Raw genomic sequence first — 126,953 nt, forward strand, 5'->3', positions numbered from 1 at the left:
CACAAATGGTAAGATGCAAGTGTAAGGAATGTTGCAGCAGGAGGTCAATACTGCTGAGGGATTTAGGGAATGTGTCCTTCAGACATGATTTGCATGAGAATACAAAGGTGTGTATACGCAATGCCTTGTAAAAAAAGCCTGATGGGAGCAGGTGAAACAATGAACTTTTGTCTATTGTACGATGTCTATTGTAAGGATCATGTTGTTGTAAAGTCACAATAGTCTCACCAATGCTTGAAGTTGTTGTGGGAGATACAGGGCAGTCATCACCGCTCTGTAAGAAATGGATAGCAGAGAGCTCCCTGCATCTAAGCATTGTGAGGTGAAAGAAAGGGGAGGATAGTGGTTGAACACCTTTTGGCTACACAGCTGTAAGACTAGTCCCACCCCTTACCCCGTTCAAAGTTAGACCCAAAGATAGGTCTATAATTATTCTGTGAGAATCCACCTTGGTAGCTACTGAGATGCTGTGATGGGGTGACATCCTGGGGAACTGACCTGGGGAAGTTCGGGGCCCTCCCTGCGTGACAGGGCATCGGCTATGGTGTTGTTGTTCCCCTTCACATGGACCACCTCCATGTCGTAGTCCTGCAGGAGCAGACTCCACCGCAGGAGCTTGGCATTGGCCCCTTTCATGTGACGCAGCCAGGTCAGGGGTGAGTGATCGGTGTACACGGTGAAATGCTGTCCAAACAGGTACGGCTGCAGCTTCCCCAGCGCCCACACAATGGCCAGACATTCCTTCTCTATGGCTGCGTAGTTCTGCTCCCGGGGCAGCAGCTTCTTACTCAGGTACACGATGGGCTGTTTCTCCCCTTTGTCATTCACCTGCATTAGCACCGCCCCCAGCCCCACATCTGAGGCATCGGTGAACACCAGGAAGGGTTTGTTGAAGTCTGGATTTGCCAGCACTGGGGCCCTGACCAGAGCCTCCTTCAGCACGCAGAGGGCCTCTTGGCACTGTTCGGTCCAGACCACCTTGTCAGGCTTTCCCGTTTTACACATCTCCGTGAGGGGGGCTGCGATGGAGCTAAAGTGGGGCACAAACCTCCGGTAGTAACCCGCCATCCCAATGAAGGCCTGGACCTGTTTCTTAGTCTGGGGTGTGGGCCAATCTCTGACAGCCTCCACTTTAGCTGGCTCTGGCTTTAAGCAGCCACTGCCCACCTTGTGGCCCAGGTAGGTCACCTCAGCCATTCCCACCTTGCACTTCCCTGCCTTGATAGTCAGACCAGCCTTCTGGAGTCGGTCCAGCACCTGCTTGACCTGGGACACATGGTCCTCCCACGTCTGGCTGAAGATGCAAATGTCGTCCATGTAAGCCAGGGCAAAGCTCTACATCCCTTTCAGAAGCTGGTCCACCAGACGCTGGAAGGTAGCGGGTGCCCCCTTGAGGCCAAAGGGCAGGACCAGGAACTCGTAGAGCCCCACAGGGGTGATGAAAGCCGACTTCAGCAGGGCATCTTGGTCTAATGGCACTTGACAGTACCCCTTGGTGAGGTCTATGGTGGTGAGGTAACAGGCTCCCCCCAGCTTGTCTAAAAGGTCATCAGGCCTGGGCATGGGGGAGGCATCCGATACAGTGATGGCGTTAAGCTTGCGATAGTCCACACAAAACCGAACAGACCCATCTTTTTTAGGGACTAACAGCACGGGAGAGGCCCAGGGGCTGGACGAGGGTTGGATCACCCCCAGAGCCAGCATGTCTTCAACCTCCTGCTCTATGTCCTGACTCGTCCTCCCTGTGGCTCTGAACGGCACACACTTGATAGGGGCATGGGTGCCTGTCTCTATTCAGTGGACAGCTATGTCATTGCGTCTGGGTCTGTCAGTGAACAGCTGTTGATGCGAATACAGCACCTCCTTGATCTCCGTCTGCTGGGCAGGGGTCAGCTGGTCTCAGAGGGGAATAGACTCCAGCAAGGAGCTGGCTCCAGTCCTTGTGAGTAAATCCACCAAGGGATCATCCCCCTGCCCCTCCCAGTGTCTGCACACGGCCAGCACCAAGTTCTGTCTGTCCCAGTAAGGTTTCATCATGTTCACATGATAGACCCGGTGGCTGTGGGCCCGGTTCGACAGTTCCACCACATAATTCACGTCATTTAGCTGTTTGATGACCTTGAAGGGCCCATCCCAGGCCGCTTGCAGCTTGTTCCTCCGCACAGGTACAAGGACCATCACTTGATCCCCGGTGGCATAGGCTCGGGCCCTGGCGTTACGGTCATACCAGACCTTTTGCTTCCTTTGGGCCATGGAGAGGTTCTCCCTGGCCAGGCCCATGAGCTCGGTGAGTTTTTCCCGGAAGGTCAGTACATACTGTACCACTGACTCCCCTTCAGGAGAGGCCGTCCCCTCCCACTCTTCTCTGAGCAAGTCCAAGGGTCCCCGTACCCTCCTTCCGTACAGCAGCTCAAACGGGGAGAACCCCGTGGATTCCTGGGACACCTCCCTGTATGCAAACAGCAGGTGGGGTAAGTACTTGTCCCAGTCATGGGGGTATTGATTCATGAAGGTTCTCAGCATCTGCTTCAGAGTCCCATTGAACCTCTCCACCAGCCCATTCGTTTGTGGGTGGTAGGCTGTGGCCCAGGTGTGCCGGACCCCACACTTGTCCCACAAGCTTTGCAGTAGGGCCGACATGAAGTTGGACCCCTGATCTGTGAGGACCTCCTTGGGGAACCCCACTCTGCTGAAAATGGACAGCAGTGCATCCGCCACGGTGTCAGCGTCGATAGAGGTCAAGGCCACAGCTTCTGTGTATCGCGTGGCAAAATCTACCACTACCAAAATATATTTCTTCCCCGAACGCGTTGCCTTGCTGAAAGGGCCCACTACGTCTATAGCCACTTTCTGGAAAGGCTCCTCTATGATGGGCAGTGGCCTCAGGGCAGCTTTCCCCTTGTCCCGGCTCTTCCCCACCCTCTGGCAGGGATCGCAGGACAGGAAATACAGATGCACAGCTGCAAAGATCCCAGGCCAAAAAAAGTTCTGTAACAACCTTCTCCTGGTGCAGTGGGTCCCCTGGTGTCCTGCAAGCGGGACATCATGGGCTAGGTACAGCAACCTGCGCCGGTACTTTTGGGGAGCCACCAGTTGACTCTGGACCTTCCATGGCTCCGCTTTGCATCTGGGAGCCCACTCCCAGTACAGGAATCCCTTTTCCCACAGGAATCTCTCCCTGCAGCCCTCCCCCAGCTGTGGAGCTGGGCTGAGACTGGCCAGTTCCCTCAGCTTCTGCAAGGAGGGGTCTCTCTGCTGCTCTGCCTGGAATTCTTCCGCTGGGGCAGGGGCGGATGCTACTTCCCCATCCCTGCCTGGCTCCAGCACCCCTGGCCTGTGAGAACTGGTTTTTGGGGGCCCCCTTTCTCTCAGGGTTGGCCCCTGTGACTCCTGTGACTTTGGCTGGGCCTGTACCCCTGAATCTGGGGAACGCACCCCTTGTTTTCTTTGGCTACGGGTCAGGACCAGGGCACGAGGGCATTCACCTGGCCAGTTCTCCAGGTCAGCCCCCATCAGTACATCCGCCGGCAAATGGCTGTGCACGCCCACTTTCTTGGGGCCTTCCTTCTTCCCCCATTTCAGGTGCACCCTCGCCATGGGCACCTTGAAAGGGGTCTCATCAATTCCTGTTATCGTCAGGTGGGAATCGGGTATCATGCAACCCGGTGCCACCACCCTGGGTCGGGCCAGCGTCACGTCAGCGCCTGTGTCCCAGAACCCCGTGACCTTTTTCCCGTCTACCTCGAGGTGTTTGAGACACTTTCTCCACAGAGGTAGTGCCGCCCCCACTCTGTAAACTGACCTCTGAGCATTTGGTCCCCCTGAGGAGCTGGTCTGTGGGGCGGACTCGGCCCAATCCGAGTGCCCATTGTCAGCACCACCCGCCTTGGCTGCCCGCCCCTCTGGCTTCTGGGACCCCACCCAGTTGACTCCATGACCCCCCGGCCTGCTCAACCTGTCTGGGAGCCTGGGGCACTGGGATGCTCTATGCCCCTTTTGCCCACAGCGATAACAGCCTGGGTCTTGTTGTGTCCCTCGGGCCGGCTGCTCTGTCCGGGTTCTGTTTGGCTCTCTGGGGGGTGGGTGGCCGGCCCCTCTTTCCTGGGCTCGCCCAAGAGGTGGTCCCCTCTGTCGTACAGTTAGGGACCGGTCTCTCTGAGATTCTCGGTTTCCCGTGGACTCCCTCTCCCTCCGGGACTCCCTCTCTCTCCGGGACTCCCTGTCTTTGTGGGGCTCACTTTCAAACCTGGCCCCGCTGTTCGTGAAGTCATCTGCCACTTTCCCTGCATCATGTGAGTCCCCTGGCTTCCGGTCCACGAGCCACACCCTCAGGTCAGCTGAGCACATCTCGTATAATCGCTCCACGACCCCCAGCTCGATCAGGTCCTCGATGGACTGGACTCCCATTCCGAACTCCCACTTCTGGTAGTATTGCTTCAGGCGGGCGGTTGTATCTACATGGGTTTCCTCTGGCCTCTTCTGCGCCTCCTGGAACTTCTTCTTGTACATCTCCGGAGTCAGCCCGAACTCTTGCAGCAGGGCCTGTTTGAACCGTTCATAGTCCCCAGGCTGCAGCCCCTCCAGCTGGCTGAGCACCGCTGCGGCTTTGTGGCCCAGCAAGGGGGTGAGGTGCCGGAGCCACTCATCTGGGGGAACCTCATGCAACTCACAGGCTCGCTCAAAGGCGGTAAGGAACTCGTCCATGTCCCCTGGGTCCTGACACTGGGCCAGCACACGCGTCTCCAAGTGACTGGCCACCCCGATCCGTCTGGCCCTCTCCCCGCTTACCGCAGCTGGGGCCTCTTGGCGTCTCGCCTCTGCCATGGCTCGCTCGTGCTCCCGCTCTCGCTCTCTCTCCTCCCGCTGTCTCTCTTGTAGCTGATGGTCATGCTCACGCTCTCTTTCCCGTTCCTGGCGCTCATGTTCCCTCTGCCGTTCCTGGGCTTCCAGTTCCTTTAATTTCACCTCGAGTTCCAGCCGTCGCAGCTCTGCGGCGGGGGATTTTGCCCGCGATGGACCATCGCTAGCTGAGCGCGACCTGGCGGGCACCGCGTCTGTCTGACGTCGTCGAGCCCCTGCTTCTGTTGGAGAATCCGAAACGCTTCCCGAGGCTGACCAGCCACTTTCTGCCGGGACAGGCTCTGCCCCCCCAGATCGGTCATTCTCTTCCAGCTGGGCAATCAGCTGAGCCTTGGTTGCCTTCCCCACGGTCAGGCCCCTCTCTCTGCACAGCCCCGCTAGCTCTGCCTTCAGGAGTCGGGTATAATCCATCTCCCCGCTATCTCGCGGGGTATCCACTCACCAGCAGCAGCTGCAGGAATGGCTCTGTTCCCCCTCTGGCTCTTGTGAGACTCCTTCCTTCTTTTGCGCTCAGTCAGCCACTGCTGGGAGATCATCCGTGGGTGCAGTGCATCCCACTCCTGACACCAGTGTGATGGGGTTCAGGGGTCCCCCTGCACTGCACCCCATCCGCTGGCAGGAGTGACACTCACTCAGCAGGTACAACAGGAGTTTTATTCAGGAACAGAAGCCCAGTTTCTCACAGAAGCAACAGTACAGCAGCCAGAGACAGTCCTTCCAACCTGTCCTGGGGGGAAGACCCTGAGGGGTGCCCCTCTGGGGTGTAGCTTCCCCCCTCCTCAGGCTGGCTGCCTTCCAGCTCTCCCTTTTCCTAGCCTCTAACTGCCGCCCCCGATTCAAAACCCAGCTCAGCTCCTCCCTCCTGTTTGTTCAGGGAAGAGGTGTTACCTGCCAGTTGTAGCCCCAGGGTCATCCTTAGCCACTGGGAGCTGCTCTGCTTGTCTCTCACATCCAGCCTGACTCAAACACGCACTCCCCCCACTCCATCACAGATGCTGTGGCTGGGCCCAGGTCTGAATGCCATTATGAGCTGAAATCACAGGTATCTGAAGCTATGGGCTACGTCTACACGTGAAGCCTACATCGAAGTAGCCTATTTCGATGTGGCGACATCGAAATAGGCTATTTCGATGAATAACGTCTACACGTCCTCCAGGGCTGGCAACGTCGATGTTCAACATCGACGTTGCGCAGCACCACATCGAAATAGGCGCAGCGAGGGAACCTCTACACGCCACAGTAGCACACATCGAAATAAGGGTGCCAGGAACAGCTGCAGACAGGGTCACAGGGCAGACTCAACAGCCAGCTGCTCCCTTAAAGGGCCCCTCCCAGACACACTTGCACTAAACACCACAAGATCCACAGAGCCGACAACGAGTTGCAGACCCTGTGCCTGCAGCATGAATCCCCCGCTGCAGCAGCAGCAGCCAGAAGCCCTGGGCTAAGGGCTGCTGCACACAGTGACCATAGAGCCCCGCAGGGGCTGGAGAGACAGCGTCTCTCAACCCCCCAGCTGATGGCTGCCATGGAGGACCCCACAATTTCGAGGTTGCGGGACGCGGATTGTCTACACGGTCCCTACTTCGACGTTGAACGTCGAAGTAGGGCGCTATTCCGATCCCCTCATGAGGTTAGCGACTTCGACGTCTCGCCGCCTAACGTCGAAGTTAACTTTGAAATAGCGCCCGACGCGTGTAGCCACGACGGGCGCTATTTCGAAGTTAGTGCCGCTACTTCGAAGTAGCGTGCACGTGTAGACACAGCTATGGAGAGCTGGAATCACAGGGTTTTGCCTACAGCAAAACCCACAACACAGCACTGGGAGGCTGGCCAGTAGGTGTGAGTGGTGAATGGTCAGTAAGAGGAGCAGTGGGTGGCTGGCAGGAGTGGCTGGTGGGACAGCTGGCAGAGAGGAAGCAGAACATCAGACCCAGTGCAAAGGTGGCAATTCCTCAGGTTCAATGAGGGAATGCACCAGGGTGATGCGTCAGGGCCACAGTTGGACAGAGTTGTAAGTGGGGCATTTGAAGGGGACACGGAAGAAGTGTGGGAGTGTGGATTGGCTGGTTACAGTATTGCACTGGTGAGCCTGGGAGGCAAAGGACACTGCTCCATCCATTTGAGCTGGGACAGTTACCTTAGGGTTGGTTCTGAACTCTGGCTGTGGTATTTTCCCAAGCTTCTGCCATGTGACTTTTCTGCCTCTTTCATTAAAAGTTCCTTTTCTCCACTCAGATTCTGATTGCGAGTGGGGAAGCATTGCCTCTCTGTGGCGCCCGGGGTGTGTGAAATTCCCAGGCTACTGGGTGGGGGCTCGAGCTGGTTCTATGTGAGATAGATGAAACGGGACCCCTAGATATTGAACCCGGCCCTGGCTGCTGATGACTCCTTCTGGCAGAAGGGTTACACAAGTATATACTGACCAGCTGTGATGGGGTTCAGGGGTCTCCAAGCTCTGCACCCCGTCTGCAGGCAGGAGTGACTCAGTCAGCAGGAGAACAGCGGGTTTCTTAGCTGACAGCACACAGCGTCGTACAGAGGAGTCAGTGCAGCCGGCAGACACAGCCAGTCCAACCCATGCTGGGGAGAGGAGGCCCTGAGGGGCCCCCAGAGCCAGGGCCTCGCCCCCTCCTTTGTCTCTCTCTCTCTCTCTCTCCCCCAGCCCAGACTAACTGCTTCCCAACTCCCAGTTCCCAGTCAAACTCCTCAGGCTCCACTTCCTCCTTCGTCTGCAGTCCAGAGGTGTCACCTGGTCACCTTGGTTACCCTCATCAGGAACTCCACACTCTCTGTGAGCCACACACACACACACACACACACACACATATATCTCCCACTACATCACATCTCTCCCCACTTCCTGACCGAACTGAGTGGGGTCACTCTGCCAGTGACCTGGGGAAATTCGGGGCCCTCCCTGTGTGATAGGGTATTGGCCGTACCGTCAGTGCTCCCCTTGACGTGTACCACCTCCGTGTCACAATTCTGCCAGGGGAGGCTCCACGTCAGGAGCTTGGTACTGGCCCCTTTCATGTCATGCAGCCGGGCAAGTCCCTTTGGTTCCCTCGGGTTGGTTGGTCTCCCTGCTTCGGTCTCCGGTCCATCAGCCACATTCTCAAGTTGGGCAGGCAGAGCCCATACAGCTGTTCCCACACCAGCAGATCAAACAGTTCTTCTCTGGTCTGGGCCCCTTCCCTGTCTGCCCACCAGTCCATACAGCTGCTCCAGCAAATGTCTGGAATTCAGATACAGTCCAGTAAAGGAAGGTACAGATGCTTTCCACCCTGGGCATTTAGCCATACCACTAACATGGTCGTGTGCCTCAGTTTCCCTTTCCATATCACACAATAGGGCTACGTCTACACGTGCACCCAACTTCGAAATAGCTTATTTCGATGTTGCGACATCGAAATAGGCTATTTCGATGAATAACGTCTACACGTCCTCCAGGGCTGGCAACGTCGATGTTCAACTTCGACGTTGCTCAGCCCAACATCGAAATAGGCACAGCGAGGGAACGTCTACACGCCAAAGTAGCACACATCGAAATAAGGGAGCCAGGCACAGCTGCAGACAGGGTCACGGGGCGGACTCAACAGTAAGTCGCTCCCTTAAAGGGCCCCTCCCAGACACACTTTCATTAAACAGTGCAAGATACACAGAGCCAACAACTAGTTGCAGACCCTGTATATGCAGCACGGACCCCCAGCTGCAGCAGCAGCAGCCAGAAGCCCTGGGCTAAGGGCTGCTGCCCACGGTGACCACAGAGCCCCGCAAGGGCTGGAGAGAGAGTATCTCTCAACCCCCCAGCTGATGGCCGCCATGGAGGACCCCGCTATTTCGATGTTGCGGGACGCGGATCGTCTACACGTCCCTACTTCGATGTTGAACGTCGAAGTAGGGCGCTATTCCCATCCGCTCATGGGGTTAGCGACTTCGACGTCTCGCCGCCTAACGTCGATTTCAACTTCGAAATAGCGCCCAACATGTGTAGACGTGACGGGCACTATTTCGAAGTTACTGCCGCTACTTCGAAGTAGCGTGCACGTGTAGACGCAGCCTAGGTTTGGAATGTTCCTCCTCAGGTGAGAGGTTGCAAGATTAGTTTCAGAGAGCGGTGACATTTCAGAATTACAAACTCTGGCAACATACAGTTCATGCTTTCTACATCCATGTCAACACATTACATGGTTCCTTCCAAACATTCAGTACATGGTACAATTCTACAGCTTTTGGTAGCAGCATCCATTGGTTATAGCAGTCAGTGTGAGTAACACGAACAAACCCATTGCAATTACACATTTACATTACTGTTAGGTTGACCACAACCTTTGTGTAACATTCTTGAAAATCTGGTATTTTGGGTCTAAATGGCTGAGGACTGTCTTTGCAACAAGTTGTAATCTTCTCTCTTGCCCCCTGGGGTGGAAATCTGATCTCTCTGGGTGTGACCTCCCTTCTAGCAAGAGCTGGACCATTGTTGATCCTCAGATGACTTCCCCTGCCCAGCCAGTCTGGAAATTTGCATTCCAAACCGCTTTCTGAAAGTTGTTTTGTGAGCCCCAAACACAGACTCCACATGGAGGAATCCCTGTTTATCCCTTACTGGCCCACCAGGCCCAAAGCTCCTTTGTCCTTCCACCTCCAACTTCTGCCTCCCCATGGAATCTGAAGTGGAGTTCATTATGAGAATATGAGTTTCAAGCATCTGGAGATGGGGGATTGCTGGTCCTCTCCTGCATCCTACAGAGACTGACTGTGTAGCTGAGGTACCGGCTCTGTGAGCCCAGCCATTGTGGCACTGGGAGAACCCAGGAACGCAGCTTAATGTCCATCAGCCTCAGGCAGAACACCCCATTGAGGGCACCTGCCAACAACGAGGGGTGACCTACTTCATCCACAGTCTCCCATGAAGCCTATGGAAGAGCTGGGACAAGGATACAGGCCCTAAACATCCCCAGGGCCGGCTGGGGAGTTTTCGTGACTCCAGCTCCCGCTGTCTGTCACTCTGGGTACAGTGATTTTTGCTGGACTGTTCAGCCCCAGGGGAGGACTGAGCTCATGACCCATCACAGGGCTGCTCTGGTATCGCCCCCTGCACCGGAGTGAGGTAGAGTGACTAGAACAGCTTGCAGCATTCACAATGTGGGGGAACCCAGAATGTGCAGTGGGACGATCATCTTCTGGTCATCTTATCTATCCATTTGCTCCTGGGTCCTCACGTTCTCTTTGCCTTTCGCCTGCCGCTGCACACGGACTCTCGTTCTTTCTCTCAGGAAATGGTCAAAGTGCTACGACACAGGACGTGAGCCACATGCAGTCCGTGTGGGGGGGTTACACAGGCTGCCCCCTTCTAGACCAATACACCAGTGGTGTCTATTATTATCCCACCAATTTCTGTGAGACCAACAATGTCAGAGGGCTTAGGCACTTCAGCCTCCCGGGAGGCTCCTGCCAAGGCAAGGGGCCCTCACCGAGGACGAGTCACTGCCAGGCACTATTTCTGTGAGATGGGGATGGGCACGTGCCACAGAATGGAAATTCTGTCACCTTGTGATTCACAAGTATCCGACCGTCTCACCAGACATTGTCATGGGCAAAGGATGGGACACAGGGGTACAATGTGGGAGTCCAAAGGAAATGACGTACGTCGAGAAGAAAAGATTTTTACTGTATTTAACTGAACAAGGTTGGCCTGAAAAGAAATGAGGAGCTGCAAAGATTGGCTTGGCAATGACTTTGCTGGCAATCTCCTCAGAACGGCCCCTCCAGGGAGAACTGCGCTGGGTGGGGCAATGGCATTTTCAGAGAGGGAACCGTTCATGAGAAGTGTCTCACCACCCACATGAACAGCCTATCCAATGCCAGGTGACTACACCACTTCCTGGCTTCCCCTGCTCCTGACAGGCTCTCTGTCCAAGCAAGAGCCTAGTGCAATTTGTGGCACAGACGTTTGTTTGCAAAGCCTTTCTCTCCGTCATCTTACTCTGCAAAGCTGCTTCTGTCAGGTGAGGTAGAGTTAGCCCCTGCAAAGCACAGTCAAGCACGCGACTCAGTGGCCTGTCTCTGTTTGTAATGTGAAGCCTGTTGAGTACTGCATCTAATCAATCCCAAATTCTCAGGGAATGTTCTGGCTTCCCTGGACTTAGGCTGTGGGATTTGGTGGCCACCAGAAAAAGGGAGAAGGGCAACTCCAGGAGGATCCCTGGGTCTGCGATGAGTAACTCTGGCAGCTTCACCCACCTGTGGAATTCGCGCTGGAACTAAGCCCTCCCGGGATAACAACTGCCTCACCTCAGCTCAGGCTGTCCACAGAAGTGTGTGGTCACCCTTCTGGATTACTTCTCTGGTGGGGTGAAGAGGACATGGCCTGAATTCCCCAGAGCGGGTGACACACAACGAGTTTCTGGGATGGGGAGGGAGGATGCCTAAAGCTCCTGGGGTGAGCAAGTGTGTGTGTGACCCCCCACCCACCATCCCACCTTCTCCTCACCATAACCCTTGGAAATCTCTGGCTACTGAGACAGGGCTGTCCTCCCCTCATGCTATGCAGTGAGCACACAGGACAGGCAAAGGGTCCCAGCTGCAGAGCTTGGAGCAGCCGAGATCAGCATGTTCTCTGTTTTACAGGTGTGATCCCTTCTTTCTCTTTCTCTTTTCTACTCCACTCGCAGCAATGAAGTGTCAGGTGCTGCTCCCAGCCACACGAATCACAGGCCCTGGCCCACAAGAGTGGCTGACCTTGATTTCCTCTGACATCTGAGACAAGATTCAACCTATAAAAGGAGAAACAGACTCTATTGCAGGAAACTGGCCATATACAGGTTGCATTGTTATTCCATATTTATTTGAATATTTGATTCCATCAACCAAGGATTAAACAGAGACTGGGAGTGGCTTGCCCCTTACAAAAGCAGCTTCTCAGCACTGGGTGTTAATATCTCCCCATTAGACTCTGACAATGGACCTGCCTGATCTGACTTGTTTTTTCCTCTTTTGATACATACCACTGATAATGCGCCATTTCCACCTTGCTGAATAGACCTTGTCAGCTCTGGCCGTCCCTTTTACTGGGATCCCGCTCTTTAAATAAACATCTGGAACAGCCCCCGCCCCCCCACGCATCTGATGAAGTGGGTCTTTGCCCACGAAAGCTTATGCTCCAAAATGTTAGTCTATAAGGTGATACAGGACTTCTTGTTGTTCTCAAAGATACAGACTAACACGGCTACCTCTCTGATAATTGTTATGCTATGTCACTGGGGGAAAGTTATCAAAGTCTTCTGGGAAAGCTTTGTTATTCTTCTAGCAAACTACTGAATGCTTATCCAGAAACACACGTTCCATACAACTCCCAATTTAAATTAAATCTCTGGACAATACTCGTAAGATTGCCTTGCGAATCTCTTTGGTTTTCACACTGTAAATGACTGGGTTTAACACTGGGGTGACAAAGAGATAGATATAGGAGGCAAGGATTTGCACCAAGTGAGGGAAATGTTTCCCAAACCTGTGCATAACAGCGACAGCAATTATTGGGACATAGAAGAGTAAGACGGCGCAGATGTGGGAGGCACAAGTGTTCAGGGCTGTGAGGCGCTGCTCACGGGATGCAATATTTAAAACAGTCATCAAAATCATGATGTAAGAGAGAATGATGAAGAGTGAGTCTAAGCCATAAGTGAAGAGAGTAGAAAATAACCCGTAAACATTATTGATGGTGGTGTCTGCACACGCCAGCCTCATCATGTCTGAGTGCAAGCAGTAGGCATGGGACAGGGCATTGCTTTTGCAGATTGGCAGCCGTTTAATGAGAAAGGGAAAAGGGAAGATCATGCTGCTACTTTTGAAGACAATGGACAGCCCAATTCCCACGATCCTGGGAGTGGTCAAGATGGCTGCATAGCGCAGAGGGTTACAGATGGCAACAAAGCGGTCGAATGACATGGCCACTAAAATCCCCGACTCCATAAAAGAGAAGGTGTGAATGAAAAACATCTGGGCCAAGCAGGCATCAAAATTGACAGATGTGAAATGGAAGCAGAAGGTGCCCAGCAATGTGGGCAGGGTTGACAGAGACATCCCGAGGTCGTTGACTGACAACATGCAAAGGAACCAATACATGGGCCGATGGAGGTGTCGGTCTGTCCGGACAATGCAGAGAACAAGGCAGTTCCCGACAATGGCAGTGATGTATAACACCACGAATGGGACAGCGATCCAGTGGTAAACAGCTTCCTGCCCTGGGAACCCCATCAGCTGGAATGTTCCTGGCTGGAAGCTGCTGCTATTGAAATCTGTCATGATGAGCAGTCGCTGTCCCGGGCAGCACCGAACACCCTGGGCAAATGCAAAATGAACCTGTGAGTTCCCCTGAGAACGGGTGTCAGGGACGAGACCTGCAGTGCTACAGTGACTTGCACAACCACAGTTCACACCAGCCCTCTCTTGGAGCCTGGGGCTGCTCTCCCCAGGGAAATCCAAGAGACGTTCACAACCTAGCCTGAAGAGCCGAGTTCTTAGAATGAATTTTGTTAGTTCATTGACAAGACGGCAAGAGGTTCTGCTCCCAGGAGCTCTGCTGGCCACAGCTCAGGAATTTTCTGCAGGAGGAAGGATGCCAAACTCCCCTCAAGCTAGTCGCATTCATACCAGGGGGGAAATTGCACCTGGTTACCAGCAATGAAATTTAACCCTTGGCACAACCTGCTCGGAGCAGCTGTGAGTTCCCCATCCCTGGCAAGTGAGATGCTGTGCCAGAGATCAGCTCCAGCAGGACCAGTGATTAATGTAGGGCGGGTCTCTGGCTGGTTTCACTCAGGAGCTCAGAGCAGCTGATCGGAGGGGTCCCTGACGGCTGAAATCTGCGTCTCTGGCAGCCGGGGAAGGATGCACGTATCTCGCCTCAATCACCTGGCATTGGCACTCACTGCTGCCTCTTTCCCCCTTCTACACCCCAGAGCAGCGTGATACCTGCAGTCAGGCCTGACAATGTCCCATGGTGAAGCCTGAAACCTTCTGACCTCTCCGTGCTTCTGAGCTTGCCACCCGGCTCTGCAGGGGCGGGAAAGTGCAGGGCAGGGATGCAGCCGACAGTTCCACAGGGCCCTGCATGTGACTGAGCTCTGTCCTGCTCCGTGTAATCTCCAGCCCTCGCACGCCAATGTGAGCACTCAGCCGCCAGTGTCCCATCAGCCCTGCACGAAGGGTGAAGGCACCAGGCCGAGCCGGGAGAACTCACAGGGTACAGGTGAGCAGCGTGGGGAGGTCACTGGCTGCCTTGTGGGTCAGGCTGAGCAGGGTTTGTCCTTATGGCTGCATCTGCACTAAAGCTCGGGGTGATTCCCTGCCACTGGCTGCACAGACTTGGAAGCTCCTGTCCCACCGCAGAGTGGGGCGCTGGGGTAGGGCCGGGCCGGGCTGGGCTGTGCCAAGTACAAACCCCTGTGACTGGTGGCCATGTACTGGGCTGCCTCTGCTCCCAGGCCAGAGCCAGCCCAGTGGCACTGCCAATGACACTCGCCCCGGCTTGGAGATGTGAGTCTGAGTGTGTGTGTGTTTGTTATTGTCTGTGCGAGTGTTTGTGTCACTGCATGTGACAATGAGCTTGTGTCTTTGTGTGTGTGTGGGGGGGTGGCACACACTGAAATGTGCTCAGTCTGGAAGGGGGCAGCGGTGCAGCCGGGGTCAGCCGGGTCAGCAGGCAGAGGTACTGGGCTGGGGGTCAGCAGGGACGAGCCGCGAGAACGATTAACGAGCAGCTCTGTAGCAACTGAAACACTCACAAAATTCTGAGCTTTCACGGGTAAGACCCACTTCCCAAGAGCTCTATAGGATCTGCCATCCCTGCCAGGGCCCAGGGCCCCAGAACCACCCTCCTGTGCACCGGCCGTCCCGCCAGTGCAGAGAAACACTGGCCAGTGGCAATGGGAGAAATCCCTCCTCCTACGGCAGAGCCGTGGGGCTGTCAACTCTCATGCACAGTGCAGGAGATCTGGGTCTTGAAAGAGTCACGTAAAAAAATCCACACCTGCCCCTTGCTCAGATGGCTGGTTTCTGTCCAGGAGTGGTGAGGACTTTGCTGAGCACGCAGGGCCCTGAGCTGCTCTGTCCAGAGGAGACTTGCCTGGAACCAGCTAACCAGCCGGGGCAGAATTTCAGCAGCGCAGCTGAGAGAATAGAACCGCGTTCGGCTTTTCTGGCCTCGTATCTCCCCTTGAAATGCAGCACACAGGGGGTCAGAACCCCGCACCTGCACCCCCTGGCATTGCCCTGGACTCACCGGAGAAGATGTGACAATGATCTTCACCATGGAAGGAAAGAACCTCCGGGCCCAGCCTACCTGGAGCGTGCGCTGCAGACTGCCTGGCTGGGGGCGTATTTATACGCTCTCCCTGCAGCAGCTCCTGGGAGGTCACACAGCCCCTGGGGACACACACTGAGGCTGAGGTGTGAACAGGGACTAATCAGGCAAAGAAGCCACCTAGAGCAGCAGGAGCTAATTGTCCCTGGCTTGTGCTGCTTCCAGCCATTATCCTGCATAGGGACATAACAGCAGCCCGACTGAGTGTCTTATTGGAGGTTCTTCCAGGCACAGCTGGGAGGGCCAAACCGGAGCAAACTGCTTAAATGGCGACTTACACCCAAAGCCTGGGGGTCCTCCACTACAAGGCACCAAACCTTCACACAGAGCACTGCTGTTGCCACACTGGATAGCAAGATGTCACACAAGCAATTCCCTCAGACACTCCACTCCAGCTTGCTCTGTGCCTCAGCCAGAGCCCTTCTTATGCACACCAGAAGTTATGGAAGCCACTCGCACCAAATCCGCCCAGGTTCTTCCAGTGCCAAAGGACCAGCCACATTCCCAGGTCAACGTACCCCTCAGCTCTTTCCCAAACGAACATGCTGGGCCAATCCTTTAGAATCTAAAATCTAAGTTTACTAATTTAAAAAAAAATAGGTTGAGAATACAATTGTTAAAGCAATCAGATTACATACACCGACCACAAGGTCCTTGGTGCAGGCTTGCAGCAGAGGTGACCTAGGCAGCTGTCGTAAAAGCCTGTGGGACATGTTCGGCTGGTGTAACCAGCCGTCTTTACTGGAACAGCGCTCGGACATCCAATCCACTCGGTTGGATGTCAATCACCTTGGCCGTGTGCCTGGGCTCTCTTTGGACGGTGAGGTATGAAGGAACTGGAGCCAGGCTTATTGTCGGTAGCACATGGGCTCCAGCACCCTCATGAGTCTCCAGTATGACTCGACAGCTTACATTGGTACATGCACGGGCCACGACAACGGACGTGACTCAGTTGACGGCAAGGGGGCTCTGTCATTCCCAGGGTCACTCCCTATAGCCCGTTACACACTTTTATACACAGGTATAAACAAGTCATGTATCCAAGCACAACCCCCTCATTGTAATACATCAACGGCCCCCAAAGGAACGAGATCTACCCATTAACTTGGGGGTAGTGGCGGTGCCATCAAAAGAACACGATCCATCATGTTGTCACTCTGACCTCTTCTTGAACGAGGGTCAGAATGTGCCTGGTGCCAAGCTGTTATCTGTGGGGAGGGTCTGGGGAGTGCATGGTACCAAGCAGGATGTATTTATCCGTCTCACCGAGTGCCTGGTGCTGAGTGCTCTTAGGTGCTTTCAGGCCCTGTGATTTATCAGCCTTGTCTCTTGCTGCATTCCTGTGGGCAGAATCTACCTAGCTCACAGGTTTTGCTTTAACTCTCCCTTGCTCGGCCTTGAGGCCTTTAGCTAGGCATTGGCCATTGTTCTGGGCCTTTAACCCTACACCAAGCCTGACCGTCAGCCCCTCTCATTACTACAGATGGGCCTTAAATCCTCCCGGCCCAGTTCGTAGCAAAGGTGAAGTGATGAGATGGATTGAAGATAAAGATGAAGGAACTCTCAGGGTCCCATTTATACTCTTGCCCATGTGACGAGAGCTCCACTCTTCTCCCTAAGCTGGAGCCTATCACATGGGCAGGTCACCTGTCCATGTCCTTTCCAGGCAATCTGCCATCGCCTCTGGCTGGGTGACGTGTTCACAGACAAGCTCCACAAAGGTGGGCTGGAATCCGTCAGGCAGCGCTTCTCCTGACTCGGAACTTTTCTCAAGAGGTCGCAGCTCCCCCCCGTGAGGCTTTCCAGACCGAGAATTTCAGATATAGCACAGCACCGGTACGCACAACTCCAGGGACAGCATGACAGCAGCGTCTGGGCAATTACAGGCCATCACACTCAGCCCAAGATTTGCAGCCAATCTCAGACAGCAGCTGCAACACTGTTTTGCATTTTCACCATAAAGCCCAATAACATCACAACACCCCTTACCAAACAGTCTGGAATAACAGAGAACCCCTCAAGTCGTCTCACCCGACAGCCTCATGCTGGGCCAGCAAGGCACTGGGTGGCACTATGACAGTACAGGTGTGACCTTACCTGGCCCGGCCCCTGCCAGCCTGAACCCCTCCTGCTCTGCAGAGCCCAGCAGGAAGAGTGGGGGGCAGGGGATTTCCATCCAGCCACATGGCATGTGCATTCTTAAGCATATTTGCAGTTCCTACCTGGTCACCGTAGAGCCTCCGGCGGCCCCAGCTCTGGGTCACTGCAAGCCAAGGCCAGATTTCAGCCTGTGCTCATCCCTGCCTCACTTGGGGTTTCCTTCCTTCCTTTCGTAGGTACAGAATGAGCTAAATTTCCATGGGGCACAGGCTGCTGGCCCTGATGAGTACTTATCCTGAGCGCTCACTCAGCGCCTTTCACCAACAGATCTCAAGGGGCCCTGCTAAGAAGGTTGGGGCTGTGGTCCCATTTCATAGATGAGGAAACTGAGGCCCTGGAGTTTGCCATGACACTTCCAAGTCGCATATGAGCCCTGTGGTAGAGCTGAGCCTACTCTTGGGGTCCCCTAAAACGCATTGTCCTGTGCTGTCTCCCAGACCACCTTCTGTCTGTGGGGCAGCAGTGTGATTCAGCCACTCTACTCCCGCTCTAGTTGCACCTCGTGCCTCACCCTGCACTGCACTGGGGCAGGCTGGGGCCCTAAGGCAACGCACAGGCATCGCCGTCTGATGCCCCTGTTGGAGCTCAGGAAGGTTAAAATGTTGGGCCTGGCCAAGGCTGCTGAGCAAGGGCTGGAACCCGGGCTGGAACCCCCTCTCCAGGGACCCCTCTCCCAGTCCCTGGCCACTGACGCAGGAGCTCAGTATTAGCTCTGTCCTCCTTAGCGCCGTGAATGGCGGGGAGCAGGGAGGTGGGCGGCCAATGCCGTTGCTGCTTACAGAGACGTCACGGGTGATGTCACAGCCGGCCCAGCGGAGGGCAGTGCAGGGACTTTGCTGCAGAGGGGGAGGTGGGTGCTGGCTGGGGCCTGGATTGGGGCATTATGCAGAGCAGGGGCAGGTTAGGGCCACTCTGTGACCAGAGGAGCCTGCTGCGGAGGCGCTGAGCCCAAGGCAGTAAACCCGCCTGGAAAAGCACCCCCAGACCCCATCCCCCACTCTCCTGTGGGGTCACGCACAAGGCTCCTCCAGGGCTGCCGCAGGAGATGAGCACCTCACCCCAGGAGCTGGGCTCAGGGACTCCAGCCTCACTTCCATCGCTTGGCAGGGTGCTGAGGTCTCAGGGCTGGGGGCACCCAGGGGAGCAGACAGGGAGGGAGACCAGGGCCCCTAAAACGCACCCCGCGAGAACCTGAAACACTTCTATGCTGCAGGGGGCTGGAGAGGGCCTGGAGGGGGTGGAGACGCCCTTTCACTCCAGCCCCACATGTCCCTGGGTTGGGCTGGAGAGTTTCCCTGACTCCAGGCCCCGCTGTCAGTCACTTCGGAGCTGGTGATTTTTGATGTGTTGTTCGGCCTCAGTGGAGGACTCTGCCCATGACCCATCACATGGTTGCTCTGACCTCACCCCCTGCACTGGGAGGTGGAATCTGGGTCTCTGCCCGTGGGCAGGGGACTGTGGGCTGCAGCATCTGCTGGTGGTCCCTGGGTTTGGCTCTCTCCATCTGCCTTGCCAATGCATCATCTGGGAAGGTGTTTGGCATCTCATGGCTTCCCGAGACCCTCATGGGCCACCATTTCAAAGCATTTCTGCCTCGTCCGTTGGTGCCCTCATGTCTGGATGTGTCTGAGGGACATAGTTCACTTTCTTCCCCCCTGAAATTATTGTTCCTCATGTGCCAGTGACACAAGGAGAGATAGAGAAGAAGGCACACGAGTTCTTAACAGCTGAGCAATGCGTATCTAAAAAAACAAACAAACAACAACAACACACCAAAACATAACCAAACACTTGTGGTAACTGATGGTGAGCAAGGGCTGAACACAAGGCACAGGATAACCATGATGACCAGCTCAGTGTACGCACAGGAAAGGCACAACATGGCTCTCCATCACCAGCCCCCACAACGAAGAGTCACTACAGCCGTTCTGCCTGTGAGACGGGCAGGGCCCTTTCCACACAATGGAAATTTGTGATGCAGAATAGCTGATTGTTTCATTTCCGTAATGCGACATAATCAAAATTGCTAACTAATGTGTTGCATCTGATGAAGCGGGTCTTTGCCCACGAAAACTTATGCTCCAAAATATCTGTTAGTCTATAAGGTGCCACAAGACTTCTTGTTCTTCTCAAAGCCACGGACTAGCATGGCTCCCTCTCGGATACTAATGTGTGACATTAATGCAATGGAACAGACTGAAATCAGGAAGAAAGAGGGACGAAGGAAACGGTTTTACCTTTTAAGTTTAAAGTGTTGATGTGGAATGGAACATAAAAGAGAAGACGATTCATTTGAACACGTAAAATGTCATGGAAACTGACCCATCCCTGCAGACAGAGTTACCTGTGGCAATGAATTGCCAGACAGGACAATGTCCCTTCCCTGCATGTGAACAGCCTCTCCAGTACCATGTGCATGCACCAGGCTCCTCTTTGCAGCTCTGTCCTGTCCTAGGTCCTGCTTCTGCCAGGTCCCTGTCCAAGCAACAGTTTACAGCAACAACCCATTTTATTGCAAACCATTGGGGTCTGTCTTTCTTCTTCTTAATGTCATTTATCTCTCAGGCTACAGCCATAGCCTGGCACGGGGCTGTCGAGCACACAGCCCAGTGGCCTGTCTCTCTTTATTTGGCTGTCTCTCATGGGATGCCCTTTGAATGCAGCCAGACCAATTCCAAATGTTCAGGGAATGTTCTGCCATCCCTGGGCCCAGCCCAGTGGGGTTTGGTGGCCACCAGAGAAAGAGAAATGGAGCAAAGGGCAACAAAGGGAGAAGTCCTTGGAGTCTGGGTAGCAGCACCAGCTGCTTCAGCCACCTCTGGTCTTGGCTTCACATCAAAGCACCCCACAAGCTTGGGGGGTGGGGCAGAAGGAAGCCCAGAGCCCCAGGGTGAGCAAAGGGCACAAATTTCAGATGTGACAAAGTGTGTGGCCTCCTCAGGTACAACTGTGGGTAACCTATGACCATTACTGGTCCCCTTCACCCAGCTCAGCCCGACAGTGGTGCCATGGCCTCAGTCTTCCCAGCCGGCCAGTCTACCAGTGGGTGGGCAGCCGAAGTATGGGTGCGCCCCCTCTGTCTCCTGGTGAGGCAGTGCCTGCTCTAGGAGTCATTACCTGCGGCCTCAGGGAGTCAGATAACAGCTGTGATGTGTTGGGCACAGCACACACACACCGGGAGCCACAGTGCTTGCCACAAAAGACTGGGGAACTTTGATTTCCTTCCACATCTGAGGATGCTCTTTAAAGACGTAGAGGTACTAACAGAACAGTTTGCAGGTCACGGGTTATACACAGATTGAATTGTTCAGGTGTAATCAATGGAGAGTTTTGAACGTTCTCCGGAAAGAAGTGATGTTCCTTCAATGACCCTCACAAAACTTGGCCAGCACCAGATCCCTGTTCACATTAGCAGTCTAGAGAATATTCGGAGAATCCCCTTACGGATCTCCTTCACTTTCACACTGTACACGATGGGGTTTAACACAGGGGGGACAAAGACATAGACGTAGGACATAAGAATATGCACCAGCTGAGGGGCATTTTTCCAAAACCTGTGGATAACAGGGACACCAAGGGTTGGGACATAAAGGAGAAAGACGGCGCAGATGTGGGAGACACAGGTATTCAGAACTGTGAGGCGCTGCTCACGGGATACAATATTTAAAACAGTCATCAAAATCTTGACATAGGAAAGGATGATGAGCAGTGAGTCTAGGCCGTAAGTGATGGTGATGGCAAATAATCCGCAGATGTTATTGACAGTGGTGTCTGCACACGTCAGCCTCATCACATCCGAGTGCAAGCAGTAGGCATGGGACAGGACATTGCTTTTGCAGATGGGCAGCCGTTTAATGAGGAAGGGAAAAGGGAAGAGCATGCTGGTGCTTTTAATGACGACAGCCAGCCCAATTCTCAGGATCCTGGGATTACTCAAGATGGCTGCATAGCGCAGCGGGTTACAGATGGCAACAAAGCGGTCGAACGACATGGCCACTAAAATCCCCGACTCCATGAAGGAGAAGAAATGAATGAAAAACATCTGGGCCAGGCAGGCGTCAAATACGATGGCCGTGAAATGGAAGCAGAAGATGCCAAGAACCGTGGGCAGGGTTGACAGAGACATCCCGAGGTCGTTGACTGACAACATGCAAAGGAACCAATACATGGGCTGATGGAGGCGCCGGTCTGCCCAGACGATGCAGAGAACAAGGCAGTTCCCGACAATGGCACTGACGTATAACACCAGGAATGGGACAGCAATCCAGTGGTAAACAGCTTCCTGCCCTGGGAACCCCGTCAGCTGGAGCATTGAGGGCTGGAAGCTGCTGCTGTTGAAATCTGTCATGATGAGCAGTCGCTGTCCCGGCCAGCGCCGAACACCCTGGGCAAATGCAAAATGAACCTGTGAGTCACCCAATCACATCTCTAAAAATCCTCACCCAGATATTTAGATGCTCAATCTGAGTAGTTAGCTTTAGCCTTAAAGGCTTGGCAATTTTCAGTCATGTAGCCTAAGGCTACACTATTGTTTCTATTTCCAGATACATTTGAATCCCGAAAGAGAGACTGCTTGGGCAAACGCCACTCAGGAAACAGCAGGCCTATTTCAAGCCCGGTCCTTCGTTCACGGTAACCCTCATCATACGAAGTTCAACTAGAGCACTTATTTCAAACTCTGGTGCAGTGTGAGCTGCACTGGGCTGGAACTAAAACACCTCGGAGTAAGTTATGCAATTTGTTCAACGCAACTTGTGTAACTTCTTTCGAGCTAGTGCTACAGTGTAGCCCTTGCCTTAGTGTAGCTCTGACTGACGAATTTAAAACAGTGTCTTGGTTTCAGCGAGTTTAAATAAGTAGTAATCTACTATAATAACTTTAAGGACGGCTTGAGAATATATCTAAGATATAAAATCTACTCAGAAGTACTGATGAAGAAAATGTGAAATAGAGATGGGCAGCATCATACATCCTATGCCAGCAGTCCCGAAGCACCTTAAAGGCTCACAGATTTCCTTATTAGGTAATGAGCTTTTGTGTGTGGGTCAGACCCAGCTCTTGTGATTGGGAGCAAAAATTAGAATCTAGGGTTTATATAGTGGAGCTGGGGGGAAAAAGAAGAAGGGGAAGGGGGGGTCATCTGCCATTAATAGAAGGGTGGAAGAAGTAAATTAAGTGAAATGAGATGGGGCTGTTCCGAAGAATATCAAAGGTGGGAAAATCACTCTTGTAACACACAAAATAACTGAGATCTCTGTTAAGCCCCAAGTTAAATGTGTCAAATTTGCCAATGAAGTCCAGTTCGGATGTCTCCCTCTGTCATCTGGCGGTCGTAGCCTTCTGTAACACAATGGCCACGGTAAGGTCCATTACGGAACATGCTGGGAGGCTGAAGTGTACCGCTGCAGGGGTATGTATTTTCCAATTCCTTGTGCCCGATTTATGTTAATTCGCTGACAGTCATAATGGCAGCCTGGATTTCCATATTCAATGCTTCCACAAATGTGCACAGGCTGACATCCTGCACAAACAACACCAAGTGGCACATAATCACAGCCATGCTGAAGGCGGTGCTGTCCACCACCTAAAAGTAATTCTGACATTATAACCAAAGAAACTGAGAAAGGTGTTTGCTGTAGTCATCATGAATAAGTCAGACTATGAACAGGAGGCTGCCAGGAAACTCTCCAAGACCCCGTACTACAGGGCTTTTTCCTCTGTGCCTACCGAGGAATACCAAAACAAACCACATCATCTGCTCAGAAAACTCCCTGCTTCAACTCGGGACCAACATCTTACAGAGATGCCGACAGCGCCCCAGCCAGGAATATTCTGTCTTCTATCCAAGACCATAAACCTGGAAACCCCAAACACCCTATCGTTTCAGGTATCATCACTCTTACAGCAGGATGGTCCTGCAATGCTGACTCCCTCCTCAAACTGTATGCTGCCAGCACTCCTACCTATCGCTGAGATACCACCGGCTTCCTGAGGAAACTACCGAACATCTGAAATCTTCCTGAAAATACCATCTTTGCTGCCATGGAGGTAGGAGCTCTTTACAGCAATACTCCACATGAAGATGTATTACAAGCCATCAGGAGCACCAGCCCTGATGTCATCATAGGACATCTGGGGGCTGAGCTATGCAACTTTCTCCTCACTCACAACTATTTATGGCTCCGTATCAATGGCACTGCTCTGGACACCCATGTGGCCCCACACTCTGCTAATGTAGATATGGCTGACTTGGAAGAGCATTTCCTCAGCTCCTTTCACCTATTACCCCCCTTTCCTTATGCTACCTTGGTGACGTCTTTATCATTTGAACCCCTGGTAAAGAGACCCTTCAATTCCACATGGATTTCAACGACCTGCACCCCAACACCTACCCCAGCCTTGGCCAGTCTGCACCAGACATCCACTTCCTGAACACCACAGTACACACCACCAATGGCTAACTCAACACCACTCTTTACCAGAAACCCACTGACTGTTACTCTTACCTACATGCCTCCAGCTTCCAACCAGGACACATCACACACTCCATCATTTACACCCAGAGCTTTAGCTACAACCGCATCTGCTCCAGTCACACAGACAGAGACAAAAACTGTAAGATCTTTACCAAGCATCCGTAAAACTTCACTACCCACTGGGAGAAGTAAAGAAACAGATTGACAGGGCCAGACGAACACCCGGAAGCCAGTTACTTCCAGATAGACCCTAGAAGATAAAGAACAGAACACCACTTGTCATCACCTACAGCCCCCAACTCAAACCCCTGCAGCACATCAGGGTTAAGCATGAAGGGTTAAGGCACCAGGCCCAGCCGGGAGAGCTCAGGTTACAGGTGAGCAGCGCAGGGAGGTCAGTGGCTGCACAGCTGGTCAGGCTGAGCAGGGTTTGTCCCTGTGGCTACGTCCACACTGGAAGCTGGGGAGTGTTTCCATGTACCTGGCTGCACACCTCTTGCAAGTTCCCATCTCGCCAGAGTGTGGGACATGGGGACCGGGCTGTGCCCAGTACAAACCCCTGCAACTGGTGGCCGTGTACCAGGAATGGCTCAGCCCTGCCTCTGCTCCCAGGCTGGAGCCAGCCCAGTGGCACTGCTGGTCACACTCGCCCCAGCTGGCTGGGAGCCTCTCCGCGTCCGTGTGCACTGGCAGGGGGCTGAGCTGGCTCCCAGGGTGGGCAGCTGAAGGCAGGAGGAGGAAAGCTGGGGGAGAAGCCAGGCGGGGAGTGGGGAGAAGCAGATGGTAGGGAAATGTGCTGCATCTCACTCTGCTACCACCTTGGGTTTTATTTTCCCTTAAGGCAGCTGAGAGTGTGTATCTGTGTGTGAGTGTCTGTGCTGTGTCGTTGTTTGTGTGTGTGTGAGTCCGTTTATGTGTGGGTGTGTGGCACATGCTGAGATGTGCTCAGTCAGGATGGGGAAGCAGCGCCGGATCAGCAGGTGGAGGTGCTGGGCTGGGAGTCTGCAGTGAACAGCAGGGAGAACGATTAAAAAGCAGGTCTGTTGTGCCTTTCAGGCCAACTAATTTCTGAGCTTTCGCGGGTAAGACCCACTTCCCCAGAGGTCTATGGGCTCTGCCATTCCTGTCAGGTCCCAGGGCCCCAGAACCACCCTCCTGTGCACCGGCCGTCCTGCCAGTGCAGAGAAAACACTGGCCAGTGGCAATGGGAGAAATCCCTCCTCCTACGGCAGAGCCGTGGGGCAGGGAACTCTCATGCAGAGCTGAGGATGTCTCAGTGTTAAATGGCAATGAGGAACCCTGGAACACTTGAAAGACGATTTGGGCATAAGCTGTCATGGTAAAACCCACGTTGTCAGAGGCAAACATGCTTTGGAACCATGAAAGCTTCTTTCCAAATCCACCTATTAGTTTCTAAGGTGCCACAGACCTCCAGGCTCTTTGCAGATACAGACCCACTGAGGCTTGTCAGCTTGGAAAGACTCATGTAAAAAAATCCACCCCCACTCCCTCCCCAGTGGGCTGGGTTCTGTGCAGAAGCTGTGATGCCTTTGCTGAGCAGGCTGGTGTTTGAGCTGCTCTGTCCAGAGGAGATTTGCCTGGCACCGGCTAACCAGCCAGAGGCAGAGTTTCAGTAGCACGGTTGAGAGAATAAAAACGTATTCGGTCTTGCTGGGCTCATATCTCACCTTGAAATGCAGCGCAGAAGAGTCAGAGACTCACCCACCCCCACCTCTGCTCACATTGCCCTGGACTCACCAGGATGGACATGACAATGATCTTCACCATGGAAGGAACGAGCCGCCGGGCCAGCCTGCCTGGATCGTGCGCCGCAGACTGCCCGGCTGGGGGCGTATTTATACGCTCTCCCTGCAGCAGCTCCTGCGATGTCACACAGCCCCTGGGGACACAGGTGGAGGCTGAGGTGTCAACAGGGACTAATCAGGCAAAGAACTCACATGAGGAAGTTCTACCAGCCCAAAGCGATCAGACTGGTGACGGCCCCTGCGTCCGGATTAAGGAATAGTTCAGACCTTTTCCCAAATGCACACACACTAATGCTGATTCAAAAAGAAAGCAAAACGAGCAGGCATTGGTTCGGAAGTCAGTATTGTAGCACTTATGAATCCACTTCTGGGACCTGGTTTCATAGAAGAGTTCATGAGCTCTGCAGTTGCTAATAATTCTGACAACATCCCTTGGGAGTTATCAACTCAACGTCCGATATAGGGTTGTAGGACACCCTGTGACTTCAAGCTTTCCCCGCCCAGCATCCCAGTGGGGAGGCAATCAGGGAGACTTCCCAATAGACCCCTCCACTGGGCATGTGTAATGGAGTGGGGGGAGTTCATGTGTGAGTCAGGCTGGATGTATGAGGCAAGCAGCAGCTCCCAGTGGCTAAGGATGACCCTGGGGCTACAACTGGTAGGTAACACCTCTGACTGAACAAAGAGCAGGGAGGAGCTAAGCTGGGTTTTGAATCGGGGGCGGCAGTTAGAGGCTAGGAAAAGGGAGAGCAGGAAGGCAGCCAGCCGGAGGAGGGGGAAACCTACACCCCAGAGGGGCACCCCTCGGGGTCTTCTCCCCAGGACGGGTTGGAAGGACTGTCTCTGGCTGCTGTACTGTCGCTTCTGTGAGAAACTGGGCATCTGTTGCCTAATAAACCTTCTGTTGTACCTGCTGAGTGAGAGTCACTCCTGCCAGCGGACGGGGTGCAGTGCAGGGGGACCCCTGAACCCCATCACACTGGTGTCAGAAGTGGGATGCACTGCACCCACGGATGAGCTCCCAGCAGTGGCTGACTGAGCACAAAAGAGGGAAGGAGTCTCACAAGAGCCAGAGCGGGAACAGAGCCATTCCTGCAGCTGCTGCTGGTGAGTGGATACCCCGGGAGATAGCGGGGAGATGGATTATACCCGACTCCTGAAGGCAGAGCTAGCGGGGCTGTGCAGAGAGAGGGGCCTGACCGTGGGGAAGGCGACCAAGGCCCAGCTGATTGCACAGCTGGAAGAGAATGACCGATCTGGGGGGGCAGAGCCTGTCCCGGCAGAAAGTGGCTGGTCAGCCTCGGGAAGCGTTTCGGATTCTCCGACAGGAGCAGGGGCTCGACGCCGTCAGACAGACGCGGTGCCCGCCAGGTCATGCTCAGCTAGCGGTGGTCCATCGCGGGCAGAGCCCCCCGCTGCAGAGCTGAGACGGCTGGAACTCGAGGTGAAATTAAAGGAACTGGAAGCCCAGGAATGGCAGAGGGAACACGAGCACCAGGAACGGGAAAGAGAGCGTGAGCACGAGCGCCAGCTACGAGAGAGACAGCGGGAGGAGAGAGAGCGAGAGCGGGAGCATGAGCGAGCCATGGCAGAGGCGAGACGCCAAGAGGCCCCAGCTGCGGTAAGCGGGGAGAGGGCCAGACGGATCGGGGTGGCCAGTCACTTGGAGACGCGTGTGCTGGCCCAGGGTCAGGACCCAGGGGACATGGACGAGTTCCTTACTGCCTTGGAGCGAGCCTGTGAGTTGCATGAGGTTCCCCCAGATGAGTGGCTCTGGCACCTCACCCCCTTGCTGGGCCAGAAGGCCGCAGCGGTGCTCAGCCAGCTGGAGGGGCTGCAGCCTGGGGTCTATGAACGGTTCAAACAGGCCCTGCTGCATAAGTTCGGGCTGACTCCGGAGATGTACAAGAAGAAGTTCCAGGAGGCGCAGAAGAGGCCAGAGGACACCCACGTAGATACAATCGCCCGCCTGAAGCAATACTACCAGAAGTGGGCGTTCGGAATGGGAGTCCAGTCCGTAGAGGACCTGATCGAGCTGGCGGTCGTGGAGCGATTCTACGAGATGTGCGCACCTGACCTGAGGGTGTGGCTCGTGGACCGGAAGCCAGGGGACTCACATGATGCAGGGAAACTGGCAGATGACTTCACAAACAGCTGGGCCAGGTTTGAAAGTGAGCCCCACAAAGAGAGGGAGTCCCGGAGAGAGAGGGAGACCCAGAGGGAGAGGGAGTCCCGGGGAAACCGAGAATCTCAGAGAGGCCGGTCCCTAACTGTACGACAGAGGGGATCACCTCTTCGGCGAGCACAGGAAAGAGGGGCCAGCCACCCACCCCCGAGAGAGCCAAACAGAGCCCGGACAGAGCAGCCGGCCCGAGGGACACAACAAGTCCAAGGCTGTTATCGCTGTGGGCGAAAGGGGCATAGAGCAGCCCAGTGCCCCAGGCTCCCAGACAGGTTGAGCAGGCTGGGGGGTCATGGAGTCAACTGGGTGGGGTCCCAGAAGCCAGAGGGGCTGGCGGCCAAGGCGGGTGGTGCTGACAATGGGCACTCGGATTGGGCCGAATCCGCCCCACAGACCAGCTCTTCAGGGGGACCAAATGCTCAGAGGTCAGTTTACAGACTGGGGGCGGCACTACTTCTGTGGAGCAAGTGTCTCAAACACCTCGAGGTAGACGGGAAAAAGGTCACAGGATTCCGGGACACAGGCGCTGACGTGACGCTGGCCCGACCCGGGGTGGTGGCACCGGGCTGCGTGATACCCAATTCCCACCTGATGATAACAGGAATTGATGGGACCCCTTTCAAGGTGCCCATGGGGAGGGTGCACCTGAAAAGGGGGAAGAAGGAAGGCCCCAAGGAAGTGGGCGTGCACAGCCATTTGCCGGCGGATGTACTGATGGGGGCTGACCTGGAGAACTGGCAAGGTGAACGCCCTCGTGCCCTGGTCCTGACCCGTAGCCAAAGAAAACAAGGGGTGCGCTCCCCAGATTCAGGGGTACAGGCCCAGCCAAAGCCACAGGGGCCAACCCTGAGAGAAAGGAGGCCCCCAAAAACCAGATCTCACAGGCCAGGGGTGCTGGAGCCAGGCAGAGATGGGGAAGTAGCATCCACCCCTGCCCGAGCGGAAGAATTCCAGGCAGAGCAGCAGAGAGACCCCTCCTTGCAGAAGCTGAGGGAACTGGCCAGTCTCAGCCCAGCTCCACAGCTGGGGGAGGGCTGCAGGGAGAGATTCCTGTGGGAAAAAGGATTCCTGTACCGGGAGTGGGCTCCCAGATGCAAAGCGGAGCCATGGAAGGTCCAGAGGCAACTGGTGGTCCCCCAAAAGTACCAGCGCAGGTTGCTGTACCTAGCCCATGATGTCCCGCTCGCAGGACACCAGGGGATCCACCGCACCAGGAGAAGGTTGTTACAGAACTTTTTTTGGCCAGGGATCTTTGCAGCTGTCCATCTGTATTGCCTGTCCTGCGATCCCTGCCAGAGGTTGGGGAATACCCAGGACAAGGGGAAAGCTGCCCTGAGGCCACTGCCTATCATAGAGGAGCCTTTCCAGAAAGTGGCTATGGACATAGTGGGCCCCTTCAGCAAGGCAACGCGTTCGGCGAAGAAATATATTTTGGTAGTGGTAGATTTTGCCACGCGATACCCAGAAGCTGTGGCCTTGACCTCTGTCGACGCTGACACTGTGGCAGATGCACTGCTGTCCATTTTCAGCAGAGTGGGGTTCCCCAAGGAGGTCCTCACAGATCAGGGGTCCAACTTCATGTCGGCCCTACTGCAAAGCTTGTGGGACAAGTGTGGGGTCCGGCACACCTGTGCCACAGCCTACCACCCGCAGACCAATGGGCTGGTGGAGAGGTTCAATGGGACTCTGAAGCAGATGCTGAGAACCTTCATGAATCAATACCCCCATGACTGGGACAAGTACTTACCCCACCTGCTGTTTGCATACAGGGAGGTGCCCCAGGAATCCATGGGGTTCTCCCCGTTTGAGCTGCTGTACGGAAGGAGGGTACGGGGACCCTTGGACTTGCTCAAAGAAGAGTGGGAGGGGACGGCCTCTCCTGAAGGGGAGTCAGTGGTACAGTATGTACTGACCTTCCGGGAAAAACTCACCGAGCTCATGGGCCTGGCCAGGGAGAACCTCTCCATGCCCCAAAGGAAGCAAAAGGTCTGGTATGACCGTAACACCAGGGCCCGAGCCTATGCCACTGGGGATCAAGTGATGGTCCTTGTACCTGTGCGACGGAACAAGCTGCAAGCGGCCTGGGATGGGCCCTTCAAGGTAGTCAAACAGCTAAATGACGTGAATTATGTGGTGGAACTGTCGAACCGGGCCCACAGCCGCCGGGTCTATCATGTGAACATGATGAAACCTTACTGGGACAGACAGAACTTGGTGCTGGCCGTGTGCAGACACTGGGAGGGGCAGGGGGATGATCCCTTGGTAGATTTGCTCACAAGGACTGGAGCCGGCTCCTTGCTGGAGTCTATTCCCCTCTCAGACCAGCTGACCCCTGCCCAGCAGACGGAGATCAAGGAGGTGCTGCATTCGCACCAACAGCTGTTCTCGGACAGACCCGGACGCACTGACCTGGCTGTCCACCGAATAGAGACAGGCACCCACGCCCCTACCAAGTGTGTGCCATTCAGAGCCACAGGGAGGACGGCTCAGGACATAGAGCGGGAGGTTGAAGACATGCTGGCTCTGGGGGTGATCCAACCCTCATCCAGCCCCTGGGCCTCGCCCGTGGTGTTAGTCCCTAAAAAAGATGGGTCTGTTCGGTTTTGTGTGGACTATCGCAAGCTTAACGCCATCACTGTATCGGACGCCTCCCCCATGCCCAGGCCTGATGACCTTTTAGACAAGCTGGGGGGAGCCCGTTACCTCACCATCATAGACCTCACCAAGGGGTACTGGCAAGTGCCATTAGACCAAGATGCCCGGCTGAAGTCGGCTTTCATCACTCCTGTGGGGCTCTATGAGTTCCTGGTTCTGCCCTTTGGCCTCAAGGGGGCACCCGCTACCTTCCAGCGTCTGGTGGACCAGCTTCTGAAAGGGATGTAGAGCTTTGCCCTGGCTTACATGGACGACATTTGCATCTTCAGCCAGACGTGGGAGGACCATGTGTCCCAACTCAAGCAGGTGCTGGACCGACTCCAGAAGGCCTGGCTGACTATCAGGGCAGGGAAGTGCAAGGTGGGAATGGCTGAGGTGACCTACCTGGGCCACAAGGTGGGCAGCGGCTGCTTAAAGCCAGAGCCAGCTAAAGTGAAGGCTGTCAGAGATTGGCCAACACCCCAGGCTAAGAAACAGGCCCAGGCCTTCATTGGGATGGCGGGGAACTACCGGAGGTTTGTGCCCCACTTTAGCTCCATCGCAGCCCCCCTCACGGAGCTGTGTAAAAAGGGAAAGCCTGACAAGGTGGTCTGTACCGAGCAGTGCCAAGAGGCCCTCTGCGCGCTGAAGGAGGCTCTGGTCAGGGCCCCAGTGCTGGCAAATCCAGACTTCAACAATCCCTTCCTGGTGTTCACCGATGCCTCAGACGTGGGGCTGGGGGCGTTGCTAATGCAAGTGAATGACAAAGGGGAGAAACACCCCATCGTGTACCTGAGTAAGAAACTGCTGCCCCGGGAGCAGAACTACGCAGCTATAGAGAAGGAATGTCTGGCCATGGTGTGGGCACTGGGGAAGCTGCAGCCGTACCTGTTTGGACGGCGTTTCACCGTGTACACCGATCACTCACCCCTGACCTGGCTGCATCACATGAAAGGGGCCAACGCCAAGCTCCTGTGGTGGAGTCTGCTCCTGCAGGACTATGACATGGAGGTGGTCCATGTGAAGGGGAACAACAACACCACAGCCGATGCCCTGTCACGCAGGGAGGGCCCCGAACTTCCCCAGGTCACTGGCTAAGTGACCCCGCTCAGTTCGGTTTGGAAGGGGGGAGAGATGTGATGGAGTGGGGGGAGTGCATGTGTGAGTCAGGCTGGATGTCTGAGGCAAGCAGCAGCTCCCAGTGGCTAAGGATGACCCTGGGGCTACAACTGGCAGGTAACACCTCTGCCTGAACAAAGAGCAGGGAGGAGCTGAGCTGGGTTTTGAATCGGGGGCGGCAGTTAGAGGCTAGGAAAAGGGAGAGCTGGAAGGCAGCCAGCCTGAGGAGGGGGAAAGCTACACCCCAGAGGGGCACCACTCGGGGTCTTCTCCCCAGGACGGGTTGGAAGGATTGTCTCTGGCTGTTGTACTATCGCTTCTGTGAGAAACTGGGCTTCTGTTGCCTAATGAACCTTCTGTTGTACCTGCTGAGTGAGAGTCACTCCTGCCAGCGGACGGGGTGCAGTGCAGGGGGACCCCTGAACCCCATCACAGCATGACTGTTAATTAGCCATGCAGATTAGCTGAAGAGGATGGCCTTCATTCACAGAGGATTTGCTGTACACTTCAAAGAGGGATGAATACAGTACAGTCAGGAAGTCTTTGATTACACTGTTGATCTCTAACAATATACAGGCCAACACCCAGAAACAAACATTATCTGCCAGGACGCGGCTAAGGGTTGAAACTTGGTAATTTGTCCGGAGAATGTGTAACCGTTTCTTTACCCTTTAACACCATTAATTTAGGCTTGAATAATATCAGAGAGGTAGCTCTGTTAGTCTGTATTTTCAAAAACAGCAAGAAGTCCTGTGGCACCTATAGACTAACAGATGTTTTGGAGCACAAGCTTTCGTGGGCAAAGACCTGCTTTGTCAGATGCATGATGTCAAATGTGATGGCTGTGAAACGGAAGCAGAAGGCGCCTGGCACCATGGGCAGGGCTGACAGAGACATACTGTCAAGGCTGTTCCCCACTCTGAGTGCCGAAGGTGGGGCCCACAAAAGACTGTAGAAATGCCTGGTCTCTAGCGGCTTTGGTTTCAAAGTTCCCTAAAGTCACAGGTTCCCTGCCCCTGGGACGTAGCTGCCACCAGCCAAGCAAGAAAACCCCTCTTTGGAACCCAGGAAGTTGTACTTTAGATGTGTCCCTGTGAGGTAACCCCAAGTTCCTAGTCCTATAATAATATGGTCTGGCACATTTCCAACACTCCCACAGCTTACTGAGCCCTTAGAAGACAGTGAGGGGTAAATTACAGCTAAATAGCATCACAGAGCACTGAGAACCAGGACTGGTTGCTAAAAACCAACATTATGGGACCCTGGGAGACTTGGCCTCACCCACGTCCTGCTAACTAAAACCCTCCTGGGACTGTGGATGTAGCCAGACAAGAGTGCTGGAGGGGAGAGTTTCAGCCTATCAAATACCCCTATGTACAGTAATGTACATGCAGCCCACACACGGGGTACCCCCCGACCCATGTGTGATTGCAGCTCTTCTGCTGCCTCCTGCGGTGCTGGGGATAAGGGCAGCTTTCTAGCCTGAAATCTCCTGCTCGGTGGCAGCTGTTCCTGCAAGAAGGCAGGGCTGCGTCTGCCAGTGTAACCCTCACACCTGCGGGGCGTGGGCCACGGTCCCCTGGAGTGCCACCAAGACCACTTAGATAGAGAAAACGGAGTCTCCTCCCTAGTCTTCCCTGAGTGCCGGGTGGGTTTTAGATCAAAGTGCTGAGGCTCCTGCACTAAGCTCCTGAGTTCCCAGCTTTGGGTCTGCCTGTGGGGGGTTACACCAGCAGGGTGCATTGTAGCCAGGATGATAAGGACTATAACAGCAACCGTCCTGGTATTGCTGTTTGGAGCAATGCCCCATGAGGTGCTTCCAGAGCATTGAGAGCGGTGAATGCTCCTGCTTTCTGCACCCTGGATGCCCTCTGAGCTCCGCAGTAACTAAGGTGCTTTTGCAGAGTATATAAAGCTACAACAAGGCCAGGGACATCTTGTGAGCAGAGTGGTGTCAAAAAGCTCCCCTGCTGGACAGATGTGCCTGGGACTGATGGTTTTCCTGAGCACAGCCGGCAGCCGCCCAGCCCTGTGCCTAGATCCCCTTCTCATCGGTGTAATCACCAGTGCCACATGGGCCCGTCAAAGCAGGAGGGGGGAACTCCTCTCTACCCCAGAGGCATCAGGCAGCCCTGGTCATGGTCACCTGCCCACTGGGCTTGCAGCGCAAGGTAATTGTTCCACAAGTGAAAGCCTTCTGGGGCCTTTTCCATTAGTGGGAAAGTGAGGGGGGATTTGATAGCAGCTTTCAGCTACCTGAAGGGGGATTGCAAGGAGGATGGAGAGAGACTGATTCAGTGGTGCCAGGTGGCAGAACAAGCAGTAATGGTCTCAAGTTATGGAGGGGCAGGTGTCGGTTGGATATTAGGAAACACAGATTCACCAGGCAGGTGGTGACGCACTGCAATGCGTTACCTAGAGAGGTGGTGGAATCTCCATCCCTAGAGGTTTTTAAGTCCCAGCTTGATATGGTCCTGGCTGGGATGATATAGCTGGGATTGGTCCTGCTTTGGGCAGGGGGCTGGGCTCAGTGGCCTCCTGAGGTCCCTTCCAGCCGTAGGAGTCTATGATTCTCTGACAAGAACTGAAAAGGGAATGAAGTGAAGGGGGAGCTAAAGAGGAACTGAGAAATGTGGGGAGCTTACTGGGACCAGCCTTACCCACCGTGACACCCAGGTGGGCAGCAGAGCTGCAGCTTTGGTGCCAGCACCCGGGGTGCAGGGATTTACTCAGGCCCCTGGATCTCACAGGTATTTGTGCTTCCTGTGAGAGCTGGGACTCTGTCATGAATGAGTATTAAACTAACAGGGACAGACACGCGATTGGTGTCTGCTCACCCCTCAAAGCCCACCAGGACCAGGCTCTCCGACTCCTCACACACCTGCCTCCATTGTGTGGGAGGAGAAAGCTACCTGCTGACAAGGAAGGTGATTCTGGGTGACACATTGCGGATGTCTCATGCTGCCAGTGCTAAAACATCCTGGGAATGACTAAATATGATAGACGAGAGTTCTCTAGCTCGAAAAGCATTGCATCCAACCTGGGGGAGTTCTGCACTACCGCTAATTCCACAGTCTCATGCCTGACAGGTGAGGAGAAACTGATCACAGAACTGGAAATTGCTGGTAGCTTAGGCACATGAGTACATTTATAATATGCAAACAGATAAAGGCCAGACCAGAAATAAATACTGCTGGTGCTTTAAGAGGGCCAGTTTCAAAAAGGTGGAATGAGGACAATCAAGACATGGTGGAATGAGGACAATCAGTGGGGCACTATCATACCAGGATATAAATTATATCGGAAAGCCAGAACAGGTCGTGCGGGTGGCAGAGTGGTACTGTATGTGAAGGATAATATAGAATCAAAGGAAGCAAAAATACTAAAGGAATCAAAATGTTCCATAGAATCATTATGGATAACAATTCATTCCTCTAATATGAATATGGCATTAGGAATATATTACCGACCACCTAACCAGGACAGTGATAGTGATGCTGAAATGTTAAGGGAGATTAGAGAGGCTATCAAAACAAAAAACACAGTAATAATAGGAGATTTCAATTATCCCCATATTGATTGGGTGCATGTCACCTCAGGACGGGATTCAGAGATTAAATTTCTTGATGCCTTAAATGACTGCTTCTTGGAGCAGCTAGTACAGGAACCCACAAGGGGAGAGTCAATTCTCAATCTAGTCTTGACTGGAACGCAGGATCTGGTCCAAGAGGTAACTGTTACTGGACCACTTGGAAATAGTGACCACAATATAATAACTTTTAATATTCCTGTGTTGGGAAGAACACCGCAGCGGTCAAACACTCTGGCATTTAATTTCAAAAAGGGGAATTACACTAAAATGAGGAAGCTAGTTAAACAGAAACTAACAGGTAGAGTAATTAAACTAAAATCCCTGGAAGCTGCATGGAAACTGTTTAAAGACACCATACTAGAGGCCCAACTTAAACGTATACCCCAAATAAAAAAACACAGTAAGAGACCTAACAAAGAACCACCATGGCTAAACAGCCATGTTAAAAAGGCACAGAGAGAGAAAAGGGCAGCTTTTAAAAAGTGGAAGTCAAATCCTAGTGAGGAAAATAGAAAGGAACATAAACACTCCCAAATTAAGTGTCATAATGTAGTAAGAAAAGCCAAAAAAGATTTTGAGGAACAGCTAGCCAAAAATTCAAAAAACAATAGTAAAATGTTTTTTAAATACATTAGAAGCAGGAAGCCCGCTAAAAAAGCAGTGGGGCCCTTGGACGATAAAGATATAAAAGGAGCGATCAAGGAAGACAGTGCCATTGCGGAGCGATTAAATGATTTCTTTGCTTCAGTCTTCACGGCTGAGGATGTTACAGAGGTTCCTAAATCTGAGCCAGCCTTTTTAGGTGAAAAATCTGAGGAACTCACTCAGATTGAAGTGACATTAGAGGAGGTTTTGGAGTTAATTGATAAGCTGAATAGTAACAAGTCTCCAGGACCAGACGGTATTCACCCAAGGGTTCTGAAAGAACTCCAATGTGAAATTGCGGAGTTATTAACAGTGGTTTGTAACCTATCCTTTAAATCCACTTTGGTACCAAATGACTGGAAGACGGCCAATATAACGCCAATATTTAAAAAAGGCTCTAGAGGAGACCCTGGCAATTATAGACCGATAAGTTTAACATCAGTACCAGGCAAATTAGTAGAAACACTAGTAAAGAGTAAAATTGCAAGGCACGTAGAAGAGCACAAATTGTTGGGCAAAAGTCAGCATGGTTTCTGCAGAGGGAAGTCGTGTCTAACTAATCTATTAGAATTCTTTGAAGGGGTTAATAAACATGAGGACAAGGGGCACCCAGTGGACATAATATACCTAGATTCCCAGAAAGCCTTTGACACGGTCCCACACCAAAGGCTTTTATGTAAATTAGGTGGTCATGGGATAGGAGGAAAGATCCTTTCATGGATCGGGAATTGGTTAAAAGACAGAAAACAAAGGGTTGGAATAAATGGTAAATTTTCACAATGGAGGAGGGTAACTAGTGGTGTTCCCCAGGGGTCAGTCCTGGGACCGATCCTGTTCAACTTGTTCATCAATGATCTAGAAAATGAGGTAAGCAGTGAGGTGGCAAAGTTTGCAGATGACACCAAGTTGTTCAGGACAGTCAAAACCAAAACAGATTGTGAAGAACTACAAAAAGATCTCAGCAAACTGAGTGATTGGGCAGCAAAATGGCAAATGAAATTTAATGTGGGTAAGTGTAAGGTAATGCATGTTGGAAAAAATAACCCAAATTACATGTACAACATGATGGGGTCAAATTTAGCTACGACAGATCAGGAAAGGGATCTTGGAGTTATAGTGGATAGTTCTCTGAAGACATCCATGCAGTGTGCAGCGGCAGTTAGTAAGGCAAATAGGATGTTAGGAATTATTAAAAAAGGGATCGATAATAAGACAAAAGATATCATACTTCCCCTATATAAAACTATGGTACGCCCACATGTTGAGTACTGCGTGCAGATGTGGTCTCCTCACCTCAAAAAAGATATATTGGCGTTAGAAAAGGTTCAGAAAAGGGCGACTAAGATGATTAGGGGTTTGGAAAGGGTCCCATATGGGGAGAGGCTAGAGAGACTGGGACTTTTCAGTTTGGAAAAGAGGCGATTGAGAGGCGATATGATAGAGGTATATAAAATCATGAATGGTGTGGAGAAAGTGAATATAGAAAAATGATTTACCTTTTCCCATAATAGAAGAACTAGGGGACACCAAATGAAATTGGTGGGTAGTAGGTTCAAAACTAATAAAAGGAAATTTTTCTTCACACAGCGCACAGTCAACCTGTGGAACTCCTTGCCCGAGGAGGCTGTGAAGGCCAGGACTCTATTAGGGTTTAAAAAAGAGCTGGATAAATTTTTGCAGGTTAGGTCCATAAATGGCTATTAGCCAGGGGTACAGTATGGTGCCCTAGCCTTCAGTACAAGGGCAGGAGATAGATGGCAGGAGATAAATCACTTGATCATTGTCTTCTGTTCTCCTTCTCTGGGGCACCTGGCATTGGCCACTGTTGGCAGATGGGATGCTGGGCTGTATGGACCTTTGGTCTGACCCAGTATGGCCATTCTTATGTTCTTATGTTCTTAAAAAGGTGAAAAAATTACCAGCCAAATCAGCTGGACAGAATGATTGGAATCAAAAATGTGAATGGTCATTGAGAATCACTTACAAACTTCAACCTAGTATTGAAGAAGAGGCCGTGCACATTTTAAACACGGCCAGGTTTCCAGGAGAAGTGGTGGCAATGGTAAATATATCTATATCTATATCTATATACATACCACTGGTAACACTTCTGTAAATCTCTTTCTCTCTCTCTCTCTCTCTCTCTCTCTCTCTATATATATATATATATATAAACAATTGGCCAAAAGAGGAAGTTGAGAACAATGAACATAAATCAGAAGCCTCGAACTGTGGAAAGTTGATAAAAGAAACCAAAGGACACAAGGAGAAAATGTTCAATCAATATTTTATTCATTATTTGGGAAAAATCATTTTATTCCTATTATTTGGTGATGCTAAGTCTTTCTATTCCACTAATCCCAGGAGGCTGCTGAAAGCAGCCACTAAATTTTGAAATTTTCAAAACAGCAGATCTAGATCCAAGCACATCCAAGAGTTTCAAAAGAGCTGGTGGAGGATCTCACCTGCCTAAGTTCTTTGTTCCCATACCTATCACTTAACATCTAGCCATACAAGTACACCTATTCTTCCTTTGTCCAGTTTATCAAGTGACGCAGATCTTTCTGCAGCAGTCATCTGTCCTCTTCTCTATTTATTACTCCCCCGACTTCTGTGTCAACTGCTAACTCTTTCAGTGATGACTGTTTCCTTCCTGGTCATTGATAAAAAAGTTAAATAGTATAGGGCCAAGAGCTGCTTCCTCTGGGACTCCACTAAATCCCCCACATCCCAGATGTTCCTGTTTAGAACTGCATGTTGAGACCTATAATATAGCCAGCTTTTAGTACATTTCCTGTGTGCCAAGTTTATTTAGTAGCATTCTAGTTTTTCTAATCATGTGCTTAGGTGTGTTGCTGGATTGGGTCTTAGAATTTTTAACAGCACTTATATCAAATAGATTAGTCACCTTTGATCACCATCTCAACTCACTTTTTAGGAGGGGGGTTCTGTTGACATTTATGTTTCTTGTGGCTATAGCTAGCTCAGGCTCCATGTCATTGAAACTCCTTCCCCCTGAATGCGCAGAAAAATCTTTCTGAGTTATACATTCAAATCCTCAGGTGGCAGAAAATGGCTTGTCCTGTATTATCTAACTTAGCATTAATAATAACAAAATGTGAACCATGACCAGTCTCTCCCTCCACCCAGAAGCTGCACTACATAAGGCAATGAAAATGCATAGTCCCGGTCACACTGCTGCATTGCCGTAGAGATGAGAATTGTTACACAGCCTGGAACCCTCCCATGGAATCCAGCGGTTTCCAAATGTCTCTTGGGTTACAGGCTTCTTAGGCGAGAGCACTCTGAGAAGGCTCCCAGCGATCTGTTTGCTTTCCACGTTGCAAATGATCGGGATCAACAAAGGGGGAAACGAGGAGGTAGATATCAGCCCTGAGCCTGTGAACCCGGGGAGCACGTCTGCCGAGCCTGTGCGTAGTGGACCAGCCAACCCTAACTGTGGAAAGGGGTGACAGTGAAGATGAGGGACAAAAAATCCTTCAAAGCCATGAGATGTCCTTGGGATGCAACGCTCAAGGCTGCCTTAACAATCAGAGTGTTTGAGCAGACAGCGAGCCAGGGGTCTGGCACCATCCGCATGTACAGAGCCTTGCACAATGGGCCCTGCTCTGTTGAAGCACCTGGGAGCCACCTGAACAGAACTGAGGCCGGGGCAGTAAAGCCTGTGCTGTAACTGGCTAGAGGACATAGGCCAAGCTCCTGGGGAGATCCCATGGGGCAGAACTCGCCTCAATGGAGGTGCAAGCCGCAGGCGGCCGCCGTGGGTGTGGGGGTGTTGGTAAATGGTAGGTGCAATCCCGGTGTGACACACACTCAGCCCAGGAATGAATCTGTTTCCTTGTCTCGGTTGTAGGATCCAGGCCTCAGTCACGTCCTGGCCTACTCACCTGACAAAGGTCAATAGCCATCTCCTCCTCAGAGCAGCTGCTGCAACCCCCAGCCCCCTGTCATTGCTCAGATCAGTGCTGACAGACGGTGGCAAATGGGCCAGGCAGGAATAGCAGCAGAGCTCGGCCAGGCCCCAGCAGACACACCCCAGAGGAGGGGAGATGGCCAGAACACCTGTGTTACTGCCACTGCCTTCGCCCACCCTCTTGCCTGCATTCAGCCCGTGCCCCAGCCCTCCACTGGCGCCGCATAGCTCTCCTGCCCTGGTGGACACGGTCGTGGTGCTCGTGTGGCCCTGAGTGCACAGCCTTCAAAGAGACAGGCTCCCTCGCCACCTTGAAATGGTGCCCCCAGGTCACTGCAGAGATCTGGGTGCTCCCCGGCCCTCCCAAGGTCCTGCTGAACTGCGGTGCCAGCCAGTGCCATGAGCGGGGGGCGGGATAGCTCAGTGATTTGAGCATTGGCTGCTAGAGCCAGGGCTGTGAGCTCAACCCTTGAGGGGGCCAATTAGGGATCTGAAACAAATACATTACAAACCCATCTGTCAGGGGTGGTGGTGGGTTCTGCCCCGAGTGCAGGGCACCTCTCAAGGTCCTCTCCAGCTGTGTGTGACAGGTACATCTCCAGCTGCTGGGCCCTTGTTCGCTGCACAGCAGTCAGAGTGCAGGGAACCTGCCTGCACCAACTCACCAGGTTTAGTGGCTGTGTCCCAGGACACCAGAGCTGTGGCCGGTGCCCCAGCTGGGTTCTCATGGTGATTGCAGGAGAAGACGTTGGGGGTGGGGGGCACAAACTATCTGAAGAGACATTATGCAGTTCTTATCCACTCCAAGCCATAGAGCTAAGCTCCAGCTGTACAGGAGAGGCCTGGCCTGGGTGACTGGCACACACTTATCACCCCACTGGGCCAAACCCAGCTCTCGCTGACAGTTGTGACCTAGTGCTCAGGTGTCAGGGAGGCCAGAGCAGCAGTTCTGCAGCCTGAGGTAAATGCATGAAATCTTCTGCTTTCCCTTTTGCTGGGCCAACGGATTTCCTTTGGCTCTTGTTTTGTACCCTCTTCTACAGGGAAAGGCTACTGGGGCTGGCAGGAAAGCGGTGTGCTGTTAACATTCACAGAATCATAGAACAATAGAGCTGGAAGAGACCTAAAACAGCCATCAAGTCCAGCCCCCTGCCCTAGGCAGCACCAAACCCATCAGATCAGCCCAGCCAGGGCTTTGTCAAGGCGAGACTTAAACACCTGCAGGGATGGAGACTCCACTACTTCCCTGGGTAGACCATTCCCATGCTTCACCACCCTCCTAGTGAAAAAGTTTTTCATAATGTTCAACCTGGACCTTCCCAACCTCAACTTGAGACCATTGTTCTGTGTTCTGCCATCTGTGACCACTGTGAACAGCCTCTCTCCAGCCTCTTTGCAACCTCCCTTCAGTAAGTTGAAGGCTGTTATCAAGTCCCCCCTCAGTCTTCTCTTCTGCAAACTAAACAGACCCATTTCCCTCAACCTTTCTTCAAAAGTCATATGCTCCAGCCCCCTAATTATTTTGGTCGCCCTCCGCTGGACCCTCTCCAGTGTATCCACATCTTTCCTGTAAATGGGGGCCCAGAACTGGACACAGTACTCCAGATGCCGCCTCACCAAAGCCGAATAAAAATGAATAATCATTTCTCTGGATCTACTGGCAACGCTCCTCTTGATGCAACCTAATATGTCATTAGCCTTCTTGGCTACAATAGCACACTGGTGACTCATGTCCAGCTTCTCATCCACAACCACTCCCAGATCCTTTTATGCAAAACTACTACCGAGCCAGTCGGACCCCAGCCTGTAACAATGCTTGGGATTCTTCCAGCCCAAATGCAGGACTCTGCACTTGCCCTTATTGAACCTCATCAGATTTTTTGCAGCCCAGTCTTCCAATCTGTCTAAGTCACTCTGGACCCCATCCCTACCCTCCAGTATATCTACCTCTCCCCCTAGCTTAGTGTCATCCGCAAACTTGCTGAGGGTGCAATCCAACCCCTCATCCAGGTCATTGATAAATATGTTGAACAGAACAGGACCCAGAACTGAACCTTGGGGCACTCCACTAGAAACTGACCATCATCCTGACATCAAGCCATTGATCACTACCCACTGGGACCGACCTTCTAGCCAGCTTTCTATCCATCTTACCGTCCATTTATCCAATCCACATTCCTTTAACTTGCTGACAAGAATATTGTGGGAGACCGTATCAAAAGCTTTGCTAAAGTCAAGATAAATCACATCCATTGATTTTCCCCTATTCACAGAGCCAGTTATCTCATTACTTAGCGGGAGATACACCGGCAAACATGCAGGCAGCTGACCCTTGAGTAAACTTCTGAGGAGATTGGCCAACTCTCCATCTCCCTCTGCCTACAGGTCAAGATGGGATTCCCTCTAGAGGAGCTTAGTGAAACTCAGGCTATGGGGCTTAACGCGGGGAGGGGGAAAGAGCGTGAAATGTGGGGGCCTGTGTCTACCGTTTGGTTCCACTGGTGATCCATCCAACAGTGTACAGCATGAAAAGCGAACAGCTGTGTGGGAGAATTACCAGGGTGTTCATCAAGTGAATGGTCAGTTCCAACTAGGTATCAATGCCACTAATGTGGAGAAACTAAATAAATTCTTTACATTGGTCCGGGCAGCAGAGGGTGTGAGGGAGGTTCCCACAGCAGAGCCATTCCTTTTAGGTGACAAATCTGAGGAGCTGTCCCACAGTGAAGTGTCAGTTGAGGCAGTGATACTTACTGTGCCCCATACTCATCACAGTGGCAGGATCATGAAGCCATTATGACAGAATTGTGATGGAACTAACACAAGATATGTCCTGTGAGGGAACATGAGAAAAGTTATGATTTACATAACGCTTTTTTTTCCCACATTTCTCTGCATGTGTCTTTTTAGACCGGAAGTTATGAATATTAACTGTGCATGCGTAATCTAAATGAGTTAATGTTGTGTAAAACCCTCAACTAGTAAAGAATCTAGACAGTACTGAGGCATCATCAACAAAGATGGAGGTCAGACTTAGATGTAGACCTTAGACCTAGGTAGATGCTAGAACTCTGCGTTTCTGTCTATGATACTACCAGCCCAACCCTTCCTGGCCCTCAGGCCCACTTCCCCAGGCATTAGCAGTACCGAGCCACCAGGTGATAACTGAGGGTGGGTGTTCAGGGGCCACACCTTAGAGGACTGACAATTTTCAGCACCCTGTCCCAGATGAGCTGGGTCTTCACCCCGTAAATGATGGGGTTGAGCGTGGGTGGAACCAGCACATAGACATTGGCCAGAAGGATGTGAATGTGGCGAGGGACGTTGTGCCCAAAGCAGTGGCTTACGAATGAGAAGAAGGCCGGGGTGTAGAATATGAATATGACGCAGATGTGGGAGCCACAGGTGCGCAGGGCCTTGAGCCGGGCCTTCTTGGACGGGAGCAGGAAGACAGCCCGGAGGATCAGCACATAGGACACGATGATAAACACGACATCGAAGCCGATGGCTAAGAAAGTGACGCAGATACCGTACACGATAACGCCTGTGATGTCAGCGCACGCCAGCCGGGCTATGCCCATGTGTTCGCAGTAGGTGTGGGGGAGGGCCTTGTGGCTGCAGTACGGTAACCGTTTAAGGAAAACGATAAAGGGGAAGGCCAGGCACACACTCCGGAGGACACTTGCTGCCCCTATTCGCCCCACCAGGGGCGTGGTGACCACGGCTCTGTACCTCAGCGGCTCGCAGATGGCGACGTACCGATCAAAGGCCATGGACAGCAGGATGGCCGACTCCAGCATGAACAGGGTGTGGACGAAGAACATCTGGGTGAGACAGGCAGCGAAGGAGATCTCCCCGGCCTGGAACCAGAGCAGGAGCAGCATTTTGGGCACAGTGGCAGATGTGAGGACGAGGTCGGAGACGGCCAGCGCGGAGAGGAGAAGGTACGTGGGTTGGTGCAGTCTTCGCTCCGCCGCGACGGCGGCTAGCACCAGGGTGTTCCCGAGCAGAGCCGTGACATAGACGAAGCACAAGGGGATGGAGAGCCAGCGGTGAACCGCCTCCAGGCCTGGGATGCCCAGCAGGGTGAATACGTCTGTGCTGGCCTCGGTGCTGTTGGGAGTGGGCACCACGGACATGCTCTGTCCTGTGCAGCTCCCGGGAATTCTGCTCCCTGCAAGAGCAAAATCAGCAGCACTGAGGCACTGAGCTGGTCATTAGATAATCTCATCTTCAAGGGCCCTCTCTGGCCTCCTGCTCTCTGCCCCCCACCGCTTACAGCTTTATCACTCCCTCCAGCCCCCCCAGCGCCAGGCCGTATTCCCGTCCTCACTGCTCACTTGCTCCTACCTCTCAAGAATCAGCAAGTGACATTGCTGGCCTGCACCGGACGTGATGGCTGATGCATGTAACATATTGCTTTAACATTTCTTTTCTCCAGCCCTGTTCTTTCTTTGGTATTAATAAACCCGTAGATATTAGATCTAAGGATCTGGCTTTGGCTTGGTTGTTTGGGTAAGATCCAAGTATATATTGACCAGGCTCTGGGGCTGGGCCCTTTGAAGTCTGGAAAAATCTGTGTGAGGTTGGGTGAAACAGGCTTAAGAACCTCTCACCTGAAGTTGGGGCTGTTGGTCTGGGCTGGTAGAGCAGCTGAGAAGTCTGTGGGTTTGCTTGTGTGGCTTCTGGCTGGCCAGTGGGGCTGGCAGAGGTGCTGCGGAGGCTGGATGTATTTGCCTTGGGAAGGAGGAAATCCCAGCCCAGATTTTAAGCGAAGGTGCCCTGGAGTGATTTCTCTAGCTGTGCCCAGAAACCCCAGTAGCCTCTGCCACGACACAGCCAATCGGAGCTCAAGCAAACCCTGGCCTGCTCTCTCGCTGTACTGGGGCTTTACATTTCTAGTTGGATGCAGTGGACAGGCACCGCACCGGGATCCCAAGCCCATTTTCAAACAGTAGCAAAAGGTCTAGGTAAGCGTCTGGTGAGCACCCAGCAAGCAGCCCTCCTGCTCGCAGCTAAGCAGCACTAAACACCTGCACTCACCTGCGGGTCATGAGCCGCCTGCGATTTCCTCTGACTAGGGAGACTAGCTGTGCACGGAGCCCAGGCACCATCTGGGGGCTGGAGGGCTCCGAGATTGGGGTATTTATACCTTGTCCTGCAAACCCTCTGGGCTACAGATCCTGCCAGCAGCTTTGGTCCCTGGAGTGCTGCCCGACAAGCAACTTAACCCTCTCCCTCCCAGCTCCCTCCCGCTTACCCTGCCCTCAGCATATTATTCCCCAGCATGCCAGTCCCAGCTGCGTCAGCCGCCTGGGTAATGCCAATACCGAGAGCCTGTTCCACGGAGGTGCAGCCAGGGGGCTCAGCTTGGCCCCATGCTGCGCTGAGAAGGGCAGGGTCCGGGCCCCCAAGGCAATGCAGTGGGGACAAGCCTCTTGTTTACAATTGCATCATTAAGCTCTTCAGCACACCAGTGAGTTTCCTCAAGTCCCACTGGCTTCTTCCTCCTGCAGCAGAGGCCTCGGCTACCCTGCCCAGTAATCCGATACAGCCTTCCAGTGGGAAAGAGTTAGGACTGGTTCCGGCTGCGGCAGTAACCCTTGTGCCCTGGACAGTCCCTGCTCCAGGGCTGGGATTCAGTGGCTGTCCCGGACCCCGTGAGAGCTGGGGGTTCTCCCTTGCCAGCACACTCAGTCAGGCTGCTATTGGCCTGGGGCAGGTGAGGGGGAACGGGAACACTGGCCAAAGGTTTCACTTTGGTTCTGCAATCACATCCTAGGGAGCCTGAAGGGAAGACTGAAGCCCCCAGATGAGCAACAACTCAGGCCCTGCGCAGCTGCGGGTGAGACCTGGACTCCTGCCCCCCGCAGGCTGTGGGGTTCTGCTGCTGGAACCGGGACCCCAGTTCTGGGCTTCGCTCGGTCTTTAGGCGAGGTCTGAGCCAGGGCTCCCAGGAGCTCGGGATAACGTTCCCAGGGACCTGGCTGGGCTTTGGCTCAGACCCGACACAGACCTGCAGCCACCCTGGCGGGAAGCCCTGAAGTAGAGCCCGCAGGGCAGCTTTCTCAGAGCACCTCCTGAGAGCCCATCCGCCTGCCCTCCAGACGCCCGATGCCCTCAGCGCACTCATCACACGGGCTGGACAGAGCTGCCGGAGCCACAGCCCCTTTGGGCAGCAGACAACTGAGATGCAAGGTGGTGACGGCCCATTTACATGGGGTGACCACATTGCCCTATGGCAAATACGGGACACTGGCCTGCAGGGTTGGGGGGCTGCTGGTCCGCGTCAGGGCTCCTCGGCAACGGGGGCAGCTGCCCCACAGTGAGGCACTGGGACCAGGGGCTCCACAGACTCCTGATGAGGGGACGTGGAGGACGGGGGCTCCACATCCTCTCGGCAGGGGGCACCAGGGAATGAAGAAGCCGCCCCGTGGCAGAGCTCACCGGCGGAGTGCCAGGGAATGGGGCAGCCGCCCAGTGGAGCAGCTCCCTGGCAGACACCAGGTGCCAGGGAACAGGAGCCCCACACATCGCAGGTCACTTTGCCCATTTACTTGGAAAAGGCAGGGGGCCTGTGAGACAGCTTAAATGGGGGACTGTCCCGGGAAAACCAGGGTGGACAGTTGCCCTATATTTACAAGCGTCACAAGGCTGCCTGCAGCGCGGGCGGTGGGCTGTCTGGTTATGGGACTGCCAGGCAGCCGCTGGAAAGCTGAGTTCAATGCCTAGCTCTGCACAGCCATGCTGTGTGACCGGGGGCAATTTGGTCGACCTGCTGTGCCTCAGTTTCCCCTCTGTACAATGGGGGTAATAGTCCTTCTCAGCCTTTTAGCCAGGGTCTGTCTATGCGGAGCCTACACCAGAGGGCCCTGATCTGATGTAGAGCCTGCAGGGTACTAGAATAATATTACTGCTCAGGGCCCAGTGGGAGACAGCTGCCCTGGGTGATTCACAGATGACAGACTCCGCTCACCACGAGTCCCCACTCCCTCCTCACCACGCCGATTTCTAATCTGAATCTGTCTAGCTCGTAGTTCCAGCCGCCAGGTCTCATGAGACGCCGGCTGGTCCAAGCGCTGCATGGCAGGGAGGCACAGGAAAAGTTCCCCACCCTTACAAATATTGCAGCATTTGGGAATGCACAGGGCTGTACTGAGTCCATAGCCTGGAACACCCTGCTGGAGACCTGCACCTCCTTTGCAGACCATCTTCTGAGCCCTCTCGTCTCGTTTCTTTGGACTGCCTTGTCCTTCTGTATCCGTGGGTGGTCTCTTCCCTGTGGTTAGCCTGCCAGCTTTTCAGGGTAGGGACCACCTCTATATTGTGTTCGTACGGCACCTTGCGCAGCAGGGCCTGCTCCATGACTGGGCTCTCTAGAGCTACAGAACTGAAAGAATCATGATTTGTAAACCTAGTTTAAACTTTCCCAGCAAACAAAGTAAGGGTGAAAGGCTGAGGCCCACGGTACCAAGCACAGAGCTCTGGTTGCCCCCCAGTGCCAGCTGTGAAATTCCAATGCCTTAACCAGCCCCGCTTGGCTTTAATGCAAACTGCACAGCTCAGCAGCTCCAGGGATGGATCCAGCGAAGGGCTCTGGGCTCGCCTTGCAGTGCATTCCCTGGGGCTCCTTATCTCACAGCGCAGCCAGTCAATCTCCAGGGCCGGTGCAGGGCCTCTGGCTCTGCTGCCACAAGGAGGTGTGAGCCTGGGGCAGGACGCACTCCCGAGGAGGCAGGGTGCAAAGCACCCAGCGAAGGGGACAGAACTGCCCTTCCCGTCTGCACTCACGGAGCTGCAGACTTGTGCCGGGGTTCAGCCCAGCTCTGCTTAGGGAATACAGAACACATGGAAGCCAGAGTTACACACATCCTGGTCTCTCCCACCACCACAGCTGGGTCCCCTGAAAGAGAACTCCTCCCCCACCAACACCCTGGGCCTGAAGGGGGGCTGTCACAGGGCTGGGGGGACCAGCACCTGCCCCTCAGGCACTGCTTCCCTGCACTGTGTGGTATTCATTTGCCCCAGAGGCACCAACCCCTTCCCAGCGCTAGGCACCAAGGTCCCATTTTGTGGGGCCAGCGGGAGCCCCAAAGTCCCCCCAGATTCACTCAGGTTTGCGTGAGGTTCTTTCTGCTGGGTGGATGCATGCGGCTGCCTCCCTCGGGGCACCCGGGCATGTAGATCCCAGCACACGGGGCCCCGCTGCCCCAGTCAGGAGTGTGCCCTGAGGTTGCCTCACTCGTTACAGAGCTGCCAAGGATCAGGGCAGCCTCTGTCCCTTATAACCGCTTGCACTCAGGTCACAGCACTCAGCCAGCTTGTAGGAGACTTCCCCTCCCCAGTTTAAATCCCTCCTCTTCCTGAGGGGCAGCCTGGGCACCTGGCACCTCCCCGTGCATGCTCCAAGACCTGGGCGGTTGTGTGATTCCAACTTGGTCTCTAGACCAACCACTACTCAGTCCAGGGGTCCCGCTAGTTTGCTTTTTCCATCCATGGGTGGAATAAATTTTATTGTATGCACCAAGGCCTGTGTGGCTGTGCACCCCCAATGGAAACTCATGCTACCCTGTGGCCCTTCTGCCTTCTGTCTTTCTGGGCTCCCACGGCACCAGGGCTGCTCGTTGGCACAAGAGAACACAGAGCGATGTCCACACGCCAGCTGGATGCTACCGAAAGCTGCTCCACCTCCCTGACCCCTTCCTGGGTGCACCTAGCCCCAGGCGCAAGCACTCGGCCGGCCAGGTCCCCTCTTCTTCCTGCTCCACTGCTGACGTTTTCACTAGGAGGGTGGCGAAGCACTGGAAGCGGTTCCCGAGGGTAGGGGCAGAGTCTCCTTCTCTCAGGGGTTTCAAAGGCCAGGTCGACAAAGCCCTGCCTGGGAGAGTTCAATGGTTAGCACCTTGGCCTTGTAAATACAGGGTGATGAGCCCAACCCTTGGGGGGCTTTCCAGCGTCTGGGGCTGGTGCTAGAGGATAGGGCTGCGTGAAGTCAGGCAAGGACGACAAAGGCTGCCCGTCCCAGACAGGACCTGTGGCTGTCTCCAGCAGCTAACCTGGCTAACACCGATCCCGTAGTCCTAAGGCCTGGCCTGGACCCCACAGCTAGGGGAGAGTTTGCTGAGCACCCCATGGTGTGCGCATGGCCGGTGCTGCCCCCCAGCACAGCACCCAGCCCCTCAGTTAAAAAGGTGAGGCCCATATTCCTGCTCTGAGTATTCCCCCGGAGCTGTTACCACCTTTATTCCCTCACTTCTCCGAGCACGTCAGCTGAGCACGTCCTGTCCCATCCCCTAGGGCAGATCTGGGGCCTTCCTTCAGCTGGAATGAGCAGGTCAAGAGAATTGCAGCTGCTCTCCTGACCCTGACACTGTGCACCCCTGTGCTGTTAGCCACCGATCAGGGAGTCGGCTCTGGGCCTCTATTATCAGCCACTCAGCGACAGCCAGCATTCAAATTCCTTCTGATTAAAGGCACAGACAAGGAAGGAAAGAAACAGTGGGGGCATCAGAGGGCTCAGGTTTTAAGGAAGGCTTTTATTTACTGGTGCCCCACAACCCCCGGTCACGGCCTCTTTTGCTGGGGAGAAGGTTGATAAGGAAACCCCCGTTCGCCACGCTGCTAGGGGCGTTCCAGGGCAAAGAGAAGAAGGGAACTGAGAGGGGCTGGAGCTGAGCCATTGCTGTGGCTGTTCAGGTCTGTGATCTTCCCTCCTTACAGCAAAAAAAGACACTCCCACACCCACACATGCACGCACACACCCACACGTGCACACACACCCACACTTGCGCGCACACCCACGCACACACACGTGCACACACACGTGCACGCGCGCGCGCGCACACACACAGGGGCGCAACAACGCCAGCCAAAAGAGGAAATATATCTTCTGTTCCTTGTGCTGGAGAGCCACAGGTGCAGCACATGCTCTGACCAGCCCCCCACCAAGACCTGGCCAGCTTGTACCAGCCTCAGCCTTCTGTCCTTTGAACTCCCTTTTCTTTTGGGAATTAAAGGTGCCCAAGCAGTTCCTGACACCTGGGACTGAGGCAGGTTGCTTTAACCAGCCCGTGGCCAGAAGAGACCGGGGCTGGCTGGCCTGGTTTAACCCTCAGCAGCCTGGCCCCTGAGGAAGGCTGAGTCAGGGCTGACGGGGACCAGAGGGAGCAGGTGGAAGAGGACTCCCAGCTCTGAGGCCAGGGCAATGCAAGCTCCGTGAGCTGCTGGGGCAGCTAAGCGTTCGCTGCGACTATTGCTGTGCGGTGACATGGGGAGTGCAGAACCAGCTGGGAAGCTGGACTCAGACTTAGGCATGTTTGTGTCCTGGTGCATGTGGGCTGCCAGCTCCACCTTCCTGGGGCACAGGGAATCCCGGTCATTGGTGTCCTTTACTTCCTAGAAGCCAGAGCGAACGTGGGATGTCTCCATGACGCTGCCACTGGAGGGAAATGATTCCTGCACCAGGGTCTCCCTCTCTGGGGGGCTCTGGCTTGGCTGCAGCTCACGTACTGACATGAGCTGGCTGAGATAGGTAGGGCCTGGCTCTCAGGCCCACTGTACCCCCGTGGGCACAAAAGGGGGTGAGGGAGAGGAGACTCCAGCCTGGCCAGGTCTGGAGCCTACGCAGCTGCTTGGCTGCAACACCACAATGAAGAGTCACTTTATCAACTGGTTTGAGAAAACCCTCCCCACATTCAGGGATGAAGGAAGCAACCCTCGGGGCGGGGAAGCGCCACGCTCGGGGCAGGGCGAGACCTACAGGCGAGCTGTGAGTTTTGAACACCTTAACCGTCCTGCTTTGCTTTGGGGAAGCACAACCACCACCAGGCAGACTCGAACGCTCAGTGCGGGTGTTCCTGCAGTCCGAGCCGAAGGCAGCTGCCTCTCAGCTCAGGTTCTAGGGGGATGTGTGGGTTACAAAAGCAAACCAAACAAGCCCACAGTCCCCACTCCTGGCTAAAGAGCAGGGCGGTTGGCGTGGCTCACATTTCCTTCTGCTCCTTATCTGGAGAGACAGCCCTGGCAATCTCTACAGCCCAGGCAGGCTTTCTGGGCTCTGCTATGCCTCTGTGAGCCACCACTCAGCCAGGGAGGGGGACCTTGTCTGGGCAGGCAGCGACTCCTGGGGGCATTGGAGGATAGGGTCATAATTCAAAAGGATCTGGATAAACTGGAGAAATGGGCTGAGGTAAACAGGATGAAGTTTAATAAGGACAAATGCAAAGTGCTCCACTTAGGAAGGAACAATCAGTGTCACACATACAGAATGGGAAAGGACTGCCTAGGAATGAGTACAGCAGAAAGGGATCTGGGGGTTATAGTGGACCACAAGCTAAATATGAGTCAACAGTGTGATGCTGTTGCGAAAAAGGCAAACATGATTCTAGGATGCATTAACAGGTGTGTTGTGAACAAGACACGAGAAGTCGTTCTTCCGCTCTACTCTGCGCTGGTTAGGCCTCAGCTGGAGTATTGTGTCCAGTTCTGGGCACCGCAGTTGAGGAAGGATGTGGAGAAATTGGAGAGGGTCCAGAGGAGAGCAACGAAAATGATCAAAGGTCTAGAGAACATGACCTGTGAAGAAAGGCTGAAAGAATTGGGCTTGTTTAGTTTGGAAAAGAGAAGATTGAGGGGGGACATGATAGCAGTTTTCAGGTATCTAAAAGGGTGTCATAAGGCAGAGGGAGGGAACTTGTTCTTCCTTGCCTCTGAGGATAGAACAAGAGGCAATGGACTGAAATTGCAGCAGGGGAGGTTCAGGTTGGACATTAGGAAAAAGTTCCTAACTGTCAGGGTGATCAAACACTGGAACGAATTGCCAAGAGAGGTGGTGGAATCTCCATCACTGGAGATATTTAAGAAGAGGTTAGATAGATGGCTTTCAGGGAAGGTCTAGAAAATGTTTGGTCCTGCCATGAGGGCAGGGGGCTGGACTCGATGGCCTCTCGAGGTCCCTTCCATTCCTACTCTTCTATGATTCTATGATTATGCCCGCACGAAGCAGGGGAGCATGCACAAGCCAGTGTGCAGTAACATGAACTTCACAGCTTTCCCTCATCCAAACACCCTTCCACTGCCCAGAAGCTGATGTGGGTAGCTGAGCAAAATAGCACTCAACATTTTAAGCCACAGCCCTGGGTTTTAATCAGTTACATGAAGCATAAAGGATGTGGACATCCTGTTATCCAGGGGAAGGGCTGTTAGATCGATCCGCCTACTTGTAAAGCTGACAGACTCTGCTCATAAGCAGGAGAGACTGAATCTGCAACGTTAGGGGCTAAAGCCATGTGCCTCTACAGCTTGAGGTAAAAGCCAGCTCCCTCCCACTGCAGGCTGTAGAGCTGAAATCTCCAGGCTCCCTTCTCAGTGGTCAGTGCCTGTGGGTTAATCTATCTATCTATCTATCTACATATCTATCACCCACCCGCACCATTCCATGAAGAATTAGGACACATATCACAGGATGACACCTCAGCCACTGGCCAAATCCAAGGCAAACCCTCTTTTGACACACAACCCTTTGGATGCCTTCCTGAACCTGCTTGGTTTTCATTCTGTAGATGATGGGGTTAAGCACAGGTGGGACAAAAAGGTAGATGTTGGCCATGAAAACATGAGCAATAGGGGTGGCATTTTTCCCAAACTGGTGAATGATTGACAAGCCAGCCACAGGGATGTAGAAGATCAGGACAGCGCAGATGTGGGAGACAAAGGTGTTCAGGACCTTGGAGCGTTCATCCTTGGATGTGATGCTCAAGACCATCTTAATGATCATGGTGTAAGACAGGGTGATCAGCAGAGGGACTAACACAACTACGAGAAGAACTAAGATCAGACCATAGACATTGTTGAACATGGTGTCCGAGCACGCCAGCCGCGGTATATCCTGGTGCAGGCAATAGGAATATAAGAGCACGTGGGGCCTGCAGAATTCTAGAAGGGTAAGAAAACAGACTAATGGGACCAACAACAAAGTACATCTACAGACATTGGCCAGTCCCACTTTAGCAATCCTGGGGCTGGTCAGGATGGAGGTGTATCTCAGAGGGTAGCAGATGGCCATGTAGCAATCAAAGGCCATTACCAGGAGCACCGAGGACTGCATGAAGGCAAACGAGTGGATGCAGATCATCTGGAGGAGGCAGAAGCTGAAGCTGATTTCTCGGGCGTTAAACCAAAGCACACGCAGCACCGTAGGCAGTGTGAACAGCGTCAGGCCCAGGTCCGTGGTGGCCAGCATGGAGAGGAAATAGTATACGGGCTGGTGGAGCTGTTGGTCTGCTTTGATCACAAATAGGATGATGCCATAGGTTAGTACTGGCCGCTGCTGACATGCTGTGCTATGGACCATGTTCCATTCGGGCTCCAGTCAGCTGTTCCTTAAATAATAATAGAGAAACAGGAAAGTAAAGCTCTCGTTAAATCCCACAGGGCAACATCTCATCAGCAAAACACGGCATGAAGACACAGATACTGGGTTTTTGGGTTTTTTTGGTGAGGGGAAACAGAGAGCTTGGTAATAAATACAGTGGCCTGGAACGCGAAAGATCCCGCGTCATTTGTCCTCTCCTCCACAGGTTTCCTGTAAGAACTTGAACAAGCCACTTAATTTGCCAATGCCTCAGTTTCCCACGGGGAAGCAGGGTGAATAATCCTGACATACTTCACAGAGGTGTGGAGGCAAACCTCTACTAATGGCTGGGAGATGATCTGATTCTGTGCTGATGAGACCATATAAATTCCTAGATTGTGTGATATTAAAATGTCCGGTGCAAACTTGCCCTAAACTTCTATTTCATCTATGAGCCTCTCTAGACTCCATTTCTGCAGGTAGAGAGACAGATTCCCCTGCTTTCACTGAGGCCATTTTCATCAGCACGGAGCCATAGAATCCTAAGGCTGGAAGAGACCCCAGGAGGCCATCGAGTCCAGCCCCTTCCCAAAGCAGGACCAAGCATAAGTGGGTGTGATTAAAAGGTCAGCGTTTACCAAACACTACCACAAAAGGAGTTAACTGTTGCACCCGGACTAGCACTCGGTGCTCTGGAATGCTCCAAAATGCTGTTCCAATATTTCTGGAGATCCAGAACAACCCCACTGCTGTACTTGCAGCATGTGTGTTCTGGTGCTTCTTGGGGTCCGCACGCATCCTTTGGTCTGGACGTATCAGAACGGCAAAGCAGCCTTGTTTAACGCAGGGGTACGTGACTCACGCGCGATGGAAAATGGAATGAATCAATTTAATCATCTTCATCATCAACAACGCTGGGCTCAGCACCCATTGCTGCCTGGTGCCTCTCTCACTAGCTCCGCACGAGTCTAATACAGCACCTACCCATTCCCTGTGGGGCCTGCCTCTCCTGTTCCAACCGTCCATTGTGCCACATACCAGGGGTTTGCTTTTTTGTTTGTCGTGCATTCTGCAAATATGCCCGAATAGCTGTAACTTCAGTTGCATCACCTAATTAATCCATTTAGCACTTTCTAAGAACTCAAACCCAGCCGTGCCACCACTGAACGCTCGGGTTGCTTGATTACCGGGGCACGCTGAGCAGTTTCCACTGATGTCTCAAGAGCAGCAGCCCTGACGGCTACTCATTTCATTGCCACTATATGGATTTTGGTGCCTGGCTTTCCATACACGTATTGGGAAAGCTTCCAAGAGGCTCTGCTTTCTCACCTGCCAGTACCCACGGTACCTCAAAGAGGTTATTGGTTCTGTGCTGGACGGGTATGTAGGAAATGCAGAGACAGCCTGGTTTAATTTGTAGAGGTCCACACAAACACCCAGGGATAGCGATAGATGGTGACTCTGGTTTCTACCCATGGTAGCTTTGGCAGAGGTGTGTATGTTTTGGGGGTAGCACACTGCCAGCTTTGGGGGGATGTTTTTTTGAGCATACCTCTAGACCAGTGTTTCTTAACCTGGGTGATGCCCTTTCTGGGGTGTGAGACATGTCAGACTTTTTTAGAAGGCAAATCTTCAAAAACACAAATTAATCACAGGCATGTCAGTACAGCTACTATGTTTCATGAAACCTATGTATTTATTAACATTATCCTTTTCTAATTAAATAAAACTAGTATACATATATTTAGGAAGCATTTAAAAGTGTATAGGCCTCCCCATCTCCATTTTTGATTTTTGATAAGAGGTGTGAAAACATATTTAATTTTTGTTAAGGGGTGCGAAAACATATTTTGAGAACCAAAGGGGTACCAGCTGCAGTAAAGGTTAAGAACCACTGTTCTAGACCTAATTCATATGCTAGTTACTGAATGAGTCTATTGTTGTGATTTTTACTGTTTGAACATAATTAAGTTGTTAAGAAAAACATAACTACATCATCATGAATTACACTGTATGAAACCACTGGAATCCCAGCTGCCTTCACTAATGTTCCGGTTGAAGATTGTAGAGCTCCCTGTAACTTTCTGGATGACACCATAAACAATCCTACTTATATCCAGCTCCCTGGTGTTGTGTCAATGCACATTAAGGATGGCTATGTTACTTAGCTGTGTCTGCCCTGCTGAGGTCAGGTGATCACCTTTAGTTTTCTGAAGTTGGAGAATGACTTCCAGGCAGTAGAGCTTCAGTGGAAGGTTTCTAATAAGTTTCATAGAATTATAGAACAATAGAGCTGGAAGAGACCTAAAAAAGCCATCGAGTCCAGTCCCCTGCCCTAGGCAGGACCAAACCCATTGGATCAGCCCAGCCAGGGCTTTGACGAGCTGAGACTTAAACACCTCCAGGGATGGAGACTCCACTACTTCCCTGGGTAGACCAGTCCAATGCTTCACCACCCTCCTAGTGAAAAAGTTTTTCCTAATGCTCAACCTGGACCTTCCCAACCTCAACTTGAGACCATTGTTCTGTGTTCTGCCGTCCGTGACCACTGTGAACAGCCTCTCTCCAGCCTCTTTGCAGCCTCCCTTCAGTAAGTTGAAAGCTGTTATCAAGTTCCCCCTCAGTCTTCTCTTCTTCAGACTAAACAGACCCAATTCCCTCAACCTTGCTTCATAGGTCACATGCTTCAGCCCCCTAATTATTTTGTAACAGCAACAAAGGGTCCTGTGGCACCTTATAGACTAACAGAAAAGTTTTGAGCATGAGCTTTCGTGAGCACAGACTCACTTCATCAGATGCTGGTCTTGGAAATCTGCAGGGCCAGGTATAAATAAGCCAGAGCAAGGCTGGGGATAACAAGGTTAGGTCAGTCAGGAGGGGTGAGGCTTACTACCAGCACTTGATCTGGAGGTGTGAACACCAAGGGAGGGGAAGCAGACCTTTAAGGGGCCACTGCACGCGGCGACCATCGAGCTCAGGGGCTGGAGAGAGCGTCTCTCAACCCCTCAGCTGATGGCCGCCATGGCGGACCCCACTATTTCGATGTTGTGGGACGCGCAACGGCTACACGTTCCCTACTTCAACGTTGAAGTAGGGCACTATTCCCATCTCCTGACGGGGATAGCTACTTCGACGTCTCACCACCTAACGTGTAGCCGTGGCGGGCGCTATTTCGAAGTTGGCGCGGCTACTTCGAAGTAGCCGGCACATGTTGATGTTGCTTCTGAGTGTTATAGATGGGGAAACTGAGGCATAGCATGGCAGAGCTATTTGCCTGCCGTCACTTCAGTGTCCTACAGAGCTGCAGGACTAGAACCCAGGAATCCTGACTCAGACCCACACAAGGATCTGTGCTCCCCAGGGGAAAGTCCTTCACAGCTCCCTGCTGCTAAAAGCTCCCGTGTGCCAGGCTAGACCTCCATACACCCCCTTCTTTGTCTCTGCTACTTACACACCTCACCCCTTGTCCCAGTCATTTGCCAGGTGCTTTGCCTTCTGAGCCCCGGCTGGGTCCCCGTTGTGCTGCTTCTGGGAAACAGGGCTCCCCATCCCCTGGGCTCCCCCCAGTTCAGAGCACAAGGGAGCTTGGCAGGGTTATGGTCAAGCAATGCAGAAGTCTCTGCAACGGCGCTCGAAAGACTGATTCACATAAGATCAACTCAAGGGGTTGGAAACATGAGAAAATGCACCACAAAATCCCTGGTTGCCCTGTGGCTTATGAACAAGTGACTCTCCTACCTCCTCAGGCATTTCCCACCCTCCTTGTGGTGCTTGTCCAATTCAGACCTGGGCTCCACTTTTCTGCATCCCCTCTCTGTAACAGAGCCCACCTCGTGCCCACCTAGCGTCTGCACCGCAGAGCGACGGCTCTTCCGAGAGCTCTCCTGGGTCTCCTTTGCTCGGCCTGGCCCCGAGAGCAAGCAGAATGCTGGCTACAGGGCTGCCCGTTGTCCCCCATGTGGACTCAGTCAGCCTGGGGCTCCCTCGCCCTGGTGATAAGTCTGCCGCAGATCCCTCATTGCACAGCACTAGGCTTGTTTCACACACAATGTCTCGCAGGAAGCCTGGAGCTCAGCTACTCCTTAGTGATCAGCAAGACCACCACTAACCCCCGGGTGTAATAACGAGAAGAGGGTCAGCCACTACTGCCAGGGCATGCTTGGCTATGTCTGAGCTTGTCTGGTTCATGCTCATCAGCCGTGGAACAGGGCTACTCTTAGAACCAGGGATCCCTGGAAGCTGAGCACTTGGGTGGCACCCAGGAGATTTTCAGGTGCTGCCCAGCTGATTGGCAGAACACCCAGAGCTTGCAGAGTGTGTTTCCATTGGAGGTGCACTTGCGCACATGCCTTGGGGCACAGAATAAAATTTATTCCACACATGGATGGAGAAAATTAGAGGGCACCTGCTCACAACCCCACCTCTACCTGAGCCACTGGCTAATTGAGACAAAGCTGTATGTCTCTAGGCAAGGGAAATGCCTGGGTTCTAATCCCCCTGGAAGCCAGCAAGGATGGAGCACTATGAGGTGGTTAAGGGAAGGTTTTTTCCCCATGCACTCCTGCTGTATGTTTAGTCTCTGAACCCGTACAGGCAGTGGTGTCTCAGCCCGCTCAGGCAGACTGGGTCGGCCAGGAGTCTGCCAGATGCGCCCCCTCTCGTGGGCTGCTGCTGTTTGCAGGCTGGCTCTGAAACGATGGGAGAACTGCTTACAAATCACGAGCTGCACTGGGTCAAGCTCCAGTCCCCCGTTAGCAGTGCCCCGCGCGTCAACCGTTCCCCCAGGGCTTGGGATCTGCCAGGCGGCCGGGCTCTAATCCGTTCACCAAGCGCCAGGCTGCTTTCGTCCGACGCCGCACTGGGCTCGGCTGGGGAATGTGGACCGGGGCTCCGAGGTCACAGCGCGCCCGTCCGCGGACTCTGCGATGACGAGGCAGAGGGTGATCTGCGACGGTTGCTGCTGCACTACAGCCGCTAGCCCCCCTCCCTGCCTCCCTCCCAGCGCTGTCTGAACAGCCACACTGCCAGCCCCCAAAACCTCCACACTCCGCCAGCCGCCCGTCAGCTAGGCCCCAGTTTGCCCTCTCACCCTTCTCTGAAGTCTTGCCTCAGTGTACAGCAGTAAACGCTCTGCCTGAGGGTGTCTGTGGTGCCCTCTCTGTACAGCCCCTGGCGCGATGGGCCCTGTCCGACAGCCCCTGGGCTATGGGACTGGACGCGATAGGGAGATTATCTTGCACGAGGACTGACGGGACCATTACCCACCTCTAGCTCTTTGTGGCCAGTGCCTCCGCCTGAGGCGCAGACCAGCGAGGGGCTCAGGGTAGGGCCTTTCAGTGGCACTCCTTCTCTCCGGCCAGCGCCGCACCCATCCAGACATGGCACACTGGACAGAGACGTCCCCGGAGATCCGCGAAGGACAAGCCAGGCCCCTCCAGCTTTGATCCCTCCATAGCCCCATTCAGCCGCCCCAGGGCTGGCCTGAGCGCAGGAGCTGGCCTCGCCCAGAGACAGGCACCAAAGGGGGCACAGGGCTGGGGGAGCAACGGGCCAGCGTCGGGGAGCCCAGCGGGTGATGCTGTTTATAGCAATGGCCGCTTGGCTCTGCTCCCTGCACAGCACTGCTGACTCCTCCGGGTTTCCCGCTGGCAGCTGATCACTGGCCTCCCTTCCTGGCGGGTGCCACGTCCGCCCCAGCTGTGCGCTCGGACAATCTGCCCCCCCGAGGAGCTGGCCCCACCTGCCCAGATGTGCAGCAGGAGCCCCGCGGGAGGCAGAGGGCCCAACTAGCGCTCGCGGGGCTCTCGGTGGAGCCACCTGGCGGCAGCGACTCTGGGGCTGGTCCCCGGCTCTCTCAGGCCAGGACTGACTGCAAGAGCCCAGGAGCTTGTGGGTCCTTGTCACCAAGCAACCCGCCTCGCCTAAGCCGGCTCACAGGGCAGCGGGCCCAGCCCTGCTCCTACCCTCCATCCTGCTGGGACCTGCTGAACAGGTGTGGCTGGGGCAGAAGCTGCCAGGAGGGAACGCAGCAGGGGAGGTGGCCAAGGACAGACATGGGCTGGGGGCCTCCCTCAGGTCGGTGTCCTGGCCTGCCCAGCAATGCCCAGGCTGCTGTGCCTACCCCCACTCAGGCAGCTTCCCCTACCCTGTTTCCACTCCGGGTGCAAAGGGAAACCTGCCACCCCAGGCTGTTAGAAGTCTCTGCAGGGCTGACAGGCCTATGGACAAGGGGGAGCCGGGGGTCCGGTGTACCCAGATTCCCACACAGCCTTAGACCAGGTCCCTCAGCAGAGGCTCTCCCCAGCTGGCAGCTGTGCAATGCTCGAGCGCAATAGTCATGGGGGAGTTCAGCTTCCCCGCTGGCCGGGTCCCTGGCTCTGCAGCCCGGCGGCAGAGACAAGGCCATTTCTAGGCACCGGTAACTGCTGCTTCTTGGCGCTCGGCCAGCGTTGGAGGGACACATTCCTGGAGGTCCCATCCCATCACGATCGCTAAGTAAAGATGCAACGACACTGAGTGGGGACTGGCCCGGGGGAGACCTGGGTTAGGAGGGGCTGCAGGTGCCCAGCTGGCCAGGGCGGGTGGAGGACCAGCGGGCAGAGACAAGCCACATGGGAGCTCATTTGCCAGCAGAGCTCTGAGGCTTCGTAACTCACTCCTGCAGCCAAGCCTGTCGCACAGCAGTGCCAGCACACCCAAGCGTCAAACACACCATGCGCCAGGCCCGCCGATGGCAGGGGGCGCAAGGGAGCGGGTGCCTGGGCTCCCAGCTGCCCCTCCCAGCAGCAGCATGGGTGGCCTCTGGAGCACTGTGCTGCACGCTGCACGGAGCTCAGGGGCGGGGAGGGTTGGTTTCCTGTAGCTGGGAGGGAGGGCTGCCCTAGCCCCGCCACTTCTGCCCAAGACTCCGCCCCTTCCCATACTGCAGGGCCGGCCTCCCTGCACCTCGCCCTGGGGCTGGCAAGGCTGTTGGGCCTGCTGCCTTGTGCAAAGCCCAGAAATGGAAGGGTGTGACTCCACAGCTGCCTGGGGGGAATTCCTGGCCCTGCCACAGATTTTCTGGATGACCCAGGTCAAGTCACTTAGGCATGGCCACAGCTGGCTTAGGTCAGCTGATTCAGGCTTGTTGAGCTGGGGCTGCTGGGCTAAAATCTGCTCTATAGACATTTGGGCTGGGGCTTGAGCCTCCTCTCAGTTTCCCTCTGTAATATATCAATACAACAATTTCCTCTCTCCCGCCTTGGGCCCTGTCTAGTTAGACTGAAAGTTCTTTGGGGCAGAGACTGATTCCGAAGAGGTTGTGTGCTCTGCCTGGCCCGCGGTGAACCTGTCACAGGTGTAAAGGAGATCCATTGCAGATGCTACGGCATGAAACACTTGCAGTAATGACGCACTGCAGAAGCAAGCTGCCGCATGCCCCTGTAATATGCACCAAGCTGTTCTTAGTATGTAACAAGACAGAATTACAACTGTTACGATCTCTTGCTTGATGGCTGGGACCTTGTTAGCATCTCGACAGCTGCCTCGATTTCTCCCTCCGCGTCAATCAGCGCCCGTAAGTTTGCTTCCCCGTCCTGGAAGCCCATGATTCTGAGTTGCTCCATTTGTCGCTCAAATCTGACTTCTGGTGCCCACTGCTCCATGCCCCCTTGGCCTTCCGGTTCATCCTTTTCTGACTCCAGGCTGACCTCCTCCTCGGACTCGCTGCTGGGAAGAGACCCTTCCATGCTTTCCAGCTCCAGTTCCACATCCCGGTCCCCCAGGCCTAGGACAAGATCCGGGACCTCGGCTGAGAGCGTCTGCAAGCCCAGCTGGATCTGTAACAAAGCCTGCGTGGCTCGGGGTCTGGTCAGCAAGGAGGAAATGTCAGCGTCCTCCAGCGCCGGGGGGAGCTGCTGCTGCGTCCTTTCATCCGGAGGCCGAGAACCCCCATCGCTGGAGACGGGGGTATTATTCAGCAGCATGTGCTGGGGTCCCCCAGGGCTGCACAAAACGCTCTCCATGTGCCGCGCGAACGCTGGGTTTCCTGTTAGGTGTTGAACCAGGCTCTGAATCCCGCCCGGGGTGGCGAGCCCAGGGCCTGCTCGGGGCCCCAAACTGAGGGTGAAAAGGTCCTGCCACGCGCTGTTGCTGGCGGGATCCCTACCATAGCTGGCCCCCCTATCATTAGCCCCATTTGTCTGAGTGGCCCAAGGGTTTGGCAAAGGGTCTCTGTTCTCCATCCGGGCGGGTGGACTGGCCCCACTCAAGGGAGAGTGGTTCTCCATGGGAGCAAAGGGGTTGGTCCCAAACTGGGCTTGCACCGCATCCATCATCGGCTCCTCGATTTCACTGTACAGCTGCTGCAGGGCACTGTAGCCTCCGGGGATGCTCTCCAGGTTGCTCACGGCTCGGTCGTGGTTCCGGATGACCTCTTGCAGCGTGGCCGGGCTGCGGGTCACCTCGATGATTTCCCGGATGAAATCGGGGTTGTGGAGGATGTGACTGATCTCAGGGTTTTGCTCGGCCAGCTGCTGCATCTGCGGGTTGGAGAGAACGAGCTGCTGGACCAGGTCCGTGTGGGAGAGGAGGTTCTGCACCACGGGATTCTGCATCACCTCACCCGTTAAGTCCTCCGAGGCCTCGCCTGTGAAATCTGACCCATTGGCAGGGTCCAGGCCCAGCACACTCATGCCGGTCACACCGGTGAGAAAGCCCAGGAGGAACGGGTTGTTGTTGATGGTGTTCAGATCCAGGCCTGAACTGATGATCTCAAACAAAATGTTCTCCATGACCTGGGCCACTAGCTCCTGGCTGGAGACCACCAGCTCCTCTAGCTGTCCCTGCAGCTCTGACGCATTGGTGTAGCTGTGGCCCAGGTGTGGCAGAGCCTGGCCCCACCCAGAGGCCGGCAGGTTAGAGGCACTGCAGTTGGAGGACAGTGTCGGTGTGGTGGCCGCGTTCCTCATCTCAGCTGTGTGCTCCTGGGGCCTCTTTTGGGAGCGGATGACAAGGTGGATGCTGACTCCACTGCGGACCCCTTGCTGGCGGAGCGTCTCCGGGTCCTTTAAGATCTTCCCGGCAAATATTAGCACCAGCAGCTCAGGAGGAGCCTGGAAGCGCTTGGCAACGTCTTCCTTAAACGCGCTAATGGTACTGTTCTCTGCTACCTCAAACTGCTCCTTCTGCTTGAGGGTCTTCACAGTCACCTTTAGGAGGCTGCCGGAGGCTATGGTGACCACCTCGTGTTTCACCTTGGGGGCCTGTTGCCTTTGGGACATGGTGACCGGGGTTTCAGGAGCTCCACAATGGTTCTCCTTCAGGGAGCCGAGAGGCCAGGGAAAGGAGCTGGGGTGTGACAGAGGACAGTTCCTTTCAGTGGCCGGCCACACAGCGCCGGTCGGTTTTGCTGCTGCTGTTGTGGGCTTCTGGGGGGAAGCGACGGGCAGAAGCAACTGGCCTCCTGTCCCGGTGGCACTACCTGAAGCCGAACACAGAGCGTGCATGCCAGCCAGAGTTTGGTCTGCTCCTCTGCTCTCTGACTCACCATCCGGCAGCTCCTCTCATGGTCCCTTTCCTGCTGGTACTGCCCGCCCACACAGAATGTCCTCCCTGCCTGCCCCAGGGGACTGTGACCTTGCTGATGACATCACAGAAAGCAGGCGGCAAGCACCTGCCTTGAAAATATGCCCAGGACCGGCCTATCCTGGTTCATCCTGCACAACATCAGCCTGTGCAGCAGCGTGACATCCAGCCACCCCTGCGCCCACAGCATCTGGGGCTACCATGCAGCCTGACCTGGGTGACGGGCCCGGCCATGCTTGCCTCCCCCGGTTATCCTGCTCCTTGGCAGAGGTACTCCTCCAGCTCCTGCCTGGCTGAGCTGCTCCCTTTGGAGAAAGTATATTCACCCCCTGCCTTGCAAAACATCATGTCCCCACCTGCCGTGAGCCAGCAAGGGGGCTGACATGACTCCTGGTCTTTATGGCAGGGCCCCATCCCACGCCCACACCCCGTCCCCGCCATGTCTCCCTGCATCCCATTTCTCCCCAAGCAGGCGGTCTTCCTGCCAGGGATGTGAAGCTTTCCTCCTCCTAGGGTCTCTGCCTCAGTGCACTCAGAGGGTGTAACCCCATGACTGTCTGTCTTCTAGGTGCCCCTGCTGGCCCTCCTCAGCTCTCCAGCGGGCCTGCTACCTCCCATGTCCTTCTGCACCCATGAGATGGGGCAGCATCTCTAGTCCCCAGCAGTGGAACCCTGAATCACCTTCTTTTGGTCCCTCTGCTCTGTCCCCTTAGCGCTTTCTTGCGCCTCTCCCCGGAGTGAATGGCAGGTGATGTGAGTCTCATTGTAAATGATGTGGCACAAGGCGGAGCTCAGTGGGAGGGATCTCTGGACTGGCCATGCAGACTGTTCCGGTGTTTCTTGGTCCCACTCGCCCAGAACACGGTGGGGGCTCAGCTCAGCTGCTCCTCCCGGAAGCAGAAGTGGCCTCCTATGATCCTACCAGGTGACAAGCACCACAGCCGCAGGCACATGCTGTGAAGTTCCCCTTTCCTAAGAAAAGCTTCTAAGGATGGTTAGGAGAGACAAAGCCCACTGCACCCAGCCGAGAAGTGCATTTGTAACTCTGCAGCCCCTGTGCGTATCTAGGTAGCTGTTAATAAATCTGCTTGAACTGTTCTTGGAGAACAACTTCCTCCCCAAGTTTCACCTGTCCCTGTGTGTGATTTGGCCGTGCACCAATCACAATCTTCTTATGTTTTTATACCTGACATAATTGTACATACATTGACTATTAGGAAAAACTATTTCCCCAGGAGGGAGGTGAAACACTGGAATGTGTTGCCTAGAGAGGTGGTGGAATCTCCACCCCTAGAGGTTTTTAAGTCCCAGCTTGACAAGGTCCTGGCTGGCATGACATAAGGACATAAGAACAGCCCTACTGGGTCAGACCAAAGGTCCATCCATCCCAGTATCCTGTCTGCCAACAGTGGCCAGTGCCAGGTGCCCCAGAGCAGGTGAACTGAAGACAATGATGAAGCGATTTGTCTCCTGCCATCTGTCTCCAGCCTTTGATTAAAGGCTAGGGGCACCATTTTACTCTTGGCTAATAGCCATTTATGGACCTAACCTCCAAAAATTTATCAAGCTCTTTTTTAAACTCTGTTAGAGTGCTGGCCTTCACAGCCTCCTCTGGCAAGGAGTTCCACAGGTTGACTGTGCGCTGTGTGAAGCAAAATTTTCTTTTATTAGTTTTGAACCTACTGCCCATTAATTATATTTGGTGTCCTCCAGTTCTTATATTATGGGAACAAGTAGATAACTTTTCAATATTCACTTTCTCCACACCATTCATGATTTAGTTGGGGTTGATCCCACTTGAAGCAGGGGGCTGGACTCAATGAGGTCCCTTCCAGCCCTAGGATTCTAGGGTTCTATAATTGTTAAACCAAGAGCCTTCCTGGACATATTTTGGCCTTTGAGTTTTTTGCAAACTGTTGAGATTTGCATGGCAAGGTTTCCTATTAGAGCACCTAAGTTACGTGGCATGGTTTTGGTTTCCTAATTGGAAGGCCAGAGGCTAGCACTTCCAGCTCTTTGTCACTGACCCGCACTGATTTTTATGCCAACAGAAATTGCCTCCCTAAGCAGCTGTGTAAACAAAGCAGAATTTCACCAAAGAGTGAAAATCAGCCCACAAGCGCAGCCAGCTGCTGGAGTCAGAGACTCACCCTTGCTGGACTGGGACTCAGGAGATGCGATTCTGTTCCAGGTCTTGCACAGATACCAGGTGCAACTGGGGATGTGAGTCACTTCCCCTATCAAGAACATGGAGACAGCTCTGTCTAAGGTACAACCTCACAGTAACAAACAACCGAAGCCACATGGCTGTGAGACTCCGAGCCCAGGTCTGCTGAAGTCTGCGCTGCTATTTTTAGTCACACAGCGTGATAGTCCTGCAAGCCAGGTCAGTTGCCCTGGGCTCAGTGATTTTTTTGAGGACATACCCTCAGCTCCCAGGGGTGTTGTGAGAATAAATTCTTGACTGCATGTGAGTCATTCATATACTAAACTTATGTAGGCCAAAGTAGAGAGATGGCTCATTTGCCTAGCTCTAAATAATATCTACTTTGCAGAGATGTGGTGAAGCTCATAATTACTCAATTCATTATCTCAGGCTCCCCAGAGGACAGTGGCTGCGTAATTACACATTCGCAGAGGTCTGACCTATGCATGAGCTTTAGACAAAAAACACCGAGTCCTGGTCTCTGAAGAAAACAGCTCCCTACCAAAAGGTGCACCACGCTGGCTTTTGTTTATAAGACCAAAATCCAAGCATCCAAGTGATGAAGTTCTAGAGATGTTGCTGTCCTGGGTGGGCTGGATGTTTCTGCCCTCCCAGTGCCATGCTGGTATCTTCTCCGCTTCCAACGTATGTTTCTGTTGTGGGTCATGGAGCCCGTTGGTCCCAGTTACTCCAGTTCTTCCTGAAATTTGATTTCTGGAGCTTGCAGGTGCTGAGCATTCGTCCCGGGAAGACCTTGCAACATCTGCAGCATGTTTAAATGTTGGCGCCCCTGTTCGGAAGCCTCTGGCACTGGATGGGTGTTCTCACTGGGTGCAGTGCTGGCACTGGTTGTACTTACCGAGCTGCTGGAATTTCCCAGTCCCCACAAACGGAGAGTGAACCAGGGCAGAAGGACAGGAGCCTCTGCTGCCAGTGTCTGCAGCCCCTGCTCGATCTGCAGCCAGGCCTGCATGGCTTTCGGGTTGGACATGGCCGCTAACATCTCAGGGTGCTGGATCTGCTGAAAGAAACTTGGCAGCCGCTGCATCACTGGTTCATGGTGCTGGGGGCTCTCGGCCTGCGCTGCCAGCTGGGCATTCTGTATCAGCGACAGCATCATGCACTTGGTGTAGGATGCGCACAGGTTCACGATCAGCTGCGGGTTCTCGGTGATCTGGTGCACCAAGCTCTCAATTCCTCCAGCGTTGAAGCCGGCCGCCCCTCTGCCCATTTCCAGCCTGGACATGGAGGAGCTCTGTGCCACAGGGAGGGTGCTGCCACTGGCCACCCCACCGTCCATGTCCCCGCAGGTGCTGTTGGTGCAGACACTTGTAGCGCTCTGGGAGACGGAGGGAGGAGCTGACAAGTCTCTGTTCCCGAGGCAGGATTGTTGGCTGCCCTGCCCCACACCCTCCAAGGAGGGATTCCTCACCAGGGCAGCAAAGGGGTTGTTTCCAAACTGCTCTTGTGCGCTGCTTGGTGCCAGATCCTGGAGCTCAGCATAGGCACATCTCATGGCATTGTCCCCGCCAGGGATATTTTCCAGGTTGCTCGAGGCTCGCTCTTGATTCCTCATCTCCTGCATCATTTCTGGGTTCCGGACAATGTCCAGCATCTCCCTCATGATGTCCGGGTTGTTGAGGATGCGGCTGATCTCTGGGATTTGCTGGGCCAACTGCTGCATCTGGGGGTGGGCCATGATCAGCTGCCTCATCAGGTCAGGGTTGGAAAGCATGCTCTGGATAAACGGGTTCTCCACCTTCCGCGACATCATCTCGGAGCTGGCCAGCAGCTGCAGCGGGCTCTGCAGTTCCGTGCTGGAGGCGTCTGCCTCCAGGGCCCGCTTGCTCAGATCCACTGTGCTGCCGTGCACAGGGCAAGCGCTGGATGGCGCTGGGGCTGGGGGAATGCTCCTGGCCATGTGCACGTGTGGAAGGGAATCCTCCTGGGGTCTCTTGGAGGTCCTGATGACCAGGTGGACAGGGATCCCGTCCTGGATCCCGCGCTGCCTGAGCGTGTCCTGGTCTTTCAAAACCCTCCCAACGAACACCAGCACCAGCTGGCTGGTCTGGCAGTGGAAGTGCTTGGAGATCGCCTCCTTGAACTGCTTGATGGTGCTGTTCTCTGGCACCACAAACTCCTCCTTCCCCTTGGGGGTTTTCACCGTCACGTGGAGGATGCGGGGGTTGGCAGCGATGACCGGGCAGGCAACGCTGTTCTCTCCGCTGTCGGCCATGGCTGGTGAGGCTCCGAGCGGGCCGAGGGGAGACAGAGCAGAGGAGCTGGGGTGATCTTCTTAGGATCGTTCTTGCTGCCGAGCCCACTGCTCTACAGGTGCGGGAGCCGGAGAAGGGAACCCACCTTCCCCCTGCCCTGTGAAATACCACAGTCCAGGCCCCAGTCATGCAGCCCAGCCCCGGCTTGCACCAGCTCCCTCCTCCACCCCCTGTGTCTGCAGCAGGGTCCCGGCGCTCCTTCTCTGGCCGGGCCAACTGTGACATCGTTGATGACATATTTGTATGCAGCAATGGCATTGGCTGCCGTCTCCCTCCCTGCTCCCCCATGTGGAGAGAGCCAGGGAAGATGCTGATACATACAAAATGCACAGGAGCCGGCCTGTTCAGTTCCAGAAAGAGGAAATGAAGTGGGAACGTGGGCACCCCCTGGGAGGATCTCCCCAGCAAATGCAGCCAGCAATGGGCCCTTCAGTCCAGCAGAGCCGAGCCCAGCCAGACCCCATGGCCATCAGGACAAATTCAGATGTTTCCAGCCAGGACGGTACCCTGGAACCTCTTCCAAGGGCCATGGGGTCTGCTCCATGCCTGCTCATTCTAAACTAAAAGCAGATGATTTTTCTAGAGGCTCTGCTCTGATGGTCACTACAGGGCCGGTCCCAGGCCTGTGCTGCGCAGACCATCAGGTGGGATAATAACAGCCATCACTTCTGGCCTTGGGCTCAAGAGAGCTGTGGCTGATGGGGTTGGAAGGCCAGGGATGGGCCGGATATCTGGGTTGGATTCTCCTCAGCCTTGGCATAACCCCACTGAAAGGAGACAGTGGTATAGGTCAGAATCAAACCCCAGACCCTGCTTCTCCTCTGAGGGGCACCCGCTGGCCTATACACTGCAGAGGGAAGGCACAACCATGGCAGGCATAACCTGGTTCTTCCCTGGTTACACCCAGCCTACTTTATAAGGTCCTCAGGGCTGGGAACATGTCTCCATGGCTATCCCAATGCTCTGCCACTGGCTAGCTGGCTGTCCTTGGGCAAGTCACTTCACCCCACTGCTCTGTGCCTCAGTTTCCCCATATGTAAAATGGGGATTGTGATATTGATACCCTTCATAGGGAGCTTTGAGATTTCTCACAGCACACAGAAGTTTCTTGGTTGACAAATAATTGTGTCTCGTTTCTGGAGGGTATGGAATGAGGGAATGGCCTGCAATGGTACATGGGCCTTTTGTCACTGCTAACAGCAAATATCCACGATGGCCTTAAAAGACAAATACAGCAAGTTGGGGAAGGGTGAATACGGTTTCTGTCAAGGGAGCTCATGTCTCTCTAAGCTGCTAGAATTCTTGGGGTCAAGAGACACGCGGACAAGGGGATCTAGTGGCTAGAAGCGTAACTTGGACTTTCAGAACACCTCTGTCAAGGTCTCTCACTAGAGGCTCCTAAGGAAACTAAGCAGCCCTGGAAGACGAGGGAAGCTACTCTCAGAGGCTGCTAACCAGTTAAAAGGCAGGAGCAAAAGGTAGGAATTAACGGTCAGTTTTCACAGTAAGGACAGGTCAATAGAGAAGTACCCCCAGGACCTGTTCTGGGCCCTGTATGATTCTACACACCCACCAATGAGCAGGGAAGGGAGCACACAGTCAAGTGGCCACGTGTGCAGAGGGTACCAATGTAATCAAGATGGTTGAGTCCAAAGCTGAGTGTGACCAGTGACAGAGAGATCTCACAAACCCGGGTGACTGGGCTACGCAACAGCAAGTGAAATCCAGCACTGATAAGTGCAAAACCATGCAGATTGGAAGAAATAATCCCAACCACTCCCTCAGGAGGGGAGTGCCAAATTAGGCTCACACCACCCAATAAAGAGCTTGTGAACTTTCTTCACAAGCCATTCTCAGAAAACTTCCACTCTGTGCAGGGCTGTGGTCAAAAAAGCCGGCGGCTTGGAAAGATCAGAGAGGAAATGAAAAGATCACACTGCCACTACTGCATAAATCCATGGCCTGCCCACCCCACGGACACATCTGGCCACCGAAAGGCTCCCACAGGAGAACAGGTTGAAAAGACTCAGGCTTTGCAGGTCAGAAAAGAGACAACAGAGGAGACGTATGACAGAGGTCCCCACACTCATGCATGGGGAGGTAAAAATGGATAGAGAAATGTTATTTATTGTTTCACCCAATACAGAAAACATCAAAATTTACTCCATGGAATTAATAGGCAGCAGTTTTAATACAAACAGGAGGAAGCACTTTTCATAAAGCACAGAGCTAACCTGGGGGACTCATTGCTGGGGGATGCTGTGGTGAGACAAAGGTCCCTGGGCAGAGGTGATTTTACCTTAGTTCTTGCTTATTTTCTTGTTTCCCATCAGTGTAGAAAAAGACTCATTGGGTCTGTCTGCCTTTTGTGGAAGAACACTGTCTTCTTGTAGCCCCATCTGTCTCAGGACATGAGGGAGACCAAGTGGGTGGGAGAGATCCTTTATTGGACCCGTCTCTGTTGGCAAGAGAGGGAAGCTTGCAAGCTCACACAGTGCAAACTCTTAGGAAAAAACCCACATACTTCATGTGAAAACCGGCTTAATGCCCAAGTGCTGTGGCTTTGCTCATCAGGAAGGTTCTGCTGCAGCATCGATAAAACACCCTCATCAGCTGTTTCAGGATCTCTCTTGTGGCCACCCCATAAATGATGGGGTTTAACATGGGAGGGATGAGCACGTAGAGGTTGGTCAATAGAATAAGAATGTAACCGGGGATGATCTGCCCAAAGCGATATGCAAAAAAGGAGAAAAAGGCTGGCGTATAGAATAAGAGCATGACACAGACGTGTGAGCCACAGGTGTTCAGAGCCTTGAGCCGGGCACCCTTGGATGGGAGCTGGAAAACAGCTTTTAGGATCAGCCCGTAAGACACAGCAATGAGTGCAGCATCCAAGCCAATTGCTAAAATAGCCAGGGCTACACCGTACCAGACGTTGACTGTGATGTGGTCGCAGGCCAGCCGGGATATGGCCATGTACTCACAATAAGTGTGAGGCAGGAGGTTGGTTCTGCAGAACTTCAGTCGCTTCACGAGAAAGACAACGGGAAAAATGAGACAGAAACTTCTTGTGACAACCGCCAGCCCTATTTTCCCTATCACAGGCTTGGTTAGCACAGTGCTGTATCTCAAGGGGTTGCAGATGGCAACATACCGATCAAACGCCATGGCCAGCAGGATGGCCGACTCGGAAATAAAACTGACGTGGATGAAAAACATCTGGGTCAGGCAGGCAACAAAAGAAATTTCCCCAGCTCTGCACCAGAATACTGCCAGCATCATGGGCACTGTTGTGGTTGACAGCAGTAGATCATCCATGGCCAGCATGCAGAGGAAAAGGTACATGGGCTCATGGAGGCTTCGTTCTGTCAATATGATGAATAGGAGGAGAGAGTTCCCAAGAAGCGCCGCAATATACATCAGACAGAAGGGGATGGAGGTCCAGACCTGAGACTCCTCTGTGCCATGGATGCCGGTCAGGATGAAGGTCACAGGGGCAAAAAAGGTCTGATTGTCGGCTGCCATCATCTACCATCCCTTGGAGCATCTACTCAGTTTTCAGGAACTAAGAGCAAAAGAGAAAATCAGTGAGTGCTGGAGTGTCAGCCAGGACAGACATGTATTTGGTGAGAGAATCAGGGAAACCAGCAAACACTTCCTTGTGTGACAGCTGCCTGTCGGGTGGGACCGTCAATGAAGAAACACTCTCCTTCTACAGAACACCTCCTTTCCCACAGAGGAAGATGTTTGTGACATTGTGACCCTGGGTTCAGCAAGACGCACCGTCCACAGCAGATTCTCTCCTCTGCACATTTTAGGTCTCATCAGTGACTCTGAAGGTGAATTGAAGCAGACGTGAAACTGCTTCCTCATTTACTTCCCTCAGTGTTAAACCCACTCCAGGGTTACTGTGTCGTGAGAACAAAACCTCTTCCATTCACAAGCCCCCTGCTGGCATCTTCCGGCTCTGGGGTCCTGATCAACATTCAAGCACAAGTCAACTCATTCACAAACAGCTCCCATCGGCCTGGAGGAAAACATCCACAGGAGTAAAGTTGCTTTTTTTTCAGGATTTGGCCCTAAGTCTGTGAGCGAATCTCCAGTAAGGTTGGGGATTCACTACACACCAATATAGAATAGATGCCATCACCCTGGGTGCTCTGGGATTGGACCACTTACTGGAAATAATGAGTGTTTGCTCAGCACCCAGTAGCAACCAAGTACCCCCTGGCTATAGCAGACTCGGTCCCCCATTTTTATCCTGGGATAACTACATTGTTCAGTAGTAACAGAGAGTGAGCCGTGCTAGTCTATACACTATCAAAACAAAAAGCAGTCAAGTAGCACTTTAAAGACTAGCAAAATAGTTTATGAGGTGAGCTTTCTTGGGACAGACCCACTTCTTCAGACCATAGGTGGGTCTGTCCCACGAAAGCTCACCCAATAAACAATTTTGCTAGTCTTTAAAGTGCTACTCGACTGCGTTTTGTTTTACATTGTTCAGAAGTGTGAACTATCCAGGGACGTTGCAAACCCTAGTGCCCTGTATAGACAGAGCCAAGGTTAACAATGCTGGCGGGAGAGCTCTCTCGACTCAGCGTAGACCACCTGCAGAAACACCCCACAGCAGTGCAGCTGAGCCAAGGCAGCATGTGCAGCCCAGCTGGGCCCATCATCCTGCTACGGAGAACTACAGCCGCAGGTGGGGGAACATTGTGCCTACGGCAGCCCTGGTTATCGGTTGCTCCCAGGCTCCAGAGTTTGCACAGTCACAGCTCTGCTCCTGGGCACAGCCAGTTTCTGCGACCGCGCTGGACCCAGCCCTGAGCCCCTTGTGGATCTGAGGGAAGTTTCCCTGAGTGCAGCCTGGGGATTTGGGGTGAGGATGTGACAGGACTGGGGGAGATTTCAAAGAGGTTTCCTCTGAATTGTCCCTTTAACCAACAACGGCCCAGCCCAGAGCCACTGAGTTCAACAGCCAGAGCCCCAGTGACGTGCGTGGGTGAGGGTCAGTGTAACCCGGCGCCCTTGTCCTGACACGGCCCCTCAGCGCAGGGCCGGGGGCATTGGCTCAGTGCCAGGGGCTGCCGTCCTTCCCCTGCAGTCAGAGTGAGGCAGCCCCAGTCTAGCTCACCCCCTTCCAACACTGCCTCGGTGTCAGGTGTGTGCGGCCGCCCCGGACAGATTCATTCCCTGCCAAAGACTCACCAGGCTCCTGCCCCAGCCAGGGATGAGCAAATGCTGCCTGGGACTCAGCTGGGAGCTGCAGGGGATGGGGAATCTGCACTGAGCGGGGCTGAGGTTCAGGGATGTTTATACAGCTGCCCTGGGACTCCCAGGGGGGCTCAGAGCCAGCAGGGAGCCCCAGGGACCTGGACTGTGGGACTGGCGCAGGTGGGGAAGAGAAGCAGCAAATTAACCCTTTCCTCTCCCTTGCTGAATCTATTTTTTTCCTGTGACGCTGATGCCCCAGCAACATGTTCCCCGTTCTTTGCACCCAACTCTCGCCTCAGACCTGACAAACTCACTACATCAAATCCAAGTCTTCGTTTGTGAAACGTCTACCCATAAGAAGTAGTGCTTAGGTGTGTGCAGGACGTTGTCCCCATCCATAACCATTGCAAAAGGCACACACAGGTGTGAGGTAAGCAATACCACATTGACACTGACAGTGCGCTTGGCCCTTCTGGAGTAGCAGTCAGTCACCAGGCACAGTGTGTCTTGGTGATGGCCTTTCTGGGGCGATGGGAGAGACTTTGTTACTCCACCCTGCTTAGCCAGGATTGCAAGACCAGGCTCCGTTGTCCAGCCTGGCTCCAACCCCAGGTTGTCAATGGAAAACCATAAGAAACCGCTGCAGAGCATGAAAACCTCTTGGAGGTAAATGAAGGAGCAGTACAACAGGCTGGATTGCCTGGCCTATGCCCAGAGAGAGAAAAGACAGGTTCAGTGTAACACAGGGTGCCCCTTGGCTCTTTTCACTGAGTGCAAGGGAAGAATAGAACCTGGTTCTCATGGATCTCATCCAGCTCTGGGGGAGATTTACCTTTGGGGTGGGAACCTACTTTCCTAAGGGGGGACAGGGAAGCATTGCTCAAAGTTCTCGTTTCCTGATTTGTATGGCAGCGACTTGTTCCCCCACTCTTGGGTTTCCAGCGAACTTCCCATTCCTCTGAAATAAACCAATGTTTGTTGTATTGTCAGTGTTCACAAGTGTGGCGCACAAGACAGGAGAGGTGATTAATGGCAGAAGTGGAAAACAGGAACGTAGCTGAAATTTCCTATGTGAAATCAACCTCCTGTAGTGCAGACCTGTCCTGAGAACCATCACAGTCCTTCTTACACAGAGTGATTTAGGCGCCTCTATGCATATAAATAAAGCTGTTGTAGCCCTTTAACAATGACAGGACCTGTTGACTAACAGAATTATGCAGGCATAAGTTTATCGGGCAAAGATCCACTTTGTTAGAGGCGTGGAGTGGGGATTTCAGAGAGAGATGTAAATATTCTAGGCCATGGAAAGAAGGGACTTACCTTTTTAAGTGGAGGACCAGTGCTGACGAGGAGCCAATTCCCACCCAGTGGATGTGACCCCCTCCCAGCAGTTGATGTGGAGGTGTGAATCCCAGAAGAGGGAGCCAGCCATTCCCAGTCCCTATTCCAACCCAGATCAACAGTGGAAATGTTTCAAATGAATCTCAGCTCTTCAGGGTCTCGGGATAAGTCCACACTTACGAGGTGATCAACATGTCACAACTGATCATCTGCACTTCATGTCTGAGGACGTGGCAAAATCAATCTCTCAGGGCTTAGCCGTCAACCCTGGTACCTCATGTTTTTGCGTGGAGTGAGGGACGTTAGTGCAAGCCCAAAGATCCCCGATATGCACAAGGCAGAAAGTCGATTCTGATACATTGATTCTGGCTATGCTAATAGCGTGGCTAGAATTGCATATCTGGGATCGACTTTGTTCTCTAGAGCAGACCGGGCCGTTGTCCGTGAAGTAGCCATGGCGTGAGCGGTGCTTGGATGGTTATCAGGGTCTGGAGCCAGTCTTGTCTGCAGGGCAGGAGCTGCTCAGGGCCTGTTCACAAATGAATTGCAGCTTTGCAGTTTCTCTTCAAAGTCTGTCTTTGATTTATTTTCTTTTATTTCATTTTATTTTGTTTTATTTCATTGTTGAAGGATGGCCACTTCTCAGTCTCTTACCGACTGTCCAGAGAAGGTGAAGTGCTCTCTGCTGGTTTTTGTACGCTGCCATTCTTAACATCTGATTTGTGTCCATGCAATTTTTCCCACAGAGACTGCCCAGTTTGGCCCATGTGCATGGCAGAGGGGCATTGCTGGCACATGATGGGGCAGATGATCTCAGTAGAGATGGCCCTTTGAGTCCCGGGATACTAGAGAGACAATGAAGGGGAGGGAATATCTCTTACTGCACCCTTTGGCACACTCATTACCTTCCCTGGCCCCAATCAAATGCTCCGTGAAGCCTGAAAGCTTCTCGCTCACCACGAGTTGGTGTAGCCAGTAAAAGCTCCTGCTCCTGACCCCCTATCTCTCTGGACGTGTGCCTGTCAGGCAGGAGGCGGTGCAGAGAAGGTAAACGAGCTGCCCTTCCCCTGCTTACACAGGTACAAGGGACAGGGAAGGAAACTAACAGGTGTCAAACCAAAAGCGACACCAGGAAGTAGCTTCCCACCCAACACGTCTGCAGCAGGAAGCTGGTGAGACTAGGAACTTAGCATGACTCCAGAAAGGGGCAGGACGGTACGTGGGTCTCAAACGCTCCCGGGGTTTGCCATGTCAATGACAATGTGCATTTTGGAAGGGTGAGCGGCCCCCTGGGGCTGGGTTGAGACACTCTCTGTTAGAGAAAAGGGTGGGACTCTGTGTGGGGGGAAACATGGTCCCTTATCCCCCACCCCCCATGAGAGAGTCTCCCAGCTTCTCCTGAAGCACCTGACGCCACTGCCAGGCCGGACGGACCCGGCTCTGACCCAGTCGGGGGGTCCCACGTTCCTCTGACGGGGCAGAGCTGATGGGCTGTGCAGCGCCTGCGCCCTGTGAGCCCCAACATTTCACCAGCAGGGGAGCTGGCCCCTCCCAACCGCTCCCTGCTGCTCTGGGGGGTCTCTCCAAGTACCTGCCCTGGGACACCCCTCGGCCCTGATTTCCAGAGCACTGAGCACTGGGGGCTCCATTCGCCTGCACTGGAACTGTGGGTGCTCAGCAGCTGAGACACCCCACCCTGGATGGCTCAAGCTGGGTGTCCACCCCAGCCCCACCCCGAATGCTGCCACTTCCTCGGAGGTCCCACCCTGCCTTCTCCCCAAGACCGACCCCCATCACTTCTCTCTCCCTGCCCCCTCTGGCTGCCCCGTATGGTTGGTAGGAAATGGGAGGTACATCCCTCACAATCTGAAAAGTGACGGCCCCCTTGGCCCTTTGCCTCCATCCAAACCCAAACCCCAGTAAATCAGCAGCCGAACGGGGAAACCTTTGCCTTGAGCGCAGGGACTCGGCTCACTGACAGGCTGGTGATGGGGGTGGGGGAGGCAAAGGGGCGTTTGTCCATGGGCCTGGCTTTTCAAAGGGGCCCAGAGCGTCAGCGGCCATTGCTGCCACAGTTGCAGGGGCAGCAGCCAGAGCTCCAGGCCTATGGTGATCACATTTCCCCATGGCAACTGTGGGACACCAGGGCTCCTCAGAGATGGGGGTGACTGTCCCAGGGCGAGGAACTGGGGATGGAGGCTGTGCAGCCTCCCAGTGGGGATAGACCAAGGATGGGGACTCCTCAGCCTCCCAATGAGGGGAAGTGGAGGACGGAGGCTCTGCAACCTCCTGGGGGGCTGCTGAGGTAGGGGTTCTGCAGCCTCCTGGGGGGGGGCAGGGAAGAAGTGGTGCTCCTGATCCAAGGCACCAAGTGGTGGGGCACAGGAGCCCTGCAAAATATGGCACAATTTGCCCGTATGCTTAAAAAAAGCTGGGACTCCTGTGAGACAGCTTAAATATGGGACTGTCCCAGTGAAAACTGGGCGAATGGTTGCCCTATCCGGGCCCCCTTGAAATGCTGCAGCGTGCAGTGCCAAATCACTAGGGGCGTGGTCCAGGCTAACCCCGCCTCTTCTGCACTTAGCCCTGCCCCTTCTGGGGTGGGAAAATGACCCCTGGTCCCTTTTTAGCCCCAAGGCCATAGTGGCTGTCAGCACCACTGCCCATTGAGTCCCTTCAGTCCACTGCTTCAGCAGTTCATTGGGAATGTGCCGTCAATGTCCTGGGTATGGAGGGGCCCTGATGGCATCTGGCAGCCAGGGGCCGAGTCAGAGAACTCCTCTGCTCAGTGCAGACTTGAAGGGCAGCAGCAGCAAATGCACCAGGATAAAAGGCTCCCACTGACCAGTTCAAGTCATGTCCTCTTGGGGTGGGTCTCCAGATCAAGGGGCTTGTGATAGTGTGGCCAAAGCCACCCCCCATTCTGGTGCTGGGGCACGGCGAGAAGAGCCCTGTCCCTTGAGGACACTTAGTCCCTCCCTGCTGGCTGCGGACTCTGCTTACTTTTCCAGTGAGGGAGTGCAGGAGAGCAGAAACTGAATGGACGTGACACAGCAGAACCAAGACTAAAACCCCTCTCTCCTGGGCCACAGTATTGGTTCCCCGTCCCACGGACCCGAGAACCCACTTGTGTGATGTGGTGGGAGTGTGTGTGTGTGTGTAACAGGATGAGCAGCTCACACAGGCTGTGCATGACCTCCTGTTGGCTGCAAACTAGGCTGTCAGGTAACACTCCTGTCCCGAAACAAAGCGTGGAGGAGCCCGGCTGGGTTTGAATTAGAGACAGGCAGTTAGTGCGGGGGAATTGGGAGGCTACGGAGCAGCAAGGCAGACCACACCCCAGACAGGGGCTCCAGGCCTGGAGTTCCCTCTGGGGGATATCCTCCTCTCAGCTCTCCTGCTTGCTGCACTGACATGTCTTTACTTGCTGCATCTCTGTTGCCCAATAAATCTTCTGTTCCACCTGATGAGTGAGAGTCACTTCTGGCTGTGGACGGGGTGCAGAGCTTGGGGACCCCGGAACCCCCATCACAATTTGCCGGTGCCTTTGCTTCCATCTGGAGTCCAGCTCCGACGCAGAGTGCCACAAAGGCCATGCACACCACATGCTCTCACTCATGGTCATTTTGCCTTTTTCTTTCCTCCTTTGTATTTTGATTGTTTTTCCCCCTGCAATTTAGAAAAAGATTCGCTCTGGCTGGCTGCCTCTGCTGGTGTGTGCGTATCAGTACTCGTATGTAAGTGAGACAGGCTGGGTGGGAAAATATCTTTTATTTCACCGACTTCTGCCGGTGAGATAAGCTTTCAAGCTAACACAGTTGAAGTCCCCGGTTACCCTGTAGTTCAAACGAAACCCTGTCTTTAATTTCCAAACCCCAAGGCATTCTCCTCTCCCTGCTTTAGCTCTGCAGGAAGCTTCTGCCACAGCATCGATAAAATACTTTGATGACCCATTTCAGGATCTCTTTTGTTGCCACCCCATAAATGATGGGGTTTAACATGGGTGGAATGACAACATAGAGGTTGGCCAGGAGGTTGAGTATATAACCAGGGATGATGTGCCCAAACCGGTATGCAAAAAAGGAGAAAAAAGATGACAGGTAAAACATCAGTATGACGCAGACGTGGGATCCACAGGTGTGCAGAGCCTTGAGCCGGGTGCCGTTGGATGGGAGGCCAAAGACGGCCCTGAGGATCAGCCCGTAAGACACACCAATGAGCCCAGCATCCAAGCCGATTGCTAAAATAGCCATGACTACACCGTACCAGAGGTTGGCTTTGACGTTATCACAGGCCAGCCGGGATATGGCCATGTGCTCACAATAGGTGTGTGGCAGGAGGTTGGTTCTACAGAACTTCAGCTGTTTCATAAGAAAGACGAATGGAAAAATGAGAAAGAAACTCCTTGTGAAAACTCCCAGACCTATCTTCCCGATCACAGGCTTGGTTAGCACGGCGGTGTATCTCAGAGGGTTGCAGATGGCAACATACCGATCAAATGCCATGGCCAGCAGGATGGCCGACTCAGAGATAAAACTGACATGGACAAAGAACATCTGGGTGAGGCAGGCAGCAAAAGAAATTTCCCCAGCTCTGAACCAAAATACAGCCAGCATCTTCGGTACTGTAGTGGTAGATAGCAGTAGATCAACAGCCGCCAGCATGGAGAGGAAAAGGTACATGGGCTCATGGAGGCTTCGTTCTGTTCCTATGAGGAATAGGAGGAGAGAGTTCCCGAAAAGTGCCACAATGTACATCACACTGAAGGGGATGGAGATCCAGACTTGCGACTCTTCTGTACCCTGGATGCCAGTCAGGATGAATGTTTCAGGAACAAAAAAGGTCTGATTCTCAGCTGGCATCATGTACCATCCCCTGGAGCTTCTATTCAGTTTCCAGAAACTAACAGCAAAAGAGAAGATCAGTGATCAATGGAGTGTCAGCCAGGACTGGAATGAATATGGGGAGAGAATCAGAAACACCATTGGAAACTTGCTTGTGTGACAGCTGCCTGTCGGGTGGGATCATATACCCGGAAATACTCTTTAGCTACAGAACATCCCCATTCCCGAAGAAGGAAGATGGTTTGGGGGACTTGGGCCCTGAGTTGATCAAGGTGCCCTCTGGTGTTGCTGTACACAGAAGATTTTCTGCTCCGCACATTTTAGCAGTTGCTGTCCAGATGCAAGCAGTGACTCTGACGGTGGTAAGGCAGTCACACAACTGGCTCCTCTGGCCCTGACTCTGGTTTTAATGCTCACTGCCATGGACTCTGTGATGGGATGCAGTCACAGAAGACCTCTTGGGACATTCCCCAGGGAGCTGATCATGCCACTGACACCCACCCTTTTGCTCCCTGGGGCTCCCCACTGTCCTGTCCTGTTGGGCCACATCCTCTGGTTTCCCCCAACCAAAGCACAGAGTTGGGGTTACTGGCCCCCTAGAGATCAATGCAGCCATTGATTTACTTCACCTTTGGGATGTTGCAGTTCTAGGGCAGTGCACCTGGGGCATCCAGCCCCCCAAAGGAATCAAAATCTCCAATAAATCTGTATCTCTGCAGAAGTTTTGCACAGAGAGGGCTTATCAGGTAAGTTCCCTTTCTCAATTAAAAGGAGACATTCACAGTTGTTGCTAAGCCCACATAATAACAATTTACACTAGGTTTGATTAAAAACAAAATATTTTTTATTAAGTAAAACAATAGGATTTAAGTGATTTTAAGAAAAAGAGGCAGATCAAAGGGAGCTATCAAATTAAAATAAAACACATTGTTACTCCTATTTCACTGAGAAAGGAGAGGCGTCCGTCCATCTGTCCATCCCACAATAGTCATGAAAATGTTTTGGAAGAGTCCAGAATGTGATCAGCTTTTCCCCCAACCTCTGCGGCTTTTGCTGGCTCCCCTGTGGCCTATGTTGGTTCCCCCCACCTCCACCCCACTGCCTCTCTTCCCTCTCCCCAAAATGGCCTCCATTGCCCCTGTCACTGAGAGAGTGCGGTGACCAATCGTAAAGGTGCCCTGCCCACTGCAGCACCCACTGGATGTGCCCACAAAGCCACCGCAGGTAAGTCTCACCTGGCTCGCACACTCAGTGCCAAGTTACAATCCCCAGACAGATCTCTCCACTGCCAGTGCAAGGTGCGGACCAGATTGACCCCCTTACAAGCCAGGATCTCGTTGGCCTTGCCATCACCTGACACAGCGCCTGCACCAGGAGTGGGGGCTGGGCTGACTGGTGCCTGTGGGAGGGAGCAGGGGCAACTGGTGCATGCGGGATGGTGACTGGGCGACTGGTGCCTGAAGGGTGGGAAGGAGCTCGCCGGCTGCTGCTGTTGCCAGATGTCGGACCTCCTGCCTACACCTCCACATAGGCATCAGCCACTCCTGCCCCCCATCCTGCAGCAGACACCAGTCTCCTGTGCTCCCAGACCTCTCACTGCAAAAAGGCCATCCCTGATACTTAAAGAAAACATACAGCTCATTCTGTTTCACTAGTTCCATGGGAGTTCACACTCTCAACTGCTGTCCTTACATCAGGTGAAAACTTCCAGTCAGGAAAGCTCTTACCTGACTGGGTTGTCCCATACACTGTAATGCTGTTCGGTTCCAGCTTAGGGTGCCTCAGGCAATTTCCAAGGCAGGTGGAAGACAAGGGGAAAGATTCCCATTGCTTAAGTAAACTTTCTCTTGGAAGTGTGAAGGATTTGGGGAATATGTCCTTCAGAGATCATTTGCATGAAAATGCGAAGGTGTGCATGTGTAATACCTTGTAAACAAAGCCTGATGGGAGCAGGTGAAGCAATGACATTTGTTCTGCTGTAAAGAGCATGTTGTTGTAAAGTCACAGTAATACTCTCACCCAGTGTAAGAATTGTGGAGTTTCATCAATGCTTGAAGTTGTTGTGGGGGTACAGGGCAGTCACCACCACTGTGTGAGATATGGATTGCAGAGGGCTCCCTCCAGCTAAGCACTGTGCGGTAAAAGGAGAAGGAGAAGGGATAGGGGTTGAACCAGCTGGCTGCAAGCCTTTTGGCTATACTGCTGTAAGACTGGTTTGACTAGTTCTCCCCACTTTCCCCCCACTTTTCAAAGGTCAACCTAAAGACACATCTATAGCTGTTCTGTGAGAATCCACCTTGGTAGATACTGAGGTGCTGTAGCTGGGTCTAGAGCTGAATGCCACTATGAGCTGAAATCGTCGGTAGCTGAAGCTATGGAGATCTGGAATCAAAGTGTTTTTCCTACAGCAAAACCCATAAGACAGCAGTGGGCAGCCAGTGGACAGCAGGTCGGGGCAACTGGCGGCCAGCCAGTAGGAGGAGTAGCGGGCAACCAGCATGCATGATCGGTGGGTGGCTGGTAAAAGAAGCAGCAGGCGGCTGCAGGTGCAACCGGTGGGGCAGCTGGCAGGGGGTAAGCGGAACACTGGACCAGCGCAAAGGTGGCATTGCCTCAGGTTCAATGAGGGAATGCACCAGGGTGATGTGTCAGGGCCACAGTTGGACAGAGTTGTAAGTGGGGCATGTGAAGGGGGTACGGAAAAAGTGTGGGAGTGTGTATTGGCTGGTTACAGTATTGCACTGGTGAGCCTGGGAGGCAAAGGATACTGCTCCGTCCATTTGAGCTGGGACATTTACCTTAGGGTTGGTTCTGAACTCTGGCTGTGGTATTTTCCAACCTTCTGCCATGTGACTTTTCTGCCTCTTTCATTAAAAGTTCCTTTTCTCCACTCGGACTCTGATTGCGAGTGGGGAAGCATTGCCTCTCTGCGGCACCAGGGGGTGTGTGAATTTCCCAAGCTACTGGGTGGGGGCTCGAGCTGGTTCTATGTGAGATGGATGAAAAGGAGCCCCTAGATGTTGAACCTGGCCCTAGTTGCTGCCGACTCCTGCCAGCGGAGGGGTTACATAAGCAAGGCATGTGGGTGGAGCCCAGGAGAGATTCAGGTGCTCCCTGGCTGATTAGCAGAGCTTCCACAGCGGGCAGCCTGTGTTTCTATTGGTGGTGCACATCCACACACACCTTGGTGCACATAACATCCCTCCGGAAGCAAAAACTTGATTCCAAAGTGGAGGCCAGTCACAGGTGGCATGGTCACCTGACTCTGTCTCCAAACACCTCTTAGACTTACAGGACCAACATAGCTCTTTACAAATGGTTAATCTGATTACTCAGTCATTAGGAAGATAACCCAGAGTTTTGGGTCGTATCAAGAGCACCAGTAATGGTTGTATTTGCACCTTTAAAACTATAACTAGACATATGCTCCATATTTCCAACGTTGCCTATAAGAATGATGCGCGCCAAAAAATATCATATACAGATTCATCAGTTTATACCATTGAAAATGATAGATTACAAGAGCCCCTTTTTCCAGAGTATCTCTGAGTCATGCATGTTTATGTTCATAACCCATTTTACAGGAAGTCTGGCCCATTGCAGAACCATTCGTGCTTTCTCTGCTCTCATCCCTTAGGGCCCGTCTTCTACTTGCGCTACCTCAATGACATCTTCATCCTCTGGACCTATGGGAAGGAGGCTCTTGAAGAATTCCACTGTGATTTCAACAATTTCCACTCCACCATCAACCTCATCCTGGACCAGTCCACACAAGAGATCCACTTCCCGGACACTACTGTGCAAATTAGTGAGGGTCACATAAACACCACCCTGTACTGGAAACCCACAAACCTCTATCCTTACCAGCATGTCTCCAGCTTCCCTCCAGGGCACACGACACGATCCATTGTACACAGCCAAGGACTAAGGTACAACTGCATTTGCTCCAATCCCTCAGACTGAGACAAACACCTGCAAGATGTTACCAAGCTTTCTTGAAACTACAATACCCACACAAGGAAGTGAAGAAACAGATTGACAGAGATAGTTGTGTACCCAGAAGCCACCTGCTACAAGACAGGCCCAACAAGAAAAACAACAGAACACCACTAGCCATCATATACAGCCCCCTCCTTCCCCCCGGTTAAAACCTCTCCAGCACATCATCAGTGATCTACAACCCATCCTGGACAATGATCCTTGGGCTTATTTGCAGGAGAGAAGACTGAGGGGTGATTTAACAGCAGCCTTCAACTTCCTGAAGGGGAGCCCTAAAAAGGATGGAGAGAGAACACCCCCACTCATGCATCTGGTGAAGCGGGTCTTTGCCCACGAAAGCTTAAGCTCCAAAATATCTGTTAGTCTATCAGGTGCCACAGGACTTCTTGTTGTTTTTCAAGATACAGACTAACCCGGCCACCTCTCCGATACTGTTCTCAGTGGTGACAGGTGGCAGAACAAGAAGTAATGATCTGAAGTTACAGAAGGAGAGGAGTAGGTTGGATATTAGGAAAAACTACTTCCCCAGACGGGTGGTGAAGCACTGGAATGTGTTACCTAGTGAGGTGGTGGAGGTTTTTAAATCCCGGCTTGACATGGTCATGGCTGGGATGACTTAGTTGGGGTTGATCCTGCTTGGGGCAGGGGGCTGGACCAGATGACCTCTTGAGGTCCCTTCCAGCTCTGTGATTGTATGATTCTGTAACTCTATGCCATCATGTGCAGGCAATGGCCCTCTGCCAAATTGGACAGTCTCTACATAAAAGAATAAATGGACACAAATCAGATATCAGGAACGGTAACACAAAAAAAACCTGTAAGAAGACACTTCAATCTCCCTGGACACTCAGTAACAGGCTTAAAAGTAGCAATCCTACCACAAAAAAATTTCAAAAGCAGACTCTGAAGAGAAACTGCAGAGCTGCATTTCATTTGCAAATTTGACACCATGAACCAAGAACTGAACAGCGACTGGGAGTGGCTGGCCAATAACAAAAGCAATTTCTCTGCTCAGGATGTTCACACCTCCACATTAACTACTAATAATGGGCCACATCCTCCCTGATTCAATTGACCTGATTTCTCCTCTCTTGATGTTCACAACTGCACATTAACGGCTGGTAATGGGCCACATCCTCTGTGACTGAACCAGCCTTGTCAGTTCTGGCCCTCCCCTTGACCGGGACTCCCTCCTTTTCATAAGCCCATATATTTAAAGCCTCCTGTGGAACCCCCCACTCATGCATCTGATGAAGCCCACTTTGCCCACTAATGCTTATGCTCCAAAATATCTGTTAGTCTATAAGGTGCCCCAGGACTTCTTGTTGTTGTTGGAGATACAGACTAACTCGGCCACCCCTCTGATATTCGCAGGTTAGAATGGCATGAGAACAAAATCTCTTTAATTCACATTCCTCTTCCTGTCTCCTTCCAGCACTGAGGCCTTGGCCTGACCAACCCTCCAGCACAAGAGTAAATTAATTTAATTCACATTTGGCATGAAATCTGTGGGCTCACGTCAAGTATGGACTGGTCTCTATGCTAGTTTTATGGCTGAGGCTTGGGCTCACTCCTTGATAATTCATATCTATGGCTCACAATGATGTGATGTGCAAAGTCTGTTTGTATGTATTTGTTGTATCAGTGTGTGCATCTTACACCCTCCTATAACTGAGCATAACAATGACTGCAGCCAAACACTGCCGCCTGTATCTTTTCCTTTGGTGCTCTAGGTAGCAACACGCTCCTGTTAGGGCCATTACAGTTATCACCTGGGCCATCGTGAGGAATAGGCTGAGGGTCCCAATAGAACTTGTCCATCAGTTGTACAAGGGAATGAGCAGACCAAGGTATGGATGGATTCACAGTCTGGACGCCACATAACCACTGGGCCAGCTGAAGTCCATGAACTATGATTGTCCTGTACGATGGGTAAACCTCCTTCCCTCTTCTCCCAGCAAGAAGGGCAAAGAGTGGGGGATGGAGTAGGAACAGGGCCTGGCACATACGTTCTGGTGTCAAGAGGCCTGGCAGGAGGCCTGAGGCCTGGCTAATGCAGCCATCCCAGCGTGGCTCATGCAAAGGGAGACCAGCCCTGCTCCCCGAACCAGGCAGGAGAAGGACAACTGTCACAGACACACACTGCAGTCAGAGTGAGGCGGCCCCACTCTAGCTCACCCCCTCCCATCACTGCCTCAGTGTCAGGTGTGTGCGGCCACCCCGGACAGATTCATTCCCTGCCAAGGACTCACCAGGCTCCTGCCCCAGCCGGGGATGAGCAGTCGCTGCCTGGGACTCAGCCGGGAGCTGCAGGTGATGGGAAATCCGCACTGAGCGGGGCTGAGGTGCAGGGATGTTTATACAGCTGCCCTGGGAATCCCAGGGGGGCTCAGAGCCAGCAGGGAGCCCCAGGGACCTGGTCTGTGGGACTGGCTCAGGTGGGGAATTGCTGCCGAGAATTAACTCTTTCCTCTCCCCTGTTTTATGCAATACTGTCTCACTTTGTATGTTATTTAGAAAGGAGATTGTGACACTGTGCCCCCAGCAAAATGTTCCCTGTGCTGTGACATTTGCCTTCTCACACCTGACAAACTCACCACACCTCACATGGGATGTTTAGACCTAAAAATAGCATGTAAGATGTGGACTGATGGCTTATATCTTACAATTCACAACAACTGCAGAATAAGTTTCCAGGTAATAGTTAAGCACAAGGTTAGCATCCATCCCCAGGTGATCAATGGGGAACACTCACACGCATCCGAAAGCATTCAACTCCTCTCACAGAATCACAGGGATGAAATGGACCTCAGGATGGTATCGAGTCCAGCCCCCTGCTTCAAGCAGGATCAACCTCCACTAAGTCATCCCAGCCAGGACCTTGCCCAGCCAGGACTTAAAAACCTCAAGGGATGGAGAAAAGGCAGCTGCAGGAACCTGTCTGGGGCTGCCTCACTCTGACCACAGGGGCAGGACAGCAGCGTGTCCCTGCTCTCCTGGGGCAGGTGCTGCTATGGGGATGCTCTGGCACTGCCCTGCAGGAAGGTGTATGTGTGAGTGCTCTGTGCCGAGCCCCTCTCAGCAACGTGTGTGTCTGCGACAGTTGCCCTTCTCCTGCCCGGTTTGGGGAGCACGGCCGTTTTCTCTTCGTATTAGCCACGCTGGGACGGCTGCGTTAGCCAGGCCTCAGAGGCAGCTGCAGGAACCCATCAGCACACAGCCTTGCTCTGCTGGCCGGCACACACGGAGGCGTTGTCGAGCTAACCCAGAGGCCAGGTCTAGACTACGCCTTAAAAACTTTTGTAGATCTGCAATTCCAGCTACTGCAATTACAGAGCTGGGCTTGACCTATCTACAATTGATTTACCTGCCTGCCCTCGCTGCAGGAGCTCAACTGATGGCCCCTCACTGCTCAGTTTTGGGTGCCCCCACTAGGCACACAAAATCGAACCCTGGAAGATTGACCCTGACCAGATCAATCCTCCAGGTGTGGGGACCTGCCGAGAGAGCGGAGGGTGAGCTCTCCATTCCTCTCCACCCAACCAACGCTTGTTTTTGCTGGGTTTTTCCTGAGTACTCTAAAGTGCCATGTGCAGTACAGAGGACGGGACTGTTGGGAAACCTGAGAAGAGGACCAGTTGCTCTTTTGGGGCAGGTAACATGGAGATGTGTGAGCACTTAGTATCAGGACCAGACACTCCAGAAACTGATTCACAGCAGTGTCCCTGTTAACCTGCAAGGTGACTACATGCCTGGCCTGTTTCTCCTAACCTCCGAATTAGCTGCCACAACCTGAGTGCCTTTCTCGGAGCCTAAGAAGTGAGCTGTGCTCCTCAAAAGCTTGTAGGTCTCACCAGTGAAGGAGGCCCGATAAAAAATATTCCCTCCACCATCCAGTCTCTCCAGATGTGTGAGGCAGGAGGTGGTGCTGGGAAGGTAAATCGGAGCTGCTCTTCCTCTCCTAACACAGGAAAAATAAAAGGTGCAAGTAAAACTGAACATCGAGGACAACGACAAAACCCCTTTCCCACAGGACAGAATCAGCCTGCGGAACTCACTGGTGCGGGTGCTGCTGTGGCCAAGATTGTAGCAAGATTGAAGAAGGCATTGAAAATGCATCTGGCTATCAGACATACCCAGACCGACCCCGACGCCTCCGGGCCTGACCAGATCTCGGTTAGAGAAAAGGGCAGGATGCAGCGTGTGGGGGGAAGATTATCCCGTATCCTCCCCAGGACAGATTCTGCCTGGGACTGTCCCGTTGGCAACGCAGGCACGACTGGGCCCTGATGGCTTCTGGCAGCAATAGCGCCAGGACAGAAGCTCCCACTGGCCTTTGTGACTCTGCCCTCGTCATTGTCTGGGTGTCAGGGACAACAGGAGTGGAGCGTCGGTCACAGGGCCCTGAGACACTCCTACACGCCCACCTGCCAGAGGTTGCTAGGCCAGAAGCTGAAATCCCACTGAGGGGCCCAATCCTGCAACCTGCTGGACAAGATGCTGGGGGATCTGCTTGGTCCACAGTTGCTATAGGAACCCAGGACTGGAACGGGCATCTGTCCATGCTCTGCTTTGTGTGTCATTTCCCACCTGCTGCCCTGGCTTCACATCCTGCTAGCCTGGCCCTGCTGGACTCATGCTTTGCCCTCAGGGCTGTCTTGGACTCTGACCTCCCCTATCTACCCTTCCCTGACGGTTGCTTTCACCACTAGGTCTGACAGCCCACAGCCCGGTGGTGACACCGGTACACAAGGCTCTGTTGGAGCAGATGCTTGTGGAGCTCTGGGAGGCAGACGGTGGAGCCGGCAGGTCTCTGTTGCTGACGTAGGACGCTGGCTGCCCCGACCCACAGCCCCCAATGGTGGGATGGCTCCCCAAGCCGACAAAGGGGTTCTCAGACTGCTCTGGTTCAGAGCCTCCCCCCTAGCTGTGCCAACTGTGAGATCAACAGTAACATCCTTGTAAGCAGCAACAGCATTGGCCGTCCCTTCCATGTCCCTAAATGGACAGAGACAGGGAAGAGGCCAGCACACTGAAGAGCATCAGAGAAGACCAACAAGAATCATTACAGGATTAGAGACCTGCCTGAGGGTGACAGGCTCCAAGGGCCCAACCTATTCAGTTTAACAGAGAAAAAATGAAGGGGGGAAATGGAGGGTGTGAGTCTATGGATTCTGAGAAATGGGTGGTCGCCGTAGGAGAGGATCTTGCAGGGGATATCGCCAGCAACAGACCCTCAGTCCAGCAGAGCAAAGCCCAGCCAGACCCCGGGCTGGCAAACCGAGATGGACAAATTCAGACGGGAAGGGAATTAACGGCAGGAACCTTTGACCGGGGTGGGGGTTCTCCATCTCTGGCTGGTTCTCAGTCAAAACAGGCTGTTCTTCTTGGAGCTCTGCTCCAGGAATTCCTGTGGGACAGATCTCCGTCCAGGGCTATGCCGGGGTCAGACTGGATGGGCACAATGGTCCTTTCTGGCCTTGGAATAAATGGGTCTGTGAACCATGGAGTGTGAGGCCAGGGCCAGGCCGGCTCTCTGGCTCAGATTCCCCTCTGCCATGGGCCAGATCAGGAGTCACCCCACTGAAAGCCAGGACAGTGGTGGAGGGTCAGATTCAAAGCCTGTGGCCCTGCTTCTCTTCTTCTGGGTCCTACTGTCCCTCACGGTGCAGAATGAGGGCACAGCCATGTCGTGCACACACTTGTTCCTCCCGAGTTAGGTCTAGCCAGCTTGTGAGCTCCTTGGGAGAGGCATCACATTTCTGCTTCTGGACTGGGAGGTGCCTGACACAGGCCTTTGCGGCCCCAGTGGACCAAAATGTTAAAAATAGTATTGAGCTCTTCCATCATGGCGTCTCAAAGCACTCTACAGAGAGGTGTCAGCAGCATTGGGCCCATTTCAAGTATGGGGAGACTGAGGCACAGGACAATGATGTACTTGTGCACAGTTACCCAGCAGGCCGATGGCAGACCTTAGGGACAGATCCCAGATCTCTGGCGTTCCAATCCAGATTCACAGCTGGTATGGATGTCATCACATTGGCCTGCCCAGAGGCCTCTTTGAATGCCTGGACTGGGAGAAAGGAAGGGTCAATTTTCTCTGACTGCAGTGGGAGCAGGAGGTGGTTCACCTAGAGCTGGTGTGCAACTAACTCTCCATTTCCTATGTCCCCCAAGACCCAAAGGGGACATGTCTCCAAGCAGAAGCTAGAGCACAAATGGAAAGAGCTACTCAGGTTGTGAACTTCAAATTCATTGAGACACAAACCTGCCCTTGCCTCTCCTGCATGTCCAGCCTGGCTCTGCACTCACAGAGTGGGCAGCCAGTGGCCGTGGTTCGCCTGCCTCTCTGCCCCCTGATAATCTGCCAAGTGAGCCTGCTAAATGTGCAGAGGGGCCGATAAGCGGACACTGGTAGCAGCAGCATATGGCCCATCTGGGAGTGCCAGCGGCAAGTGCCCCCCAGTGGCTGTTGGGGACGAACACTGTGTGTTGAGGAAGAGTCACTGTGGCTTCTGTGAGGGGAAATCCTCTTTCATCACCTAGTGTGTGCGCAAGCGTGGTCCAGGGACTTCCAGAAAGCCTCTGACAGGGACCCTCACCAAAGCCCTTAGGGAAAGGAAGGTTCCGTGGAAGAAGATGGCAGAAGGGCCAAGCATTCTATGTACTCTCCTCTGAGGACACTTACCCAGGCCCTCCATCTTGGCTGCAAATTGTGCTCACTTTTGCAGTGAGGAAATACCACAGGAAAGAAACTGCACCCCTTTAGCAGAGCAAGTCAGTGGAGAATGCAGACCAGCACCCCTCTTTCCCAGCCTGCACTCTAGCGCCTGTTCCGCTGGCCAATGGCTTGGCCCCTTTGCCTGTTCCTTTCTCACAATTAGAAGTCCACCACAGACGCAGCTTGTCGCAGAGGAGATGTACACACTGTGCTTTCACTCCCAGTCATTGTAACTTTGGTTTTTCTTCCTTGGTTGTTCCCGTTCAACTTAGAACAAGTCCTGTGGGGTCGGACGGCCGTTTGGGGAAGAGCACGGTGTTCTTGAATCAGGTCCATCCCACAAGGTACATGAGACAAGATGGGTAAGGAAATATCTTTTATTGAACCACTGTCTGCCGGTGAATCTGGCGACCTTTCAAGTTTAGGCAAAGTCCAGAATGAAAACACCCCTACAGAACAAATGAAAATCGGGCTTTAATTTCCAAGCCCCAGAACATTATCTGCATCCTCTGTTAGCTCAGCACAAGGCGCCTGCTGCAGCAATGATAAAACAAGTTAATCACCCGTTTCAGGATCTCTTTTGTTGTCACCCCATAAATGATGGGGTTGAACATGGGCGGGATGAGCACATAGAGGTTCGCCAGTAGGTTGAGAATATAACCAGGGATGATGTGCCCGTATTGGTGTGCGAAAGAGGAGAAAAAGGATGGGGTGTAGAACATCGATATAACACAGATGTGGGAGCCACAGGTGCGCAGAGCCTTCAGCCGGGCATCATTAGAATGGAGCCGGAAGACAGCCCTGAGGATGAGCACATAAGACACGGCAATGAGCACAGCGTCCAAACCAATTGCTAAAATAGCCATCGCTACGCCGTACCAGAAGTTCATTGTGACATTGTCACAGGCCAGCCGGGCAATGCCCATGTGCTGACAATAAGGGTGCGGCAGAATGTTGGTTCTGCAGAATTTCAGCCGTGTTATGAGAAAGACAAGGGGAAAAATGAGACAGAAACTTCTTGTGACAATGGCCAGCCCCATCTTCCCAATCACAGGCTTGGTTAGCACAGTGGTGTATCTCAGGGGATTGCAGATGGCAACATACCGATCAAACGCCATGGCCAGCAGGATGGCCGACTCAGAAATAAAAGTGACATGGATGAAGAACATCTGGGTGAGGCAGGCAGCAAAAGAAATTTCCCCAGCTCTGAACCAAAATACAGCCAGCATCTTGGGCACTGTTGTGGTCGATAACACTAGATCAGCCACGGCCAGCATGGAGAGGAAAAGGTACATGGGCTCATGGAGGCTTCGTTCTGTCCCTATGATGAATAGGAGCAGAGAGTTCCCAAAAACCGCCACAATGTACATCACACAGAAGGGGATGGAGATCCAGACCTGAGACTCCTCTGTCCCCGGGAAGCCAGCAAGGATGAAGGTTTCAGGGATGAAAAAGGTCTGATTCTCAACTGGCATCATGTACCATCCCTTGGAGCTTCTATTCAGTTGCCAGGAGCTAACAGCAAAAGAGAAGATCAGTGAGAACTTGAGTGTCAGCCAGGACTGGAATGTATTTGGAGAGAGAATCAGAGATACGAAAACTTCCTTATGTGACAGCTGCCTGGTGGGTGGTACCAGCAACCCAGAAACTCTCTCCTGCTACCGAATATCCCCATTCCTAAAGAAGGGTGATGGTTTTGGATGGCTCTTGACCTGGGTCATGTAAAGTGAGCTCCTGGTGTTGCTGTGCACACCACCATCTCTGCCACATGTCTTGTTTTTGTTTTTTCAATTGATCACGAGATCCAAACAGTTACTCTTAGAGTGAGTTAAAGCAGCACTTATCTGCCTTTTACACTCACTACTGTGGAGTCGCTGCCAAGTTCTAACAGTATGAAAGCAACAAAATACGTATGTCTTATAAGCCGTTGTCTACACGTGCACGCTACTTCAAAGTAGAGGCACTAACTTCGAAATAGCGCCCGTCACTGCTACACGTGTTGGGCGCTATTTCGACGCTAACATCGACGTTAGGCGGCGAGATGTCGAAGCCACTAACCCCATGAGGGGATGGGAATAGCGCCCTACTTCGAAGTTGAACGTCGAAGTAGGGACCGTGTAGTCGTTGCGCGTCCTGCAACATCGAAATAGCGGGGTCCGCCATGGTGGCCATCAGCTGAGGGGTTGAGAGACGCTCTCTCTCCAGCCCCTGCGAGGCTCTATGGTCACCGTGTGCAGCAGCCCTTAGTACAGGGCTTCTGGCTGCTGCTGCTGCTGCTGCAGCTGGGGATCCATGCTGCAGGCACAGGGTCTGCAACCAGTTGTTGGCTCTGTGGATCTTGTGCTGTTTAGTGCAACTGTGTCTGGGAGGGGCCCTTTAAGGGAGCGGCTTGCTGTTGAGTCCGCCCTGTGACCCTGTCTGCAGCTGTGCCTGGCACCCTTATTTCGATGTGTGCTACTTTGGCGTGTAGACGTTCCCTCGCAGTGCCTATTTCCATGTGGTGCTGCGCAACGTCGATGTTGAACGTCGACGTTGCCAGCCCTGGAGGACGTGTAGACATTATTCATTGAAATAGCGTATTTCGATGTCGCTACATCGAAATAAGCTACTTCGATGTAGGCTTCATGTGTAGACATAGCTATAGAGCTGGAAGGGACCCTCCCCAGGTCATCAAGTCCAGTTTCCTGCCCTCATAGCAGGCCCTATCACAATTTATATATTTTCTTTTTTTAAGTTGAATCTACTTCTTGAAAGGCCCCCTCAGGAACTGAGCTCATAATTTTGTGTTTATAAGACCAATGGGCTAACCACTGAGCTAAGCTTCTTCCAGGTTGAACCCTCCTACTGGCTCCTTCAGCCTCTGGGGCCTTGCCCTAACTAACCCTCTAGCACAGGAGTAAACACGTTCATGATCAACTTCCACTGACTACAAGAAAATACTCTTAGGATAAAGTTACATTTTTTTGAGGATTTGGCCTCATATATGTCGGCTATTCTCTTGTATGAGGTTCTCTTCACTCTAGTTTTATGGAAGAGCCTTGGGGTCACTCCTAGACAATTAATATCTATGAATAATATTGATATGTCATGTAAAGTATATTTGTATGGAGACACTGTATGATCATGCACATGTTACACACTCTCAAAGCCAAGCATAATATCCATGTGCAGCCTGGCCTTGTAATTGGTCTCATTACTTTTGTAGCCCAAGTAGCAACACGCTCCTGTGAGGGACATTACTGTTGTCCCCTGTAGCACCATTTGTAGCAGGCTGAGTGTCCTGCGTGTTACCTGTCCGACATGTCAAACAGCAATTTGGAGCAGTGATGTTGCAAGTGGTACCAGACATTGGCCAGCATTGTTTTGAACAGCCTGTGTTGCAGTGAGGATGCTCTGCCCCTTGCCCAAGAGGAATATTAAGAGGAAATTCTCCCAATGAGTAGCTACTATGGAGCATACATTTTTGTACCCTTTTGTTTTCCCATTGCCTTTGTGTATTTTGCTGCCCTGCACCTGTTGCGTTTTCCCTGTGTGATAGTTGAACAGCTTAGCCATATTAGGCACATAGTACCTATGCACAGGAATGACAAAACAGGTTAGCAATTATTGTTTTACAGCAATAAGAATTACTATCACAAAGCAGACAAGTTAAATCAACCACCAGCGATTTTCTGTTCTTTGACAAGTGAATTAGGTAAATATGTTAGGTGCATATTGCACCAATCTCATTTTTATAAGGTACTCATTTTCCTTTTCTTGATACTGGGCTTTCTTTCACTGCACACTGATATCATCTGGTGTCTTCGGGGGGTGATATCTGTTTGTGTCTGGGGTTCATGTTATGGGATGCAAACTTAAACATCTTAGATTAGGTAACATAATAAAATTATTTTCTTTTATTTTTTTTCTGAAACCCAAGCTTAATGAATGAATGAAATACAGACCAAGCTTTTTAACACACCAGCTCTAGTGTTGTGATTCTTGCATACAAATTCTCTTTGCCTCTGACTAAGCAGGTCTTTGCCCACGAAAGCTTATGCTCTGAAATATCTGTTAGTCTATAAGGAGCCACGGGACTTCTTGTTGTTTTTGAAAATACAGACTAACATGGCTACCCCTCTGCTACTCCTCATATGAGGTGCGTGGCTAACATTTTAGACTGACTACAATGCTATATGTCTAAAACACATGTTCATGATCTATGAGGTCTATGAGGTGCGTTGCTTCCCCCTGCTGAACGTTCTCTTATAGCAGTAGAGAGGGAGCCGTGCTAGGCTATACACTATCAAAACAAAAAGCAGTCAAGTAGCACTTTAAAGACTAGCAAAATGGTTTATTAGGTGAGCTTTCGTGGGACAGACCCACTTCTTCAGACCACAGCCAGACCAGAACAGACTCAATATTTAAGATGCTGTTTTTGGCTCTCTGTGCCTTAAATATTGAGTCTGGTCTGGTCTGGCTGTGGTCTGAAGAAGTGGGTCTGTCCCACGAAAGCTCACCTAATAAACCATTTTGCTAGTCTTTAAAGTGCTACTTGACTGCTTTTTGTTTTGATGCTGTTATAGCAAGAATTAGCTATATAGTTGTAACCAAACCTTTTAGAGTTCGTTTGTGATGCCAATTACGCTTTTGAGAGTTTAGTAGCACAAACTCCCATAACCATAATTTCCCTTTCACAGAGCATAAAAGAGAAGTGAATAACAATTAAACCAAAATACATTTTAAAGGCATGTTCGTGCAAACCATGAAAGATATTCAATGTGTATGATACTTTGTTGTGTCGGTGAGCAGAACCTGCCTTTCTGCCACCTACCTCTCTAAAAAGAAGAAGCGGATCTTACCCATGAAAGCTCATTACCTAATAAATAAGTTTGCTGGTCTTTGAGATGCTACAAGACGGCTTGTTTTTTCGTGTATCTCTAGAGAACTAAGGAGTACATCCAGCTGCTGCATTCCTGAGGGGTGAAAAATATCAATTTTCTGACATTATTGGAAGTAAAAACTTGACGTTGATTTCTTTTTTCTTTCGTGTTGTTTTGTTTTGATTTCAGTGGCTTTATCTTCTGGATGTTTCTATAAAAGCTAAATTTTAAATCAGAAAGAGCCAAAGCGCAGATAGGCAGGTGAAAAGCAACCTAAAAGGGTACCGAGACCTTTGACAAGACAGATTATCTAAAAGGTACAGGCACCCGCAGCCAAGTCAGGAACCCGAACAAAGGCTACAAAAGGAAATCTGAAGGGGCAGAGCTCCTTTGAGGGAGCTTTTACTTTTAGCAATCCTCATGGATTGGGGTTTCCTGGGTGAGAGCACTTGGGAGCCTACTCCTTGGGTTTTTATCCTGGCCCACGAAGGAAAGTGGGGTTGCACCTACTCCTACAAAACTTGGTTCCTCAGTGCCTGTCACCTTTGAGCGAATGGCAGTCAGATTGCAGGAATGCCCTTTTGTGCTGCAGTTAGCGATTTGGGGAATCTTTGTATGTTAATACATCAGGGCGAGATGCTAACCTGCTTAATTGCAGTTTTCCACTTTGAAATTCTTTTTCTTTATTCACACCCCTGGACTCACATTGTGGGTTCTGTCTCCCCCTGGCTCTGCAGAAAGTTTTATTTTTGTCCTTTGTCTGGTTTATCTATTCCGGCTCAGTCTTGTTTGCTGCATTTTCCTCCTGTGTACAGCCTTGTCCCATTCTGACAGGCACCGGTCCAGGCCCTAGTTTTGGTTTTCCAAATTCTGGCCTTCGTCCTGTTGGCAGTGGTTCTATGACAGTGGCTCTTGTTTTGTATTTAATTTCCTTAGACCCACCTCTTTCTATTTCTGTTCCCATTCGTCAGGCACATGGGAGTTGGCCTTTTACAACAGGGGATGGTACCTCTTTGTAGCTTCTGAGAGCTGTTTCAAATGTTTTATCCTGTTCCTGTGCCTGGTGTCTCTGAAAAAGGAGCAGGAACATTCCAGGGCTGTGTGTCTTCTTTCTTTCTTTCTTTCTTTCTTTCTGTTACGTGTCCGTTATTTTTGTCACATGTTGTAGTATCTGTTAACAGCCATAGTAACAGTTTGCCATACTCAATATTTCAAGCCTAAGCTTCTGCCCTAGCCTGACAAATCGCACAGCATGTTCCTTTCCCTCTATGTTATATTTTAAATTGCATATCCATCTTTTGCTAGCATCCAATCAACTCCATGGTTTATTAAGATGTGAGGGGATTTTTCAGGAAGAGCTCAAGGGGTTCCCAAATGCTTAGTTTTCTGCCATATAGAATCGAGAGAGAGTCCTACATTAAATTGCTTTCCACAAAGTCCAGGGCCTGACAGTCCTTAGCACACCTTAAGGGAGCCAACGCAACTGGAAAATAAACTCTGTCTATCCGTTTTACATGGGAGAGTGCAGACCAAGGTACAGAGAGGGCATGATTGGATGCCTGGCGAAGTCATCTGACCACATAACAGCGTTGAACCCCGAGGTCATCTGCAATCCTTGAATTCTACTTTCCCGAGACAATAGGTAAAATCCTTCACATAAAAGGAAAAACGAGTGAGGGATGGAGTAGGAGGAGGTTCTGCAACACATGTGCAAGCATCAGAGGCGTGGCCTGAGGCCTGGCTAAAGTAGCTGCCCCTGCTTGGGTGGTACCAGCTCCGTCAGAGGGGCATTACGCAGGTCGGTCTCTGCTTCATTGACAAGGCCATGGCCGAGCACCTTCGTACCTTAACAGCTCTTGTGGTCAGCGGGTGGTTACTTGAGGTCTCCGGTGCCGGCCGGCTGCACAGACTTGAAGAAGCACACGGAGAGACCCCTCGCAGTGAATGTCTATCACCATTCACCACCACATAACAGACCTACCCTGGGATAGTGACTTGGCTCGGGATGTGTAACTTCCATCCGCCTGAATGAGGCAGTCACACCGGCCTACACTGCTGTGTACACACAGCTCTGGCCCTTGGGGACGAGGGGGATGGACTAAGCTGGTCAAAGAGCTCTCTGCCATTTGCACGCACCATCTCAATTCGCCCACAACCGTCCAACAGCAGCGCCGAGGCAGAACGTACAGAACAGCCGTGCCCATCCCATTGTCAGGGTGAATCACAGCGGGAAGATCGGATGCAGCGCAGCCCTTGTCGTCAGCTGCTCCTGGGCTCCTCAGTTTGCACAGTCACAGCTCTGCTCCTGGGCACAGCCAATTTCTGCAACTGCGCTGGACCCAGCCCTGAGCCCCTTGTGGATCTGAGGGAAGTTTCCCTGAGTTCAGCCTGGGGATTTGGGGTGAGGATGTGACAGGACTGGGGGAGATTTCAAAGAGGTTTCCTCTGAATTGTCCCTTTAACCAACAACGGCCCAGCCCAGAGCCACTGAGTTCAACAGCCAGAGCCCCAGTGACGTGCGCGGGTGAGGGTCAGTGTAACCCGGCGCCCTCGTCCTGATACGGCCCCTCAGCGCAGGGCCGGGGGCATTGGCTCAGTGCCAGGGGCTGCCGTCCTGCCCCTGCAGTCAGAGTGAGGCAGCCCCAGTCTAGCTCACCCCCTTCCAACACTGCCTCGGTGTCAGGTGTGTGCGGCCGCCCCGGACAGATTCATTCCCTGCCAAGGACTCACCAGGCTCCTGCCCCAGCCGGGGATGAGCAGTTGCTGTCTGGGACTCAGTCGGGAGCTGCAGGTGGTGGGGAATCCGCACTGAGCGGGGCTGAGGTTCAGGGATGTTTATACAGCTGCCCTGGGAATCCCAGGGGGTCTCAGAGCCAGCAGGGAGCCCCAGGGAGCTGGCCTGTGGGAATTGCTCAGGTGGGGAAGAGCAGCAGAGAATTAACCCTTTCCTTTCCCTTGTCATATCTGATCCTTTCTCCTTTTGAATGCTGCTTGAAAAGCCGTTGTTCACTGGAATGCCCTACAAGTTCCATATTTTGTCTATAAATACCTCATCTGAAGTGTCGATTATCAGAGAGGGAGCCGTGTGAGTCTCTATCTTCAAAAACAACAAGCAGTCCTGGGGCACCTCATTTACTAACAGCTATTTTGGAGCATGAGCTCTTGTGGGCAAAGTCCCACTTCAGCAGACGCTGTGTGCAGCACCTCGTAACACCTTCTCACTTGTAAACAGCGAAAAGCACCTGCCCAGGCAATAGTTAATGACGTGGCGAGGGGGGTGTACAGCCAAGCTCAACTGTCCACCCTGTCTCCATCGAAGGAAGAGCCTCAGCGACCACTGCAGCCAGTCGCCCTGTAACTGCAGGGACCCGTCAGCAGAGCGCATTGCCTGCCTGCCACGGCCGGGCTGTGTAACACTGAGCCTGGGCTGGTGGGGGAACTCATCCCTCTTTTGAAACCAGCCATCCTTTATTTTCTTCACAGGGCTACCCAGCTCTGTGCACAGTGCAGGACATGGGACTGAAACAGGCACGGCTGGAGCAGGAACCTAGCCCTGAGTGAGCAGCTGGAGTCGGGGGCTGGATAGCTCCGTTCACCACCTCACAGGGGCTGAGAGACTCGTTCCGCTGTTGTTAACCTGAAGGTGAAGGCAGACCTGGACTCCTGCTTACCTACCTGTTAAGCCTCGTATTCTGCGTCCTTTCTCAGACCTGCAGAAGTGTCCACATTGCTCCAAAGCTTGTCTACCTCACCAACAGAAGTTGTCCCAATAAAAGCTATTCCCTACCCCACTCTGTTTCTTGAGGTGTGGAGGTGTGAGGCAGGAGGTGGTGCCGAGGACTTAAATGGGAGCTGCTCTTCCTCTCCTAGCATAAGACTAAGGGACAGCAAGGAAAGGAAAAGGTGCACCTCAAAGGAATTATCTTCCCACACAGCAGGTAACCAGCCTGTTACCCACCCTGGCTGCAGGGTTTTGTTGAGGCCAAGAACTCAGCGAGATTCAAACAAGGATTGGACGCGCCTATGGGTATCAAACACACCTGGAGTTAATCACAATGAACATCCTTAGTGACCCACATGATTAGTTTTAGATTTAATTTAGTTTAGATTTAATTTAGATTAGATTACAATTAGTGACCCACATGATTCAGTGTTTAAGCCGACCTCTGTCAGAGACAAGGGTGGGATGCAGTGTCTGTGGGGAAGATGGGCTCCTATCCCCCCAGGAGAGATTCTCACAGGTTCCTCTGAAAGAGCTGGTGTACAGCCCAGCTCCTGCCCCCTGTGAGCACTAACGTTTATCTGTCATTGGAGCTGAACCCTTCCAACAACTGCCTGACACTTTGGGCAGCTGGGGGATGTCTCTTTCCTAGAACCTGCCTTGGACACACCCCAGCCCTGATTTGCAAAGGTGCTTCCCCAGCGGCTGCAGGAAGGGGAATCCAGGCTCTAAACGGCTCCAGATGGGTGTCCAGATGGGAGTGTCCTGGCCAGCAGTGCATTAACTGGGGCCTGCTCCCCCTCATCGCCCCTTCCTCCAAAGCTCTGCCTTGCCCTCCTCTGCCCGCAGAAGCCCCACTGCACCCAGCCTCCGCAAGCCCCTCCCTCGCATGGCCCCTGCCCCTGAGCTCTGCCCCCAAAGCCCTCCTCCTGCACCAGCCTTTCCCCACACAATGCATGCTGCCCCCGCCCCCATCGCTCACCTTCATGGCTCTCAACAGCAGGAGGGAACATCCCTGCCCTTGCTAAAAGTGATGGGGTGCTGGCAGAAGCTCCCACTGGCCTTTGTGACTCTCCCCGCAACTTTACTGTCTGGGCGTCGGGGACTACAGGTCTGGAGCAAAGGGTCTCAGGCCCTGAGGTGCCACCTGGCGCCACCTGCCAGCAACAGAAACCCACAGAGCGGCCCAATCCTGCAACGTGCTGGCGGGGTGCTGGGGGCCCAGAGCTCCTCTACAAGTCCAGTGAGCAATAGGTTTTCCATGGCACTGGGGTCCACTCTGCTCCCCTGGCCTGACGTCTGGTAGCCTGACCCTGCCAGTCTCGTAACACTGAACTCTCGCCTGCCTCAGGCCTGGCTGCGGTTCTGACTTCCCCGGATCTGCACTGGCCGGACCCCTCTCACCACTAGGTCTGACAGCCAGAGCCAGGGCGAGTGCTGGGCTGAGAGGCGTGGGACTGGATGGGGCTGGGTTGGCTTAGGCAAGATGAGAAGGGAATGGACCCATCCCCTGCCCTGTGTAATGTCACAGTACACGCCCCAATCGTGCAGCCTCGCCCCGGCCCCTCATCTCAGGGCACCAGGTCCCTCCTCCCCATCCTGGTTGGGCAGTGGGGTCCCTGCAAGGCACCTCCACACCACCTGGGCCAGCTGGGACTTTGCTGAGGGCATCTCTGTGAGCGGCAATGCAGGGCTGCCCCTCCCTGCTCCCCAACACGCACAGAGCTGAGGGTGCACAGCCCCATGTCGGGGTGAAAGGAACTCTCTGGCTGGTACTGTCTTATTGCCATCCAACCCCGGCTCCAGCTCTGTGTGTGTGTGTGTGTGTGTGTGTGTGTGTGTGCATGCTTCTGGTGTGCAGGTGTGTGTGAGGGTGTGTGCATGTGGGTGTGTGGGTGGGGGTGTGTAGGTGTGCGGGCGGGGGTGTGGCTTTGTGTGTGTGTTTGTGTGTGTGTGTGTGTGTGTGCATGCTTCTGGTGTGCAGGTGTGTGTGAGGGTGTGTGCATGTGGGTGTGTGGGTGGGGGTGTGTAGGTGTGCGGGTGGGGGTGTGGCTTTGTGTGTGTGTGTGTGTGTGTGCCGGTACGTGGGTAGGTTGTAATACAGCTGCACCTGTAAAAGATTCATGGGTTGGGTGGAGTGTTCTGTTGGGGAGGCGGGGGGCAGGCAGGGTGCCGGGGAGTGTTGGTGTGGGGGATTCAGGGCAGGATGTTGGGGTATCAGAGTCAGGGCTCAGGTGTGGGGGCTCAGGACAGGCTGTGGGGGTACTGGAGTCAGGGCTGAGGTGTGGGGGCTCAGGACAGGCTGTGGGGGTACTGGAGTCAGGGCTGAGGTGTGGGGGCTCAGGACAGGCTGTGGGGGTACTGGAGTCAGGGCTCAGGTGTGGGGGCTCAGGACAGGCTGTGGGGGTACCAGAGTCAGGGCTCATGTGTGGGGGCTCAGGACAGGCTGTGGGGGTACCAGAGTCAGGGCTTAGGTGTGGGGGCTCAGGACAGGCTGTGGGGGTACTGGAGTCAGGGCTGAGGTATAGGGGCTCAGGACAGGCTGTGGGGGTACTGGAGTCAGGGCTCAGGTGTGGAGGCTCAGGACAGGCTGTGGGGGTACTGGAGTCAGGGCTCAGGTGTGGGGGCTCAGGACAGGCTGTGGGGGTACTGGAGTCAGGGCTCAGGTGTGGGGGCTCAGGACAGGCTGTGGGGGTACTGAAGTCAGGGCTGAGGTATAGGGGCTCAGGACAGGCTGTGGGGGTACTGGAGTCAGGGCTCAGGTATGGGGGCTCAGGACAGGCTGTGGGGGTACTGGAATCAGGGCTGAGGTGTGGGGGCTCAGGACAGGCTGTGGGGGTACTGGAGACAGGACTGAGGTGTGGGGGCTCAGGACAGGCTGTGGGGGTACTGGAGTCAGGGCTCAGGTGTGGGGGCTCAGGACAGGCTGTGGGGGTACTGGAGTCAGGGCTCAGGTGTGGGGGCTCAGGACAGGCTGTGGGGGTACTGGAATCAGGGCTGAGGTATAGGGGCTCAGGACAGGCTGTGGGGGTACTGAAGTCAGGGCTGAGGTATAGGGGCTCAGGACAGGCTGTGGGGGTACTGGAGTCAGGGCTGAGGTATAGGGGCTCAGGACAGGCTGTGGGGGTACTGAAGTCAGGGCTGAGGTGTGGGGGCTCAGGACAGACTGTGGGGGTACTGCAGTCAGGGCTGAGGTGTGGGGGCTCAGGACAGGCTGTGGGGGTACTGGAGACAGGACTGAGGTGTGGGGGCTCAGGACAGGCTGTGGGGGTACTGGAGTCAGGGCTCAGGTGTGGGGGCTCAGGACAGGCTGTGGGGGTACTGGAGTCAGGGCTCAGGTGTGGGGGCTCAGGACAGGCTGTGGGGGTACTGGAATCAGGGCTGAGGTGTGGGGGCTCAGGACAGGCTGTGAGGGTATTGGAGTCAGGGCTGAGGTGTGGGGGCTCAGGACAGGCTATGGGGGTACTGGAGTCCGGGCTGAGGTGTGGTGATTTAAGGCAGTATGTGGTGGTACAGCAGTCAGGGTAGGATGCTGGGTCAGAGGAGCTAGGGGTGAGGTGTGGCGGCTCAGTGCTGGGTGTGGGGGTACAGGAGCCAGGGCTGAGGTTTGGGGACTCAGGGAAGGTTATTGGGTTACAGGAGTCAGGACTGAGGTTTGGGGACTCAGGGAAGGTTATTGGGTACAGGAGTGAGGGCTGAGGTTTGGGGACTCAGGGAAGGTTATTGGGTACAGGAGTCAGGGCTGAGGTTTGGGGGCTCAGGGAAGGTTATTGGGTACAGGAGTGAGGGCTGAGGTTTGGGGGCTCAGGGAAGGTTATTGGGTACAGGAGTCAGGGCTGAGGTTTGGGGGCTCAGGGAAGGTTATTGGGTACAGGAGTGAGGGCTGAGGTTTGGGGGCTCAGGGAAGGTTATTGGGTACAGGAGTCAGGGCTGAGGTTTGGGGGCTCAGGGAAGGTTATTGGGTACAGGAGTGAGGGCTGAGGTTTGGGGACTCAGGGAAGGTTATTGGGTACAGGAGTGAGGGCTGAGGTTTGGGGGCTCAGGGAAGGTTATTGGGGTACAGGAGTCAGGGCTGAGGTGTGAGTGCTTACGGCACAGTGGTGGGGTACAAGAGTCAGGGCTGCCTTGTCTGGGCTGAGGGAAGGCTGTTGTGATAAAGCAGTCGTGGCTGAGGTGTGGGCACCCAGGACAGGGTGTTGGGGTGCAGAAGTCAGGGTTGGGGTGCAGGTGTCTCGGGAGGGGGTGGGGATGTGGAGGGATGCGGGAGTCAGGGTGGGGAGCAGGGGGTTGGTGTTGTGTAGATACACGTGAAGGGGATGTGAAGGGATGGTGGTGGGGCTGCAGCCCCTGAGGTTTGCACCAGGACGGCGTTTGCTGTCCCCTCTGGAGGGGGACTCTCTAAATCAGTTGTGTCCAACGGAGCTTAAGAGATTGTCACACTTCTGGTTGTTGTCTTTCTTGATTCACCAAAGCCCCTCAGCCAGATTCCCCCCATAGCCCCCAAATAAATGTCCCCGCCCCAGGCACCCCAGCCCCAGGCACCTCCACCCCCATTCTAGATTAATGCTGGTAACTCTCCAGAGTCACTGGGCCAGAGGAGTTTCTGGGCCCAGGGTTCGGGGAGCCACCGGAACTGGGTTAGAGCTGCTGGGGCTCCAGCTGCAGTGGCTGGGGCCACCGCACCTGGGGCTGCCGCCAGGGCCAGAGCCGCTGCCGGGACCAGAGCCACCAGGGCTGCTCAGTCCAGAGGAGCCGCTTTTAAAGGCTCCAAGACCTGCATATGGCCCAGAGCTGGAACCGTGACACCCCAGCGTACTGTCCGCCACGTGCGGTGAGCAGTGACCGTATTGGACACCACAGCTCCAAACGACACCTGGGGACGTTTGGGCAGAGCCGGTCCCAGATGGGGACGCACCTGCCCGGTCAGCCCCTTTCACCACCTGGCTGTGGCATCGCCTCCTCCTGAAACCGGGCACCCCAGCTGGCCAGCTTCCTTCTCCCCAAGCAGCAGCCCAATGTGTGCCGGCTTCCTTTGTCCTCTGCGCACCAGGCTCTCTTAGGTGGTGATGTTGCCAGCCTTGCGTTAAGGATCAGAGAGGTTTCCATGTTAGTCTGTATCTTCAAAAACAACCGGAAGTCCTGTGGCACCTTATAGACGAACACACCTTGTGAAGCACAGCTTTCGAGGGCAACGACCCGCTTCATCAGATACACTCATCATCTCCCTCTTCCCCCAACACAACTCTCCACCCCACTCGTGAATCTTTTGCAAATACTGCAGTATTACAAACCACCCACACACCCACGCCCACACGCATACACCCCCCCACGCACCCATGCACACACACCCCCACACGTGCACACACACACATGCATCATGAATCTGGTGAAGCAGGTCTTTGCCCACGAAAGATTGTGCTCCAAAATCTCTCTTAGTCTGGAAGGTGTCGCAGGACTTCTTGTTCTCATCCTTGTGTTGTTTCCCTTCAGCTATAAACAAAGCTCACTCGGCTTGGCTGCCTTTTCTTGGAAGATTTCAGTGTTTCTCAGCTGTGTCAGGCCCAGGATATAAACAAGACAGGGTGGGGAGGAAACGTATTTTATTGCACCAACTTCCCTTGACGAGGGGCACAAGCTTTCAGTGTGCAAATCCATAGCCACCATACCGCTGTGCTACAAATGAAAACCTCCTTTCATTTCCAAGTACCAAGGCACGTTCTGCTGCCTCCTTTAGCTCTGCAGGAAGATTCTGCAACAGCATCGAAAAAACAAGTTGATCATGCGTTTTAGGATCTCTTTTGTGGTCACCCCATAAATGATGGGGTTTAGCATGGGGGGAACGAACAGATGGCTGTTGGCCAGTAGGTTCAAAACATAACCGGGGATGATCTGCCCGTATTGTTTTGTGAAATAAGATAAAAACGTTGAGGAGTAAAACATCAGCATGATGCAGACGTGAGATCCGCAGGTGCGCAGAGCCTTGAACCGGGCGCCCTTAAATGGGAGTCGGAAGATTGCCCAAAGGATCACCACATAAGACACAGTAATGAGTAGAGCATCCAAGCCGAACGCAAAAATAGCAACTGCTACACCGTACCAGAGGTTCACTGTGATGTCGCTGCAGGCCAACCGGGCAACAGCCCATTCCTGACAGTAGGTGTGAGGCAGGACACTGGTTCTGCAGAACTTCAGCCGTGTCAGGAGAAAGATGTAAGGAAAAAAGACACAGGAACTTCTTGTGACAATCACCAGCCCTATCTTCCCAATCACAGGCTTGGTTAGCACAGTGGAGTATCTCAGGGGGTCGCAGATGGCAACGTACCGATCAAACGCCATGGCCAGCAGGATGCCTGACTCGGAGGTAAGACTGACATGGAAGAAGAACATCTGGGTGAGGCAGGCAGCAAAAGAAATTTCCCCCATTCTGAACCAGAACATGGCCAGCATCTTGGGCACTGTCGTGGTTGACAGCAACAGATCAGCAGCTGCCAGCATGGAGAGGAAAAGGTACATGGGCTCATGGAGGCTTCGTTCTGTTAGTATGACGAATAAGAGGAGGGAGTTTCCAAAAAGTGCCACAATGTACATGAGACAGAAGGGGATGGAGAGTGAAAACTGAAAAGCCTCCGTACCAGGGAAGCCGGTCAGGATGAAGATTTCAGGGACAAAAAACGTCTGATTGTCGTCTGCCATCATGTACCATCCCTTGCAACTTGTATTCAGTCTCCAGGATCTAACAGAAAAAGAGCAGATCAGTGAGAACTAGGGTGTCAGCCAGGACAGACATGTATTTGGTAAGAGAACCAGAGAAACCAGCAAAAACTTCCTTGTGTGACAGCTGCCTGCTGGGTGGGACTATGAACCCAGACACACTCTCCTGCTACAGAACATCCCCATTCCCACAGCACTGTCCTGCTGTTGGTGTCTTTAGCACAATCTCCAGGACCTCCTCGCACCCAACACACACAACCGCCACCAGCCGGTAAGGCAGATACTCAGGCATGCTGCACTGGTGCAATACCCTGGACAGCCCCTGACCTGTTGCAGGCTGCCGGCTGCATTCTCTCTGCCCTCGGGGAGCTCCTTCCTTCACTGGTGTTTAGTTGTTACCAGAAGGTGGAGGTTTAAAGGAGCGCAAAGACAGTGAAGTGCATCTCTTCTCCTCCCACACACTAACTCTCCTCCCAAAGCTCCGTCAGCCACTCCAGATCGCTAGCTCAGCGCTCAAGCGGCAGCTCTGAACCTCGGTGAAATCCGCCACAGAACTGGCTTTTCCTCCCCTTACGCCACTGCGGGGTCTGACCAGGTGGTAAGGGTGTGAGAGCAGAACCTCTCCACCTTTTCCGGAGGCACAGTCCAGCACACAGGAAATGCCATCACAAAACAGCACCAATGACTACGTGGGAATACTTGGGCTGATGTGTATATTTGTAGTCCTCTACTTCTTTCTATGTAACTGTGATGGGGTTCAGGGGTCCCCAAGCTCTGCACCCGGTCTGCAGGCAGGAGTGACTCTCACTCAACAGGAGAACAGCAGGTTTATTAGCCACCAGGACACAGCGTCCTACAGAGGGTCAGTACAGCAGGCAGAGACAGCCAGTCTAATCCATGTTGGGAGACGAGGCCCCGAGGGGTCCCTGGAGTCGGGGCATCGCCCCCTCCTTTGTCTCTCTCTCTCTCTCTCTCTCTCTCTCCCAGCCCCAACTGCTTTCCAACTCCCAGTTCCAATTCAAACTCCCCAGGCTCCACCTCCTCCTTTGTCTGCAGTCCAGAGGTGTCACCTGGTTGCCTCGCTCACCCTCAGCAGGAACCCCACACTCTCTGTGAGCTACTCACACACACACACACACATCCCCCCACTACATCACATCTCTCCCCCCTTCCAGACTGAACTGAGTGGGGTCACTCAGCTGGTGACCTGGGGAAATTTGGGGCCCTCCCTGTGTGATAGGGTATTGGCTGTACCCTCAGTGCTCCCCTTGATGTGTACCACCTCCATGTCATAATTCTGCCAGGGGAGGCTCCACATCAGGAGCTTGGTATTGGCCCCTTTCATGTCATGCAGCCGGGCAAGTCTCTTTGGTTCCCTCAGGTTGGTTGGTCTCCCTGCTTTGGCCTCTGGTCCATCAGCCACGTTCTCAAGTTGGGCAAGCAGAGCCCATACAGCTGCTCCCACACCAGCAGATCAAACAGTTCTTCTCTGGTCTGGGCCCCTTCCCTGTCTGCCCACCAGTCCATACAGCTGCTCCAGCAAATGTCTGGAATTCAGATTCAGTCCAGTAAAGGAAGGTACAGATGCTTTCCACCCTGGGCATTTAGCCATACCACTAACATGGTCGTGTGCCTCAGTTTCCCTTTCCATATCACACAATAGGTTTGGAATGTTCCTTTTCATGTGAGCGGTTGCAGGATTAGTTACAAGGAACAACAGTGACATCTTAGAATGACAAACTCCTTCAACATACAGTTCATGCTTCTACATCCATGTCAGCACATTACATGGTTCTTTCCATACGTTCAGTTTGTGGTACAATTCTACAGCTTTTGGTAGCAGCACCCATTGGTTACAGAAGTCAGTGTGAGTAACACGAACAAACCCATTGCAATTACACATTTACGCTGTTCTTTGGTTTACCACAACCTTTGTGTAACATCCTTGAGAATTTGGCATTTTGAGGCGAAATGGCTGAGGACTGTCTTTGTACCATCAAGTTCTAATCTTCTCTCTTGCCCCCTGGGGTGGAAATCTGATCTCTCTGGGTGTGCCCTCCCTTCTAGCAAGAGCTAGGCCATTCTTGATCCTCAGGATGACTTCCCCCTCCCAGCCAGTCTGGAAACATGCATACCAAACTCTTTTCTGAAAGTTGTTTTGTGAGTCCCAGATGCAGAATCCACATGAAGTAACACCTGTTTATCCCTTACTGGCCCACCAGGCCCACAGCTCCTTGTCCTTCCATCTCCAACTTCTGCCTCCCATGGAATCAGAAGTTGACTCCATCACAAGAATACAATGCTCCCAGCATCTGGAGATGGGGAATTGCTGGCCCTCTCCTGCATGTGACTGCACTCAGGACCACACTCCCAGTACGCTGGTCACACCCAGTCACTTGGTTATCACAGGGCTGCTCACATTCCCTTATAGGTTTCACTTTACTTGGACCAACTTCCAGTTCCTAAGAAACCTTTACCCTGCCTGCTTTGGACCCTTGCAGAGCACAGCCAGTGGGAACTGAAACAAACTTCTCCACAGGCAAAAGACTGCTCTGGCTGTTACAGACAAGCAGCTTTCCTGTTCACTCTCCTTCACCTCACTCCCATTTTCCACAGCCCCCACAGACTGCTCAGGTAAAGTTTCGGGGAAATTGTCTTCCTCAAGAGCTCCCCCAAACAACAACTCACCCTTGTCTAGCTCCACAGGGGCACTGCTCCCTCGGGCCACAACCAACTCCTGGGTTTCACTTACACCAACAATAACTTCTGGACCATCAGGCAGATTCCCACATAATCCCTTTCCAGGTAGACATCTAGTACCACTAGACAAAAGGTTAGGATCACTTCCCTCACTTCTGCTACCAGCTTCTTTATCTTCCTCAGGCAGCATAACTCCATTGCCAGTCTGCTCTTCCTGTGTCCTGGCTGGAGGATGACTCTGGGCAGACAGAGACCTCTCGTCCCCTCCCAGGAACACTTCAGCATCAGACAAAGAACAAGCAGCCGAATTGTCTGGTCTCTGGGATTCCCTGATGATAGTAACTGGATCAGACTGAGTTAAAGCATCGTCCTCCCTAGGAGCTACAGAACTAGGCCCACTTCCCATCTGGGCTTCAGCTGCACTCAGATCCAACTCTGGGATCTTGGCCCCATCTTGAGCCCCCACAGGTTCAGACAAAGGATTCACTTCCCTAGAAGCAGAAACACCCTTTCTTGCACCAAGGACCAGCGTCCTTATCAGGGATGCCACTGCCCATCCCAGAGCCATTCCCTCTGTTCCAGCCCCCATGCCTGCATTCAGAGTCACACCTGGAATGCCCTTTCCTGGTGGTTCCCTCTCCAGCCACCCCAGGCTGGGGGAGTCTTCCTCAGAAAAGGGACTAGTTTACTTATTGGCACCTTTTCCAAATGCCGGCTCTGCTCTCTCCTCAGGCTGCCGCTGCTGTTCAACACAGACAGTCGGAGACACTCTCTCCTTTGTTCCAGTCACCCTGGCTGGTCTCAGACACATGCCCAGAAGGTGAGGTAGCTTCTGTCACAGACAATGTGCCATTCCCACTGGACAAGCTGCTTTCCTGCACACACACCCAGTCGCCTTCCTCAGCCCAGGCCTGGAAAACTCTTCACAGGCCTGTCCTGGCCACAATGGGTTGGAATTGCTCCTTTCCTCCTTAAACTGCAGTAGGCCACTCGGTTCAGAGCTCCATGCAGTCCAGGGTTCCCTGCCCTGTTCTGGGCTCACCCCTGTGGGAGTTTCCTTAACCCTCAGCTCTGCCATTGCATATTCATGCTGCCTTGTCCAGCTCCTTTATTCTCAATTCAGTTTCCAGGCGTTGCCACTTCACAGAAGAGTTGCTGAGCGTGGTTGCAGGCTCACAGGCCCAAGCCTGCTGCATGCCATGATTCCTGGAAGAATTCCTTCAGTGTGTCAGCCTCCTTGCAGGTCACTCATTCCCAGGGGTTAGGCCCTCGGCCCCTCCACCTTCTGGGACCACCTCCAATGGACTCCCAGGAGTAACCCCTCCTTGGGTGTGACACCCCCTCTCGAGGACCATGACCACACTCTCTTGGGTCCAGCCACGGGCCCTGCCACCGCAGGGAACTGCACCTCACTGCCCGTCAGCACACCTGGTCTCACTGCCCCCCCTTGTATCTCCTGTGCCCTAGTCACTTACTGCTGGATGCTCCATCCCCGGGGTGCAGTACTTCCCACCACTGCCACCAGTGTGATGGGGTTCAGGGGTCCCCAGGCTCTGCACCCATCCGCAGGCAGGAGTGACTCACTCAGCAGGAGAACAGCGCGTTTATTAGCCGACAGGACATGGCGTCATGCAGAGGGTCAGTACAGCCGGCAGAGACAGCCAGTCCAACCCATGCTGGGGACAGGAGGCTGTGAGGGGCCCCCGGAGCCAGGGCCTTGCCCCCTCCTTTCTCTCTCTCTCTCTCTCTCTCTCTCTCTCTCTCTCTCTCCCCCGGCCCAGACTCACTGCTTTCCAACTCCCAGTTCCCATTCAAACCCCTCAGGCTCCACCTCTTTTGCCTGCAGCCCAGAGGTGTCACCTGGTCACCCCTGTTATGTTCACCAGGTGCTCCACACCCTCTGTGAGCCCCACACACACACATCCCCCACTCCATCACAGTAACATAAAGGAAATGATATATTAATTATACCAAACATTCCCCAGGTTTTACATCTGTATGAAACTTTCCTGGCTCCAGGAGGAAAATCTGCCTTTTTGTTGCTGGTCACTGAGATGTTTAATGAACTGAACAGTCCTCCCAGCTGCTGCGTTCCTGACTGGTTAACATTCTTCATTTCCTGGATTGATTGAAAGAGAAAATTGTACCGAGATTTGTCTGGGCTTGTTTATGGCTTTGTTCTGATTTCAATTCTATGTAAAGGAGTGGGAAGAGGGCCTGGCCTATAAGTCCCGGTGTCAGAGGCCTGGCAGGAGGCCTGCGGTCTAGCTAATGCAGCCGTCCCAGCGTGGCTCATACACCAAGAGACCAGCTCTGCTCCGGGCAGGAGAAGGGCAACTGTCGCAGACACACAAGTTGCTGAGATGTGCTCGGCACAGAGCACTCACACATACACCTTCCTGCAGGGCAGTGCCAGAGCATCCCCATAGCAGCACCTGCCCAGGGGGCCAGGGACACGCTGAAACCTCCTACCGTCATGGTGAGGGTGAGAGTGAGCTGGATGGAGATGCTTTGACCAGGCAACGGGTGGCACTGAGCTCTGTTAGAGTGGCAGTATGTAGGTAGGACTCTGCTTCATTGACAATGACCCTGGCTGAGCACCTTCACAACCTAACAGTTATAGTGGTCAGTAGGTGGTTGCTCGAGGTATCAGTGCCAGCCGGCTGCACAGAGTTTGGGAAGCACATGGAGAGATCCTTCGCAGCCAAATGTCTATCAACATTCACCACACACATGACAGAGCTGTGCTGGGATAGCGACGTGGCTCAGGGGTATGTAAAGTCCACTTTCCACAGCAGCCTGATTACACAGCCACAGCCTCTGAGACAGGAGGATTAAGTGCACTGTCCGGAAAGCTCTCTGATCTGTTCCTTCACTCACCACAGCAGTGCAGAGTGCCAAGGTAGCGCACGAAGCCCAGCTGTGCCCGTTGTCTGGAACACAGAATTACAGCTGCAGCAGGAGGGGCTGCAAGCTCACACGAGCCCTGGTTTTCGGTTGCTCCAAGGCTCCACAGTTCTCCCAGTCACAGCTCTGCTCCTGGGCACCAGCCAATTTCTGCGACCGCGCTGGACCCAGCCCTGAGCCCCTTGTGGATCTGAGGGAAGTTTCCCTGAGTGCAGCCTGGGGATTTGGGGTGAGGATGTGACAGGACTGGGGGAGATTTCAATGGAGGTTTCCTCTGAATTGTCCCTTTAACCAACAACGGCCCAGCCCAGAGCCACTGAGTTCAACAGCCAGAGCCCCAGTGACGTGCGCGGGTGAGGGTCAGCGTAACCCGGCGCCCTCGTCCTGACACGGCCCCTCAGCGCAGGGCCGGGGGCATTGGCTCAGTGCCAGGGGCTGCCGTCCTGCCCCTGCAGTCAGAGTGAGGCAGCCCCAGTCTAGCTCACCCCCTTCCAACACTGCCTCGGTGTCAGGTGTGTGCAGCCGCCCCGGACAGATTCATTCCCTGTCAAGGACTCACCAGGCTCCTGCCCCAGCCGGGGATGAGCAGTCGCTGCCTGGGACTCGGTCGGGAGCTGCAGGCAGTGGGGAATCCGCACTGAGCGGGGCTGAGGTGCACGGATGTTTATACAGCTGCCCTGGGAATCCCAAGGGGGCTCAGCACCACCAGAGAGCCCCAGGAACCTGGCCTGTGGGACTGGCTCAGGTGGGGAAGAGCAGCCGAGAATTAACCCTTTCCTCTCCCTTGTCATACCTGATCCTTTCTCCATTTGTATGTTATTCAGTCAGGCCTTTGTGAAACCAATTCCTGACAAAGTTTTTTCCTGTTCTTTGTGAACAACTCTCCACTGAGATCTCAAAAATATTTACAACACTCAGACGCCTCGCAGAATACTTCTCTATAAAGTGCCTCAGTTAAGGTGTGTGCAGAGAGCTCACAATTTGTTAAGATCCATAATAACTGCAAAATAGATGGCCAGACTGTAGTTAACATGATGGTTTGCTGGGTCCGCATATCCAAGCTCGATTGTCCAGCCTTGCTGCATTCCCAAGTAATGAACAGAAAATCCCCAGGGACACCTGCAACCAGTCAACAATTGTTGCTGGTAACTGCAGGAATTAGGTCGCACACAGCATGGCCCTGCCTGCCCCCCCAGAGAAAAGACTCTGTCAGAGGAACAAGGGGAGTGGAGAGTGAACTATCCACCCTTCTCAGATCAGTCCACTCTGCAAAGATGGTTATTGTCAGAGGTCTGGGGAAAGGGTTGGAATTTGATGTGGTCATTTGCTGTTATAGCAGGGGTAAGGGAGAGACAAGAAAAAACTGTGTCAGGTGGGGGGAGTAAAATTAGTTTTTTAGATGCCTGTACACTCTTTTGAGGAGTGTAGTGAAGAAGCAGGAAGAACTGATGTGTAGTAAATAACCATGACTCTGAGAGAGTTGACACCTCAGGGACTTGGCAGAAATATGTGCATGACTGGGATATTGGTATAGAAGGGAATAGCTAGGTCAGGAAGGACAAACAAGGAAAATTTCCCTTTCATATTAAAAATATATATGCACTTCAGCTGAGATTGAGATAGAAATGGAGAGAGAAATCTCTGAGCTGCAATTTATTTGCAAATTTGACTCCATTAACCAAGGATTAAACAGAGATGGGGAGTGGCTCACAGCTTACAAAGGCAGCTTCTCTGGCCTGGGTGTTAACATCCCCACATTAGACTGAGAATGGGCCATATAGCACCCCCCCACCCTCCATCTGACCTGTTTTTCCCTCTCTTTAAACATATATACTGCTGATACAGGGCCTTTTCTACCCTGAATGAATAGACCTTGTCAGCTCTGGCCCTCCCTTTTACTGGGACCCCACTCTTTAAATACCCCTCTGAAACCACCCTCCCACTCATGCATCTGATGAAGTGGGTCTTTGCCCACTAATCACAGAATCACAGAATCACAAGGCTGGAAGGGACCTCAGGATATGATACCAGTCCAGGGCTACGTCTACACGTGCACCCAACTTCGAAATAGCTTATTTCGATGTTGCGACATCGAAATAGGCTATTTCGATGAATAACGTCTACACGTCCTCCAGGGCTGGCAACGTCGATGTTCAACTTCGACGTTGCTCAGCCCAACATCGAAATAGGCGCAGCGAGGGAACGTCTACACGCCAAAGTAGCACACATCGAAATAAGGGAGCCAGGCACAGCTGCAGACAGGGTCACGGGGCGGACTCAACAGCAAGTCGCTCCCTTAAAGGGCCCCTCCCAGACACACTTTCATTAAAGAGTGCAAGATACACAGAGCCAACAACTAGTTGCAGACCCTGTATATGCAGCACGGACCCCCAGATGCAGCAGCAGCAGCCAGAAGCCCTGGGCTAAGGGCTGCTGCCCACGGTGACCACAGAGCCCCGCAAGGGCTGGAGAGAGAGTATCTCTCAACCCCCCAGCTGATGGCCGCCATGGAGGACCCCGCTATTTCGATGTTGCGGGACGCGGATCGTCTACACGTCCCTACTTCGATGTTGAACGTCGAAGTAGGGCGCTATTCCCATCCCCTCATGGGGTTAGCGACTTCGACGTCTCGCCGCCTAATGTCGATTTCAACTTCGAAATAGCGCCCAACACGTGTAGACGTGACGGGCGCTATTTCGAAGTTACTGCCGCTACTTCGAAGTAGCGTGCACGTGTAGACGCAGCTCAGGAGAGATTGCGAATGCTTTGGAGGGTAGCACTGTATTTGAAAATACCAAGGACAAACTGGAGAAATGGTCTGAAATAAATAGGATGAAATTCAATAAGCCCAAATGCACAGGACTGCACTCGGGAAGGAACAATCAGTTACACAGAAGTAAAATGCCTGCCTGAGAAGGAGGGATCTGGAGGTCAAGCTATATATCAGTGAACACTACAATATTTTACAAGGAAAAATAACATAAATCTGGGGGGTATCTTCAGGACTGTTGTAATTAATTTTTCTGCTGTACTCCACACAGCTTCGGCCTCCGCTGGGGTATTGCGTCGAGCTCTGGGAAAAAGTCCTGTGAAAAAAAGCAAAAATGATTAAATGTCTAGGAAAAGAGTCCTCTGAGTGAAGACTGAAAACTCCCTGGATTAGTTTGTTTATATTGGAAGAGAGAAGACTGAGAGGGGACATGATAACAACTTTCAAGCACATAATGAATTACCAAAAAGAAATGCAGAAAAATTCCTTTTCTTAAACTCTGGTGATAGAACAATCAGCAGGGGAAGTTACCTTGAACAACAGGACACACTCCTAACTGTGAGGAGGGTGAACAACTAGAATAAGCCAACAGAAAGGTGGTGGAATCTCTGTGACTGGGGATTGTTCAGGGCAGGTTAGACAAACAGTTGTCAGGAGTGGTGTAGGTAGTTCCTAGTCCTAATGAGAATGCAGGGGACTGGATTAGACGGCTTCTCAAGATGCCTTCAAGACCTGTGATTCTTTCATTGTACAAAAGCAACGAGGAGTCCTGTGGCACCTTATAGACTAACAGAAATGTATGAGCATAAGCGTTCGCGGGCAAAGAATCTAACAAAGGACATCTGATGAAGTGGGTCTTTGCCCACGAAAGCTCATGCTCACACATTTCTGTTAGTCTATAAGGTGCCACAGGATCCCTCTTTGCTTTTGCAGCTCCAGACTAACACATCTACCCCTCTGGTACTTTCATTGTACAGATTGGGAAGCTGAGGCATGGGGAGATAACAACTTTCCCAGTGTTCTCCAGCAGGGCAGTAGCAGAGTTTGGGAACAGGACTCAGCTCTCTTAAATCCTATGTTTAATTCACAGCTTGTGTTCCTTTCACCCAGTCTGTATCTCCCTGCTGTGGGGACCCTTTGCTCTGGGTTTATAGGTCTGGTCTGTGAGAAAGGGAGGATCAATTTTCTTTTGTCCTTCACTGGAATACAGCAGGAGCATCAGGCAGTGAATCTAAAGCTGCTGTGTAAGGAGGTGTATAACTAAACTTCTGCCTGCCCCTCCCTCCCAGAGACAAAGGGACCCAAGCAGTCTAGAGTGGTGACAAAGGAAGCAGCCAACGGGGGCAAAGAAGGTCTATAAAAGGAGCTGAGGAACACAGCAGCAGCAAATTCCTCTGGAGAGCTCAATAGGTGCAGACTGGGTGACTGGCTGGCTGAGAGCAGCAGCCTCTTGGACAGCTCTATGTGGGGAGTTCATTGGCGACTGTTGAACTACACTGGGACTCCGAGATAAAGCTCAGAAGGGAAAAGAGACGCGCCCCGTCCGTGGGTCAGTAACTGTTTAATAAACCAGAAACAAAAAGTAGGAACAAATGATCAGTTTCACAATGGAGTGAAGTAAGGGGTGGGTCTACTCCAAGTGACTGGACTGGGACAAAACTTTGTGCCTGGGCCGGAGTCTGGCAGAGAGATGTAGGAATGGTGTCCCTGGCCTCTGTTTGTCAAAGGCTGCAGATGGAGGGCAGGAGACAAGTCACTTGATCATTTTCTTTGGTCCATGGGATACTGGGCTAGGTGAACCTTTGGCCTGACCCAGTAATGGCCATTCTTAGGTTCTTAGCACTGTTAAAATTATCCCATCCCATATAGAACCATGTATGGAGTTGGAAGAGTCCTCAGGTGGTCATCTAACCTCACCTAAATCATCCCTGCCAAGGTTATGTCAAACCAGGCCTTATAAACCTCTTAGGATGGAGATGCCACCCACCTCCCCGGTTGATTGGTAATAAGAGGAAGACTAAGGAGAGGGTAGGGCCGTTGGTCAGTGAGGACGGAGGAACAGTAACAGGGAATTTGGAAATGGCAGAGATGTTTAATGATTTCTTTGTTTCGGTCTTCACTGAGAAATCTGAAGGAATGCCTGACATAAAGAATGCGAGTGGAAAAGGGGTAGGTTTAGAAGTTGAAAAAAGAAAAGAACAAATTAAAATTTACTTAGAAAAATTAGATGTCTGCAAATCACCAGGGCCTGATGAAATGCATCCTAGAATCCTCAAGGAGCTGATAGAAGAGGTATCTGAGCCTTTAGCTCTCATTTTTGGAAAATCGTGTGAGACAGGAGAGATTCCAGAAGACTGGAAAAGTGCAAACATAGTGCCCATCTATAGAAAGGGGAATAAGAATAACCCAGGAAACTACAGGCCAGTCAGCTTAACTTCTGTGCCAGGAAAGATAATGGAGCAGGTCATTAAAGAAATCATCTGCAAGCAATTGGAAGGTGGTAAGGTGCTAGGGAAAAGCCAGAATGGTTTTGTTAAAAACAGATCATGTCAAACCAATCTAATTGCTTTCTTTGATACAATAACAAGTCTTGTGGATAAGGGAGAAGTGGTGGATGTGGTATACCTAAACTTCAGGAAAGCATTTGACACAGTCTCACATAATATACTTATCAATAAACTATGCAAATACAACTTAGATGGGGCTACTATAAGGTGGGTGAACAACTGGCTGGATAACCGTACCCAGAGAGTAGTTATTAATGGTTTTCAATTCTGCTGGAAAAGTATAACTAGTGGGGTTCCGCAGGGGTCCGTTTTAGGACTGGTTCTGTTCAATAGCTTCATTAATGATTTAGATATTGACATAGAAAGTACACTTATTAAGTTTGCAGATGATACCAAGCTGGGAGGGGTTGCAACCTCCTTGGAGGATAGGGTCATAATTCAAAAGGATCTGGATAAACTGGAGAAATGGCCTGAGGTAAACAGGATGAAGTTTAATCAGGACAAATGCAAAGTGCTCCACTTAGGAAGGAACAATCAGTGTCACACATACAGAATGGGAAAGGACTGCCTAGGAATGAGTACAGCAGAAAGGGATCTAGGGGTTATAGTGGACCACAAGCTAAATATGAGTGAACAGTGTGATGCTGTTGTGAAAAAGGCAAACATGATTCCAGGATGCATTAACAGGTGTGTTGTGAACAAGACATGAGAAGTCATTCTCTCACTCTACTCTGCGCTGGTTAGGCCTCAGCTGGAGTATTGTGTCCAGTTCCGGGCACCGCAGTTCAGGGAGGATGTGGAGAAACTGGAGAGGGTCCAGAAGAGAGCGACGAGAATGATCAAAGGTATTGAGAACATGACCTATGAAGAAAGGCTGAAAGAATTGGGCTTGTTTAGTTTGGAAAAGAGAAGACTGAGCGGGGACATGATAGCAGTTTTCAGGTATCTAAAAGGGTATCATAAGGCAGAGGGAGGGAACTTGTTCTTCCTTGCCTCTAAGGATAGAACAAGAGGCAATAGACTTGAATTGCAGCAGGGGAGGTTCAGGTTGGACATTAGGAAAAAGTTCCTAACTGTCAGGGTGATCAAACACTGGAACGAATTGCCAAGAGAGGTGGTGGAATCTCCATCACTGGAGCTATTTAAGAAGAGGTTAGATAGATGGCTTTCAGGGATGGTGTAGAAAGTGCTTGGTCCTGCCATGAGGGCAGGGGGCTGGACTCGATGGCCTCTTGAGGTCCCTTCCAGTCCTACTCTTCTATGATTCTATGATTCTATAACCAGTCCAGTGCTTCACCCCCATTCTAGTGAAGTAGTTTAATATCCATCCCAGATCTCCCTCACTCACTTGAGAATATTGCTCCTTGCTGTAATCTAGGAAGTTTTTTGGGGCACTGCTAACAGGGCCACACCAGGGCAAACTGCATAAAACCAAGCTACTTACAACCCAATACTGGGGTCCTCCATGATAGCACACCAAACCAGTCACACACAAAACTTCTGTTGCCGTGCTGGCCAGCAAGAAGTCACATAAGCAATTCCCTCAGACACTCCAGATTCTCTTCTGCCACAACCAGTACAGATGAGCAGTTAAGAAAACAAGCTCTTGAAAGCCGAACAAGTTATTCCAGTCCCAGAGGACCAGCCACATTCCCAGGAAAAAAATGTACCCCAGGCATTACCCAAATGAGCACACTGTACCAATCCTTTAGAATTTATTAAAGGAAAGAAAAAATAGGTGGACAGTAAAATTTTAAAGCAATCAAACTACTTACCCTAGTCACAAAGTTCTAGATGAAGGGTTGTAGCAGAGGGAAAATGTACTGATATCTTAAAAGTCTCTGGAATACATCTTTTTTGTAATGGCTCACCAGTTCTTTTGGGCCCAAGTTCACATCAAAGATGCTTCTGATGTGATGAGCATTAGTAAAGACCAAGGCGCAGAAATCCCAGGGCCCTCTTTATACCCCTGCCCACATGGAGTGACTTACTTTGTTCCTGTTGTGTGAAAGCTTGTCAAAAATGAGGCTTCTCACCTGAACGAGTCACCTGCCCATGCACTTTTCTGGCAACATGTTGAGATACACATTCTAAGCGAAGTTTCTCAGATGTTGTCTGGAAACTATTAATGCACTTTGTCAGTCAAGTATTGACTCACTTGACTGGTAACTCTCTCACAAGAGGTTGCCAAGCCATCTGTTGAGATCTCCCCAAAGCAAGCATTTAATTTAGATGTCAAGAGCCAAAATTCATAACTTCAAATACCTCCCCCAAAAAAGGCCCACACATGAGCAGCGTAAACAAAATCAGCGAATCATAAGTTTTTTATCGACATCTCACTTGGCCTACTTTAAACAGGTTCTCTCACCAGACTCTACATGGGAAGGTTACCAGTCAGGCCCCCTCAGCTTCTCAGGCATGTTCCCACTTGGGAGTATGAACCCAAAATTATACCCTATAGCACAGAGCAGGGAACATGTATTCCAATGAAATCCACCTGTAAGGAAGTGTATGCAACAGGTTGCTTTCCCCTATTATGAGTGCCCCATACAGGCTTGGAAAAAGCAAAAATAACCTTATTAACAATGACCATAGATTATAATTAATTATTAGAACAGCAAACAGATAAAAGCAGATTCATTAGCACACAAAACACACAAACTATGCTTAATGTTCGACACGGATCAGCTCTGAAAAACAAACACTCATCCTAACTGATGATACAAACACACTCCAGAGGCTTCTGGGGAGCCTGCACAGGCTTTCAGCTGGGAAACATCAGGAGCTCCAGAGCCCTGAGCAGAGCAGTTTGCTCTGGGTCCAGCACTTCCTGCAGAACAGTTGTTCTTGAAGTGTTTCCAGGAGTCTGCTTGAACAGGGAGTCAGTGAAGAAACCAGGTGATGTCACTATCATGCTCTACAGAGCTTTGCCAAATGGCAGGAACCCTTTGATTCAGAGCTTGGTTCCCACTCCAATCACTGGGACCACACTGAGATTCCAAGATGAAGTCCAACACCAAGTGACCTCTAGGGAAGTGGTGGAAACTCCTTCCCCAGAGGTCGTTAAGTCCCAGCTTGATAAAGCCCTGGTTGGGGTGTTTTAGTTGTGATTGGTCCTGCCCTAACCAATGGGTTGGACTCCAATCTGAAGAAGTGTGTTTTACCGTGAAAACTCATTATCTATACAATAAATGTGTTACTTCAAGTTACTACAGGTCTGCTTGTTTTTTGTGAAGCTACAGACTAACATGGCCACCACGCTGTGGCTATCTTCCAACTCTAAGAGTCTATGCCTTGGTCACGTTCCCCTATCCCGTCCCAGCAGCAGTCTGTTGCGTGCTCAGAAAGGCTGCCCCAGCTGAGAGATCAGCTTCTTCTCTGGCCTATTGTTTTTCCATAATAGCTCGTGAACCTGAATGGGCCCTTCCCAGCCATCCGTCTAAGCTGTGAGCCTCTTACCTTGCAGACATTGCCCAGGAATAATACCATGAAATGAAGATGCACAGCTAATATTCCTAATCAGATACAGTGACACATGCATAGAAATAGGAGGATCATATTCAGTAAAGCATAACCTTTCCAATGAGACTTCACATGAATTATCCTGCACAGCCTGTCTTATGATCTTTTAGAAATCTACTCTATATTTTAGAAAGTTTGTCTGTTTGATCTGGAACTCCTCCCACATGGTAAGAGCCAGGACTTCCAAATCCGATACACCGCTTCCTCTGAGCAGCACTGAAAGAGACATTAGGGTTCGGCTGTGCCAGGAAAATGGCATGTGCCTGGAATGGGCTTGTGGCTCATAAAACCCCACAGAGATGATACGGTCACTAAGTCAAGTGAATGGGGACAGAGACTGACCCAGAGGTGGTGGTGAGCTGGTGCACCTGGTGCTCTGCTCTGGTGAGAAGGTGGCGGCTATTTGGGGTGTTTAGCTGCAGGCGGAGGGACTGAACTCCCAGCCCACCTTCCAGGCTTCTTCCTCAGCCCCTTCATTAACCAGGGGGTAGCCTGGCAAATGAAAGGAGACGGCTGCACACAGTGCCTTTTTCTAGAAATAAAAAGGGTGGAACGCAAGTCTGCTGATTCCTCATAGGGGTTCAGGTATTCAGTTTTAACTCCCTGGTCCCTGTACTGCTGGGACACCAGTGGGGCCTCCTGCTCCAGTCCCTGTATTACTGAGAGATGGTGGGAGCTCCTGACCTGGTCCCCGTGCTGTTGTGCAACTGGAGGGGGCTCATAATTAAGGACCCAAGGAATGCCAGGTACATCTGCTAATAATTTCATGATAATATCATTGTGGGGAATGTGGGCTGCTGTCTCACAACCATCCAATATAGAGATCTTGAAGACCTAGTAGATAGTTCTCTGTGAACTTCTGCTCTATGCGCAACTGTGGTCCAAAAGGCTAATTCTTAAGATCTGTAAGAAATAGGGATAGGAAATATAATTTGGGCACTACAGAAATCTATGGCACTCCAAATCTAGGCATACTGGGTCCAGTTCTGGTTGCCCCACCCTAAAAACATACGGTATAATTGGAAAGGATTCAGAGAAGGCCATCTTTCATGAACAAAGGTATGAGATGGCAGAGACATAACAGATTCCCAAGGCTCTGACTAGGAGACAGACAGGTAAGGTAGGAGGTGACAGAGGTTTATACAATCAGCAACCACATAGAGAAAATGGAGAGAGACATGTTGTTTCCTTTTTGACACAACACAAACCAGAGGTTACATGGTGTAATCAGCAGGCAGGGGATTTGACTAAAAAAAAAAACCACACTTTAATCTGGAGAACTCGTTGCCAGGGGATAGTGTGATGGCCATAAGCTCCTGTAGATTCACACAAGATGTGTATAAGATGTATAACTGAGATCAAAATTAATTAAGTACCTTTATGGAGGAGAGGCTGATCAACACCTGCTCGCCAAGATGATCAGTGACCCAACCTCATGTTCCCGAAACTGCTGAGTGCAAGAAATAAGGAGGGGAGGACAGGGCTGGATCTCTCCATAACTTCCCTGTGATGTTACTGAGTTTTACGGTGAAAGAGTAAAGCATTATTGCAACCACTGACCTAGGTCTGCACCAAATCTTGTTCCAAGTGGGCCAAGTGAGATGTCTACAGACATCCAGGGATTTGCTGAATCTGTTTATGCTGCTCATATGTTTGTGTCATTTTTTATGGAATTATAAATATTGTCTCTGAACTTATATTTGACATTTTAGTTTCTGGAAGGCCACAATATGAGGCATGGCAACCTACTGTGAAAGGTTCCTAGCCATGTGAAGCTGTACTTGAGAGAGAACGGTCCTCATAAGATCCATTAAACTTCTGAGGAACCTGGCTGTGAACATGTAACTCTGCAAACCAGCAATGGCTGATTTGCTAAAAAGGACTTGCTCAGGTGACCTCCTCGGGTGACAGGCTCCATCTCAGATGTGCTTCCACACTGGGAGGAACAATGGAATTCTCTCTGCCTGGGCAAGTGTATAAAGGAGGGCCTTAAGGTTCCTTTGTCTTTGTCTTCAATTCACCTCATCCGTTCAGTAGCAAATCTGCTATGAACTGAGCCCAGAAGGATTGCTGACGCACCCTAACAGGGGATGTGCTCCAGAGACTTTTATGATAGCAGCCTACTCCTCTTCTGCTGCAAGCCTGCATCAAGAGCTTTGTGATTGATATATGTAAATTAATTGCTTCCACGATTTTACTTTCACTCGATTCCTTCTTTCTTATCAAAAACCTTTAGATCTTAGATTCTAAAGGGTTGACACAGAGTGCTCTTTGGGGAAAGATTGGAGGTATGCATTGGCCTGGTAATGTGTCTGGTCCTTTTGGACCGGAAGAATGTCTTTGGATTTGGTAAAATTGATTTACATAGCCTCTCACCTCGGTAAGAAGGGATACTGGTTGTGGCACAAGGGGCACATTTTAACATTTTTCTTTCTTCCCTGATTATTTCCATTCAGCTTAGAATCCCAGTGTCATTTCCACCTTTCCAAGGAACAGTAGACATGATTTTCGCCTCCTGAGATCTACAAGAAAAACGATGTGAACAAAACCAAGCCTTACACATGTGTTTCATCTACCGGAACAAAGCATTCAACTCAATGAATTGTAGCTCCCTGTAGCCCACCCTCTGAAAGATTGGCTGCCCCAAAAAACTCATTAGCATCTTGAAGCTGCTTCATAGCAACAGGACTGCCACATTATTGAGCAACAACGAATCCCAAGGCGAACCCTTTGAGATCAAAACTGGAGTCAAACAAGGCTTTGTCATTGCCCCATCACTTTCTGCATCCTTATTTCCTTGATCCTTCTCCTTCTTGATAGCAAGCTTCCAGATAGTGTGAAGATTGCCTATAGAATGAATAGGAAGGTTCAGTCTCAGGAGACAGAAGGCTAAAAACCAGATGTCCATGACCTCAGTCATGGAGCTCCAGTACATGGATGACAATATTGTTGCTGCTGTTTCTCCTGCAGCCCTTTAGACCATATCAAGTGACTTTGCTGAAGTGTATGAGAATCTTGGCCTCACAATCTGCGTCTACACGTGCAAGCTACTTCGAAGTAGCGGCACCAACTTCGAAATAGCGCCCGTCGCGTCTACACGCGTCGGGCGCTATTTCGAAGTTAACTTCGACGTTAGGCAGCAAGATGTTGAAGTCGCTAACCTCATGAGGAGATAGGAATAGCGCCCTACTTCGACGTTCAACGTCGAAGTAGGGACCGTGTAAACGATCCGCGTCCCGCAACGTCGAAATTGCTGGGTCCTCCATGGCGGCCATCAGCTGGGGGGTTGAGAGATGCTCTCTCTCCAGCCCCTGCGGGGCTCTATGGTCACCGTGGGCAGCAGCCCTTAGCCCAGGGCTTCTGGCTGCTTCTGCGGCAGCTGGGGATCTATGCTGCAGGCACAGGGTCTGCAACCAGTTGTCAGCTCTGTGGATCTTGTGTTGTTTAGTGCAACTGTGTATGGGAGGGGCCCTTTAAGGGAGCGGCTGGCTGTTGAGTCCGCCCTGTGACCCTGTCTGCAGCTGTGCCTGGCATCCCTATTTCGATGTGTGCTACTTTGACGTGTAGACGTTCCCTCGCTGTGCCTATTTCGATGTTGGGCTGAGCAACGTCGAAGTTGAACATCAACGTTGCCGGCCCTGGAGGACGTGTAGACGTTATTCATCGAAATAGACTATTTCGATGTTGGCTGCACGTGTAGACGTAGCCACAATGAACAGCAAAAAGGGCAAGGTGGTCCACCAACCCATGCTAACAGGACAATCTAATGCACCTTTTGCCGAAGTCAATGGAGAAGTGCTGAAAATGTGGAGTACTTCCCAAGTCTTGGAGATCCTCTTTCCACTAAAGTCAACATTGATGTGGAAATCCAGAATAATCTGAGCCATGTAAGCTCTGCTTTGCCTGCCTGAGACAAAGGGTCTTCGAGAAGGAGTACATCTATCCCAAGACAAAGCTCCTTTAATACTGTGCAGTAGTTGTTCCAGTGCTCCCGTACACATGACCAACAAGAAGACCTGTGGCACCTTATAGACTAACAGCTTTTTTGGAGAATAGGCTTTCGTGGGTGAAGACCTGCTTCATCCAATGCATGAGTGCGGGGGGCGGCTCAGAGGAGGATTTAAAGAGGGGGGTCTCAGTAAAGGGGAGGGCCAGAGCTGACAAGGTCTATTCAGTCAGGGTGGAAATGGCCCATTATCAGTAGTATACATCAAGAGAGGAGAAAACAAGTCAGATCAGTCAGGGGGATGTGGCCCATTGTTAGATTCTAATATCTGTTGGTCTATAAGGTGCTGCAGGCCATTGTGTTGTTTTTGAAGAAACAGACTTACACCACCACCTCTCTGATACTGTATGCATGTGAAACCTGAACAACATGAAGGCACATATATAAATATATGAAGTTATACCTATGTCACAGAACTGGAAGGGACCTTGAGAGGTCATGAAGTCCAGCCCCGTCTGCATGGCAGGACCTATTGCTATACCTAACATTTTTCTTTTTTCCAATCTATTTGCCCTAGATCCTAAATGGACCCTCAAGGAGTAAAGTCAGAACTCTGCATCTATTAAGCTAACGCACAAACCACTGAGCTATCCCTCCCCCGAATTTAACCTCCCCCAGACCCTTGAAAGGCTCTCTCAAGGATTGAGCTCACAACCCTGGGTTTACAAAGATGATGCTCTAACCACTGAGCAATTCCCTCACTTGAACATTGATGTCAAAGCTGTCTCAGGCAAATCCTAATTATATTTTGAAAGGATAGCTGCATGAACACTACCGTCCTGGAAGAGTCAAACCCTGTCTAGTATTAAAGCCATTAACGTTCATCAAGATCTTTATTGGACTGGTGATGTGGTTCGGATGTCTGATCAACACCTCCCAAAAGAGATTCTGGTTTCCAAATTGGTGGAAGGACAGAGGGTCATTGGGGGGCAGTGGAAGCGATATGAGGACATGCTAGTAAGCGACCAGGGAGCTTTGCGACCGGGTGCTGGCAAACAGGGTGCGTGCTAACAGGAGGGAGTTTGGAGAGGCTCTCCTGGAGGAGGAGAAGGAAGGAGCAAACTAAAGCACCTTGGGGTAAGTGGCTGCTTATATTTGGAGGCTTTGGGCTTGTGTGTTTGTTTGGAGTTTGGAGTTTGTTTGTTTGGAGTGCTGAGCTGAGTGTTTGTTTGTTTGTTTGAAAGGCCGTGTGCTCAGGCAGGCAGGCAGGCAGGCAGGCAGTTGGAAGCTGATTAGGTTTGAATTGAAACACCGTGTGCTGATTGGCTGAGCTGTAGGCAGAGGGAGGAGCTATCAGGGAGGCCGAGCACTTAAACCCTGCTAGTAAGCGACCAGGGAGCTTTGCGACCGGGTGCTGGCAAACAGGGTGCGTGCTAACAGGAGGGAGTTTGGAGAGGGGAGTTGAGAGGGGGAGCTTGGAGGGAGCCAGTGACTTCTGTTGCCCTTAAACTAAATCCTTTATAACAAACTCTATCTGAAACATTTAATTAACCCTCATATATAACTAGAGTAGGAAATGGAGGCAGAAGCCCAGCAGCAGAGTGGGGGCTATCCTGTTTATTGTGTCGAGTGCAGTATGTATGACTACCTACCCTGTGGGCGGGTGGCGTATGTGTGCGCTTGATGCAAGGAGCTCCTGGCCCTCAGAGACCGAGTGCGTGCTTTGGAGGCCAGGGTGGCTGAACTGGAGGAGCTAAGGAAGGCAGAGGTGTTTGTGGATGAGACTTTCCGGGACATAGTAGGGCTGTCCCACCTCCAATCTGACAGTCCTGAGGCTGTTACGGAGGATGAAAGGCTCAGGGAAGGAGAGCAGTCAAGGGGAGCAGAGGGAAACCATCCCGTAGTTGGGACCCTCCTTCCAGAGGGTGATGTTGTATCCTCTCGTGCCGAGGATACTTCTCCGGGGGAGGGAGCGCCAGCTGTTAGGAAGAAGCAGGTTTTAGTAGTGGGGGATTCGATCATTAGAAATATAGATAGTTGGGTTTGTGATGACCGGGAGAACCGTATGGTGACTTGCCTGCCTGGTGCGAAGGTTGCGGATCTCTCGAGGCATCTAGACAGACTTATGGGCAGTGCTGGGGAGGAGCCGGTCGTCGTGGTACATGTTGGTACCAATGACATAGGGAAGGGTAGAAGAGATGTTCTGGAGGCCAAATTTAGGTTACTAGGAAAGAGACTGAAATCCAGAACATCTTTGGTGGCATTCTCTGAAATGCTTCCAGTTCCACGCGCAGGGCCAGATAGACAGGCAGAACTTCAGAGTCTCAATGCGTGGATGAGACGATGGTGTAGGGAAGAGGGGTTTAGATTTATTAGGAACTGGAGACACTTTTGGGGTAGGGGGAGCCTATACAGGAAGGATGGGCTCCACCTAAATCAAGGTGGATCCAGACTGCTGGCATTAAACATTAAAAAGGACATAGAGCAGTTTTTAAACTAAGAGGTGGGGGAAAGCCGATTGGTGCGGGGGAGCACCTGGATCGGACGGAGACTTCTCTTACACGAGGCTCCATAGACAGGGATTCCCTAGAAGTTAGTCAGATAGGGAACGTGGGAAATAATATATGGGCAAGATCAGATGTGAAACAATCGTGCATAAAAAAATCCACCATGTCTGTGAAAGGCGGACATATAAATAGTGGTAGTTTTCTAACATGCTTTTACACTAATGCTAGGAGTCTGTCTAATAAGATGGGTGAACTGGAGTACCTCATATCAAAGGAGGAAGTTGACATAAAAGGCATCTCAGAAACATGGTGGAATGAGGACAATCAGTGGGACACTATCATACCGGGATATAAATTATATCGGAAAGACAGAACAGGTCGTGCGGGTGGAGGAGTGGTACTATATGTGAAGGATAATATAGAATCAAATGAAGTAAAAATCCTAAAGGAATCAAAATGTTCCATAGAATCATTATGGATAACAATTCATTCCTCTAATATGAATATGGCATTAGGAATATATTACCGACCACCTAACCAGGACAGTGATAGTGATGCTGAAATGTTAAGGGAGATTAGAGAGGCTATCAAAATAAAAAACACAGTAATAATAGGAGATTTCAATTATCCCCATATTGATTGGGTGCATGTCACCTCAGGACGGGATTCAGAGATTAAATTTCTTGATGCCTTAAATGACTGCTTCTTGGAGCAGCTCGTACAGGAACCCACAAGGGGAGAGTCGATTCTCGATCTAGTCTTGACTGGAACGCAGGATCTGGTCCAAGAGGTAACTGTTACTGGACCGCTTGGAAATAGTGACCACAATATAATAACTTTTAATATTCCTGTGTTGGGAAGAACACCGCAGCGGTCAAACACTCTGGCATTTAATTTCAAAAAGGGGAATTACACTAAAATGAGGAAGCTAGTTAAACAGAAACTAAAAGGTAGAGTAATTAAACTAAAATCCCTGGAAGCTGCATGGAAACTGTTTAAAGACACTATACTAGAGGCCCAACTTAAATGTATACCCCAAATAAAAAAACACAGTAAGAGACCTAACAAAGAACCACCATGGCTTAACAGCCATGTTAAAAAGGCAGTGAGAGAGAAAAGGGCAACTTTTAAAAAATGGAAGTCAAATCCTAATGAGGAAAATAGAAAGGAACATAAACACTCCCAAATTAACTGTCATAATGTAGTAAGAAAAGCCAAAAAAGAGTTTGAGGAACAGCTAGCCAAAAATTCAAAAAACAATAGTAAAATGTTTTTTAAATACATTAGAAGCAGGAAGCCTGCTAAAAAAGCAGTGGGGCCCTTGGATGATAAAGATATAAAAGGAGCGATCAAGGAAGACAGTGCCATTGCGGAGCGATTAAATGATTTCTTTGCTTCAGTCTTCACGGCTGAAGATGTTACAGAGGTTCCTAAATCTGAGCCAGCCTTTTTAGGCGACAAATCTGAGGAACTCACTCAGATTGAAGTGACATTAGAGGAGGTTTTGGAATTAATTGATAAGCTGAATAGTAACAAGTCTCCAGGACCAG

At 52.4% G+C, this 126,953-nt stretch overlaps 8 protein-coding genes and 2 pseudogenes across 8 annotated transcripts; all 10 read right to left on the reverse strand.

Moving 5' to 3' along the window:
• Window positions 1-12,222: 12,222 nt before the first annotated feature.
• On the reverse strand, window positions 12,223-13,167 carry LOC142002415 (olfactory receptor 51I1-like). Its single transcript, XM_074978523.1, has one exon. It carries the CDS (start codon window positions 13,165-13,167, stop codon window positions 12,223-12,225), a length of 945 nt encoding a protein of 314 aa, XP_074834624.1.
• A 7,622-nt stretch (window positions 13,168-20,789) lies between these two features.
• On the reverse strand, window positions 20,790-21,734 carry LOC142002422 (olfactory receptor 51I1-like). Its single transcript, XM_074978536.1, has one exon. It carries the CDS (start codon window positions 21,732-21,734, stop codon window positions 20,790-20,792), a length of 945 nt encoding a protein of 314 aa, XP_074834637.1.
• Window positions 21,735-22,826: 1,092 nt separating this feature from the next.
• LOC142007591 (olfactory receptor 52D1-like) lies at window positions 22,827-43,873 on the reverse strand. The gene is made up of 3 exons (XM_074984282.1): window positions 42,927-43,873; window positions 25,621-25,762; window positions 22,827-22,907 (listed from the first exon to the last, which is right to left on the reverse strand). The coding sequence occupies exons 1-3, from the start codon at window positions 43,871-43,873 to the stop codon at window positions 22,827-22,829; spliced, it is 1,170 nt and encodes a 389-aa protein (XP_074840383.1).
• A 5,965-nt stretch (window positions 43,874-49,838) lies between these two features.
• LOC142007592 (olfactory receptor 51Q1-like) lies at window positions 49,839-53,085 on the reverse strand. Its single transcript, XM_074984283.1, has 2 exons — window positions 52,234-53,085; window positions 49,839-50,129 (listed from the first exon to the last, which is right to left on the reverse strand). Exons 1-2 carry the CDS (start codon window positions 53,083-53,085, stop codon window positions 49,839-49,841), a joined length of 1,143 nt encoding a protein of 380 aa, XP_074840384.1.
• Window positions 53,086-60,557: 7,472 nt separating this feature from the next.
• On the reverse strand, window positions 60,558-62,345 carry LOC142007593 (ubiquilin-1 pseudogene; annotated as a pseudogene).
• Window positions 62,346-65,540: 3,195 nt separating this feature from the next.
• LOC142007594 (ubiquilin-1 pseudogene) lies at window positions 65,541-67,091 on the reverse strand (annotated as a pseudogene).
• A 2,581-nt stretch (window positions 67,092-69,672) lies between these two features.
• LOC142007595 (olfactory receptor 52B2-like) lies at window positions 69,673-70,659 on the reverse strand. The gene has a single exon (XM_074984284.1). It carries the CDS (start codon window positions 70,657-70,659, stop codon window positions 69,673-69,675), a length of 987 nt encoding a protein of 328 aa, XP_074840385.1.
• A 6,926-nt stretch (window positions 70,660-77,585) lies between these two features.
• Window positions 77,586-78,551, reverse strand: LOC142002430 (olfactory receptor 52B2-like). The gene has a single exon (XM_074978548.1). The coding sequence runs from the start codon at window positions 78,549-78,551 to the stop codon at window positions 77,586-77,588; it is 966 nt and encodes a 321-aa protein (XP_074834649.1).
• Window positions 78,552-89,762: 11,211 nt separating this feature from the next.
• LOC142002433 (olfactory receptor 52B2-like) lies at window positions 89,763-90,728 on the reverse strand. The gene has a single exon (XM_074978558.1). The coding sequence runs from the start codon at window positions 90,726-90,728 to the stop codon at window positions 89,763-89,765; it is 966 nt and encodes a 321-aa protein (XP_074834659.1).
• Window positions 90,729-103,563: 12,835 nt separating this feature from the next.
• LOC142007597 (olfactory receptor 52B2-like) lies at window positions 103,564-104,526 on the reverse strand. The gene has a single exon (XM_074984285.1). It carries the CDS (start codon window positions 104,524-104,526, stop codon window positions 103,564-103,566), a length of 963 nt encoding a protein of 320 aa, XP_074840386.1.
• Between the last annotated feature and the right edge of the window lie 22,427 nt (window positions 104,527-126,953).

The sequence above is a fragment of the Carettochelys insculpta genome, chromosome 1 (genome assembly GCF_033958435.1).
Source record: "Carettochelys insculpta isolate YL-2023 chromosome 1, ASM3395843v1, whole genome shotgun sequence".
Classification (NCBI taxonomy): domain Eukaryota; kingdom Metazoa; phylum Chordata; order Testudines; family Carettochelyidae; genus Carettochelys; species Carettochelys insculpta.

Coding starts and splice junctions, on each gene's coding strand:
- LOC142007595 (XM_074984284.1), bottom strand. CDS start 70,659: ATGATGGCAGCCGACAATCAGACCTTTTTTGCCCCTGTGACCTTCATC.
- LOC142007591 (XM_074984282.1), bottom strand. CDS start 43,873: ATGTCCGTGGTGCCCACTCCCAACAGCACCGAGGCCAGCACAGACGTA. Junction 25,763..42,926: donor AAAATTGTCAGTCCTCTAAG/GTGTGGCCCCTG, acceptor CTGTGTCCCCAG/GGGCTGTGTGACATCGCAGG. Junction 22,908..25,620: donor TCATTGTCATGTCCATCCTG/GTGAGTCCAGGG, acceptor TTGTTTGTGCAG/GATGTCAGCCTGTGCACATT.
- LOC142002430 (XM_074978548.1), bottom strand. CDS start 78,551: ATGATGCCAGCTGAGAATCAGACCTTTTTTGTTCCTGAAACATTCATC.
- LOC142007597 (XM_074984285.1), bottom strand. CDS start 104,526: ATGGCAGACGACAATCAGACGTTTTTTGTCCCTGAAATCTTCATCCTG.
- LOC142007592 (XM_074984283.1), bottom strand. CDS start 53,085: ATGGTCCATAGCACAGCATGTCAGCAGCGGCCAGTACTAACCTATGGC. Junction 50,130..52,233: donor GGGTTGTGTGTCAAAAGAGG/GTTTGCCTTGGA, acceptor TCTGGCTTCTAG/GAAGTAAAGGACACCAATGA.
- LOC142002422 (XM_074978536.1), bottom strand. CDS start 21,734: ATGACAGATTTCAACAGCAGCAGCTTCCAGCCCTCAATGCTCCAGCTG.
- LOC142002433 (XM_074978558.1), bottom strand. CDS start 90,728: ATGATGCCAGTTGAGAATCAGACCTTTTTCATCCCTGAAACCTTCATC.
- LOC142002415 (XM_074978523.1), bottom strand. CDS start 13,167: ATGACAGATTTCAATAGCAGCAGCTTCCAGCCAGGAACATTCCAGCTG.